The 121,896-nt window shown below is 41.8% G+C and overlaps 1 protein-coding gene and 1 pseudogene across 1 annotated transcript; one reads left to right on the forward strand and one right to left on the reverse strand.

The window, feature by feature from the left end:
• Nucleotides 1-2,369: 2,369 nt before the first annotated feature.
• pax10 (paired box 10) lies at nt 2,370-105,417 on the reverse strand. Its single transcript, XM_066708787.1, has 8 exons — nt 105,280-105,417; nt 50,681-50,880; nt 50,165-50,311; nt 48,713-48,795; nt 34,674-34,821; nt 33,900-33,997; nt 25,147-25,276; nt 2,370-6,127 (listed from the first exon to the last, which is right to left on the reverse strand). The coding sequence occupies exons 2-8, from the start codon at nt 50,799-50,801 to the stop codon at nt 6,042-6,044; spliced, it is 813 nt and encodes a 270-aa protein (XP_066564884.1). The 5' UTR covers nt 50,802-50,880; nt 105,280-105,417; the 3' UTR covers nt 2,370-6,041.
• Nucleotides 73,477-75,972, forward strand: LOC136753841 (uncharacterized; annotated as a pseudogene).
• Nucleotides 105,418-121,896: the final 16,479 nt, after the last annotated feature.

Raw genomic sequence — 121,896 nt, forward strand, 5'->3', positions numbered from 1 at the left:
ATAATATTGTAAACTAAAATGCTATTGAAATTGCATTTGCATTGTTCTGTGTTAAACATTTGTTTTTATATGATTACTTAACATTAATTTGAAGTACATGGGAACATAAACAGTTAATGGAATACTCATTTTGATTCATTTTTGTATTTCATTCATCATATATTTACATTTGAAAGCAATGTCAGGTATTGAAACATTATTATCATTATTTTCAAACTGGTTTTAATTTTTTAATCTTTATTTGAAGAGGTTTAAGGAAAGGACAAAGTTCAGAACAAAGCAGTATAAATACACAGAGTTGAGCAGTAGAAGGCTGTGCATGTATGGTAAATAGTGCAAGGGATAGGAAATTATCATTCAATAATCAGGTCCTAAGACAGAAAAAAGGTGAATGTTGGAACAAGGGTGACATCTAGCGGACATTAGAGGAACTTCATTTTGTAGATGTTACAATAAAAGATACATTTTGAATGATTTTTAATTAGAATTCAGCGGTGAAGGGCAAAGATATTTAGACATTTCTTTAGTAAAAAATGAATGCTCTTTATGAATCTGAAGTTAGATTTGATCTATGTGACATGGAAATAGGATTGGAATTGAGCTTGACCTTGATGGAGAGGTCAAAGGTCACAATGAAGGACATTTTTAGATGGTGCATATATGACTTCCTATATGTGCTCTATATTGACCAAATGATCTCCTCTCTGTTAGGTGTTATAGATCAAAAACCGCTCAAAATGAGAATTTGACCTGAAAAGAGAGGTCGAAGGTCAAAAACAAGGACAGTTTTAGACAACCCACTTAGGGCTTCCTATACGTGTTCTATAGTGAAATTGACCCTATCTACACTGTATTAGGCGTTCTAGAGCAAAAATCAGTCAAAATGAGAATTTGACCTCCACCTAAAGGTCAAAGGTCAAAATGAAGGACATTTTCAGACAGCCCACTTATGGCTTCCTATACATGTCCAATAGTAAATGTGACTGTATCTGTACCCTGAACCCTCAATTAAAGTTCAAAGTTCAAACTTTTTTATTTCAAAAGAACACATTTGGCCTGTTTTATATGTGGCATGGTGCCCATTATGGCTTTTGCATTGTTTTCACACTACAATCCTACAATTTCATGTTTGACCTTGAAAGAGAGGTCGTAGGTCAAGTTCAAGGACATCCATGGATAGAGGCTATATGGTTTCCTATACGTGTTCTATAGACACCATCTTCGTATCTGGCACACAAAAGCAGTTATGAGCCGTCAAAACTGTAGGAGGAGATGCGTTGACATTTTGGTGCGCAAACGAGAATAATAATAATAATAATAATAATAATAATAATAAAGAAACCGAGAGATAACAATGTCTGCATTTTACAACGCAGAGAATGATGATGATGATGATAATAATAATACTACTACTAATAATAATACTACATAATAATAATAATAATAATAATAATAATAATAATAATAATAATAATAAGCAGAAAAATAATAAAGAAACCGAGTAATAACAAGATCTGCGTTTCACAATGCAGATAATAATAAGCAGAAAAATAATAAAGAAACCGAGTAATAACAAGATCTGCGTTTTTCAATGCAGATAATAAAGAAACCAAGAGATAACAATGTCTGAGTTTTACAACGCAGACAATAAAAAAACTGAGTTATAACAAGATCTGCGTTTTACAACACAGACTATAATAAAGAATAAATAAAGAAACCGAGAGATAACAATGACTGCGTTTTACAACGTAGATATTATTATTATTATTATTATTATTATTATTATTATTATTATTAATAATAATAATAATAATAATAATAATAATAAGCTGAAGAATAATAAAGAAACCGAGTAATAACAAGATCTGCGTTTATAATAATAAAAGAAACCGAGACATAACAATGTCTGCGTTTTACAACACAGACAATCATAATAAAGAAACCGAGTAACAACAAGATCTATGTTTTTCAACGCAGATAATAATAATAATAATAATAATAATAATAGGAAAAATAATAAACCAACAAGATCTGTATTTTACAACTCAGATAATAATAAGCAGAAAATAATAAGGAAACCTAGTAATAACAAGATCTGTGATTTACAACGCAAACAATACTAACAATTAATAATAATAATAATAATATTATTATTATTATAATAGCAGAAAAATAATAAAGAAACAGAGATAGCAATGTCTGTTTTACAACCGAGACAGTAAAGAAACTGAAAAAGAACAAGATCTGTGTTTAACAACGTAGAAAATAATAATAATAAGAAATGGGCAGAAAAATAATAAGGAAACCGAAAAAGAATAAGATTTGCGTTTTACAATGCAGACAATAATAGATGACACAGACAGGCTGTGGATTTTCAGTACTCACAGTTTTAATGCCAGTTGGTCACAGGTCAGTCACAAGGTCACAAGTCACTAAAGCACTACTCTAATCTACAGTACACCCTAACAACACACACTGCATCTTATATGCAGCACTGCAGAGGGAGGGGTGGAGGGCAAAAGAGAGAAAATTAAGGAAATAAACTGGAAGGGATACAACCCCCGGAAAATCAACAACACTCCGCTAAACACTCTGCCAATGCATACTAGGACATTTGCACATTAAAATGGACAGTAACTGAATTAGCTACAGCCAAGACAGGATGGGCTATTAACACCACTTCATTTGCAAATTTCTGATGAATGACTGATTTGTCAGAATGTATTATTATTTTTTTATTTCCGTGCACAGTTCTGTCATCACTCAATGTTGTGGGCAGAGAAGGGCAATGGCTATTTATTTCATTTTGGATTGTGACAATATTCTAACAATATATGTTCCTGTAGCCTCAGTCTTGCACAATGTATTGAATGACCAGTTTAAACTCCAGTCAGTAAGTGTACTCCACTAGCAAAGGTTTTAACTAGGCCTAGTGGGCCTATATAAAATTATTCGAAAACAAATTAAAATGTATTTCATATTGGCTATTGAAAAACCACAAACAACCGTCTTAACCAAACACAGTCTTTGAGTTGTTTGTTCACTAACATACTGTGATATGTTCGATCAATTGCAAATGATCATGTATTAGAGGCAGGTGTTTTCTTCTCAACTGTGTCATTTTGTTCATAACCCTGCTTGAAGTTTCCACAGTCAGTATAACATCCCCTATTGATGTTTATCTTACCGCATTTTAACATATACTAAATATAGCTAATTACAAACACCTTTTGAAATGGAAACAGGAAAAAGGTAAAAAAATCTGGAAAAAAAGGTCCTGGTTTGGTTTGATTGCATGGATGTTGCTGTCTTTCTTTAACACAAGTATTTTATTTATTCATGTACAGTGCTTCTGCAGCTATGCGCTGATATGCCAGTTATGACAAAGTCTAAACCAATATATACATTAATTAATATTTACATTATTAAATACAAATAAATAAATAAATAAATAAATACATACATCAAATTATTTTGCTAAAATACTTTTACAATATGCCCCCATGGAAGAGAGGGGAGGAGAGAAAACAACATTATGGAAAATCCATGAATCATTAATAATTAAAGATGATAATAGAAAAAGGAAAACCTAGAACAGAAGGAAAGAAAAGAGAAAAAGAGAACAGGAAAAAGCAGAACAGAAACAATGAAGAGAATAAAATAAACTGCTTGTCCTTGGTCGAGAGGTGCTCCCCTATTTGGCTTGTTGCCTCTGACCCAGCCTTCACAGCTTATTGACTGGTCTGGGGTGCCTTGATTTGTCTTTCGCTGAAACTCCATGACAATAGAGTATGATTGGTTTTGTATCTAGACATAGATGCAGTAGTTGCTCATCCAATCAGAGTTCCTGGTAACATGTAAGTAGTGCAAATTAAGGTATGTAATTAAACTTCTAGGACAAATAGGATCACATAGGGAGTTTAAATACATCAGAAAGGAGCCTAACATAAGCAAGCATTTCAAATATGATCTTATTAGATGGGGATTACTGCCTGAAGCAGATTTCAAATACATCCCATACACTGGAAATCAACACTCATTCTGGCATATGTGAAAATAGAAAGAGCACATAATGCTCCACTATATACAACATCTATGTAGGGTGCTGGGGTTTACACAGTCTTAATCTAAATCTAAGGTATTTTGCTTAAGTCCTCTCCTATCAGTGCACACTGTGGCGGGCTCTCTGCATTCCTGCCTTGTTTGATCTCATATGTACTGGGAGTTAAGCGTACTGTATTCTGCACCTCTGCATCCTGTTTTTCTTTTGTTTGTTTGTGTGTCACTATAATGGGCATTTACAGAGAATACATTAATTTAGTTTTGTTATTTTTAAGACATTTAAAAAATTGTAACTGTAATTTTGTAACTGTAACCCCCCCTGGATAAGAGGGTGAAATAATAATAATAATACAAATAGCATAACAACAACAACAACAACAACAAGATGCCTGCGACACTGAGCAAAACAAAGGGACCAGCCGGGGGTCCATAGCATTGTGGGTAAATTGGGCAGATTGCCAAGTTCAAGTTGATTCACAGTTCACAAGGATCTGTGTTTGAGTGGACCTGTATTGGATCTTGATTGTCAAAGGAAAGATAAATGATTTATGTCTATTTCAAAAATATGAGATGTATTTGACATATATTTTAGTGTGTCATGCATATATTTATTGTAGAAGCTGCACATACAGTGGCTCTCAAAACTAGTCACCCCCTTGGACTTTTCCACATTTCATTGTGTTACCATTTAATCAGGAGTTTTTGGCACTGATCAACACAGGTTCATTCCTCCACTATATTTCTAAATGAGAAAATAAATATGTGGATTACAGCCTGAAATAGATATCAACACATCCCATATATCTGAAATCAGTCATTTAGTGTATCAGTCAGTCAGTCAGTCATTCAGTCAGTTTGTCAAGCTGATACACTGACTGACTGACTAATATACTGTCTGGCCAGTTCAGTACTCTAACTGCTGTGTTACTGTGTATATCCTGACTGTACAGAGAGTCTCCCCTTTAACTTGAAAAGCATTATTAATGAACCCAGAATTCCTCATCAGACCTCAGGGGGTATAATAGGAAACAGAAAATTATTAATGCTAATGAGGCTAGTTACAGCTCTGAGGATGAGCCAAAAGCCCAAAACCACCAAAGCCTTTTTCTTAGCAGTTCAGTTCAGATCTCAAGACTTTGGCTCATCGGCCCTTGAACAAAGAGGCTCACCGCAGTTTGCCAGACTATGAAGGCTTTGAGATTCTCATTGGCTATTCTTGCTGGGTCTTCATCTTCATTGACTGAAGGAGGCAACCTCCTATGTCATCATTGGCTTTGCATCTCTGGCAGGGTCAGCAAGGCCCTTTCTTCCTGATTGGCTGATTGTCACTCGCTTTGGGGGGGGGAGAGACCTTCTTGTTGGCTGCACAAAGAAAGACATTTTGATTGTCATTGGTGGACATGGGGCATGGGCAGTTCCCAGTTTTCTTATTGGCTGGTAGAGAAGACATGCTTAATTGAGTGGAGACAGAGAGTAGAGGGAGGGAGGTGGATGGGTAGAGAGGAGAGAGAGGGGAGAGGGAGGAAGGTGTGGGAAGGTGGGAGAGAGGAGAGGGAAAGCATAGTTGAGAGAGAGGTAAAGGATAGAGGTGGGAGAGAAAGCGATAAGGAAGAAATGAGGGAGAGGTGGGGAGAATAGGAGAGGGAGAGAAAGGGAGGACACTGGACACTGAAGCCCCCTGATAAATAACACAACTGCCTTCAGGAAGACCCTAACACCATTGTGTTGAGTCTTGTACACAAGATTGGCAATTTCAGAACGATGAGTTGGGCTCTGTTGAATTGGATTGAATTTTGATATTGTAGAGTCTAGTTGTGTTGAAATGCATTGGTCTGGCTGAGGTTCAGACTGTGATGTATTTTTTCTTTTTGGGGGTGGGGTGAAGGGGACCAGAAGTACAGTTGTAGGGGCACAGTTGGTTGGCTTCCAGTTGGCACCATGTCAGTGCAGTGTTGAATAGTGACACTCTTTTGTCTCTTTCACTGTAGCCTGGGCCAGTACTGACCCAGGTCCTGTTCTGAGCCCGGTACCTGGACTGGCACTGAGACACCGGGAGAGATGAGACCTGCGGGGGGGTGGAGAGAGGGAGGGTTAATGCACTCACAGATTGTCATTCCTGTTATTTGTATTATTATTGTTACTCCTGGGCCCCGGTCCTCATAGCTGATTTAAATAATTCAGGCTAATCAGATGTTAGCTGACATTTAAGTCAGGCTATCTATGTTCCTCAATGCCAAATAGAGGCTAAAATTGTCTCGTTAACTCAATTCTTACTTAAGAAATCCGGATAATTGTGGAGCACGGAAACAGTGATATTCAAGAAAATGACGTTAAAACAGAGCAACTTTTGTCAGCCTGACTGAGCAAGACCTTCTCATGGAATGTTTTGAGGAATATAAAAATGTTTTCAGAGATAAATGCAACACTACAGAGATGAAGCATGGCAAAAAAATTGCTTCATTTTAAATATATATATTTCATTACACAGGCTATGTATTTACCCCAATATCATAATTTTACACATGTCTAATTTAAATCTGCATGCTTGTAGTAATGGAATGTAACATGGACTGAGAGTTTGCTGCATGAGAATGATTATCTTTCTATTGTTTTGTCATATTCTGCCTTATATATATAATACTGTAGTATTATGTTGTACTAATTAATCTGTGTGATATAAATTAGTTATTTGCCTTTGTAGCAGGAAATGATCCCATCATAATGACCTATGAGATGAACACTGTTAGATAACTTCATAAAAGAAATATTTAAGATTTCTGACAAATAAGATTATTTCCTATACCTTCCTTGAATCTCTGACACAATGTATGCTTTCTGAATATTCTTGAGTCGTGGACAGATCCTGGCCACTTGGCTTCACTATTTGAAATGAGACAGATCGTGTGGTAATAAATGAGGTCAAGTCATGCATGATGTACACTATTACCCAATGTCTGATACTGTCCAGCTCTAGTTTTGTATAATTGTCATTAAAATGTTGGAGTATTTGCATCATTTGCTGAATTGTAGCTCATTTTTAATTTCATGAAAGTGATAATGTCATAAGCACCTCTACATTAATGGTGTGAAATTATTTCCTGCTCCCAAAATCTGCATAATTTGGTTCTGAGGGTGCCTTGATCTGACTGAAGGCCATAGCACAAATGATGTTGGGGATCTCTGCATAATAATGTAGTCTAGTTAATAAAAACGATAACGATAGAATGACCTATTCATTAAATTGCATATAACCTCGTGGCAGCATCTTTGCCAATATTGCCAATATCAGTATAGGAATGCGCAACTAGTAAAAAAGTGCAGCCCTATGCATATAGGGCCCGATATTCAAAAGATTTGCGCTTCGCAAATGTATATCACACACACATTCCTAAAAGTCTTTATTGACTGAATGGCAATCAATCAATCAGTCAGTCAGTGCATACTGACGGTGGTTTGTTTCAAGCTACTTTTCTTTTATTTTACGGCAGTAAGTAATATCAAACTTACTAGACTGTGTGAATGCAGGGATTGGTGAGTGTGTGTGGTGGGGCGTGACTGACCAGGAACTGAGAGGAAGGGATTGTGACTGAGGAGTGAGTTGGCGGGGAGCAGTGAAAGTGAGCGGATGCTGTGTGCGAGTGATAGTGTTAGAGAACAACTAGAGAGGGTCATTCATTTTGGCATGGGTCCCAGCCAATAGGGATCCCTAGTTCTGTGTTTAAAAGTTGTAAACAAGACAACTTATTTTTTATTATGCAGCTCTCTATGCTGCCTGTCTTACTACAGCCTGTCGGGCTCTCTCACTGTCTACAGTGCTGCTCCATGTTCACCCCCACAGGAAACGGAAGAATGAGCCTATGAGTTTCACCCATATTGCTACAGGCCTAACGTGAAAACAAACCCTAGATTGATGTATCATTTGCATTTCCCTCCTGACTAACTGTTGTTGGTAATGAGTACAAACCGAAACGGTGCCCTGCTTACAACCAATAGCCCAGTAAACACAATGGAACCAATGACATAGGAAAAGGTAGGACAGAGGTTCTGCAAGACAAATTTAAAGAGTTAGGAACAAAACTAAAGAGCAGAACCTCCAATTCCAATTCCGGTACCACGTGCATGGCCAGGGAGACAGGCAGAGATGAAAAAGTTTAACACGTGGTTGAAAGCTTGGTGTAGGGAAGAGGGGTTTAGGTTTATGGAGCATTGGTATTTCTTCTGGGATAGATGGGACCTGTACAAACCGGACGGTCTACAGCTTAACAGAAGGGGGGCTAATGCATTGGGAGACCGTATGTGCAGAGAAATTGAGAATCATTTAAACTAGGGACCAGGGGGGCAGGGAGCTCTGACAATGGGAGATGTTCCTCTAAGGAAAGAAAACCAAGGGAAACTGCTAGTAGGAAAGTCCTGAAATGTTTGTACCTCAATGCCAGGAGTATAAGGAACAAGATGTTAGACCTAGAAGCCACAGTGCTGGCGTGTGACTATGATGTTGTAGGAGTGACGGAAACATGGCTTACAGAAAATGATGGGGATGAATACAAGTTGGAAGGATACACACAGTTTAAGAGAGACAGGCAAAATTGAAAAGGGGGTGGGGTAGCATTATATGTGAAAAATGACATTGAGGCAGAAGAACTCAAATTAGAGAATCTTTGTGGGTGAAACTTTTGAATGAGATCTGGAGGATTAGTGGTAGGAGTGTGTTACAGGCCACCCAACTCCGATATTCAGAAAGATGTTGCATTGTACAGTGTAATCAGGACTGCATGTAGCAAGGATGTGGCTGTTATAATGGGGATTTAAATTTCCCAAACTTAGACTGGGAAAGCCCGGTTGGGACTACAGAAGCAGAAATAGAAATGGTTGAGATGGTAAATGATAGCTTTCTAACTCAATTTGTCAGGGAACCAACCAGGGAGAGTGCATGCATTGACTTGATCTTTTCAAATGAGCAAGACAGAGTCAGAAGGACACTTGTTAGAGAACCAATGGCAAATTGTGATCACAATATGGTTAGCTTTCATACATTCTTTAAAAAAACAAGGTCCAAGTCTAAAACAATGGTGTACAATTTTAGAAAAGCAAACCTTGAATGTATGAGGCGGCACTTAGAAGAGGTAGACTGGAGCACACTGGATACAGATTCAGTTTAAAATGGATGGGTATATTTTAAGAATATACTACTTGAGGCTCAGGAGCAATTTGTACCAAAACGTAGCAAACTGAGGACCAAAAAACATTGTCCAAAATGGTTTAATAGAAGTATGCAAAAAAATGTCAACAGAAAGAAAATGTGGTATAGCGCATACAAAAGGGATTGAGACAAAACTAAATACATAGAATATGTTGAGGTGCAAAGAGATCTTAAGAAAGGGATCAGGAAAGCAAAGAGGGAAATAAAAAGAAACATAGCTCTTGGAGCTAAAACTAATGCAAAGAGCTTTTTTCAATATTACAACAGCAAGAGGTCAATAAAGGAGGAAGTGAAACAGCTAAAGGGCAAAAATTGAAGTATCTTGGCAAATGTTCTAAATTACTATTTCACAGAGGTTTCCACAAAATAAAAAACTGATAACATGCCACAGGTTAACAATCAGTCCAGTCAAATCCTAAGAGAGATCAGGATAAATGAGGAGGAGGTACTAAAGGGGACTAGCAGAATTAAAAACAAACAAATCACCTGGGCCAGATGGGATAATTCCAATAGTACTTAAAGAAATGAGAGAAATTATGTATTGGCCGCTAACTCAAATATTACAAATGACACTACAGGGGATGTGCCAACTGAGTGGAAGACAGCAAATGTTATACCAATCCACAAGAAAGGGGACAAAACTGAGCCAGGAAATTACAGACCAATCTGTCTCACCTGCATCACTTGTAAACTGTTGGAAAAAAGGATTAGACAGAAAATAGAGGAGCATCTTAATGAAAACCATATTCTTGGAGATAGTCAACATGGGTTTAGACGAGGCAGATCATGTATAATTTATTAGAATTTTCTGAACATGCAACTGCAGCTGTAGATCAGGTGAAAACATATAATATGATATACTTAGATTTCCAAAAAGCTTTTGATAAGGTTCCACACCAAAAACTGATCCTCAAATTGGAAGCTTTAGGCATTCGGGGTAATGTAAGTAGATGGGTTATGAACTGGTTGATGTATAGGAAACAGAGGGTGTCGATTAGAGGAGTTGCTTCTAACTGGAGTGAGGTTGTTAGTGGAGTTCCACAATGATCAGTAGTAGGGCCTTTGCTTTTTCTAATCTATATTAATGATCTGGACTCTGGGATAGTTAGCAAACTTGTCAAATTTGCAGATGATACTAAAATAGGTGGATCAGCAGATACCATCTTGGCAGCACAGGCTATACAATGGGACTTAGATAATATTCACATGGCAGATGAAATTCAATGTGGACAAGTGGAAGGTAATATATGCAAGTAACAAAAATGTCCACTATAATTACACTATAGGAGGTACAGATCTAGATGAAGTAACACATGAGAAAGTCCTAGGAGTCTATGTGGACTCCTCACTTTCTCCATCCAAACAATGTGGGAAAGCAATAAAAAAGGCAAACAGAATGCTAGGGTATATTGTCAAAAGTGTAGAATTTAAAACAAGGGAAGTAATGTTAAGACTGTACAATGGACTAGTTAGACCTCATCTGGAATACTGTGTGCAGTTCTGGGCACCACACTTCAAGAAGGATATCACTGCTCTAGAGGCAGTTCAAAGGAGAGCAACCAGACTTATTCCAGGTCTGAAGGAAATGTCCTACTCTGAGAGACTGAGGAAACTGAACATTTTCACCCTGGAACAGAGGAAACTATGTGGGGACTTGATCCAAGTCTTCAAAATCGTGAAAGGCATCGACCACATCAAACCAGAGGAGCTTTTCCAGATCAGCAGGGACACACTCACCCGGGGACACAAATGGAAATTGGGCTTCAAGGCATTCAAAACAGAAACCAGGAGACACTTCTTTACACAGAGAGTAGTCACAATCTGGAACAAACTCTCCAGCGATGTGGTAGAAGCTGAAAATTTGGGAACATTTAAAAATAGACTGGATAGGATCCTTGGATCACTTAGATATTAATGGACACCAAACGAGCACGATGGGTCGAATGGCCTCCTCTCGTTTGTAAACTTTCTTATGTTCTTATGTTCTTAAGAAAAAGGCAGAGCAGGGCGAGTGGCGTGGCGTGGCGTGGTGTGGCATTTAAGTATTGCTAAAACTGCCCTCGATATGGATTGCATAGAAATGAGAGTCTAGCTTTGTCACAAGTAGGACAATATCTCCTTCTGGTTTTCACCTCGACTATCCCCCTTCGTCGAAGGCATGTTTAGCTGCTTCATTGTATTTAACCAATTCAAGCTCTAAGAAGTTAGTTATTGTGTGGTTTGGTAAATTCTTGAACTGATTATATATTTAGTATTTAATAACTTATTGAGTGGTTTGGTGAACTCTTAATAATACATTTGTATTATTGGTGTGATTTATTTATCTGTGTATAGTCACGTGGGTAGTTCCTTACTGTGTGTTCGTTTGAAGCCCCTATGCTTGAGTGGATACTATAAAAGTGGACACCTGCTGTTCTGAAAATAATAGCGCACTAATCACTGTTTTTGGGTGTGTGGTTTTTATTCTTGTTTTAAATTATTGTAAATAAAATACTTGACTGAATCTTTTTTTTGTGGTGGAGTACTTGCCTCTGAGTATAATATATCCAGACTGCATTTGGGAGATTAAAGGTGGTGGCAGTGACATGCTACTCAACCTAAATAACCCCAACTGTAGTCCGAAGAGGACACTATATAGGTATATAAATATATACAGGCTACACATATTGTCCTTGTTTTCGAAAGAAAAGCACATTTGTTGTCCGTTAAAATAACATCACATTGATCATTGTAGACATTGTTAATGTTGTAAATGACTATTGTAGCTGGAAACAGCTGATTTGTAATGGAATATCTACATAGGTGTACAGAGGCCCATTATCAGCAACCATCAGTCCTGTGTTCCAATTGCACATTGTGTTTGCTAATCCAAGTTTATCATTTTAAAAGGCTAATTGATCATTAGAAAACCCTGTTGCAATTATGTTAGCACAGCTGAAAACTGTTGTGCTGATTAAAGAAGCAATAAAACTGGCCTTCTTTTGACTAGTTGAGTATCTCGAGCATCGGCAATTGTGGGATCGATTAGAGGCTCAAAATGGCCAGAAATAAAGAACATTCTTCTGAAACTCATCAGTCTATTCTTGTTCTGAGAAATGAAGGCTATTCCAATGCGAAAAATTGCCAAGAAACTGAAGATCTCATACAATGCTGTGTACTACTCCCTTCACAGAACAGTGCAAACTGGCTCTAACCAGAATAGAAAGAGGAGTGGGAGGCCCAGGTGCACAACTGAGCACGAGGACAAATACATTAGAGTGTCTAGTTTGAGAAACAGACACCTCACAGGTCCTCAACTGGCAGCTTCATTAAATAGTACCCGCAAAACACCAGTCTCAACGTCAACAGTGAAGAGGCGACTGGAATGCTGGCCTTCTAGGCAGAGTTTCAAATTAAAAGACATATCTCAAACTGGCCAATAAAAATAAAATATTAAGATGGGCAAAAGAACACAGACACTGGACAGAGGAAGATTGGAAAAAAGTGTTATGACAGACAAATCTAACTTGGAAGTGTTCGGATTACAAAGAAGAACATTTGGAGACACAGACCAAATTAAAAGATGCTGGAGTAGTGCTTGATGCCATCTCTCATGCATGGTGGAGGCAATGTGATGGTCTGGGGGTGCTTTGGTGGTGGTAAAGTGGGAGATTTGTACAGGGTAAAAGGGATCTTGAAGAAGGAAGGCTATGACTCCATTTTGCAATGTGGACAGAGCTTGATTGGAGCTAATTTCCCCCTACAACAGGAGAATGACCCAAAGCACAGCTCCAAACTATGCAAAAACTATTTAGGTGAGAAGCAGTCAGCTGGTATTCTGTCTATAATGGAGTGGCCAGCACAGTCACCAGATCTCAACCCTATTGAGCTGTTGTGGGAGCAGCTTGACCATATGGTCTTTAAGAAGTACCCATTAAGCCAATCCAACTTGTGGGAGGTGCTTTAGGAAGCATGGGGTGAAATCTCTTCTGATTATCTCAACAAATTGACAACTAGAATGCCAAAGGTCTGCAAGGCTGTAATTGCTGCAAATGGAGGATGCTTTGACAAAATATATCTATATATAGATATAGATATACACTCACCTAAAGGATTATTAGGAACACCTGTTCAATTTCTCATTAATGCAATTATCTAACCAACCAATCACATGGCAGTTGCTTCAATGCATTTAGGGGTGTGGTCCTGGTCAAGACAATCTCCTGAACTCCAAACTGAATGTCTGAATGGGAAAGAAAGGTGATTTAAGCAATTTTGAGCGTGGCATGGTTGTTGGTGCCAGACGGGCCGGTCTGAGTATTTCACAATCTGCTCAGTTACTGGGATTTTCACGCACAACCATTTCTAGGGTTTACAAAGAATGGTGTGAAAAGGGAAAAACATCCAGTATGCGGCAGTCCTGTGGGCGAAAATGCCTTGTTGATGCTAGAGGTCAGAGGAGAATGGGCCGACTGATTCAAGCTGATAGAAGAGCAACTTTGACTGAAATAACCACTCGTTACAACCGAGGTATGCAGCAAAGCATTTGTGAAGCCACAACACGTACAACCTTGAGGCGGATGGGCTACAACAGCAGAAGACCCCACCGGGTACCACTCATCTCCACTACAAATAGGAAAAAGAGGCTACAATTTGCACAAGCTCACCAAAATTGGACAGTTGAAGACTGGAAAAATGTTGCCTGGTCTGATGAGTCTCGATTTCTGTTGAGACATTCAGATGGTAGAGTCAGAATTTGGCGTAAACAGAATGAGAACATGGACCCATCATGCCTGGTTACCACTGTGCAGGCTGGTGGTGGTGGTGTAATGGTGTGGGGGATGTTTTCTTGGCACACTTTAGGCCCCTTAGTGCCAATTGGGCATCGTTTAAATGCCACGGCCTACCTGAGCATTGTTTCTGACCATGTCCATCCCTTTATGACCACCATGTACCCATCCTCTGATGGCTACTTCCAGCAGGATAATGCACCATGTCACAAAGGTCGAATCATTTCAAATTGGTTTCTTGAACATGACAATGAGTTCACTGTACTAAACTGGCCCCCACAGTCACCAGATCTCAACCCAATAGAGCATCTTTGGGATGTGGTGGAACGGGAGCTTCGTGCCCTGGATGTGCATCCCACAAATCTCCATTAACTGCAAGATGCTATCCTATCAATATGGGCCAACATTTCTAAAGAATGCTTTCAGCACCTTGTTGAATCAATGCCACGTAGAATTAAGGCAGTTCTGAAGGCGAAAGGGGGTCAAACACAGTATTAGTATGGTGTTCCTAATAATCCTTTAGGTGAGTGTAGATTAGATATATATAGATATATATATATATATATAGATAGAAATATATAGAGATATATATAGATATATATAGATATATAGATAGTAAATCAATACAAAATAAATAATCCATTAGCTTTGTCAGAAGGACTGCAAACACTGTATTTTCAAAAGATAAAAATAAACTCACTTTCTGAGTGAGGAGCTAATGAACAGTTACATAAATTACCAGGGACATAGTGAATATCAAATACAAATACACACGACTGCAGTATGTGCTAGCCCAGAGTGGCACGCAGAGCCATATACAGTGCATTCGGAAAGTATTCACAGCGCTTCACTTTTTCCACATTTTGTTATGTTACAGCCTTATTCCAAAATGGATTAAATTAAAAAAAATTCTCAAAATTCTACAAACAATACCCCATAATGACAACGTGAAAGAAGTTTGTTTGAAATCTTTGCAAATGTATTAAAAATAAAAAACAAAAAAAGCACATCAACATAAGTATTCACAGCCTTTGCCATGACACTCAAAATTGAGCTCAAGTGCATCCTGTTTCCACTGATCATCCTTGAGATGTTTCTACAACTTGATTGGAGTCCACCTGTGGTAAATTCAGTTGATTGGACATGATTTGGAAAGGCACACACCTGTCTATATAAGGTCCCACATTTAACAGTGCATGTTAGAGCACAAGCCAAGCCATGAAGTCTAAGGAATTGTCTGTAGACCTCCGAGACAGGATTGTATTGAGGCACAAATCTGAGGAAGGGTACGGAAAAAATTCTGCAGCATTGAAGGTCCCAATGAGCACAGTGGCCTCCATCATCCATAAATGGAAGAAGTTTGGAACCACCAGGACTCTTCCTAGAGCTGGCCGCCCGGCCAAACTGAGTGATCGGTGGAGAAGGGCCTTAGTCAGGAAGGTGACCAAGAACCCGATGGTCACTCTGACGGAGCTCTAGCATGTCTCTGTGGAGAGAGGAGAACCTTCCAGAAGAACAACCATCTCTGCAGCACTCCACCAATCAGGCCTGTATGGTAGAGTGGCCAGACGGAAGCCACTCCTCAGTAAAAGACACATGACAGCCTGCCTGGAGTTTGCCAAAAGGCACCTGAAGGACTCTCAGACCATGAGAAACAAAAGATTGAACTATTTGGCCTGAATGGCAAGCGTAATGTCTGGAGGAAACCAGGCACCGCTTATCACCTGGCCAATACCATCCTTACAGTGAAGCATGGTGGTGGCAGCATCATGCTGTGGGGATGTCTTTCAGCAGCAGGAACTGGGAGAATAGTCAAGATCGAGGGAAAGATGAATGCAGCAATGTACAGAGACATGCTTGATGAAAACCTGCTCCAGAGCGCTCTGGACCTCAGACTGGGGCTAAGGTTCATCTTCCAACAGGACAACGACCCTAAACACACAGCCAAGATAACAAAGGAGTGGCTACAGGACAACTCTGTGAATGTCCTTGAGTGGCCCAGCCAGATCCCAGACTTGAACCCAATTGAACATCTTTGGAGAGATCTGAAAATGGCTGTGCACCGATGCTCCCCATCCAACCTAATGGAGCTTGAGAGGTCCTGCAAAGAAGAATGGGAGAAACTGCCCAAAAATAGGTGTGCCAAGCTTGTAGCATCATACTCAAAAATACTTGAGGCTGTAATTGGTGCCAAAGGTGTTTCAACAAAGTATTGAGCAAAGGCTGTGAATACTTATGTACATGTGTTTTTTAAATTTTTAAATTTTTAATTTGCAAAGATTTCAAACAAACTTCTTTCACGTTGTCATTATGGGGTATTGTTTGTAGAATTTTGAGGAAAATAATGAATTAATCCATTTTGGAATAAGGCTGTAACATAACAAAATGTGGGAAAAGTGAAGCGCTGTGAACACTTTCCAGATGCACTGTAGATGTGCACGCAAAGCGAGCGACTGTGTGTTTTTTAGTTTTTTTTTTGTTTTTTGTTTTTCGCCAGCCCGCCCCTCAATTGTCTAAACTGATTGGCACTTTAAACAACCAGTCAGTATATTTGGCAGTGACAGCACCACCCCCAAGTCATTGAAAAGCACTCACGTTTTTTTCTGAATATTCATGTTTTAGGTCAGCTTCCTGTGCGCAGCTTTCTCTGCAATCCATTTGGTGGATATCCATGCAGAACTGCGAAAACCTGCACTTCACGAACGAGATGTTGTTGTTGTTGTTGTTGTTATTATTATTATTATTATTATTATTATTTGTATTTCTTGGCAGACGCCCTTATCCAGGCCGATTACAACATAAGTGCAATACAAAGTGCAAGAATACAGTTAATGTTAGTGTTATAATGACTATGCTGCGCTGCGACACTGTGGGACCGGGAGGTCTGTAAGTCTGTCCTGTTGTGATTAATTGTGGTCAGCAATGGACGTGTTTGTTGAGCACGCGGGCGGAAATCATTTTATTTACGGTTATCTCCTGTATCAAATGGCCACAACCATTAATATTTAACACTTCGACAATTTAAAAACTTCATAAAGTTGGAAAAAGAAAGCTGTAAATTCTCAAAAATAAATCAATTATGGCTTTGTATTGTAGAGTACATTTGTGCAGGCTCATTTGTGGTAGATTGATACCACTACCTTATTTTATTCTTAAAACATACAGTGAGGGAAGAAAGTATTTGATCCCCTGCTGATTTTGTACGTTTGCCCACTGACAGAAATAATCAGTCAGTTATAAAGTTATAAATTGATTTGCATGTTAATGAGGGAAATAAGTATTTGAGTACTCTTTAAGAGAGTGCTCCTAATCTCAGCTCGTTACCTGTATAAAAGACACATGGGAGCCAGAAATCTTGTTGATTGATAGGGGATCAAATACTTATTTCCCTCATTAACATGCAAATCAATGTATAACTTTTTTGAAATGCGTTTTTCTGGATTTTTTGTTGTTATTCTGTCTCTTACTGTTAAAATACACCTACCATTAAAATTATAGACTGATCATTTCTTTGTCAGTGGGCAAACGTACAAAATCAGCAGGGGATCAAATACTTTTTTCCCCTCACTGTAAGTGCCACACAGAGTATATTAATCTATTAGTATTTTAGTTGTTTTACAAAATGTAAAAGCAGTAAATATTAAGTAAATATATGTTGAAAAAAACGAATGTGCATTGGTAATGATTGAGTGCAAGTGCAAACAAAACACAAAACAATAGGGAAGGGTTACTAATGGAGCCAAATTAACACATTTATACTTGTATGTAATGGCAGGGGAATGGGAGAATCTGTGTGGCTTTGTTTTGGGGGTAGATTGTGATTTTAATGGGGTTTTTAAATGTATTTTAGCATTATAATCCTCAAACTTAATGCGTGATGAAATGTGATTCATGCATTCTACTGCAATGTATTAATACTTCAACATTTAAATTATGTATTCATTGTACTTATTCTTTATTCTTTAATGTTGTGACATGCTTTGGCATGGTGTTCCACTATGTACAATTAAGATTGATTTAATCTGAATGAGGATTAAAGATTCTCATTGTGCAAAATAAAAAGGGACACATTCCAAAAATGATTGAGCTAGTTGAAGTGCTATTAGTATTGCTTTTTATATTTGTAAATTTACAATAATCTGTGAAATGAATGAAACCTGCATATTTATAATCTTTTTTGGGAAGAATATGTGCCTCGCTTCATTCAGCTTCATATTCTGCAGCAGAAGTCCCATTAGCAGACTGGAGCTGCACTTGCTCTCCAGACTACTGAGGGATAAGGGGGTGGGTTCAAGGTGGGGGGAGGTTGGCATTGGATGCAGGTGGCGGGTGGGTGGGATTGTCTTCTCTGTCCATAATTTTTTTTATTTTTCTGTATTGCAGTTTGTTTTGTTAGCATGTTTGCTTAATAACCTCATTACTACAAAAAATAAATATACATATTGGAAAAAAAATGCCGTTTAGCCCCTGTATAAACTTTTAAATGCCTAATTTATTATTGACACCCTTTGGCTCTTGGCAAAGTATACAAACCAGACTTTGGGCATTCCAGCCAAAAAAGGTTCGCCATCCCTGTGCTAGACCATGGGTCGGCAACCCCCGGCACGCATACCATAGTGTGGCATGCCAAGACATTTTGCTTGGCACACAATGCACTTTTCAGAATGTTGTAGTAGGACCTTTGTTTCTATTATTTTTTTTGTGTGGCGGGGGGGATGTATAGAGTCACACTGTGCTTTTTTATATATATATATATATATATATATATATATATTTCACAAAGATGATTAAGAAATAATAATCTTGCTCAGGAAAAAAAAAATCTAAAACTAAAACAAAACTCATAATTCGAATCCTCTCGTAATGTCAGGAAATGTTAAAACATTTAATGATAGTTAAAGCTGTTCAGCAATTTGTATGTTTTTTATGTATTTATTATTTTTTACAATAATTAATTTTATTATTAAAAAATAATAATCCCAAAACAACTTGTGATGCATCTCATTAATGTGCGTCTCACCTACCCCAATTTGGAGACCTGCCCATGGTCATGGGTATAATACACACACAAAAAAAAAAGATTGTACAGAAGCTGACTGAACGGAAGAGATATGACACAAAACACCATTGATCATAAACTAACAGTAAAGTGTGGTGTTATGAGGCCCAGCTATGGAAAGTAAAAACATTAAATTAGACATTCACAAATTTCAGCCGGCATGGAGAGATGAGTATGGATTTATACAGAAAGGGGATCATGTTGTTTGTAGTCTGTGCAGTGAAAGTGTGGCATCTCATACTTCAAGCGTCCAGTGGCATTTCACAACCAAGCATGAAGCAAAATTTTTGATGAAGCAGACAAAACGTGAGTCAATTAGAAAAGCTGTTGATTCTTTTGAAAAACAGACAAACAGCTTTTCTACGTTTGTGACGAAAAAGGCTTTAAACTTTACCTACACGGGCAAGCTACGTTGTAGCACTAGCTATAGCGCGGAAAGGCAAGTGTTTCACGGATGGAAAGTACATAAAGGAGGCATTCGTAAACTCTGCTGAGGAATTATTTCACAACTTTGTGAACAAGAAGGACATCATTGCTTGTATTGAAGAAATGCCATTGTCAGCCAGGACAGTTCAAAGACGAATAGATGACATGTCAACTGATGTTAGGAAACAAATGACTGAAGACCTACATCAACGTTTGACGTGATGAGCCTTGCGCTGGATGAAAGCACAGACATAAATTATGTCCCCCATCTGGCTATAATTGCTCATTACTGTAGCAATGGGACAGTTAAGCAAGAACTGCTTTCTTTTAATGCTCTGCATGGCACTACAAAAGCTACGGACATACTTAATGCAGTCAAAGACCTTTTCACACAACAGCAAATCAATCTGCATAAAGTGCTTTCTGTTACCACTGACGGAGCACCGTCATGAACCCATCAAGCGCTTCCTTGAAGAAAGTAATCAACAATATGCAGACCTTACAGATGACAAATGGCTGACAAAACTGATATTTCTGACAGACATCACATCACACTTAAATGACCTGAATAAGCTACAAGGGACAGAGAAAACCGTTCTTCAACTGTACGAAGACTAGAAAGCTTTCTCTGCTAAGTTATCGGTTTTCAGGCGAGATATCGAAACATCTGCATTTTGTTACTTCCCCACTCTGAAAACCCATTCCGAGCAGCATTGAGTGATCACTGAAGACATATGCAAATACATGGTACAGCTTGAAGATGAGTTCACCCGATGATTCCAAGACTTTCAAGACAAAGGACCCATGTTTTCATTTCTTGTGAACCCTGACAATACAAAGAATAGCGACATACAACTTTTGTATTTTGATGGGATGGACATCGATGGATTTGATTTGGAACTTATTGATTTCCAACGCTCATGTATCTGGGTATCAAAATTAAAATCTCTGTGAGGTGAACTTGAAAATGAAACTGGCTAGCAAACCAAGATCATGGAATGTTGGTCTTCCTTTCCTTCGAAGTACACCAGCATGAAAAAGTTAGCTTTTGCCTTATTGTTGGCATTTGGGTGTACTTACCGCTGTGAACAGATGTTTTCACAAATGAAAACAATACTAAGTCCAGTTAGAAGCTGTCTGACCACTGACCATTCTGATGCATGTTTGCGTTTAATGACAACAAACTACCAGCCTAACATATTCAACCTTAGCAGTCAGAAGCAGGGCCAAGGAAGCTACTAAAAAGGACACAGTTTAGGATGAGAGCCAATTTTTTTTTTTTTTTATACACGTGTTTAGGTGCAAAAATTAAATGATAATTTTATTATTCAATGTAATTTATTTTAACAGTCTGTATACATTTAACTTTGTTTTAAATTTACTTTTATTTCATTGAATACAGGGCATCACTGAGCATTTACATTAGTCACTGTATGTATGCATTTATCTTTGTATGACTTATTACTTTGTAGTATTGTTATCGGTAGTTTGTTTTGGCATTGTTTTAATGTGTTATTTACTGTAAATGTAATACATACACCGATCAGCCATAACATTATGACCACTGACAGGTGAATAACACTGATAATGTCGTTATCATGGCACCTGTCAGTGGGTGGGATATATTAGGCAGCAAGTGAACATTTTGTCCTCAAAGTTGATGTGTTAGAAGCAGGAAAAATGGGCAAGCGTAAGGATCTGAGCGACTTTGACAAGGGCCAAATTGTGATAGGTCATGGACGGCCAAGGCTCATTGATGCACGTGGGGAGTGAAGGCTGGCCCGTGTGGTCCGATCCAACAGACGAGCTACTGTAGCTCAAATTGCTGAAAAAGTTCATGCTGGTTCTGATAGAAAGGTGTCAGAACACACAGTGCATCACAGTTTGTTGCGTATGGGGCTGCGTAGCCCCAGACCAGTCAGGGTGCCCATGCTGACCCCTGTCCACTGCCGAAAGCGCCTACAATGGGTACATGTGCATCAGAACTGGACCACGGAGCAATGGAAGAAGGTGGCCTGGTCTGATGAATCACGAGTTCAAGGTGTTGACTTGGCCTCCAAAGTCCCCAGATCTCAACCCAATCGAGCATCTGTGGGATGTGCTGGCGGCAAAAGGGGGACCTACACAATATTAGGCAGGTGGTCATAATGTTATGGCTGATCGGTGTATATAGACAGGTAACGTATAGATGGGAACCATAATAATCCCCCCCCCGGCACGCCAAGTACTCTGGCACTCTGCCCAAAAACTTTGCCGATCCCTGTGCTAGACATGTTGAACACACATTAATTCTGATTGAGTCTGCATATGCATATTACCCTGCATTAAATACAGACAATTATGGTATTGTATCCCTGTCCAGGATATCGCAGTATGTATATAACACCCTGTAAGCTCTATGATTTTAGGGAAGTAAGGACAGAGACCTGCGTGTCTGTGTGTATTACTTTTCTCCAACAGCTTGAATAAAGACTCTGTTTGATTCAATCTACCCTACAGTCTGATTTCTGTAAGCAATTAAAAAGGGGATTCTTCAGAGCCTTGTTGTATGCAGTAGACACTGGTCTGGGTACCATGTCATAAGCTATGGTCTGGCCTGATGCCAGATGTACGCATCGTGAGCACCCCCAATATACACTCATATAAAGGATTATTAGGAACACCTGTTCAATTTCTCATTAATGCAATTATCTAACCAACCAATCACATGGCAGTTGCTTCAATGCATTTAGGGGTGTGGTCCTGGTCAAGACAATCTCCTGAACTCCAAACTGAATGTCTGAATGGGAAAGAAAGACTTAAGCAATTTTGAGCGCGGCATGGTTGTTGGTGCCAGACGGGCCAGTCTGAGTATTTCACAATCTGCTCAGTTACTGGGATTTTCACACACAACCATTTCTAGGGTTTACAAAGAATGGTGTGAAAAGGGAAAAACATCCAGTATGCGGCAGTCCTGTGGGCGAAAATGCCTTGTTGATGCTAGAGGTCAGAGGAGAATGGGCCGACTGATTCAAGCTGATAGAAGAGCAACTTTGACTGAAATAACCACTCGTTACAACCGAGGTATGCAGCAAAGCATTGTGAAGCCACAACACGTACAACCTTGAGGCGGATGGGCTACAACAGCAGAAGACCCCACCGGGTACCACTCATCTCCACTACAAATAGGAAAAAGAGGCTACAATTTGCACAAGCTCACCAAAATTGGACAGTTGAAGACTGGAAAAATGTTGCCTGGTCTGATGAGTCTCGATTTCTGTTGAGACATTCAGATGGTAGAGTCAGAATTTGGCGTAAACAGAATGAGAACATGGATCCATCATGCCTTGTTACCACTGTTCAGGCTGGTGGTGGTAGTGTAATGGTGTGGGGGATGTTTTCTTGGCACACTTTAGGCCCCTTAGTGCCAATTGGGCATCGTTTAAATGCCACGGCCTACCTGAGCATTGTTTCTGACCATGTCCATCCCTTTATGACCACCATGTACCCATCCTCTGATGGCTACTTCCAGCAGGATAATGCACCATGTCACAAAGGTCGAATCATTTCAAATTGGTTTCTTGAACATGACAATGAGTTCACTGTACTAAACTGGCCCCCACAGTCACCAGATCTCAACCCAATAGAGCATCTTTGGGATGTGGTGGAACGGGAGCTTCGTGCCCTGGATGTGCATCCCACAAATCTCCATCAACTGCAAGATGCTATCCTATCAATATGGGCCAACATTTCTAAAGAATGCTTTCAGCACCTTGTTGAATCAATGCCACGTAGAATTAAGACAGTTCTGAAGGCGAAAGGGGGTCAAACACAGTATTAGTATGGTGTTCCTAATAATCCTTTAGGTGAGTGTATGTGCTGGGAAGTACACATGTAATTACTAATGCTGTTCTCTCACACACACATATATATTACATATACATATACACACAGTGGTTCTCAAAAATATTCACCCCCCTTGTGTTCCAACATGAAATCAGAATGGATTTATTGCAACTAATCAACACAGAAAATGTCCGTAATGTCAAAGTGAAAAATATAATCTGCAAAATGTTCTAAATTAATTACAAATACAAAATAGAAAATAATTGAATACATAAGTAATCACCCCTTTGCTATGACACACCTGATTGAGCTGTGGTGAAACCAATTGTCTTTAGAAGTCACGTAATTAGTTGAATAGAGTCCACCTCTGTGCAATTAAAGTGTGTTACATGATTTCAGGTTAAATACATCTGTCTCTGGGAGACAGTCCGTTAGTACAATTCCTAACAAAACTACATCATGAAGTGGCCTTTATGGGAGAGTGGCAAAACAAGCAATAGAGCTTGCCAGAAGGCATGTGGGAGACTCTGAGACCAAGTGGAGAAAGATCCTATGGTCTATGAGAACAAAATTCAGCTTTCAGCCTCAACGCTAAGTGCTGTTTTACGCAATTTGAGAATATGTGGGAAGAGTTGAAATTGCTGTTTAACAAAGGTCCCCATCCAACTTGATGGAGCTTGAGCAATTTTGAAAAGAAGAATGTCCAGTTGCAAAGCTGGACGAGACTTATCCGGAACAGAAAAAGCCAGACCTCTGTCAAGTTATCTTGAAAAGTATCTGGCTATCTCAGTTATCCAGCTACGAGGAATGGGGCAGCATTGTTTTTATTATTATTATTCCTGTTATTGTTATAATTGTAATTCCTACTACCATTATTTTACTTTGATTTATATTATAATCTATTTAGAACTGTAAATGCCATATGTACGTATATACAAACGGGTGACACATTAAAGGACAAACCTGAATAAATGAGTGGAGGAACATAACGAATGCAGATGCCTCCAAACAGGTTTACTGCATGATACAATGAAGCAATTAACATCCTATCATGCTCTGTGGCATGCATACAAATGTTGAGCAGGCCCAGTTGAGTAGTGCAAAAACCATAGGCACTGGTCTACAGATGAGTCATCCTTCACCATATTCTTGGCGTGTGGCGTACACCAAAAGAACGGTACAGGCCTGACTGCTTGACCCCTACAGTGAGGGGGTCCAGAGGCTCTGTTATGCTGTGGGGGGCATTTTCCTGGCATAGTTTTGATCCACTTGTCCCCTTAGAGGGAAGGGTCACTGTAAATCATTACAAGTTATTCTGAGTGATCTACTTATATCCAATGGTGAAATATTTCTATCCAAAGGGCATGAGGGTCACTGAATGGTTTGATGAGTATGAAAATTATGTGAATCATATGCTATGGTCTTCGCAGTCACCAGATCTCAACCCAATTGAACACCTATGGGAGAGTTTGGACTGACGTGTTAGACAGCGCTCTCCACTACCATCAAGAAAACACCAAATGAGGAAATATATTTTGAAAGAATGGTGTTCCATCCCTCCAGAAGAGTTCCAGAGACTTGTAGAAAGGCGCATTGAAGCAGTTCTGGTGGCTTGTGGTGGCCCAACACCTTACTGAGACACTTTATGTTGTTTTTTTCCTTTGTCACCTGTATGTATGTATGTATTTAATTTAATTTTGAATCTGATTGCTTTTGAGTGGACAGTGTAAAAAAACTGCTCATAGTGATTCATATAAATAAAACTTTGAAGATTTGAATCTGAAATTGGACTCTTTGAGACTTACCTGTGGAGGTGCTGGCTGTAGTTTGGCCAACGTGAGGGCTACTGTAGGAAGTGTCATAGCTGCGGGAGGATACGGACTGCCTCGGAGGGATCATACAGGAATAGGAGGAGGAAGACTGGGTGGGGACGGGCTGGGGGGGGGGGGGTTGAGAGAGTGGTGAAGGGTGGGTGAATGGGAGGAGGGAGAGTGGGTGGGAAGATAGGAGTGGAGGTTAGAGGAGGGGAAAGGGGAGAGGGTGGGGGATATAGAGAGAGAGTGAGGTATAGAGAATGGTTGAGATGTGGGAGAGGAGAGAGAGTGTAGGGAGAAGAGGTGGTGTAATAAAAAGGAGGAGAGAGTGGGGGAAGAGGGAGAGGGGGGACAGAGGGGAATAGGTGGGGTAGAGAGAGGGGGGGAGATGGCGAGAGGAGAAAGAGAGGGGAGCAAAAGAGAGAGAGAAAAAAATAACATTACAGCAATTCATATATAGAGCAATTCATAATTGTCCAGCCATTAATTAAACCTGAAATAATATTTAGTAAATTATAAAATAATGCTGACCAGATACAGCATTTCCACATAATATGCTTAATACAAATCATCTGTATAAGACACATCTGATCTGTAACCAGGTAAATAGGTAAATACGCAATACATGTATGTAATAAATAATCATCATCATCTTCTTCATCATCCTTTGTTCACATTGTGTACAATGATGTACATGACTTCTGTGGGGCATGAACATGTCTGAAGGGGTTAAGATGCAGAAGATTATTGTTGTTGTAGCTGTAGCACCATTGTCACACAACCCTGCTCCTTGCTCACTCACTCAACACAGCCCTGTCTGCATAACACGTAACAATACTGACATCTAGTTGTCAGTGCATGTCTTCCAGTCCTCTTCTATCCTCTCCCATTCTGACTCCCGCCAAGATCCCACGTGTCAAATCAGCAAGCAAGTGAAAAAAATGATTACTTCCATGTGAGCCTGTGATTCTGGTAATGATCATGTGTTGAATTACAGGGAGTTGGCAATCCTGATACAACCCTTTAAGAAAATAATAATAATAATAATAATAATAATAATAATAATAATAATAATAATAAAAATAAAAATAATGTCACAGAAATTACTTTGTCTAAGCTGTGTTTTGTTTACTTTTGTCTCTTAAATTCACATTAGTTTCTGTTATGCTTGTATTATTACAAATCACTTTTTCTTCTATATTTAATATTCACAAACTGATTGCATTTTGCTTTTTTCCTTCACAATCTTTTTACATTTAATATTCATGAGCTGTTTGAATTGTTTTATTCCTTACATTTTTTTGTCTTTCTTGATCACAGTTTGATTGAAAGAACACACCTGTTGCAGGGGCGGATCGTATACTAGGGGCGCTGGGGTGCCACCCCACCATAGCAGTGAGAAACAAATAAAAGGCATAACAACGTCTGTGAACATTTAAGTGCTTAATTCTGACAAGTATTCACATTCTTAGTTGTTATTATCCACATCAAATGCGCATTTTATGGAAGAAAACAAGTATTTATGTATTACATTCCTTTAAAACCTGGAATAAGTCTGGTTGCTTGCCTCTGAACTGCGTCTAGAGCAACGATTTCTTTCTTGAAGTGTCGTGCCCATAACTTTACACAGTATTCCAGATGAGGTATAATTATTGCATTGTGCAGTCTTAACATTACTTCCCTTGTTTTATATTCTATACTTTTGACAATATACCTAAAAATTTTGTTTGCCTTTTTATTGCTTCCCGTATTGTTTGTATGGGGAAAGTGATGAGTCCACATCAACTCCTAGGTCTCTCTCATATGTTACTTCTTCCAGTTCTGTTCCTCCCATAGTGCAATTATAATGAACATTTTTGTTACCTGCATGTAGTACCTTGCACTTTGACTTTCATCTGCCAGGTGTCAGCCCACAACTGAATATTATCCAAGACCCTTTGAATAAACCGTGCTGCCAAGATTGTATCTGCTGAGCCACCTATTTTAGTATAATTTACAAAAATGGACAAGTTTGCTAACTATCCCAGAGACCAGGGACTGGTTGCAGTAAAAAGGTCTTACCTTAAGTCTTAGCCTTAGTCTAAGTCCTATGAAATTGGACTTATGTAAGACCTTGTGATAAGACTGCAGGTCCTAAGTTAGCCCTTGCTTACATGTTGTTGCTAAGCAACAAAGTCTGGTCTTATACTTTTTGTGAAGAATGTTAAAAAAACTAATTTGACCGAAGATGAAAAACTTATAATTAGTCCCTCAACTATCATAAGAGTAGTATTTTTTAATTTAATTTTTTCTTAACATCATGGGGTGCATTCTTTATTTCTGTAAGAAAGTATAAGTATACTATAAGGTTTTTGTTTGACCTTGGAGAGTTATCTAACTAACAAAGACAGCCATGCTCATTTAAATCAGTATGGTTTAGTTTAATTTACTTACTGTTAGAGGGGAAAATGATTAAAATTGTGTTTTCATTCTTTATGTCTGTAAGAATGTTACTAGTTAATTGCACTGAAGGCTGTTCAAACGTCTTACTGTCAATACAACCAAGGCCATTAAGGTCTTCAGACTGCACCCCCAAGCTATTCTAATTTGTAAATTATATAAATATACATACACACATAGGTTATCTTTTAAGTCGGAAGCACTGCCCAAGGGGGAGGGGGTTTCTGTGCACTGCCGTAGGAACCTGATTGAAACATCACTCTATCAAAGCTGCCATTGGCCCCTGCGCTTGTCACTCAGAACAGGTCCCTTCCCACATCCTGTTCCATAAAACGTGATGTTAGCATAGGTTCGTCCTCTTTTGCTGCTTTGCCTGGACACGAGAATGTGAGCTCTCTGTGTCTTGTCCGTGCATTAGACCCTTATTGATGTTTAACAATGATTATTATTTGGTTGGTTGGCTTCACGGCTGTGCTGATATTATTTAGTTATTATCGATAGCTAATCCGTCCACGATCCGGGGCTCTGGTGCACTTCGGTTTCAGTTTCAGATACAAATAGTACACTTTAAGAATAATAGTCATGTTTATGTAGTGCCTTATATGTTCCGACTGCTTGCTGTGTTGTTGTTTTTTGCCTACAGGGCTTTCTCCTCCACAGAAGGAGCGCTAGCAGCGGCAGTAAAATCCGAGGCCTGGCTGCCTGGCCTGAGCCTCGGTGTGTCATAAGAGATCTCGCCCACGTGAGGTGCTCCTCCGCCGGCTTGCGTCCACTCTACAGCCCACAGCTGTGGCTGTAGGAGATCTCGCTCCCTCAGTTCACTGAGAACGAGCTCTGCTAGCCCTCCCCGTCCGTGCGTGTAGGCCTCGGTTTTAGATCCCGTTACGGCTGTTGGTCTACTACCCTCGGCCACCTCGGACCCCGGACTCCGCGTCACCCAGTGTTCCCGGAAACCCCAGCACACACGGTGTGGTTAAGCCTATGGGGCTACATGGCGCTTGTATCCGGCACCTGGTGCTTGGTATACACAGTGTTCATTCCGGCAACAGCAAGGTTGCGTGTGGTTGGTGTTGCAGTGCCCCCATGTACATAAACGTTGCCAGGTGGAGACACACTTACAGCGGCAGGCCCGCTAGGCGCTCCACTTGTTGCAGAAGCGTTTCAGGTGTTGTGTGCCCCTGGTCCTGCTCCCACGGGACAGGCCAGAGAGTTCTGGGCAGTCATCCAGAGGGCTGTGGAGTCTCTCCAGCTCCCCTGGCCCTCTGAACCTACCCCACCACGCTCCAGATTCAAGAGGGGTCAGCATACACAATGGCCCACATGGGCCCTCCCGCTGCTGCCTGACCTCCTCGAGGAACTGAGGGCCACCTGGGACCATCCGGCAACAGCCCCCGCCCTAGCCAGGAGAAGTACGCCCTAGCCAGGGTGTGGCAGAAGTGGGTTGGTGGAATTTCCCCACGTGAATGCCACCAAACCCACGCTTGTCTCCCTACCTCCGCTGTCTGTGGATCTATGCGACCTGGCCTGCCTCAACAGGCAGTGTTGCGTCACGGAGAAGCTGCTCTGGAGGGCTTATGAGGCTGGAGCCCAAGTGGCTCGCCTCAGGAAAACTGAGAGCCTGCTGGCCCTGTACTTGGCCCAGTTAGCTGAGCCCTCAGAGCAACATGGCGCATCACCAACCATGTCCCCTATCTCTGAGATAGCAGCGGCGGCGGACCAACTCGTCACGGTGATGCGCCAGGGGGCAAGGGCGACTAGGTGATCCCATGGCAGCCATTGTGGTGGCGCTACCAGCTTTGGCTGTCCCAGGCACGGTGGGTCCCTGAGGCAGACAGGACTTGCCTCATGGACGCCCGCTTCACTTTTGGCCCCTGTGGAGGCGATGCTGACACGCACCCTCTAGGAGAGGGAGCAGTCCCTGCAGCTGGCCCGGGTGTACCCTGTTGCACCTCAGGCCCAGCAGTGCAGGCTGTCTGCGGCAGCTTTCCAGCGGGGAGGCCCCCCGACCGCGGCTCCCAGGCCACATCCCAGGTCACAGCCCAGGTCACAGCCCCGCCCCCAGGTTCGCCGCCCTGGCCCCCGGCAGCCCACAGCAGCTCATGGTAGGAAGGGACCCGGCCCAACCCCACCCCCTCCACCACCCGAGCCCTGTCCCTGAGGCGTTCCAGCAGCCTCTGGCCCACCCTTACACCCCCCAGCAACTCTCGAATTGGCAACTCCGCACCCAGGACTCTTGGGTGCTCCAAATTATATCAGTTGGCTACTCCCTACAATTTCAGACATGTCCGCCCCCCTTCCAGGGCTTGGTGTGGATGCGAGTGAGAGACCCGTTGCAGTGTGCAGCGCTGCAATGGGCCCCACCGGGGCAGCACGAGGGATTCTATTCCCCATACTTCCGGGTTCAAATCCCGGGTGGGGCAGTGCTGTTGTACCCTTGAGCAAGGTACTTCACTTAGTAAAAATACCCAGCTGTGTAAATGGGTACAAATGTAAGTCGCCCTGGATAAGAGCGTCAGCTAAATGACAAAAATAATAATAATAATAATAATAATAATCTTGGATCTGAACCGCCATCTCAAGGTGTTGCTCTTCAAGATGCTCAACCTCTCCCAGGCCATCAAACCCTGCGACTGGTTCACCATGGAAGTTTCTCCGCTTCGCCCTCTAGGGCTGAGCGTTTGAGTTTGCTGTTCTCCCCTTCGGCCTGTCGCTAGCCCCACGCACTTTTTCCAAGTGCATGGATGTCTAGATATCTAGATGACTGGCTGATTTGTTCTCATTCGAGGGAGCAGGTTCAGAAACACACAAACCTGATTTTAGGCCGCCTCTTCGAATTGGCCCTTTGGGTCAATCGAGAGAAGAGCCGCCTGATGCCAACTCAGCAGGCACAGTTCCTCAGACTGCGCCTCGATTCCATTGCCATGCTCGCTATGCTGGCGCCAGAGAGAATTGCCTCCATATGCACGTGTCTCTCCCTCTTCCGACTGAGAGCTAGTATCAGGGTGTCCCTTTGCCAGAGGCTGCTGGGCCTCCTACCGGCTGCATCACAGACCCTCCCCCTCGGCCTCCTCCAATTGAGGCCGCTGCAGTGGTGGTTCAGGTCTCTCAGGATACATCCTTGCCGCGATCGAGCACGCCGAGTCACAGTTACTCCGGCGTGTTGGAAGGTGCTCCATTGGTGGCGGAGCAGTTATGATGACAGATGCCTCCAAGCAAGGTTGGGGAGCAGTCTGGGATGGACATGGAGTCCGAGACAGGTGGAAGGAGGCAGCATGGGCCCTCCATATCAATGTCCTGGAGTTACAAGCAGTTCTCCTTGGACTGTCTCATTTCTTGCCAGTCCTGCGGGACAGACATGTGCTGGTTCTGATGGATAACACAACGGTGGTTGCCTATATCAACAGGCAAGGAGGTCTCCGGTTGCACAGACTGTACTGTCTAGCACGCCGTCTGCTTCTGTGGTAGGCCCCCTGGCCTCGGAATGGCGTCTCCACCCGTTTGTGATACAGCAACTATGGAGATGGTTCAGCAGGGTGGACGTGGACCTCTTTGCCTCGGCAGAGTCCACTCACTGCCCACTATGGTTCTCCATCCAAGACCGCTCAGGAATCCTAGGGATCGACGTGCTAGCCCACACATGGCCATGCTGTCTCCTTTACGCGTTCCCACCATTCCCCCTTCTCCCGGTGGTCCTGGAGAAGGTCAGGAGAGAACGAGCAACAGTTCTGCTGATAGCCCCTTGGTGGCCTCGCAGATTCTGGTTCGCAGACCTGATCGCCCTCCTCCACGGAGAGCCTTGGCAGCTCCCAGTGAGAGCAGACTTGTTGTCACAGGTGCAGGGCACGCTTTGGCACCCCAATCCGGGGAGAGATTGATTGCCTGGGGTCTGTAAGACGTGGTAGTAGCCACTATTCAGTCGGCAAGAGCTCCCTCTACGAGGCCGCAGTATTCCTACTGCTGGCAGACGTTTAGCACCTGGTGCCAAGACAGCGGTCAAAACCCAAATCATTGCCCCATCAGGGTCATATTGAAATTTCTACAGGAGCTGTTGGACCAGGGCAAGTCCCCATCCACGCTCAAAGTGTATCTGGCGGCTATCTCCGCATGTCATGTCCAGATTGATGGCGAGCCTCGTGGGTCTCATTTTCTGGCTGTGCAGTTTCTAAAGGGAGCTCGACAGCTACAGCCTCCTCAAACCCTTTTACTGCCCGCATGGCGCCTTGATGTAGTGCTGGACACACTTTCCCAAGCCCCATTTAACCCACTGAACTCAGCTGAGCTGAAGCTGGTGTCACTGACTGCGTTTTTGCTGGCAATCACCTCTGCAAACCGCGTGAGCGAGTTACACCCATTGTGTCCGTTTCGTGGGAGATGGCTCCAGGGTCACGCTACGGCCTAACCGTTCCTCCCAAAAGTGCTGTCTCCATTTCATGTCAACAGGCCTACTGAGTTGATGGCTTTTCATCCTCCTCCCTTCGCTTCAGAGCAAGAGAGTCGGTTTGACCTGCTCTGCCCTGTGCGGGTCCTCAGGTGCTATTTGGAATGCACTAAGGACATTCGGCGCTCAGACCAACTGTTTGTGTCTTATGGAGCGCGGACACAGGGCCAGGCGCTTTCAAAGCAGCGCCTCTCGCATTGGATTGTGGACACCATTACCATGGCCTACGAGTCTACCGGGACCCTGGTGCCTGATCACCTGGTGGCCCACTCGACTCGAGGCGTTGCCACATCGTGGGCCCTTTAGCAGACATTTGTGCGGCTGCAGCTTGGGCCTCACCGCTTACATTTGCCCGGTTCTACAGGTTGGATGTGACGGGACCGGTCCCTTCAATTGGGAACCCGGTGTTGGCTGCAGTCGAGCCCCAGTAGCCTACGGGCTCTGGCTCCTGCCTTTTCCTCTCCCAGTCTGCCCCTGTTAAGTGCATTCTGAGGGAGCTAGTGAACCGTGTCTTCCCTTCCACCAGACTATGCCTTCCAGTCGAGCACCCACGCGAGCTGCTCCTGGATTTACTGACAGCCTGTCGATGTTTTCCCAGGGTCTGTCATGCAGCCTACAGGCATGTTGCCTTACGAGGCCACCCTGTATATAGCTCGTTCATTATGCATTATGTTGTGGTGGTGCATGCGTCTGGCCTGTACCCCGCTCTGTATATATACACCGATCAGCCATAATATTATGACCACTGACAGGTGAAGTGAATAACACTGATAATCTTGTTATCATGGTTCCTGTCAGTGGGTGGGATATATTAGGCAACAAGTGAACATTTTGTCCTCAAAGTTGATGTGTTAGAAGCTGGAAAAATGGGCAAGCGTAAGGATCTGAGTGACTTTGACAAGGGCCAAATTGTGATGGCTAGACGACTGGGTCAGAGCATCTCCAAAACTGCAGCTCTTGTGGGGTGTTCCTGGTCTGCAGTGGTCAGTACCTATCAAAAGTGGTCCAAGGAAGGAAAAGCGGTGAACCAGCGACAGGGTCATGGGCAGCCAAGGCTCATTGATGCACGTGGGGAGCGAAGGCTGGCTCGTGTGGTCCGATCCAACAGACGAGCTACTGTAGTTCAAATTGCTGAAAAAGTGAATGCTGGTTCTGATAGAAAGGTGTCAGAACACACAGTGCATCGCTTCCATTTTTATCTTTTAGCTGTTTCACTTCCTCCTTTATTAACATCTTGCTGTTATAGTATTGATTGAGAAAAGCTCTTTGTATTAGTTTTAGCTCCAAGAGCTGTTTATTTCTATTTCCCTCTTTGCTTTCCTAATCCCTCTCTTAACATCTCTTTGCAGTTCTATATATTCTTTGTATTTTGGTTCATCTCTATCTCTTTCATATGTGCTACACACCACTTTCTCTCTTTATATTTTTTTGCATATTTCTATTAAACCATTTTGTCAATTGCCATTTTCATCCTCAATTGTCTACGTTTTTGTACAAATTTCTCCTGAGCCTCTAGCAGAATATTTTTTAAATATGACTATTCATTTCCGACTGAATCTGTATCCAGTGTGCCCCAGTCTAACTCTTCTAAGTGCTGCCACATACCTTCAAGGTTTGCTTTTCTAAAATTGTAGACCATTGTTTTAGACTTGGTCCTTGTTTTTGAAAGTAACTGTGATCACAGTTCACTATTGGTTCTCTAACTAGTGTCCCTTTGACTGTATCTTGGTCATTTGAAAATATCAAATCAATGCATGCTCTCTCTCAGGCACCCCTACCAAAGGCGGAATACAATTGTCTAAAGAAACACTGAAAAACATTACATCAATTGTTTTGTCTTTGTGTCAAGGGTGTAATGGGGCTTTACCTGAACTGGCAGGGAATTGGCTATGCTGAAGACAGGCATTGTGGGTAAGGTGTTGTAGCTGTTGGAGAGAGAGGCTTCATTTCGACTGAGCATGGAGCCTGAGAGAGAGATATGCAAATACATGTTAAAGTTGAAATTGTATGCTTGCTGTATATCTTGTTCCCATTGTCATGATCTTGAGCATTGGATAATTATATCAGTGCTTCGGCAACAGTGATGTAACTAAGGCATGTCAATGTATATTTTTTTAATTGAATTGAGAGAGGAGAGTGATAAGCTGACTGGCTGGCTGAAACACTGACATACTGACTGAATAACACTGATTGTCTGATAGGAGAGAGTAGGAGAGGGGGGGGAGAGGGAGAAAAAGACTGGGGAGAGAGAGAGGGGAGAGGGAGAGCCAGCAAGACGAGGAGACAGAGAGGGGTTCATTGACAGTAAATTAACACAGAGAAAGAAAGAGAAAAATTGGGTTAATAGGGAGGGAGGGACAGGTTCATACAGACACACTGACTGATTGGAGACTGTAGTATATTAACTGTATAGAGCTTGACAGAGAGAGAAATACAATATCATATGGAAAGTATGGCTGACTGAATGGACAATAAAATACAGTCAGTGTTAATGAGCTGTAGTGTCCAGTCAGTCAATCGGTGTAATTGTAGTGTCCAGTCAGTCAGTGTTAATGTTCTGTAGTGTCCAGTCAGTGTTCATATTTGTAGTGTCTAGTAACTCAGTGTTAATGTCTCTCTCAGTGCAGTCGCTAGGACCTACTGGAGCTGTTCCCGTGGTGATGGTAGACACTGGAGTTAAATGAGGTGCTCAGGGGGGCGTGTCCAGTAGACGTCCCACCCACTGCTCTTCTCTGGTTGCGCAGCTTCTCCTCCCGCCTCCACTTGGCCCTGCGATTGGAGAACCACACCTATCAATCACAGGCAGAGATAGAGAGAAAGATGGGGGGAGGGGTTAGTGTAAATCAAAGTTGATGAGGATGTCTCAATTACTTTCATGTTCAGAGTTCAGTCCTGTATTGTATGTTGTGCCCTGTTTCCACTGGCCATATTTAGGTGCACAACAGTGTGGTCATTCCAGTCCAGGGCATTTCCACTGTGGCTCAGGTGCACCTCCGCCTCTGCCCAAACTAGTTTCAGTAGGCACTGTTTCGTACATCATACCGGCTGAGCCCCAAACTGGTCTGGGGCTCATACTGTTACGTCCCCTTACGTAGCCAGACACAATTCCAGTGCATTTTGAAATTGCAACTATAATAATGGCGGCTGCTACTGATGTGAGAGATGTGTGTTTACCTTGGGGAAGACAATTAAATGTGAGCAATTATTAATGTATGGTTATAACATACCACACAGGATCAATTTCTTGGAGCAGTAACACATTTAAAAGTGTTTGAAAAGATGCTTGAGAAAGCACTGCATCAAACCACAATAGTGTGCCGTTACAAAATACGTATTTTGTTTAATTTTGGTATAAATACATGCAAACATAAAAGACTAGGGTGAACATGCATCCTAGATTTAAATTAAATGTCCCAACAATTCTCTCAATCGTTTAAATGTCACGGTTTTTAGTTTTCCATTGTTTAGACTAACTTAAAACTCTTAAAACTTTAGGCGTTGTACAACGTCGTAGCAACGTAAATTACATTAGGATCACGAAGAAATTAAAGTTTTATTAGCAGCATGTAGTGAAGTCCACATACAGAAATAATTACTGCTTACACTTAATACAGATTTTGTTAACGTGTGCCCATTTAGAAGTTAATTGAATTAATAAATACATGCAGCAGATCTGTGTTTCCCTCTAAAACATTAAGGACTAAGATTAATAAATTCATTATTTGTTCAACTGAAAGTCCATTAATTCCATGACAAACATGCACACTTTAGTTAAATTATAACCTGCTATATCGTAGCTGCTGTTACTGTATGATTAATCATGAAACGTGTATTTTGTTTCAATTATAACTTGCCCTAGTTAAGGGCATCTGCTAAGTAAATTAAAAATAATACGGCAAAAAGTGTCATCTGCAATTACAAATCTGTAGTAAAAGTAGTACATTAAGGGAGTCAAGTAAAGGCATGTCTCCTGGCACATATTTTGATGATGATTACAATAATAATAATATTATTATTATTATTATTAATATTAATAATAATAATAATAATAGCAAATATGTATTGTTATTGTTGCACATGGAAAATTATTCTTACAGTAACATAATGCTTGTCTGAATAAAATGTTGTCTATAGGCTACACGTTTAGCTCTTCCTAATATTTCTGAACAGAAACGTGTATTTATTACGCTTTCACCAATGTAAAGCAGAAAGAACAACCACGTCATGCTCTATACTGTTGTTTTACATCTTTGTTTTTAAAATGAAACACAACACTGTACCACAATTGCTCTGGCTCCTCCCACAACAGGGGATGGACTTCCTACAATGGCCAGGTTTTACAAAAAGCTCTGGAACTCTGGAACTCCGGCCCAGTATGGATGCTTAAGCCAGAGGCATAAGAGTCCTTCACTCTTAAAAAGTTAGAAAGCTTTAGAAATAATACAACTATATTCTATAGAATGTCAGGTTATTTACATTTTACACATCATTTACATGGTTAACGTGGCCTCTCTGCTGCGATCACAGTGCAGTGTCTGTGCTCTCCGAGCACCATCCTGCTGGTGAATCTGGGAAAGAAGGTGTCTCTGACTTGTGTGTATTTAGCGCAGGCCAGAGCAAAGTACATCTCTGCCTCTACCTCCCCAGACATACAAAGTCTGCCCAGGCATCTGTCTATCGGGGTCCAGGTCTGCCTGTGGCATCCAGTTTCCACCTTCAGGCTCTGATTGCTGAGTCTGTACCTGGTCAGAGTCTGTCTTTGCTTGGCCAGTGTCAGGTAGTCTGCTGGGGTGTATTTTCTGCCCAGGGCCCAGTAGCACTCCAGCTTGTGTTATTTAATTTGTTCAGCCCAGTGATTTGAGCTGGGAGGGCTGTCTCTGCGCTATCGGTTTGGCTTTGGGTGCAGAGCCTCGGGGCCAACTGGCCGAGGGCGTCTATGTGGGGGGGGTGTTCTTGCTGCCTCAGGGCGCTGTGTTGGAGGGACTCTGGGCTGCTGTGTTTCAGGTGCAGCCAGTATTTCAGGTCTCTCTTCTGCACTGCACAGCCGAGAGGCAGGAGCCCCAGCTTGTCTCAGCAGCTATTGTTGGGGGTGCTCCTGTGGAGGTTCAGCACTCGGCATGCAGGGCTTCTGTTGGGCTACTCTCCCAATTGACAAACTCGGTACTGATAGCCAGGCCCCAGACCTCACTGCTGTACAGCAGAATGGGCAGGATCACAATGTTACAGAGTTTCATTCACATTGGCACCAAGGGGTAGCTGATTCTCTTCCTGATGGCATAGTATGCCCTGTGTGCTTTGTCAGCGAGGGTGAAATTACCTGAGGAGTTTATTAGCAGGCCCAGGTAGGTGTAGCTGGCTGTGTGCTATAGTGTGGTGCTGTTTAGAGTGAACTTGTATTTTCTGTTTTGGATTCTGTCTTTTTTCTGAAAGATCATGATTTTGGTTCTGTCCATGTTGACCTCCAGGGCCCAGGCTCTGCAGTTTTGCTGCAGTGTGTCCAGCTGCTGCTGGAGCCCTTGCTCTGTGGACGACAGGAGCACCAAGTCATCAGCATACAGGAGGCACTTGATCTGGGTATCATCCAGTGTCAGTCCATGGCTGGGGCCTTGCTGTACCTCTGTAGCCAGCTGGTTGATGTATATATTTAACAGGGTGGGGCTCTGGGGGAAGGTTTCAGTCCTCTTGGTGTCTATGTTCATGCTGATCTTGCTGCCTGTGTACATGTATTTAATCACATCATACATCCTCCCCCCAATGCTGCTCTGTAGGAGCCAGGCCAGGGTGCCAGATTTAGTCAAATGCCTTTTTGAAGTCAACAAAGCAGGCAAATATTTTCCCTTTCTGTGTGTGGTGGCTGTGTTGGCTGATCAGGGAGTGCAGGGTGTGGTTGGCAGTGCGGTGGTTGAGTAGGAAGCCGATCTGTATGTGCTCCTATATGAAGGCCAGGAAGCGACTGTTGAGGATATTATAGAACAGCTGCCCCAGGCTTCTGCTCAGGCAGATCCCTCTGTAGTTGTTTCAGTTCAGTCTGTCTCCCTGCTTATATATTGGGGTTATGAGATCCGTGTTCCATGTGTCAGGGAAGCAGCCCAAGTTCAGTATTAGATTGGAGAGTATTTCAGCAGTTTTTTTAGGATGCTGTCCTGACCACAGGCTTTCCTGGGCTTGAGGCCCTGGAGTTTGTCTCTGACTCCCTGTAGTCTGATGTCTGATTCCAGGGACCTGGGATTGGTTGGTATGGTGATTCAAAGTAGTTTTTCCAGATGTTTCAATTTTAGTTACCAAGCGGTTTGTCATGTTTGTTGGGGATTCCTCAATTTGAGCAAGTTTGTTTTTCTCATATTTTAGTTTTATTCTGGTGCAGTGCTGTGTTGTCAGGGTTGTGATGCTTTTGGATTGAAAGTACTTCATGTTTCTCAGCAAATCTCTCTCTCTCTCTCTCAGTTATAGTCACTAGCTCGTGCTCATTTGGTGTCCATTAATAACTAAGTGATCCAATGATCATATCCAGTCTATTTTTGACTGTTCACAAATTGTCAGCTTCAACCACATTATCTCTGTCTCCCTCCCTCTGTTGCAGTCATACTCTCTCTCTCTCTCTCTCTCTCTCTCTCTCTCTCTCTCTCATACACTGTTAGGCCCTTTCTAATGATGAATCACGATACACTTCCAGCCAGTCACAGCAGCAATCAGCATGGTCACCATGCACCAATCAGCTTTCAGCCTGAGGCCAAGGGGTTGTGTGATTGACAGGTGAGATCGTTGGGCTCCACAGGGAGAAGGAGATGTGGGTCGGGGGGGAGAGAGAGAGAGAGAGAGAGAGAGAGAGAGAGAGAGAGAGATTGGGGTGGAGAGAGAGAAAGGGGGAGTGGACAGGGAGAGAGAGATTGGGGTGGAGAGAGGGGGGTGGAGAGAGGGAGAGATGAAATGGAGAGAAGGAAAAAGAGAGATACAGGGAGAGAAAGGGGGAGGGAGGGAAGGAGAATGAGGGGAGAAGAGAGGAAGAAAAAGAGAAGGAGAGAGAGAGAGAGAAATGGAAAGTGGAAGAGAGGTACAAGGAGAGGGAAAGTAACAACAGCAACAAACAAGAATAAGGACATTTGAGAAAAGCCCATCGTGAGACCCATCATGCTCATTTGTTTTCCATTAATAACTAAGTGATCCAAGGATCCTATCCAGTCTGATTTTAAATGTTCCCAAATTGTCGCTTCAACCACATCGGTGGGGAGTTTGTTCCAGATTGTGACACCTCTCTGTGTGAAGAAGTGTCTCCTGTTTTCCGTCTTGAATGCCTTTAAGACCATATTCCATATAATATTACCCAAAATAAAATAAAAGCTTTCATTTATATAATCTGATCCGGGTATTATTAGGCTGTTGTTCATGTGGATTTTATGAGAATATAACAGCCAGCTTACCTATCATCGAATTTCAAATGCCCCATATCTCACACAGCGAATGTCATCAAAACTGTTCAAATCGGAAATTAACAAGTTTCTTGTGAGGAATTTCAGAACTAAGCTTTGAAAAACAAATGCCAAATGCCAAGTACATCAAGTACAGTGAAACTCTGATACAACGTTGCACCTTGAGACCATAAAATGTGTGTTATGTGCAATAACCAGGTATTGTACTGTAGCTGCACAACATCCACAAATTTAAAAAGTACAGTACTGTAAAAACTAATACATACAATGTATGTAAAGTAGTTTAAATGTTTATTGCATTAGAAACAATGACTTCATGTTATAGTGCTACACAAAACTGTATTTTGTATGTACAGTATTAAATATGGTTTGTTAAATAAATAAAACGTAATGTTCAGTACTGTGAATGAAAATGTAATGCACCTGTACTGAATAGTACGTAACCTATATTGTTAATTTACACATCACAGTATATTTGCATAAAACTACAGCAGTTTTACTGGATGTTTTGTAAGTTCATTTTCAAAACTTACTGCACCACACACACGTTTGCAAATCTGACAAACTTCAGCAAAACAGTTGCAAGCAAGCACTAAGCAACACAATGCACTGCACACATACTGCAAAATAATCATTAAAAATCTGCATTGTAATTAATGAATTGCCATACAGAAACAACAAAACCCCAAAACAGTAATATATTTAATACATGTACACAGCAATAAACTCCATACAGTACACTTTACCATGCAAACTGCATTTTCTACGTTACTTGTTTAGGACATCTTTTTAAACTTTAGCTCTTAGTGTTCGCCATGTTAATACAGTACTGCAAATAAAAACAACAAGTTCCACTGTAGTTGGCTGATTTACTTCAAAATTGATTAAATAAATGTGACAAAGCATAGATTGAAATGAATAACCTGAGAGCAGTTTTTAAACACGTATCTTTGAAAGCAACGTGTGTGCAATTAATCTTAAAGAGGGTGTGTGTGTGTGGGGGGGGAGGGGGTTATTGATAATCATACTTTTATACTGATGATCCAATATTGTATTATTATATTCTAATACTTAGTCATATTTATTTGGCAGTGAAAAGCAGATATTATACTCAGTAGTTCACACTGGATGGAGACCAGTACAATCCCTTGAGAGAGACAGAAAGAGAGAGACAGAGAGAGAGAGACTGCTGTTCCCGTGGAGTGCCGGTCTCACACGCCGGACTTTCGCTTGCCACTCAAAATGATAGTTGAGATTCTAAAAAGACATTTATAAAAAAAACAGGCATGTCTCCTTCTTTTTGCTCATAACTTAAAAAGCCTGATGAGTTTAAAATGTAAATGTAATGTAGACAGATACAGATACAGGTACCACTCGTATCAGCAGCGCAGTGGAGCTTTTTGGTTTAGGTTATCTGCACTTTCGCTAATGTAAACAAACACTTTTTTTTTAAACTCCTGACGTCAGATGCAAGAGCTCCAGCAACCTCAGCTACCTGAGGCTGTAACCTATCAGATCCCCCCTTCACTGTAGGTCAGGGGTGAACGCCCGACCAGGCTGGGGCCCTATTATGAAGGGAGGAGCCACAAATTACGGTGCCGCCCTCTTGCTATGTGGAGGCGCTGCTGCAGGGATGAAAACTGAGAAGGAACGTTCGACCACTCTAACAATTGTATTCATTGTCAAGCAAGCAAATGTTAGCAAAGCTGTTTTTATGGGTGCTGATGCTGCAGAAGTCCCACCCAGCATTTGCTTCAAGGTTTTCTGTAGCCTGTCTTAACGCTGGAGAGGTCACATTATGGTTATTGATTAACAGTTGTTAAAGATGACCATATGACAGGACCTCTCCCAGTATATCAAAGGAAGCCATCTGGCTTCCGCATCCCACACCTTCCCCCAGGAAGACAACTACGAATATTACAAGGGCCAGAAACCTAGCCACGAGGCAACACTTCTTGGAAACATGTGACTGACCCTGCCCACAGAACCACGTCAAGCATTTTATAAAAGCTGTAAATATCTTGCTGTTCAGAGAGACTCCATTCAGGTGGAGAGCTCCCATGTCAGGGCCTTCCAGGCTGGGCATGTTAAATAAATAAATTATCCTCTGTGCTTGAAGACTTCAATTCTTTGCCTGGGTTCAACACACAGTATTCCAGGTGAGGTCTAACTAGTGCATTGTACAGTCTTAACATTACTTCCCTTGTTTTAAATTCTACACTTTTGACAATATACCCTAACATCCTGTTTGCCTTTTTTTTATTGCTTCCCCACATTGTTTGGATGGAGAAAGTGAGGAGTCCACATAGACTCCTAGGTCTTTCTCATGCGTTACTTCAGCTAGTTCTATTCCTCCCATAGTGTAATTATAGTGAACATTTTTGTTACCTGCATGTATTACCTTCCACTTGTCCACATTGAATTTCATCTGCCAGGTGTCAGCCCACAACTGAATATTATCTAAGTCCCTTTGAATAGCCTGTGCTGCCACGATTGTATCTGCTGAGCCACCTATTTTAGTATCATCGGCAAATTTGACAAGTTTGCTAACTATCCCAGAGTCCATATCATTCATATACAGTGAGGGAAAAAAGTATTTGATCCCCTGCTGATTTTGTATGTTTGCCCACTGACAAAGAAATGATCAGTCTATAATTTTAATGGTAGGTATATTTTAACAGTGAGAGACAGAATAACAACAACAAAATCCAGAAAAAAACGCATTTCAAAAAAGTTATAAATTGATTTGCATGTTAATGAGGGAAGTAAGTATTTGATCCCCTATCAATCAGCAAGATTTCTGGCTCCCAGGTGTCTTTTATATAGGTAATGAGCTGAGATTAGGAGCACTCTCTTAAAGGGAGTGCTCCTAATCTCAGCTTGTTACCTGTATAAAAGACACCTGTCCACAGAAGCAATCAATCAATCAGATTCCAAACTCTCCACCATGGCCAAGACCAAAGAGCTGTCCAAGGATGTCAGGGACAAGATTGTAGACCTACACAAGGCTGGAATGTGCTACAAGACCATTGCCAAGCAGCTTGGTGAGAAGGTGACAACACTACGCCGTGAAGGACTGAAATCCTGCAGCGCCCGCAAGGTCCCCCTGCTCAAGAAAGGACATATACAGGCCCGTCTGGAGTTTGCCAATGAACATCTGAATGATTCAGAGGAGAACTGGGTGAAAGTGTTGTGGTCAGATGAGACCAAAATCGAGCTCTTTGGCATCAACTCGCCGTGTTTGGAGGAGGAGGAATGACCCCAAGAACACCATCCCCACCGTCAAACATGGAGGTGGAAACATTATGCTTTGGGGGTGTTTTTCTGCTAAGGGGACAGGACAACTGCACCGCATCAAAGGGACGATGGACGGGGCCATGTACAGTCAAATCTTGGGTGAGAACCTCCTTCCCTCAGCCAGGGCATTGAAAATGGGTCGTGGATGGCTAATCCAGCATGACAATGACCCAAAACACACAGCCAAGGCAACAAAGGAGTGGCTCAAGAAGAAGCACATTAAGATCCTGGAGTGGCCTAGCCAGTCTCCAGACCTTAATCCCATAGAAAATCTGTGGAGGGAGCTGAAGGTTCGAGTTGCCAAACGTTAGCCTCGAAACCTTAATGACTTGGAGAGGATCTGCAAAGAGGAGTGGGACAAAATCCCTCCTGAGATGTGTGCAAACCTGGTGGCCAACTACAAGAAACGTCTGACCTCTGTGATTGGCAACAAGGGTTTTGCCACCAAGTACTAAGTCTAAGGGGTCAAATACTTATTTCCCTCATTAACATGCATATCAATTTATAACTTTTTTGAAATGCGTTTTTCTGGATTTTGTTGTTGTTATTCTGTCTCTCACTGTTAAAATACACCTACCATTAAAATTATAGACTGATCATTTCTTTGTCACTGGGCAAAAGTACAAAATCAGCAGGGGATCAAATACTTTTTTCACTCACTGTAGATTAGAAAAAGCACAGGCCCTAATACTGATCCCTGTAGAACTCCACTAACAACCTCACTCCAGTTAGAAGCAAACTCCTCTAATCAACACCCTCTGTTTCCTATATATCAACCAGTTCAGTATCCATCTACTTATATTACCCTGAATGCCAACATCTTCCAATTTGAGGATCAGTCTTTGGTGTGGAACCTTATCAAAAGCTTTTTGAAAATCTAAGTATATCATTTCATATGCTTTCACGTGAACTACAGCTGCAGTTGCATGTTCAAAAACTTCTAATAAATTAGTAAGACATGATCTGCCTCGTCTAAACCCATGTTGACTATCTCCAAGAATATGGTTTTCATTAAGATGCTCCTCTATTTTCTGTCTAATCATTTTTTCCAACATTTTACAGGTGATGCAGGTGAGACTGATTGGTCTGTAATTTCCTGGATCAGTTTTGTCCCCTTTCTTGGTATTGGTATGACATTTGCCATCTTCCAGTCAGCTGGCACATCCCCTGTTCTAAGTGTCATTTGGAATATTTGAGTTAGCGGCCTATAAATAATTTCCCTAATTTCTTTAAGTACTGTTGGAAATATACCATCTGGCCCAGGTGATTTGTTTGTTTTTAATTCTGCTAGTCCCTTTAGTACCTCCTCCTCATTTATCCTGATCTCCCTTAGGATTTGACTGGACTGACTGTTAACCTGTGGCATGTTATCTGTCTTTTCTTTTGTAAAAACCTCTGTGAAATACTCATTTAGAACATTTGCTACATCTTTTTCGTTTTCCAAGATACTTCCATTTTTGCCCTTTATCTGTTTCACTTCCTCCCTTATTGTCCTCTTGCTGTTGTAATATTGAAAAAAGCTTTTTGCATTAGTTTTAGCTCCAAGAGCTTTGTTTCTTTTTATTTCCCTCTTTGCTTTTGTAACCCACCACTGCTTTAAGGCTGCAAGGTGAGGTACTCGTCTAGGTCTGGGTCCGAAGGAGACTGGTAGGCTCGATCAACAGAGATAAACTACATCCACCCCAAGACTAATACAATATATTTTTGCAGGTTGCTTTATGTAAAGAGATAATTTAATCAAATCAATAAATTCTCATTTCATTAGATCATTTAATCAATAAATACATTCTCATTTCATTAGATCAGTTCATCAAATAAATAAATTCTCATTTCTTTACTTCCTTTTCCTGTTTCTAAAACTCACATTTCACAAAAGGTTCATCACATTTCATTGCTAACACATATATACAGATAAACATACTGGCAAGTATGTAAAATAATAATAAAAACAACAATAATATTAAACGATAATAATGAGATCTCATTTAAAAAGTAAATAAAGTAGAAACAAAAATCTATTTGAATTGTCCCTATAAAATGTACCACACATTAGCGGTGATGGTCAACCATGCATTCGTCCATCCAGCGCTGAGAGAATGACTGTAGGTGGTCAGCACGTAGTGGACAACACGACTAGAGGCATCGCTGTATAGTTCCAGTAGGAAGGGGTACACAAAAAACCAATCTGCACAAAATGTACAGCACAAGTAATTTCACAGCTTTTCTTTTGTTAACTACTTACACTAAATCAGTCACACTAAACAAATAAATATGTAAACAAACACGGTTATTTCTCTCTATATAAATATATATGGCTTTACCTGCTCTGTGTGTTATATATATATACCACATTCAAATATCAGTATCCACCTTAATGAATTAATAACACCAAACTTATAACTTAATGCAAAGCGCTAGATCGGCTTTTAAACAAGACGCCATTTTACTGTATATGCACAGCTACTTAGATCAGCTAGTAAAGCGCCGTTTGTTTCTTACTTCACTCTCAATTCAATAAAAAACACTACAACTCAAGTTTCATAAGGTATATAAAAACATCTCGACTAGTTTTAACATATGAATTAACTCACTATACATCAAATAGTCTACATTGAACAATAACCAGATAATAGTGGAAAGCAAAACTTACCGAGATTCTTAAGTGTATAACTTATTATTGGTAGAAAACAAAGGATAAAAATATATATTTCTAGCGAAAATAAAATACCACTTCTACACAGATAATTAACAGTGGAAGCTTTAGTAGCTAGTTACAATAAATCTATTAATAATGATAATTTATTTTCAGTCAATCAGCGAGTCATGTATTCACCACTCATGTTAAGTAGAGAAAAAAACTAAACTGGCTGATAAAAAAACCCGATGCTGCTTGCTCAAGGGGTCACTAATAAATTCTAACTCCCATCGAAAAGTGTTAAGGGATTCTTAATAAGGGACTAGCTACAAAGTGTAAAAATAACCTGGGTTACACTTTCCTGACCCCTTTCTTAAGATCTCTTTGCAGCTCAACATATTCTATGTATTTTGTTTCGTCTCCGTCCCTTTTGTATGAGCTATACAACATTTTCTTCCTCTTGATATTTTTTTGCATACCTCTATTAAACCACCTTGCTACATGCAGTCCTGATTACATTGTACAATGCAACATCTTTGTGACTATCTGAATTGGGTGGTCTTTAACACACTACTACCACTAATCCTCCGGATCTCTTGTTCAAAAGTTTAACCCACAAAAATTCTGTTTCGTTACTGGGATCTAATTTGAGTTCTTCTGCCTCAATGTCATTTTTCACATATAATGCTACCCCACCACCTCTTCGATTTTGCCTGTCCCTCCTAACTGTGTGTATCCTTTCAAATTGTATTCATCCCCATCATTATCGGTAAGCCATGTTTCTGTCACTCCTACAACATCATAGTCACATGCCAGCACTGTGGCTTCTAGGTCTAACATCTTGTTCCTTATACTCCTGGCATTGAGGTACAAACATTTCAGGACTTTCCTACTAGCAGTTTCCCTTGGTTTTCTTTCCTTAGTGGAACATCTCCCATTGTCAGAGCTCCCTGCCCCCCTGGTCCCTAGTTTAAAAGATTCTCAATTACTCTGCACAGACACTCTCCTAATGCATTAGCCCCCCTTCTGTTGAGATGTAGACCGTCCGGTTTGTACAGGTCCCATCTATCCCAGAAGAAAGACCAATGCTCCATAAACCTAAAACCCTCTTCCCTACACCAATCTTTCAACCAAATGTAAAAATTTCTAATCTCTGTCTCCCTGGCCATGCACGTGGTACTGGAAGTACTACTGTAGCATTAAGGGGGGGAGGGGGGGGGGGGATTTTGATAGAGCATTCTAGCTCTGAGTTGAAGCTCTGATCTAAAGAAGATTTCTTCCCCAAAGTTACCAGAATTCCTGAGCTCATCGGCCCATGAACTGTTCTACATCAAAGTGGCAGTCTTGGGAGGATGGCACCGAGAATGGGCCAAATGGCTTGGAATCCCTGCTGTGAAATGTCTGTGGAATAGGGCCTGGAGGTAATAAAAACCCTTTGAAGTGGGTGAGAGCCAAAATCCCGAAACAGAGCTACAAACCCAGGCCAACCGGCATTTCCAAAAGATGGCATGGATTGACATCAATCATAAATCAAGACTCCTCCAATAGGACACTGGGGGCTGAAACTGAAATCCAATCTCTCAAACTCAAGAACCTATTGTCTATGATCTGACAGGCGTATAAAAGCTAGCGCATGGCATCTTTTGCTCTCTCTCTCACCCGAACCAGTAACCCGCTGCCACAGCTCAACTTGTAGCTCTGTTGCCAGAACCGAAACCGGAAACCAACTAAATCTTTGCCAGCAACAGAAGAGTTAAACTGGGAGAAGGAGATTGAGCCGTATGAAAAATTATTTTAAAGAACTTTAGAAACTGTGCATGCCCTCCTGTACCCATCTGATCAGTGGAGTTTTACAACTGGACAATTGACTAAGTCGACTGCAATACGAAAGTGTTCAGTCATTTAAATAGCTATTGAGTCTTAAGAAACTTGACCCTTGGAAATGAACAGGGCCCTGCTTTCCTCAAAGACTTTGTCTTCAAGTAACTATGGTGGAAAACCCTGCTTGCAAAGAAGCACACCCTTGGAGCCTTCAAACCAGTGGAAAATCTGTTTGGAAAAGACTCTACTTTCGCGAAACCCCAACTTCCAGGTGAATCGACTGAAGTGAAAGTTATTGGACAAAGCCGAACTGGACTGCCTTTGTTCCAAACCACACGGACCTCGTGCCGTGTGTTTTCATTTGAGCCCGAAGACAGAGAGGCCTCTCTGCGATGAAGTTCAGATAAGTTTAACAGTTGGAGTTTATTATTCATGACATTTGAGAAATCAATTAGAAATGTTATTCTGTGAGTCATAAACTTTAGAATGTGTAATATAATTTAGTATTTTCTTAAATATAAATGAGTGCTGGATTAAACTGTTTTGTTTGACAATTTTAGAAATAAAACCTGTCAACGCCGAGAAATATCTTCTCATTCCTCATTGAATCATTGAACAGTAATCAATTAGGGAGAATTGTTGTAACAAGAAATGATAGAATCTTTCTCGGCACCCAAACGTAAATGAGACTGATACATATATAACGAGAAGTTATTTGACTTAAATACTAACCTGCATTAGTTATTTAATGTCCGACTAACAATACTAATGAGAGACTCACCTTCGTCTTACTAACCGGTATTGTAGTCAATGTGTTTGTAATTTTGTGTGTTATCATATGCGATTCCATGGTCTTTGATTTGGTCACGGAAGTGATTTGTCTTTGATTTGTTGATCTTGAGTGAATTTGAATTAGTTTTTCCCTTTTTGTATAACTAGTGTGGTGCTACATTTTATCTTTGTTTTTAATACATTTGAGAATTTATATCTTTGGAATAGAAATTGAGTTCTACAAGATTCTAGGATTCTTGATAAGGTGATACTTAAATTCACTTATTTAACTGAAATGTATAAGTGTACCTTACGCTACACTACCATGGAGGTTCTGCTCTTTAGATTTGTTCCTAACTCTTTAAATGTATCTTGCAGAACCTCTAAGTTCCAATGTGGACCATAACCAGTGGATTTCCCCTGGCTTTGGCCAGTAGCCCATCTACTAGTTTAGGGAGATCTGCAACCTGAGCATCAGGCAGGCAAGATACCATGCGGGTCTCCTTATCATTGGAACACACTGTGTGATCTACACCTCTAAGAATAGAGTCTCCTTCTATAACTACCTTTTCTGCGGTTACGACCTACTGTAACCCAGCAGTTCTCTACGCTGTCCTGCTCTAAGGTCTCAACTGTCCTAGGTTTTGGCAAGCAAAAATGCACAAGAACAACTACAACAACAGCAACCAGAACTCCTGTGCTCCTGCTCCCCTGCCCTCTCCCTCTCACCTGAATTCGAGCCTCAGGCAGGTCAATCTTGGCTGCCAGTCTTTCTCTTGCAAATACATCTGGGTAGTGGGTCCTCTCGAACTCTGAGAGAGAGACAGAGGTTAACACCAATACTGGAATCCACACTGTACTGATAGAGGAAGATAGACAGATAGACAGAGAAAGAGAGAGGGGGGGATTAACACTAACAGTGACTGACTGGACTGATTACTACACTGGATATCCGTACAGCACAGAGAGACGAGGAGAAGGAGAGGGGGAGGCAGAGGTTAACACAAACTGACTGGACTGGAAAATCCACAGAGAAATTGAGAGGAAGAGAGAGGGGGAAATATAGGGAGAGACAAATGCAGGGAGGGACATCTGTCAATCACAGAAGAGGAGAAAAGATTGTCAGCCAACCAGGGAAAGAGTGTATGGAGGGGAGAGAATAGACATAGAACATAAGAACATAGGAAAGTTTACAAACGAGAGGAGGCCATTCGACCCATCGTGCTCATTTGGTGTCCATTAATAACTGAGTGATCCAAGGATTCTATCCAGTCTGATTTTAAATGTTCCCAAATTTTCAGCTTCTACCACATCGCTGGGGAGTTTGTTCCAGATTGTCACAATTCTCTGTGTGAAGAAGTGTCTCCTGTTTTCTCCTGTGTGTCCCTGCTGATCTGGAAAAGCTCCTCTGGTTTAATGTAGTCGATGCCTGTCATGATTTTGAAGACTTGAATCAAGTCCCCACGTAGTCTCCTCTGTTCCAGGGTGAAAAGGTTCAGTTCCCTCAGTCTCTCCAAGTAGGACATTCCCTTCAGACCTGGAATAAGTCTGGTTGCTCTCCTCTGAACTGCCTCTAGAGCAGCGATATCTTTCTTGAAGTGTGGTGCCCAGAACTGTACACAGTATTCCAGATGAGGTCTAACTAGTGCATTGTACAGTCGTACTTCCCTTGTTTTAAATTCTAAACTTTTCACAATATACCCTAACATTCTGTTTCCCTATTTTATTGCTTCCCCACATTGTTTGGATGGAGAAAGTGAGGAGTCCACATAGACTCCTAGATCTTTCTCATGCGTTACTTCATTTAGTTTTATTCCTCCCATAGTGTAATTAGAGACCAGAGAGGGAGAGGGGTAGGAAGAGGAAATGGAGACAGAGATAGGAATTGAGAGAAATAATGCAACCATGACTGTGAGAGAGAGAAGATAAAGGGTCAATGCTTTGGAAATACTGATATAACTTAGTCTTGCCAATAAAGCTTTAATTACATTGAATGTAATTGAAAGAGAGATAAAGAAGCCGACTGAAAATTAGAGGAAAAGGTTATTACCTAGAAAAAGATGAACAGTAATAATAACAATAACAAGAATTAAACACACTCACTCTCCCACTCTTACACTTACTGTTACACACACACTCACACCTGCATACACACAAACACACACACTGATGGCTCCCTACCCTTCTCCAGTGCTTCTATCTGCTCCTGTGTGAAGCTCGTTCTGTTCCTCTGAAGTTTGCGCTTCAGCTGCAGACGGAGCTGGGACTCCTCAGAATCCTCAGCCCCAGGTCCTCCCCCCAGCCCTTCTCCCTCCAGCTGGCAGCCATCTGCCAATCATAGAAGAGGAGGGAGAAGTTGTCAGTCAGTCAAGATAGGTGGTGGGAGGATCAGCAGCCAATCAGGGGAAGAGGAGGGAGGAATGTCAGCCAATCAGGGATAGAGGGAACCATGAGCCAATAATTTCCAAGGTAGGAGCATCAGCCAATTGGGAAAAGTACACAGAACCATCCAAGACTTGGCACTTTCACATGATGAAAACATTCCTGAAAATGAAATTCAGCAGTTGTGAGAAGGAGAAACACCATTTAGCAATTTCTTATTATGTTATAATTATCATTATTAAATATATTAATGTATTAAAGGGTACTTATGTATGGTTCAGTATGGTACCTAATGACATCACAGGAGATACATACCATTGGGGTGTTGCGTTGGCACAGTGTTGTCCTGATGGTACCAGTTGGGTGGACCAGTCCAGTTGGCCCCATTCTGAAGGTTGATCATCGTCAGTTTCTCATACATGCCTTCTACACCCATCGACCTTTGACCCGTCAGCTCTCACCTCCCTGATGCCTGACTCCCTGACCTTCCCCAGTTGGTCTAATCCACTTGGAAGCTGCCACATGAACAGAGGTAGAAGGGAGGGAGAGAGAATATTGGGGGGGGCAAGAAAAAGACTGTTGGTTCAGTGGCAAAAGTGTGACCTTATTTTTAAGAGGGAGCGGAGACAGAGTAAGATAAATTGCAATACAAATAATACCATCAGTCACAGTGCCAGTCTCTGTGCCTGATCTTTTACCAGGAAGGATATAGAGGTACATAGATGAGCTTTACACCATGAGCAATAGATAGACACATATGCCTCGTTTCCACTGGCGGACGCCCCCGGATGCTTAAACGGGTGTTTCCACTGGGTAAGTGTGTTTTGTGGACGGTTAACTATCTGGTGCTAGATGTGTCCGTAAGCATCCGTCACGCCCACTAAGGAAATATCTCTGCTCCTGAAAGCGAAGATGTGAGCTTGACTGTAGACAGACAGGGAAGAGATCAGCTACATTAATTATGTCGGAAGATATAATCTCAAGTGCCGAATGTGATCACAAAGAAATTACAGTTTTATTAGCAGCATGGAGTGAAATCCACATACAGAAACAATGACTGCTTACAGTCAATATCCGAGTGTATTAAAAACTTGGATTTCACAGGACCCCGATGCAGTGCCCTTACTAGTTAAATATAAACTGAAGGATAATAATCGGAGCGGTAGCAGCCGATGATATTAATATTTTATGAACAGCTGGACGGTGTTTAAGGCTGCCATTTTGTGAATGGTGTGCAGGGACAATCCACAGAGACAATCAGTATGAAGCCAAACACGATTCAGTTAACATGTGTTCATTTACAAGTTAAATTAATGAATAAATAAATACAGCAGATCTGGGTTTCCCTCTAAAACATTAAGGACTGGTTTAATAAATGTGTCCATAAATGCCATGACTGAGACGTGCACACTTTAGTTAAATTATAACCTGCTATATTGTAGATGGATGAATAATCGTGAAACGTGTGTATTTTGTTTCAACTGGAACTTGCCCTGGTTAAGGACGTCTGCTAAGTAAATTATAAATAATACGGCAAAAAGTATTGTTTGCAGTTACAAATCTGTAGTAAGAGTAATAAATTAAGGGAGTCACGCTGTGCTGTTTAAAATACATATATACTAGCACAAATGATGACAATAATAATAACAATACATATTTGTTATTTAGTATTATTGTTGCACATGGAAACATGCTTGTCTGAATATAATGTTGTCTATACACGTTTAGCTCTTCCTAATATCTCTGAACAGAAATGTGTATTTATTACGCTGTTTACAATCATGTAAAGCACAAAGAATAAAATAGACACACAAGTCCTTTCCACGTCAGGCTGTATTGCTCGTAGTGTTGTTCTCTGTCTCTGTTTTTAACACAAACACAACTCAAACCCATAGTCGCTACTCCTCCCATAAGAGGGACGGACTTCACAGCGGCCTGGTTTTACAAAAAAAGCTCTGCTTTGTTTAATTAGGTTCTTTTGAGCATGTATAAGACGTCACCTTTTTAAATAACTGAGTGTATTGGATAATACTAAGTTTAAAAATACTCTCTCAAGCTTCCCGCATTCATACCTCACCAAGGAGAGAGAAAACGAAGCATTGAAAAAGTGTGACTGTAATTCTGCTATTCTACAATTTATTTCTACAAGATCAAGAACGGGCTCTGAAAACTCTGAGGGTTACAGGAGGAGGACCAGTGAAGGATACTTTTGGGGAATTAACATATGCAAGTCAAAACACGGATGGACCGACGTCGGGCTCTCGTCATTTTGAACATCGGGCCAATGTGGGTATGATGACAGCGGTAGCCAACGTCGGTCCAACCATTTGTGATCAGTCAGGCTGACGTTCGCCCAATGCTGCTGTGCTGTCTGGGGTGATACTGGTCTTAGTTAAGAAAGTGATTACATCGTTGCTTGGTAAATGCTACTTTGACAGCGCACTTATTTGTGTTTATTGGTGCTTGATAACTGGGTAAAGTATTTCTTGATCAGATTGCTTGTGCTGCAATTGATGGTTGAACTGAAACTGAAGACTAAATTAACGCTGCTAAACACATGGGCCCCTCTTAATATGAATGAGGAATTGGATCTGATTCCTTTTTTAATATAGTATAGAATGTATTCCTAAGTACACTTTATTACATAAATGTAATTATGGGTAACCAACTGATTTGTATTTTATTTGTAATATCACTTTCCATGATTTGTCGTAAATTATATTTATCCAGTGTTTTTTATACAATTGAATAACAATTTAGTGTATAATTATTGAGACTAGAGTGAATTGAAATATTCTTGAAATTATGTATTTATAACAAGGGACTGATATTTTCTGGATAATTTGTGTTTCTTTCAAATGCTCTGAAATGTTATGATTCAATTTGTTTAATTGTATAGTTGATCATTAAGATAGCCGATCACCTTAATTGGTTGTTGGCTACATAAATTGAGCACAGTTGGCCATGAAGTGTGAGAAAGGGAAGAATTTGTAAGAAAAATAAAAAACTGAAATATGTTGGGAGCTTTCCACAGATGCTTTTATACACTGCTGTGCAAAAGTTTGAGATACATTTAGGAGTTACAATATATGGATTGTATGAGCATTATCCAGTTTGCTCAAATGTTACTCCACTTGTGGTGTCTACTACCATGACAACTCACGTTGTTATTAAAAAGTAAGAAACTTGGAGCGAAACAAAATTATTGAACTAGCAGGAGGCTCTGGTTTCATTTGCCCTTCATCCAAAGTACATAGGTTATTGGGACTGAACTGAAGAGAGTTTGGGAGATTGACAACTGCAACTTATAAAGAGCAGAACTGGGAGCCAACAGTTAAGCATGGTGGAGGCGTAATTCAAGTCTGAAGGTGCAGATCCTCCAGTGGTGTTTGAAAAGTGCTGAACATGGATGGCATAGTGACTGCAGCAAGGTACACACATATTTGAATCCATGGTGCTTAAGGGTTAATATGGATTATGTTTGATGCCTACTGTGTTCTATTTGTGTATGTATCTGTGGAAACATACTATGTTTTTTAAATGTATCCTTCTACACAAACGCACAACCTTTATACATGTTTATCATGCTGCATGAACTTGCCACCGCAAAGCTAACCAGGCCTTTCCAAAAAGAGGAACAAGCCTTAGAAGACAGGTCCTAGGCAGATTTTATTTTTCAGTTAAAAAAGAAATAAAGACCAGTGGAAATAACCCTGCTGGACATTTCCCAATAAAATTGCGTAACTTTATGATTGGCCACTGTCTGCTTCTATATTACAGCTTACTCCAATAGAAAGGAGAAGACTGTCTGTGTGGCACCCCTTTGGACAGGTGATGAAACTGCTTGTAATGAAAGGTTGAGAATGCAACCCCAGTTATCTGAAAAAGAGAACACTGCCCAAAGGGGAAGGGGTTAAGCCAGTTTCCATGGATCCTCATATGAAACATATTTCTAAGGGGGCTTCAATTTTAACCAGAACCCAGATAGAAAGCCATGGTGGGCCCCTTGGGCCCCTTGGACAACAGTCACAGTCCACTGGGATACAATATAATAAATATAATTATAATAATCATAATAATCATATTAATAATAATAATGGGGGCAGAACACAGCTCCTGCGCACTACAGTCCAACACTACCAGAAGAAGGTAGGAGAATATAACACAACAGCCAGATGGTGGGCATCAAGCACCGAGGCAACATCCATTTAAGCCTGCTCCACTGACTGTCCAGCAGGAGCGGCACACCATGTATTCCACTGGGTCTTGGCCAGGAGCAACATTACAAGCTTGACTGTACTGGCCTGAACATTACAGTAACTGAGAGCAGCAACAACATGTGCCCATCCAGTAACACTGCAGTAGCGAGACAAAGTCCACTCTACTGAATCTGAAAATGAACTATAAACCACAATACAGAGAGGGTAGGACCAGCAGCACCAACACCATCACGATTTGATACCTAGGTATGACCAGAAGTGGCACTGAAAGCTCTACTGAGTCACAAATTAACTATATATAACGTGGTACCACGTGGCCATGGCACCTGGGCACAACTGCCTGACAACAGGAGCAGATATCAACCTGCTACTAGTCTCCAGGACCAGGAGTGGCAGCTAGCGTGGTCTACTGCGTCCAATACACATTAGTTCAAACGAACTATACACAAAGTGGGGCAACGGCTCATCCGCTTAACACAGGAGCAGACACCACCTGCTCCACTAGCACAGCAAATCGACAGTGTGCTCTACTGTGTTCCCAATTAGAAGTGCAAATTAACTATATACAGCTCTGGGAAAAAATTAGGAGACCTGTGATCTGTGCCGTGCCATGCCATGCCATGTCGTGCTGGATGCATCCCAGAGCTTTTTTTGTAAAACCAGGCTGCTGTGAAGTCTATCCCCTCTAATGGGAGGAGCAGAGCGATTGTGGGTTTGGTTTAGTGTTTCGTTTTAAAAACAAAGACAGAGAACAACACTACGAGCGATACAGTCTGACGTGGAAAGGGCTTTTCTATTTTATTCTTTCTGCTCTACATGATTGTAAACAGCATAATAAATATACATTTCTGTTAAGAGATATTAGGAAAAGCTAAACGTGTATAGACAACATTTATTCAGACAAGCACATTCCCATAAGAATACGTTCACATGTGCAACAATAACTACTTATTTGCTATTTAGTATTATTATTATCATCATTTGTGCTAGTATATATGTATTTCAAATGGCACAATGTGTCTCCCTTAACTTATTACTCTTTCTGCAGATTTGTAACTGCAAACAATACTTTTTGCCATATTATTTATAATTTACTTAGCAGACGTCCTTAACCAGGATAAGTTACAGTTGAAACAAAATACACACGTTTCACGATTGATTATCCAGCTACAATATAGCAGGTTATAATTTAACTAAAGTGTACACGTCTCAGTCATGGCGTTTATGGACTTGTGGACACATTTATTAAACCAGTTTTGTTTTAGAGGGAAACCCAGACCTGCTGTATTTATTTATTCATTAATTTAACTTGTAAATGGGCACACGTTAACTAAATCGTGTTCGCCTTCATACTGATTATCTCTGTGGATTGTCCCTGCACACCATTCACAAAACGACAGCGTGAAACACCGTCCAGTTGTTCATAAAATATTAATAAAATCTGCTGCTATGATCAGATTATTATCCTTCAGTTTATTTTTAACTAGTCACGGCACTGCACCGGGGTCCTGTGAAATCCAAGTTTTTAATACACTCGGATATTAACTGTAAGCAGTAATTGTTTCTGTACGTGGATTTCACATGCTGCTAATAAAACTAATTTCTTTGTGATCCCACACGGCACTTGAGATTATTTCTTCCGATATAATGTAGCTGATCTCTTCCCTGTCTGTCAAGCACACATCTCCGTTGCTGAAAGCAAAGTATTTCCTTGGTGGACGTGACAGACGCTTACGGCCACGTCTGGCACCAGATAGTTAACCGTCCACAAAACACGGATGTGTCCAGATGCGTCCAGACGCTTAAGCCAGTGGAAACAGGGCATTATTTTGTTACAGAGTTGTATATATATATATATATACACTCACCTAAAGGATTATTAGGAACACCTGTTCAATTTCTCATTAATGCAATTGTCTAACCAACCAATCACATGGCAGTTGCTTCAATGCATTTAGGGGTGTGGTCCTGGTCAAGACAATCTCCTGAACTCCAAACTGAATGTCTGAATGGGAAAGAAAGGTGATTTAAGCAATTTTGAGCGTGGCATGGTTGTTGGTGCCAGACGGGCCGGTCTGAGTATTTCACAATCTGCTCAGTTACTGGGATTTTCACGCACAACCATTTCTAGGGTTTACAAAGAATGGTGTGAAAAGGGAAAAACATCCAGTATGCGGCAGTCCTGTGGGCGGAAATGCCTTGTTGATGCTAGAGGTCAGAGGAGAATGGGCCAACTGATTCAAGCTGATAGAAGAGCAACTTTGACTGAAATAACCACTCGCAGCAAAGCATTTGTGAAGCCACAACACGTACAACCTTGAGGCGGATGGGCTACAACAGCAGAAGACCCCACCGGGTACCACTCATCTCCACTACAAATAGGAAAAAGAGGCTACAATTTGCACAAGCTCACCAAAATTGGACAGTTGAAGACTGGAAAAATGTTGCCTGGTCTGATGAGTCTCGATTTCTGTTGAGACATTCAGATGGTAGAGTCAGAATTTGGCGTAAACAGAATGAGACCATGGATCCATCATGCCTTGTTACCACTGTGCAGGGTGGTGGTGGTGGTGTAATGGTGTGGGGGATGTTTTCTTGGCACACTTTAGGCCCCTTAGTGCCAATTGGGCATCGTTTAAATGCCACGGCCTACCTGAGCATTGTTTCTGACCATGTCCATCCCTTTATGACCTACATGTACCCATCCTCTGATGGCTACTTCCAGCAGGATAATGCACCATGTCACAAAGGTCGAATCATTTCAAATTGGTTTCTTGAACATGACAATGAGTTCACTGTACTAAACTGGCCCCCACAGTCACCAGATCTCAACCCAGTAGAGCATCTTTGGGATGTGGTGGAACGGGAGCTTCGTGCCCTGGATGTGCATCCCACAAATCTCCATCAACTGCAAGATGCTATCCTATCAATATGGGCCAACATTTCTAAAGAATGCTTTCAGCACCTTGTTGAATCAATGCCACGTAGAATTAAGGCAGTTCTGAAGGCGAAAGGGGGTCAAACACAGTATTAGTATGGTGTTCCTAATAATCCTTTAGGTGAGTGTATATATACACACCGATCAGCCATAACATTATGACCACCTGCCTAATATTGCGTAGGTCCCCCTTATGGCGCCAGAAAAGCCCTGACCCATCGAGGCATGGACTCCACTAGACCTCTGAACGTGTGCTGTGGTATCTGGCACCAAGACATTAGCAGCAGATCCTTTAAGTCCTGTAAGTTGTGAGGTGGGGCCTCCATGGATCGGACTTGTTTGTCCAGCACATCCCACAGATGCTCGATTGGATTTAGATCTGGGGAATTTGGAGGCCAACATATGAATCCAAATTAACATCTTTTGTAGTCATGTTTGTATTACTTTCGTATAAATACATGTTAATTTGGATACATATGATGTTGTTTTTTAACTTTATGTGAACAAAAAGACACAAATTCGCCTGTCCTGGTCCAAAATCATTGTCCTGGTCACATAAGCAAAGTCTGTGGGGAATAATAGCCATTTTCTATACTTTTGAGGCATAAGCAATTAGGAAATAACACTTATGACCCAGTAACAAAAATTGTGTTACATAGTGTAATCGCATCTGAGGGAGAGAAGCGCTACTGGAAAAGTTTATAGTGAGCTTAGTGTTTTTTGTTACTTATTTTTGTTTCCATATTGCTTATTTTTCCTATTTATACGCTTATGAAATCATTTGTCATCAAGCCCGGGTTCCCCGAGGACCCCGGGTATATATTTTAGCCCTCTGACGCCCCCCATTTTCGCATGATTTTACTGTTGTCATAGGTTTACTTATAACTCTGTAACTACAAGGGCTAGAGGCAAGTGTCTTATATGGAAACACTGAGCACAAACTGGAGATTCAGAAAATAACAAATAATTGTGTTTGCCCCACCAGAGGTACTAAAGAAATCAAACAAATTAAGAAAAACAAAAGCAATTATAAGAAAAAAAGTGAATTTATGGTCAATATAACACTTTTTTAGTGCTCCAGGGAGCTTCAAACTTCAAAGTATTATGAACTTGTGTAAAAAAGATCTGACCTCCAGAACAGAAATTACAGCCATTTATATTACCGACTACCAACAGCCGGAATAACTGTATACAAATAAAAAAGAATACTAAACAGGGAAACAGAATTCCTGGCTTTTGAATATTGTCACTTTAGGCATTACATGGACAAATGCTATTCTTTACTGTTGTTGCCATGGCGTTTTATTATTTTACAGAATACACTGTCAGTGGCTATCACAGTGCTGTAAACAGAATCAGCATCTGTAATTTGTTTTCGAAGGGTAAGTTTTTTTTATTTTTTGGGTCCGATTCCATTTTTCTACTTTGTATTTGGTTTTCTTGCTGTATCGCGTCTTTCTGCTCTGAGAATCGCGTCTATTCTCTATGTGCCCTGCTTCCCCATATGTGAGGTCTGTGAGCTCTCACACAAACACACAGCTCAGCGTAGACTGGCCTGCTCGGATATGCTCGTGTTTGGTATAATTGGAAAACTACAGCCCTGCCCTGTAAAAAAATAACAGGATTCGCGTAACAGGGCATGGAATGCGCCACCCTTCTCTCCTCTGGGCCGTCACCAAAAAAAACATACACGTTTCTTAAAGGGGAGGTAGCTCAGCACTGCTTATACGGAAATGGCCGTAACTAGGCTCATTCGAAAGCTAGAGACCTGCGGTTTTCGGGAGTGGCAGCCTTGAGCACCTATGGGTGACAAGATTAGAGTAATATGACGTAGAATGCTCGGCCCACCCCCGGGACGATTTGCAAAGGGCAAATCCAAAATAGATTTAAACTCCAAAAACCCGGGCATGGAATTTTCTGCCCTCCTTGTCCCTGTCCACAACGGGTATAAGACAAAGAACTAGAGCTGTGTCCGAAACCGCCCCATATCCACTACATAGTGCACTATTTCGGGTGTCGGCCATTTTGTAGTGGTGTCCGAATTCATTCCCTACATCTTGTTCCCTACATTTGTTCACTCATTCTTAACCACAATGCAATCTGATTTCGATGGTACATACGATGTACACTCTCCGACCCCTATGTCCCAGAATCCAACGCGGAGATGGCGGCAGACTGCAAAAATAAATTGCAAATGGCAGATGGTGTGAAGTATAGAGTGAATGGCAGAAAAATAACCAAGGAAAACTGCCAAAGAGATACAAACTGAACTGAAGGTGAAGCTACGTCAGTTTCTGATCGCACCACCCATCACATTTGGGAAAGTGGCCTCCATGGAAGAAGACCCAGGAGGACTCCACTTTTGAAAGAAAAACATAAAAAAGCAAGACTGGAATTTGCTAAAATGCAGATTGACAACCAACAATCCTTCTGGGAGAATGTCCTTTGGACAGATGAGTCAAAACTGGAGCTTTTTGGCAAGTCACATCAGCTCTATGTTCGCAGACGAAAAAATTAAGCTTTCAAAGAAAAGAACACCATACCTACAGTGAAACATGGAGGAGGCTTGGTTATGTTTTGGGGCTGCTTTGCTGCGCCTGGCACAGGGTGCCTTGAATCTGTGCAGGGCACAATGAAGGCACTCTGGAGCGAAACGTACTGCCCAGTGTCAGAAATCTCAGTCACAGGTCATGGGTCCTCCAACAGGATAATGACCCAACACACACAGTTAAAGCATCCAAGAATGGATAAGAACAAAACATTGGACTGTTCTGAAGTTGCCTTCTATGAGTCCTGATCTGAATCCTATCAAACATCTATGGAAAGGGCTGAAACTTGCAGTCTAGAGAAGGTACACATCAAACCTGAGACAGCTGGAACAGTTTGCTCAGGAAGAGTTGGTCAAACTACCTGTTAACAGGTGCAGAAGTCTCATTGAGAGCTACAGAAAACATTTGATTGCAGTAATTGCCTCTAAAGGTTGTGCAACAAAATATTAGGTTGAGGGTGCCATCATTTTTGTCCATGCCATTTTCATTTGTTTTAATATTTACAATATTATGTTGAAAAACAAAATCAAAAGCAAAGTCTGATTTCTATTAAATATGGCATAAACAATTGGTGGATGCCAATTACTTTTGTCAGTTTCAAGTTATTTCAGAGGAAATTGTGCATTCTTCGTTTTTTGTGGAGGGGTACCAACAAATTTGAGCATGCCTTTATGTATGGTTTTCCTAGCCTGAGCTGCAACAACAAATCCCAACCCAGGATTCGATAGGTTCTGAAGGTGTGAACCCAACACTCTCTGGATACCCACATTTCTCTAGCCACAATCAAAAGAAGCGATCACATCTTATTTAACACTTAAAGGAATAGATTTCCTGTCTTTTGAATCACTGTTAACATGTTTGTAGTCATGATACCTATATTTCACTTTATGATTAAGGCAATACAAATAGATTATAATATATCCCAGAGATGCTTCTGGGAATTATAATTTGGCAATGGCCATAACGAACTGAAAGAAGTTTGCAGTCTTGGAGCATGCATTGCTTCATGCTCCTGAATGTATTGCTTCACACTGCTGGGAGTTGTGTACATATGTTGGTGCACGTTATTGGAATAATAGTATAAGATAGTAAAATATAAATGGTGTTAAATACATTGATAGTATAGAAATGGAGCATGATGCAAAAAAATATGTTAAAAAAATGGAAGATGTGAAAGGCAAGGCAATACGTCTTATTTGCTAAGAATCTATTGTGGTAATGAATTAGTATAATGTAAATGTGCAACTACACCTAGTAAGGGATTAATAGGGGAAAGGTGGTGTGGTGGGGAGGAACACATAGAGGAGATAAAAGGTAGGAGGAGGCAAAAGGACAGTGTTTTCAGTCTCAATTCTCTGTGTATATCGCTGTTTGAGCAATTAATAAAAACTGTTCTACAATGAGTTGGTCCTATTCCTTGGAAAACCTGACAAATGTTACACTGGTATCAGGGGCGTGGGATGCCAGGATCCTCCTTCCACATCCTGATGAGCTCCAAGAAGTGAAAGGTGGACCGGGAATCCAGACCACAATGCCAGAGCACAAAGGAGTAAAAAGCACAGCGGCACCATGTTGATAGACCCCGCTGAGACAGAAACCTTCCACTAACGATGGACTAATCTAGTTGGGAGTTTTACATCACTCAATTCGAGATTGCCAGTAAACTCAACAGTTGGATTGTGGAAGATAAAGGGTCACATTTAGCACTGAGTCTTAGAGGGGAGGCAAAGAAGATCCGAGCCATGAGGACCGCAGAAAGCCACTGTGACTTTAAAGAGCTCTGCCAGGCTGTCTCACTGAGATATTAGCCATTGCTGAAGTGCAGTTCAGAGGGAAGAGGCTCTCATGCCTTTTAACAGTTACAAAAACAGATGGTGACGGAGTAGTTTATTGATGGACTAGAAAACACAAAGTTGTTTGTGAAAACAAATGTTGTGTCTGCCGTTTGTGAACGCTGCCACTCACACGGAAAGTGAAGCAACCACTAACGTACTGAGGAGTGACACGGTGAACAGGAAATGTGTCAATGAGGTCAATGCTTTCCCTATGAGAACAAGATAATGTGAATCAGACTGCATTATTCCCCATGTAGAGACATTTATGTAATAATGTGAGAGATGTGAGTTTCTGCAACACAATGTTGGTCATGGGGGAGCAGCCATAAGAAGAGTGGACAGGCTGAACTACAGAAGAAAGACAAAGACATTGCACCTCTTTTAAGTTGGAAGAAAGAGGCCAAAGGCCTAGATGGGAAGAAGTCTCACAATACAAAGCCCTAGTAAAGGCATGGTAGACACCAGTGGGAGCTCACACTATTTGGCAGGCAGTACCACCCACTGCTATTCAGCCCTCCATTTTAAGAGTTGCACACAACCTACATAGAGCAGGGCACAAAATCCATCAGTTTGCATGCCAACACACGCAGTCAAACCGTCAGAAACCCCAGAATGATGTGCATACCAGGGAAACTCACATTGAGCCAGGTGGGTCTTCCTGCCATCCAAGAGCCTCACCAGTTCTTGTACTGTGTTTGAAAGGATCTCTGATGTAGTGTATGGGTACAGCTGACAAGAAGGTGGTGGCGGATCATACTGCTTCAGGATTGGCTGGCACCATACCACCTGAAGGAGGTGGTGGAGAACGACACCCAAGGGCCCCTGTCCACCATTTTTCAGGGGCTGGATATCTCTGTTTCCCCAGGAGCTGCCACAACAAATAATTTCTCACAAATAATTTCTGGATTCAAAATCTGGAGATGTGAAACATCATTAAGAATTTAATTTAATCTTAAACAACTATTTGACCTTCATGTGAAAATAACAGATTTCCTAGCAGACTTATTCAAAATAAAAAAAGGCTGTCTGACATTGTGTTCCTTGTAAACATTGCCATCAATCTTTGAAACCACTTTTCCTGGTGAGGGTTGTGGGGGAGCTGATCCCAGCACACAAGGCAGGAATATACCCAGGACAGGACACCAGTCCATCACTGGGCAACACACACAGACAATTTAGAGAGACCAATCAACCTAACCTGCATATCTAAGGACAGGGGGAGGAAACCAGAGTGCCTGAAGAAAACCCACATGGAAAACATGCAAGCTCCATGCATACAGGCCCCCCTCAAAGTGGGACTTGAACCCAGGACCTCAGAGATGTGTTGCTGTGCTGCTGTGTTGCTGTGCTGCTGTGTTGCTGTGCTGCTGTGTTGCTGTGCTGCTGTGTTGCTGTGCTGCTGTGTTGCTGTGCTGCTGTGTTGCTGTGCTGCTGTGTTGCTGTGCTGCTGTGTTGCTGTGCTGCTGTGTTGCTGTGCTGCTGTGTTGCTGTGCTGCTGTGTTGCTGTGCTGCTGTGTTGCTGTGCTGCTGTGTTGCTGTGCTGCTGTGTTGCTGTGCTGCTGTGCTGCTGTGTTGCTGTGCTGCTGTTGCTGTGCTGCTGTGTTGCTGTGCTGCTGTGTTGCTGTGCTGCTGTGTTGCTGTGCTGCTGTGTTGCTGTGCTGCTGTGCTGCTGTGCTGCTGTGTTGCTGTGTTGCTATGCTGCTGTGTTGCTGTGCTGCTGTGTTGCTGTGCCACTGTAAACAATACCATTCTGCTTAAATAGCAGAATCTGCAATTGCAAGGAAGAGGGAAACTCATCTACCAAATATTAGATAGCATTAAAGCTTTTCAATTGACACTTTAGATATGAAAATACTGCCCAGCACCTGGCACCGTTTTCTACTTCCCAAGCCTAAAAGAAGTAAACTACACAGAGTGTGCTTGCATTCATTACAGGTCTATTGTCCTTTTTAAAGATATTTGGGCTAGGGGAATACAACTATTTTCATATCCATTTTCTTATATATATATATATATATATATATATATATATATATATATATATATATACACTCACCTAAAGGATTATTAGGAACACCTGTTCAATTTCTCATTAATGCAATTATCTAACCAACCAATCACATGGCAGTTGCTTCAATGCATTTAGGGGTGTGGTCCTGGTCAAGACAATCTCCTGAACTCCAAACTGAATGTCTGAATGGGAAAGAAAGGTGATTTAAGCAATTTTGAGCGCGGCATGGTTGTTGGTGCCAGACGGGCCGGTCTGAGTATTTCACAATCTGCTCAGTTACTGGGATTTTCACGCACAACCATTTCTAGGGTTTACAAAGAATGGTGTGAAAAGGGAAAAACATCCAGTATGCGGCAGTCCTGTGGGCGGAAATGCCTTGTTGATGCTAGAGGTCAGAGGAGAATGGGCCGACTGATTCAAGCTGATAGAAGAGCAACTTTGACTGAAATAACCACTCGTTACAACCGAGGTATGCAGCAAAGCATTTGTGAAGCCACAACACGTACAACCTTGAGGCGGATGGGCTACAACAGCAGAAGACCCCACCGGGTACCACTCATCTCCACTACAAATAGGAAAAAGAGGCTACAATTTGCACAAGCTCACCAAAATTGGACAGTTGAAGACTGGAAAAATGTTGCCTGGTCTGATGAGTCTCGATTTCTGTTGAGACATTCAGATGGTAGAGTCAGAATTTGGCGTAAACAGAATGAGAACATGGATCCATCATGCCTTGTTACCACTGTGCAGGCTGCTGGTGGTGGTGTAATGGTGTGGGGGATGTTTTCTTGGCACACTTTAGGCCCCTTAGTGCCAATTGGGCATCGTTTAAATGCCACGGCCTACCTGAGCATTGTTTCTGACCATGTCCATCCCTTTATGACCACCATGTACCCATCCTCTGATGGCTACTTCCAGCAGGATAATGCACCATGTCACAAAGGTCGAATCATTTCAAATTGGTTTCTTGAACATGACAATGAGTTCACTGTACTAAACTGGCCCCCACAGTAACCAGATCTCAACCCAATAAAGCATCTTTGGGATGTGGTGGAACGGGAGCTTCGTGCCCTGGATGTGCATCCCACAAATCTCCATCAACTGCAAGATGCTATCCTATCAATATGGGCCAACATTTCTAAAGAATGCTTTCAGCACCTTGTTGAATCAATGCCACGTAGAATTAAGGCAGTTCTGAAGGTGAAAGGGGGTCAAACACAGTATTAGTATGGTGTTCCTAATAATCCTTTAGGTGAGTGTATAGTAAATGCATGCATTTTAGGCGTATATATATATGTTACCTATATACCGCACATATCCATATACTTAATTAAATATTCCTAGTGTGCTAAAAACATATTGTGGAACATATTTTTATACTTACTTATATGATAGAGACCCCCTGCTCCAGTTCCAGGCCGGCTCCAGCAGCCCCAGCTTCAGCTCCGGAGCAGCTCTGGTTCAGCTCCACACTGCTGCTCCAGCTCTGGCTGCTTTTAACCAGCTCCAGCTATTATTTATAATGTTTCCTTTTTACGTCTTTTATGTACAGTTGAACAAAACCAAAATATTAATGACAAACATCTGTTTAGCCATTCAAACATGAAAAAGTAGAACATTGTAATGTCTGTGGCAATTAGGGTTGCAAGCCGACCAGTATTTTTCTGGCCTGTCCGGTATTTTTATACTACAAAGCCAACAATATGTGGACACCCCTTCTAATTAGTGGATTTGGCTATTTCAGCCACACCCATTGCTGACAGTTGTATACAGTGTCTTTCAAAAGTATTCACCCCCCTTGGACTTTTCCACATTTCATTGCGTTACAACATGAAATCAGAATGGATTTAATCAGGAGTTTTTGCCACTGATCAACACCGAAAATTTGTCAAAGTGAAAAATACGATCTGCATTTTTTTCTAAATTAATTACAAATACAGAAGAGAAAATAATTGAATGAATAAGTAATCACCCCTTCAGTCAATATTTGGTAGAGGCACATTTGGCAGCAATTACAGCCATGAGTCTATGTGTATAAGTCTCTACCAGCTTTGCACATCTGGACACAGCAATGTTTGCCAATTAATCTTTGCAAAATTCCTCAAGCTCCATCAAGTTGGTGAACAGCAATGTTCAACTCTTTCCACATATTCTCAACTGGATTGAGGTCTAGGCTTTGACTGGGCCACTCCAGGACACTGACCTTTTCACTTTTAACCCACTCCAGTGTGGCTTTGGCTGTGTTTGGGGTTATTGCCCTGCTGGAAGATTAATCTTCTCCCAAGTCCCAGGTCTCTTGCAGACTTCAGCAGGTTTTTTTACTGGATTTCTCTGTACTTTGCTGCATCCATTTTGCGTAATGCTGCCACCAGCATGCTTCACGGTAGGGATGGTGTTCTCAGGATGATGTGTGGTGTTAGGCTTGCACCAAATGTCGTGCTTAGCGTTGAGGCCAAAAAGCTCTATTTTGGTCTCATCAGACCATGGAATTTTCCTCTACTTGGTCTCAGAGTTTCCCACATGCCATATACACTAATTAGAAGGGGTGTCCACATACTGTTGGCCATGTAGTGTACAAATACCGTACAGTCCACTAAACTACTGGCTGGCTGGGAACCCTAATATGCCACAGACATCTTTACAATCTTCTATTTTTTCATGTTTGAATGGTTAAACATATGTTTGTTATTAATATTTTGTTTTTGTTAAACAGTTATTTACATAAAAGAAGTAAAAAATGAAATGTTATAAATAGTGATTGCATCATAGTTTGCATTGTTTTTTGTGGCTCCGGAGCTGGTTAAAAGCAGCTGATGCAGCAGTGTTGAGCTGCACCGGAGCTGGAGCTGAATCTCTAGAGCCAGCAAACCCGGAGCACTGCCAACCCTAACCTGAGTGCCCCCCCTAGATTTTGTTTATCTAAATAAATACTTAAATGAATGCTAAATCTTTATTTTTGAAAAATAAATATTTATTGTTTGATTAAATATTTAACTAAATCCTGTTCACATAAGAAATATATAGTTTTTAAATATATATTTAAATTTAGACTAAATATTTATGTTAAATATAAATGTTAAATATAAATGTTAAATGTGGAGTTTGCAAAATAAATATATAGCTAACATGCAAATTAAGCCCCGCCCCTCTTGTCAGTCAGCCTCTCACAGCAGTGGGGGTGTGGCGTGATCCCTTAAATGGTGGTAGTGTACTGCAGTGATAGCGAGTGCGATGTATAATTTGTTCTGTTATTAAGAAAAGAGATCCTGTCCGCACACAGCACTGAAAGGAAACAAAGTCAGACATTTATTTCTTTGTAGAATCAGGTCTTAAAGGCGCAAGAGAAAAAGCAGGAAATGTTTCAGCTTCATCAGTGCTTAGCTAGCGCAGCTCACAAAGCCCAGTTTTTCTGTTATGAAATGAACTTTGGGGAAATTAAAAACATGTTGAAACTTCATAAATGCATATCTTATGATGCATTCTAAATTAAACTTGTCTGAATCTCATGATCTTTCATACAATAAGTGTTTTATACATAAGTATCCCACAATACATCTGGCTCCACTGACCACATCACGGAAACACAATCAGACAATTTGATGTCCCGTCGATGCACTGAAACAGCTCCCATTACATGGGTTACTGAAGCCCCGCCCACTGCTGTGAGAGGCTGACCGGCACCAGAGGGGTGGGACTGTATTTGCATGTTAGCTATATATTTATTTTGCAAACTCCACATTTAACATTTATATTTATATTTAACATTTATATTTATATTTATATTTATATTTAACATTTAGATTTAACTTTTACATTTAACATTTATATTTATATTTTACATTTACATTTAACATTTATATTTAGACTAAATATTTATTTAAAAACTATATATTTATTTTGTCAGAGATTTAGGATTTAGTTAAATATATAATCAAATGAGATTTAGCATTTAAGTATTTATTTAAATAAACAAAATATTTATAAATGTGGGAAAAACAGCTTAAGTATTTACTAAATGTGGGAAAGTTAAATGTGTAAAAAAAGACACTTGAAAAAAAGTGTGCACTATTTTACATTTAGTGACCCATAAACTACACTAGCTTAGGTTTAACATGCATCCAGTTTTTACAAGACAATTCGGTCTCTCTTTCGATCCCTCTTTTTCGGCCCTTTAATCTCCATCTGGACGGATTTTTAAAATATCTAACTATGTCCGGGACTTGCCTTGCTCTTCCTTTTTCTAACACTGAACTACAGTTCCCGACGTGCGTGTTTAAGCCTTCTGCTCCGGCAGCAATACAATGAATAAATGAATTATGTGTAAGGTGATAGTGTTTGCTTATGTCAAGCTTTTTTGAACAACTATTGGTTGTTAATAAATTACTGACATCTGTAAAGACTTCAACAACCAATCAGGAAGGTTTTATTCTTTGGGGGGCGTTATCAATTTACAAAAGGAAAAGTTAGGTTGAGATGTGAAGGGAGAATGTGAGTTAAAGGGAAGAATTGACATGGCAGCGAAAAGTCATGATTGTTCAGACATTAATGCATTGCATTGTTTGCATTTAAATATTTTGTTGAGGTCATAATGCTGTTAATATTATTATTATTATTATTATTTTTATTTCTTGGCAGATGCCCTTATCCAGGGTTATATACACCTCCAGCCCCCCACTGCCACCCCCACCTTTTAGAGTGTCCTCTTTATTGAAAGTTCAGATGAGATAACAATTATTACCATAACTCCGGTTCCCTGAAAATGAAAGACAGCCATTACCGAATGGGAAGAGCCTTCTGACCGCCAATCAGTGAAGCTTGTACCAAAGCCACCCAATAGAGGCCCTGCTGACAGGAAGGAAGACCCACCCATGGCATCTTTGAAAAGTCCATTCCTGCTAGTTGCAGCCTGCCATTTCTTCATCATAAGGATCGTCTTGCCGAGTGACCCCTGGTAATGGCTGTCTTTCTTTTTCAGGGAGCCAGGGTTATGGTAATAACATATCATTCCCTTTCAAATCGAAAGACAGCCATTACCGAATGGGAAGGCTATACCAGAGCTGTCATGAGTCCCGACACCAGAATTCAGCCCCAATTCCATTATAGCAAGCACAACAACGCCTCATGGCACCTGAGGGCAAGCCGCTTGTAGTATCTGAGTGCCAAGTGTAGGGCGCAGCCGATCCACTACATTGATGTGGTAGAATCTTGTGAATGTCTGATGACTAGACCAGGCTGCAGCATTACACAAGTCTTCAAGTGAGGCACCATGAAAGAGCCCATGTCATGGCCTGTCCCCTTGTAGAGTGCACTGAGATGTGATCAGGCATGGGAACATTAGCAGTATCATAGGTGAGACGGATGGTGTCCACCATCCAGTGTGCCAGTCATTGTTTAGAAACAGCCCGCCCTCTGGTGGTAGAACCGTAGCAGACAAACAGCTGGTCAGATCTGCGATACTGTGAAGTTCTTTCTATGTAGCACTTCAGGGCTCTGACAGGACAGAATGTGCCTCCTTGAGCGAGAGCAATGGAGCTCTGCTGAGTCCTTATAGAAGTCCCAGGCTGGAATTGTCTTTTACTTGTGGTCTCAATCATCTTGTATCCTTCAGGAATTGGTTCACCAGGAAGTGGGCTCCTGGGCAGACATTGTCAATCTTATCATGGCAATCTTATCGTGGATGCAGACTTCCTTCCATCAAGCAGCTGCTGTAGGAAGCACAAAATTGCTGACATGGGGCACAACACCAGATCCACATGTCTGGCTAGGCAACAGTTTTGGAAGGCAGACCACTTATAAGTATATTGAGCCCTGGTAGAGGGGGCTCTGGACGATTGTAGCATCTCCACGAAGTTGCTTGGCAGTCCCATTGACATTTACCTGCACCTTTCAGGGGCCAAACCCACAGCTGCATCTGCGCTGGGTTGGAGTGCCACAGAAGTCCGTCCACTTGACTAAGTCCTTGTGTAGCTGAAGCTGCCAGGGTTCTGCAGTGAGCATCTGCATCAGGGTTGCGAACCATAATTGTCTCTGCCACTGGGGGGCGATCAGGAGTACATGAGCTCCTTCCTGGCGAATCCTCTCCAGTGTCAGTGGAAGAAGCAGTAGTGGGGGGAAGGTGTACAGCAGTTCCTAGTGCCAAGGGTGAGTGAAGATGTCCACCCCCAGGGGACCCCCTTCTGCTTCCAGGGAATACCACAGTGGGCACTGAGTCATTTGCTGAGTAGCAAAGAGGTCGACTCCAGCTCATCCCTGCTTCTCCCAGATGTGCTCCACAGCTTGAGGTTTCAGCCTCCACTATGAGCTATTTGTCCCTCCCCGAGAAAGGTGTGCCGAATACAGCAGCGGACACCCTGTCAGGTGTATTGCCTTTATTGAGTGGCGATGCTCTTGGGCCCACAAGAGAAGATTGCATGCTGCACAATGCAGTCTGGGTGAGCGTGGGCCCCCCTGGTGGTTGATGTAGGCTACCACTATCATGTTGTCTGTTCAAACAAAACATGGTAGTATGACGGGATGTGCTGAAAGTGGTGCAGTGCCAGTGACACTGCTTGTAGCTCCTGTGCATTGATGTGAGCGGCTGGCCAGAGGAGGCTCCACATCCCTTGCACTCCAGACAGTTCCCCAACCGGCTCTGGAGGTGTCTGTGGTGATGACTTTCCTTCTGTGGCTGCGGCCGAGGGGGGATCCGAGGTGTAAATTGCTATAGTCCTGCCACCAGGCCAGTGCCCTCTAGCATGCTGTTGGCAGTGTCTGTGTCTTGCTGGGTGCAGCTTGTAGGCATTTACCCAGCTTTGTAGGGGACGCATTGTCATGAGTCTGAGAATGGGTCTGAAGCCTCCATCCTTCTTTGGCATTAGGACATATCCCGAGTAGCCTCCTCTCTGTCCACTAGTCATATCTCTCCTTTCTCCCTCATTGCTGCAATTTCCATTGACAGGTCTTTTGCCCTTTCCAGGCATCCGACAGTAGTGGTCAGCACTCCCCTGAAGGGGGGAGGGCCAGAGTGGAATTGGAGGGTGTATCCTTGAGTCATCGTCATTCACACCCAGGAGTCCTGGGTGCAGGCTTGCCATTGGTCGAGTCCCGTGTGTCTGTTCGTTGTGGTTGGGTTTGGGGATGGCGACCATGCTCCTTCAGGGATGATACCCCTGTGACTTGGCAGGTGGAGGTGCATGTTTCACCTCTCCCCTTGGGCCTCCAGCCAGAGAGTTTGTTGCAGTTGCCCCCTGTGGGGCGCTGCCAGCCTGTGGTTATAGGGGTTTTCTGACCTCTCTGGTCCACTGCTTGCACTAGGTGTGCTGAGGGTAAGGCCAGTGGCGTGGGCTGTCTCCTGGACTGCTAGAAGTCCGCATATTTTTAGTTCGTCTACTTGGCCTTGGCTGACCTCTGAATTTTCGCCTGATTTTACTGTTGTCATATTTTTACTTCTAACTCTGTAACTACAAGGACTAAAGGCAAGTAACTTATATGGAAACAATCAGCACAAACTGTAGATTCAGAAAATAACAAATAATTGTGTTTGCCCCACCAAAGTACAGAAATCAAGAAAGTGAAGAAAAACAAAAACGCTTATAAGAAAAAAAATGAATTTATTGTCAATATAACACTTTTTTTTGTGTTCTCCAGGCAGACTTTTGAAACTGAACAGTGAAACTTCAAAGTCTTATGAACTTCTGTAAAAAATAAAACTTAAATCTGACCTCCAGAACAGAATTCACAGCCTTTTTTTAGACTACCAACAACCGGAATAACTATATACAAGTAAAAAAGAATACTAAACAGGGAAACAGAATTCCAAACATCTGGCTTTTGAATATTGTCACTTTAGGCATTACATAGACACATGCTATTCTTTAAAACAGCTCCTGTCTATGTTAATGCAGTAACTCATCCCAGCCAGCACACTGCCGTGGTGTTTTATTCTTGCACAGAGGACACTGTCAGTGGCTATCATAGTACTGTAAACAGACTCAGCATCTATGATTTGTTTTTGACAGGTAAGGTGTTTTATTTTTTGTGTCAGATTCCATTTTTCTACTTTGTATTTGATTATCTTTCAAGTTGGAAGCACTGCCCAAGGGGGAGGGGTTTGTGCGCACTTCCGCGGGAACCCGATCGAAACATCACTCTATCAAAGCTGCCATTGGCCCCTGCGCTCGTCATTCAGAACAGGTCCCTTCCCACTTCCTGTTCTATAAAACGTGATGTCAGCGCAGGTTCGTCTCTCTTTTGCCTCTTCGCTTGACTCAGGAACGTAAGCTCTCTGTGTCTCTGTTTGTAATAAACATTCAAACTGCGTATTTCGGCTGGCTGGCTCACTTCAGTGTTGTTCACCACCGTTTTCGCTACACATCGTCTCTGTCTTGTGTGTGTTTAGTTATTATTGATAGCTAATCCCGATTCTGTCCCGTCCGCGCACCGGAGGTCCGGCTGCGCTTTCGGTTTCAGTTTCGTTCACAAGAAGAGCCTTTTAAAAATAATAGTCGTGGTTATATAGTGCTATATATATTCCGACTGCTTGCAGTGTTGGTTTTTTGTCCACAGGGCTTTTTCCTCCACAGCAGGAGCGCTAGCAGCGGCAGTAAAATCCGTGGCCCGGCTGCCCGGCCGGAGCCGCGGTGTGTCGTAAGAGATCTCGCCCGCGTGAGGTGCACCTCCGACGGCTTGCGCCCGCACTACAGCCCGCAGTTCGCCGAGAACGAGCACTGCTAGCCCTCCCGGTGTGTGCGTGCGTGCCTCGGTTTTAGATCCCGCTACGGCTGGTGGTCTACTACCCTCGGCCCCGCCGACCCCGGACTGTGCGTCACCTGGTGTCCCCGAAAACCCCGGCACACACGGTGTGGTTAAGCCTATGGGCCTACGCGGTGCTTGTATTCCAGCACCTGGTGTTGGCTATACACAGTGTTCAGTCCGGCAACAGCAAGGTTGCGTGTTGTTGGTGTCGCAGCTCCCCCGTGTATATAAACGTTGCCGGGTGGAGATGCACTTACAGCGGCGGGCCCGCTAGGCGCTCCACTTGTTGCAGAGGCGTTCCAGTTGTTGTGTGCAAACACTGATCGGTGCCTCTGCTGCACGTTTCCCTGTGCACGCGCGTGTGCGCACAGCGCTCGGTGATGAGCTCCTCTTGCCCCCGCCCAGCCACGCGCGCCCCCCACGCGTGTGCACGTGAATGACAAGGAAGAGAGCGGTGGAGCGACGCCCTCGGGCTCCCTCCCCCTCTTCCGAGTCTTCACTGGCTTCCTCTCCACCACGTCATCGGCGAAGGAGGTCAGGCTCAGAACTTGAGGCGGAGCTCATGGAGGAGGAGCTGGTCGCTTCCACCCCTCCTCCTCCGTTGAGCGTGGACACCCCTCCTGCTCCCACGGGACAGGACAGGGAGTTCTGGGCAGTTATTCAGAGGGCTGTGGAGTCTCTTCAGCTCCCCTGGCCCTCTGAACCTGCCCCGCCGTCAGCGGCCCACACGAGCCCTCCCGCTGCTGCCTGACCTCCTTGATGAGCTGAGGGCCACCTGGGATCATCCGGCAACAGCCCCTGCCCTAGCCAGGAGAGGGGAGGCTTATGCCAGGACCCAGGGTGCGGCAGAAGCGGGCTTGGTGGATTTTCCCCGGGTTAATTATCTCGGAGATAGCGGCGGCGGCGAATCAGCTGGTCACAGTGATGCGCCAGGGGGCAAGGGCGACAGGGCGATCCTTGGCAGCCATTGTGGTGGTGCGCCGCCAGCTTTGGCTGTCTCAGGCACGGCGGGTCCCTGAGGCAGACAGGACTCGCCTCATGGACGCCCCTATTTCGCCGGGCTTTACTTTTGGCCCCTCTGTGGAGGAGATGCTCTCGCGCACCCTCCAGGAGAGGGAGCATTCCCTGCAGCTGGCCCGAGTGTACCCGGTGGCACCTCAGGCTCAGCAATGCAGGCCGTCTGCGGCAGCTCGCCGGCGGGGAGGCCCCCCGACCGCAGCTCCCAGGCCACAGCCCAGGCCACAGGCCGGATCACAACCTAGGTCACAGCCCCGCCCACATGCCGATCTCCGCCAGCGTCTCACTGGCAGGCAGGCGCCCCCCCAGGCTCGTCGCCCTGGCCCCCGGCAGCCCAGGGCAGCTTGTGGTAGGAGGGGACCCGGTCCAACCCCGCCTCCTCCACCACCCGAGCCCTGTCCCTGAGGCGTTCCAGCAGCCTCTGGCCCACCTTTACACCCCCCAGCAACTCTCCAATTGGCAACACTGCAACCAAGACTCTTGGGTGCTCCAAATTATATCAGTTGGCTACTCCCTGCAATTTCAAACACGTCCACCCCCCTTCCAGGGCGTGGTGTGGATGCGAGCGAGGGACCCGTTGCAGTGTGCGGCACTTCACGTCGAAATCGCCGCTCTCCTAGAGAAGCGAGCAATCCGCGAAGTACCCCCACCTGGGCAGCACGAGGGATTTTATTCCCCATACTTCCTTGTGCCCAAGAAAGATGGCGGTTTCCGCCCCATCTTGGATCTGAGGCGCCTGAACCGCCACCTCAAGGTGCTGCACTTCAAGATGCTCAACCTGCGCACCATGTCCCAGGCCATCAAGCCCGGCGACTGGTTCACCACGGTGGATCTGAAAGATGCTTACTTTCACATCCCCATTGCGCAGGCGCACAGGAAGTTTCTCCGCTTCGCCTTCGAGGGCCGAGCGTTCGAGTATGCTGTTCTCCCCTTCGGCCTGTCGCTAGCGCCACGCACTTTTTCCAAGTGCATGGACGTCATGCTATCCCCCTTGTGTTGGCAGGGGGTCCGCGTCCTCAATTATCTAGACGACTGACTGGTTTGTTCTCACTCGAGGGAGCAGGTTCGGATTCACACGGACCTGATTTTAGGCCGCCTCTCCGAATTGGGCCTTCGGGTCAATCGAGAGAAGAGCCGCCTGACGCCAACTCAGCAGGCACAGTTCCTCGGACTGCACCTCGATTCCGTTGCCATGCTCGCCACGCTGGCGCCAGAGAGAGTTGCCTCAATACACACGTGTCTCTCCCTCTTCCGACTGAGAGCTCGTGTCAGGGTGTCCCTTTGCCAGAGGCTGCTGGGCCTCCTAGCGGCTGCATCACAGACCCTCCCCCTCGGCCTCCTCCAGTTGAGGCCGTTGCAGTGGTGGATCAGGTCTCTCAGGATGCACCCTCGCCGCGATCGAGCATGCCGAGTCACAGTCACTCCGGCGTGCTGGAAGGCGCTCCGTTGGTGGTGGAGCCCTCACAATTTGACCCTCGGTGTGCCCCTGGTCCCAGTTTACCACCGAGCAGTCATGACAACAGACGCCTCCAAGCAGGGTTGGGGAGCAGTCTGCGACGGATGTGGAGTCCGAGGCAGGTGGACGGAGCCAGCACGGGCCCTCCATATCAACATCCTGGAGTTACAAGCAGTACTCCTTGGACTGTCTCATTTCCTGCCAGTCCTGCGGGACAGACACGTGCTGGTCCGGACAGACAACACAGCGGTGGTTGCCTATATCAACAGGCAAGGAGGTCTCCGGTCGCGCAGACTGTACTGTCTAGCACGCTGTCTGCTTCTGTGGGCGCAACCACGGTTCCGCTCCATCAGAGCAGTTCACCTCCCAGGCCCGTCCAACGCGGCGGCGGACCTCCTCTCTCGGGGAGGCCCCCCGGTCTCGGAATGGCGCCTCCACCCGCTTGTTGTACAACAACTGTGGAGCCGGTTCAGCAGGGCGGACGTGGATCTCTTTGCCTCGGCAGAGTCCACACACTGCCCACTATGGTTCTCTGTCCAAGACCGCTCAGGAACCCTAGGGATCGACATGCTAGCTCACAAGTGGCCGCGCTGTCTCCTTTACGCGTTCCCACCGTTCCCCCTTCTCCCGGTGGTCCTGGAGAAGGTCAGGAGAGAAAGAGCGACAGTTCTGCTGATAGCCCCGCGGTGACCAGATTCTGGTTCGCGGACCTGATCGCCCTCCTCCACGGAGAGCCTTGGCAGCTCCCAGTTAGAGCAGACTTGTTGTCCCAGGTGCAGGGCACGCTTTGGCACCCCAATCCGGGCCTCCTCCAGCTCTGGCCCTGGCTCCTGAGTGGGAGCGATTGATTGCCTGGGGTCTGTCAGATGTGGTAGTAGCCCTTATTCAGTCGGCGAGAGCTCCCTCTACGAGGTCGCAGTATTCCTACCGCTGGCGGAAGTTTAGCACCTGGTGCCAAGACGGTGGTCAAGACCCAATTAATTGCCCCACCGGGGTCATATTGCAATTTCTACAAGAGCTGTTGGACCAGGGCAAGTCCCCGTCCACGCTCAAAGTGTATCTGCCGGCCATCTCGACATGTCATGTTCGGATTGATGGCGAACCTCCTGGGTCTCATTTTCTGGCTGTGCAGTTTCTGAAGGGAGCTCGATGGTTACGGCCTCCTCGAACCCTTTCACTGCCCGCATGGCGCCTTGATGTAGTGCTGGACGCACTTTCCCAAGCCCCATTTGAGCGTGTCCGTTTTGCGGGAGATGGATCCAGGGACATGCTACGGCCTAACCCTCCTCCTGTGCTAGCAGTGGTGGGGGAGGTGGTGATAGTGGGTCATCTCTCTGGCCTTGGGCAAGCTGTCTCTGCCTGGTCCATGTGCTGTGGCTTCCTCTGCTGCTTGCAGACTCCCTGGAGGAGGCTGGGGAGGTGTTCCCTGCCCTACTGTGCCTAGTGGCTGAGGTAAAAGCAACACAAAACTTGCAGCCCCTGTGGGAGGGAGGGGGTTAATTTCCTGTCCCTGCCTGCTCATGGACTGTAGGTGGTTGGGGTGATTGACCTTAATTAATCAATCAACCCCAGCCACCTGCTTTATAAGGAGGCCTCAGCCTCTCATTAGGGGCTGAGAGTGTGGTATGGGAGCAAGCAAGTGGGTTTTTTGTGTACTTTTTGTTTTGTTGGATGTTTTGTTTTACTACAATTAATCTTTTGACCATCCTGTGTCTTTTGTTTGTTTTGTTTTGTCTGGTTGGCCTTCGTGCCCGTTTACTTGGTGTTTATTTAATAAAAGTCTTGTTTTTGTTACCTGCGGTCTGTCTCTGAGCCTTCATTCCCGGCTGCCCCACCACAGTCCCCTTCACCCCGAAGAGCCGGCTGTGCATGGTCAGTGCCCAGGCATCTGACGCACTGATCATGCCTGTCATCAGATGGCAGTTTTGCCCGACACCATCTGTATTGGTGAAATGCCCCTTTTGGATTCATTGCCAAGCTTTGCAGGAGTGCTTCCCTGTGCTCCTCGCTCCTCTCAGGTGATCCCATGGGCATTTTGACGGCGTCGGGGGCATGGTCAATTTCGGGCATGTCAACGTCAAATATTCGGTCAATGTTGAGCATTGAAAGGCTCTGTCAAGCTTCAAGAAGTTGTCGAAGTCCAGGTGGTCGACATTGAGGTGGTCAATGTTGAGAGGTTTTCTGGAATCACCCACGGTTCTCCTATGGAAGCCTCAGGAACTTTCGGTCACATGCCCTAAAATGGTGATACAGAAAAGGTGATTACAATATAGTAGATCTCGGAGAGGGGCAGCTGCCAGCTCTACACACAAGACTCCCTACTGTATTACTCACCTCAACTCCGAGGAGACAGGGAGCACACTTCTCCTGCTTAGTAAATGCGGAAGTGCAGTTCTCTAAGCAGCTCTCACCATGGCAGTGAAGAAGAAATGGCAGGCTGCAGCTGGCAGGAAGAGGCTTTTCACAGACGATGGGGTGGGTCTTCCTTTCTGCCAGCAGGGCCATTAGGTGGCTTTGGTACAAGCTTCATTGATTAGCGGTCAGAAGGCTCTTCCCATTCAGTAATGGCTGTCTTTCAATTTGAAAGGGAACCAGATCTAGCTAGGGTTACCATAACTAATAATCAGTGGAGCAGTAATCTAATGGGTTAAAAGGGGCTTCTTAAAAGCAATTTTAAAGAACAAATCTACCTGGGGGAGCTTGCTCCTGGACCCCCATAGCAGATGTTGGCCCCTCTGTAATAATCATAAGAACATAAGTTTACAAATGTGAGGAGGCCATTTGACCCATCATGCTCGTTTGGTGTCCATTAATAACTGAGTAATCCAAGGATACTATCCAGTCTATTTTTAAATGTTCCCAAATTTTCAGCTTCTACCACATTGCTGTGGAGTTTGTTCCAGATTGTGACTACTCTCTGTGTAAAGAAGTGTCTCCTGTTTTCGGTTTTGAATGCCTTGAAGCCCAATTTCCATTTGTATCCCTGGGTGCGTGTGTCCCTGCTGATCTGGAAAAGCTCCTCTGGTTTGATGTGGTCTATGCCTTTCATGATTTTGAAGACTTGGATCAAGTCCCCACGTAGTCTCCTGTTCTAGGGTGAAAAGGTTCAGTTCCCTCAGTCTCTCCAAGTAGGACATTCCCTTCAGACCTGGAATAAGTCTGGTTGCTCTCCTCGGAACTGCCTCTAGAGCAGCGATATCTTTCTTGAAGTGTGGTGCCCAGAACTGTACACAGTATTCCAGATGAGAACTAACTAGAGGTCTAACTTGTTTTAAATTCTGTTTTAAACATTCTGTTTGTCATTTTCATTGCTTCCCCACATTGTTTGGATGGAGAAAGTGAAGAGTCCACATAGACTCCTAGGTCTTTCTCATGCATTACTTCATCTAGTTCTATTCCTCCCATAGTGTAATTATAGTGGACATTTTTGTTACCTGCATGTATTGCCTTGCACTTGTCCACATTGAATTTTATCTGCCAGGTGTCGGCCCACAACTGAATATTATCTAAGTCCTTTTAAATAACCTGTGCTGCCGAGATTGTATCTGATGAGCCACCTATTTTAGTATAATCTTCAAATTTGTCAAATTTGCTAACTATCCCAGAGTCCAGATCATTAATATAGATTAGAAAAAGCAAAGGCCCTAGTACTGATCCCTGTGGAACTCCACTAACAACCTCACTCCACTTAGAAGCAAGTCCTCTTATCGAAACCCTCTGTTTCCTATACATCGACCAGTTCATATCCATCTACTTACATTACCCTGAATGCCTACAGCTTCCAATTTGAGGATCAGTTGTTAGTGTGGAAACTTATAATAAGCTTTTTGAAAATCTAAGTATAATCATATCATATGCTTTCACGTGATCTACAGCTCTAAGAATCTCTAAGAATAAGGTTTTCATTAAGATGCTCTATTTTTTGTCTAATAATTTTTTCCAACATTTTACAAGTGATGCAGGTGAGAAGTTATTTTAAAGAACGTTTGAGAAATCAATGAGAAATGTTATTCTGTGAGTCATAAACTTTAGAATGTGTAATATCATTTAGTATTTTCTTAAATATAAATGAGTGCTGCATTAAACTGTTTTGTTTGACAATTTTAGAAATACAATCTGTCAATGCCTAGAAATATCTTCTCATTCCGGTTTAGTCTGAAATTGACACACGTTAATAGACACTAGATTATAGGTGGCCCTGCCTATCCTTAATCATTGAACAGTAATCAATTAGGGAGAATTGTGGTAACAAGAAATTATAGAATCTTTCTCGGCACTCATACGTAAATGAGACTGATATGAGAAGTTATTTGACATAAAAACTAACCTGCATAGTTTATTTGATGTCTGACTAATAATACTAATGAGACTCACCTTCGTCTTACTAACCGGTATTGTAGTCAATGTGTTTGTAATTTTGTTTAACGATTTGTGTGTTATCATGTGTGATTCCATGTTCTTTGATTTGGTCATGGAAGTGGTTTGTCATTGATTTGTTGATCTTGAGTGAATTTTAATTAGTGTTTGCCTTTTTGAATAACTATTGTAGGGCTTCATTTTATCTTTGTTTTTAATACATTTGAGAATTTATATCTTTGGAATTGGTGTCTGCGTCCAATTATTGCAGAAATTGAGTTCTACGAGATTCTAGGATTCTTGATAAGGTGATACTTAAATTCACTTATTTAACTGAAATTTATAAGTGTACCTTACGCTACAAGTGTCATTTGGAATATTTGTGTTAGCAGCCTATAAGTAATTTCCATAATTTCTTTAAGTACAGTTGGAAATCTCTCTTAGGGTTTGACTGGACTGATGGCATGTTATGTTTTTTCTTTTGTAAAAACCTCTGTGAAATACTCATTTAGAACATTTGCCACATCTTGTTCATTTTCCAAGATTTTTGCCCTTTATCTGTTTCACTTCCTCCTTTATTGACCTCTTGCTGTTGTAGTATTGAAAAAAGCTCTCTGTATTAGCTTTAGCTCCATAAGCTATGTTTCTTTTGATATCCCTCTTTGCTTTTCTGATCCCTTAAGATTTTTTTGCATACTTCTATTAAGCCATTTTGGCCAATGTTTTTTGGTCCTCAATTTGCTAAGTTTTGGTACAAATTTCTCCTGAGCCTCAAGTGGTATATTCTTAAATTATAACCATCCATTTTCAACTGAATCTGCATCCAGTGTGCTCCAGTCTACGTCTTATAAGTGCTGCCTCACACCTTCAAGATTAGCTTTTCTAAAATTGTAGACCATTGTTTTAGACTTGTTCCTTGTTTTTTTAAAGAATTCCTCAAATCTAACCATATTGTGATCACAGTTTGCCATTGGTTGTCTAACTAGTGTCCCTCTGACTCTATCTTGGTCATTTGAAAATATCAAGTCAATGCATGAATTCTCCCTGGTTGGTTCCCTGACAAATTGAGTTAGAAAGCAATGATTTACCATGTCAACCATTTCAATTTCTGCTTCTGTAGTCCCAACTGGGCTTTCCCAGTCTATGTTTGGGAAATTGAAGTCCCCCATTATAACAGCCACATCCTTGCTACATGCAGTCCTGATTACATTGTACAATGCAACATCTTGCTGAATATCTGAGTTGGGTGGCCTGTAACACACTCCTACCACTAATCCTCCAGATCTCTTGTTCAAAAGTTTCACCCACAAAGATTCTCTAATTTGAGTTCTTCTGCCTCAATGTCATTTTTCACATATAATGCTACCCCACCCCCTCTTCAATTTTGCCTGTCTCTCTTAAACTGTGTGTATCCTTCCAACTTGTATTCATCCCCATCATTTTCTGTAAGCCATGTTTCCGTCACTCCTACAACATCATAGTCACATGCCAGCACTGTGGCTTCTAGGTCTAACATCTTGTTCCTTATACTCCTGGCATTGAGGTGCAAACATTTCAGGACTTCCCTACTAGCAGTTTCCCTTGGTTTTCTTTCCTTAGTGGAACATGTCCCATTGTCAGAGCTCCCTGCCCCCCTGGTCCCTAGTTTAATAGATTCTCAATTCCTCTGCACATACCCTCTCCCAAATGCATTAGCCCCCTTCTGTTTAGATGTAGACTGTCCGGTTTGTATAGGTCCCAACTATCCCAGAAGAAAGACCAATGCTCCATAAACCTAAAACCCTTTTCCCTACACCAAGATTTCAACCACGTGTTAAAAGCTCTAATCTCAGCATGTCTCGCTGGCCTGGCACGTGGTACCAGAAGTATTTCAGAGAAAACTACCGTGGAGGTTCTGCTCTTTAGTTTTGTTCCTAACTCTTTACATTTTTCTTGCACAACCTCTGCCCTACATTTTCCTATGTCATTGGTTCGAATGTGGACCATGACCAGTGGATTCCCCCAGCATGGCTTATGGCCCTTGTGGCCCCCTACATTTCCAAAATCCTAGAATCGACCCTGGTGCAGACTTTCCTCATTCTGAACAGAATATGACATTGACTACACAGAGAGCCAGTGACGTATAGAACTCAGGTGCAGGAAGAGACTTGGTTGGAACAGGCTTGGTTTAGGAATGGGCAAACGGTTCAATAAAGGCAAGGCAAGAGACCTGGCTGGGGTCACAAAGCAGAAGGTCAGTCGACTGAGTATACAAGACCGTAAAGGGAAATCCAGGAAGCACAACACGGGAAGGCAAGCGAGGGTCAATAAACAGGATATCAAGAACCAGGAATAAAGCTTAGAGATGCAGTGCAGAAACTAACAAGCTAGTCTTGTTAGTTTCTTGCTGATGGGGAATGTGGGAGACAGGGTTAGTATTCTGGAGATGATGACCACTGGGGAAGTGTGAAGGAAAACTGTTTACATTATCTAAAACTCCAGTAATACATATTGGGATGAATATTTACATATGAACCAGCATGTAAATGCAATGTGCAGTACACCAGGTGAATATTTGTTGAGGGCAGTAACTCAATGCAAGTTTTATAGTTGTACTTGATGCATTTATTGTAACTAGTTGCCTTCTGGTATATTAACATTTAACAAAGGAATTACATATTGCACAATTGTGTAACCTTGGGTATTGCCTGATGAGTGAGAGTGTTTGAGAGAGAAGATACTCTAGAGGAATTATCCCTCGATTCTGATGGTGTTAACTGATTACATAGATGACTAATCAGTGTGACTTTCACCTGTGTCTGACTGACAATGATTGTGTGTTCATTCTAATGATCATTGGCTCAACCAATATTGGTGGAACAGAACCATATTTCTGGCCACATTCTGAATTAGTTTATGGTCTAAATTCCTGGCAGCTTTTCACAACTGTCACACACACAGGTGAAGCAGTAAAATCAACTTAGGACTTTAAAGCAGATTATAAATGGTCAACTAGTTTCTATCTGAATGCATACACAACCACTTTTATGACTCTAGTACGGTGGCTCTGACTTTACAATTAAAACAAAACACCATCAAACTTAAAAAAGTCTCTGCAACATAAAAAAAGTTGCTGCAAACTAACAAAAAGGGTCTGCAAACTTAAAGTTGCTGCAAACTAAATCAAATTCTATACCGAAAATGATCTATTAGTAGGTGGGCTTTGACAGTAAGGAGAAGAAAATGATTGGATCTCTGAGGAACCAGTATTCAATTCTGCAGACTAGGAAACATCCTTCAGCAGCTCAAGTTACTATCATTCTGTTGTCTTTGTTGTTTTCGTAGGTATTAAAAATACTTCTAAAGACAAGACAGCCTGGAGTATGTTATATGTGGTTTTCCTTACAACATAAGGTGGGAAATATGAATTATAACAAACAACATGTTTTGAATGGTAACATGCCTACACATATCGATTGTAGTCTAGTAATAATAGGCCTAATAATAATAATAATAATAATAATAATAATAATAATAATAATAATAATAATATATAGCTGCAAGTAGCAATGCAGGGGGCCAAGTACACATCTACACAGTACCACTCATTCTATGACACTATAATGTACTTCAAAACTGCTTTTTATGACACCTTATGCAATGTAAACATTGCTGAAATTTGATTAGCTCATGGCAAACATCTCGTTTCACCAATCATATTGCCTTTAACAAATCTGATGGAGGATCTAGCCAATGGCATGTGTACAAAATTCCACATCATTTTACCTGCAGTTTCAGAGAAGAAGACGTTTGAAAATTGTCCAAAATGTGTCTCTTAAACCAATCTGGCCACCAGCCCATGTGACATATGGCTTCCATATTACATATGGCATTGCTCTACACAGCTGTGTATCACTGTATAATATGTATTGTTTGTATAAATAAGGGAAGAAAAATTATAATACTAATAATAATAAAATCTATTCCTTGCAGGCAACTATTGAGGCTTCCAGGTGATTCCACTCAAGAAATGTATGGTTTCAGAACCTAATAATATAAATCAGATGAAGGCAAATTTGGACAAAATCGGCAGAGTTTTCTTGATTAAGTTCCCCCTCTTGTGTCAAATATGTTAATGTACAAGCCAGTATTAATCTCAAAAAGTCAACTACCCTGATTTGATTTAAATATATAATTTTTAATTAAATTTGTAATAATATAAATAGCTCTGGTATCATAATAAATGAGTAAACACTTTATTCTACAAGTCTCGTTTGTGTACATCAATCTAAAAACTTGTGTAGCTTAGAACTGCTGCAGCTTTTCAATTCGCAGTTGTCACATTGATTATATATAATTACGGCTTGTAAATTCAAGGTTTCTCATCAAGGGGCAAATATCTCCAATTATTAATATTAAGCGTAGAACACAGTCCAAAGATACTGTATACCAAAGCACACATCAGCCAGTTTAAGGGTTTATGAGAAATCGGGGGTGAAGTGTTTTCAGCATAATCCAAGATGGTTGCCAAACCATATGACATTTTTGGAAATAGAAAAATCAAGTACTAACATAAGCGCACTATGTACCGTAAGTCTCATAGCTCAACTCTTTACCGTTCCTGATAAAACAATGTTTGAGAACTGTAATTTTTTGTTTGGACTACAAAACAAGATGGCTACCAAACCATGTGACATTATGCCGCCATTTTGCAATTGAGGGACCATACCGTAGGCCCCTACATCCATGCCAAGTTTGGTGACTTTTTAGACATCGGTTCAAAAGTTATAAACATTTGAACATATTCTGGTGGAAGAGAAGAAAAAATCAGTATAATAATAATAATATTATTATTATTATTAATAATAATAATAATAATAATAATAATAATGACCTGTGACCACTATATTGCTTATAGGATCAATCCTGTCAAGTATTAAACAGTCCAATATGTTCTAACATAGTTCCATACTGCACCATATGCATTTCTTTCGAACTTGACTATATCTGAAATTTGATTGGCTCATGGCAGCCATCCTGTTTTTTCAATCAACTTGCCTTGAACAAATCTGATAGAGGAGCTATCCAAGATCATGTGTACAAGATTTCATATCAATCGGACCAACCGTTTAGGAGAAGGAGATCTTTGAAGATTCTTGGCCAATCCAATATGGCTGCCAAACCATGTGACTTATCGACTTGTCTTGAACAAATCTGAATATAGGCGATAACATAACTTCACACACCAAGTTTCACATCTGTCCCTTTGCGGTTTTGGAGAAGAAGATTTTTGTAGTTTGTCCGAAATTTGTCACTTAAGCCACTATGGCCACCAGACCATGTGACATATGGCCTCTATATTGCATATGGCAAAGCACTACATAGCCATCTAACACTGTATGAAGTTTCAGGACTTTTTGTCAAGCGGTTTAGTTTTCATAGGCTTTTCAAAAAAACGATGGAAAAATAATAAAAATAACTAGTTATTTGAATTTTGCTTATACGTTTTTCTGGGGTTAAAGTTCATGCATTTATCAATACGCGCATTTTGCATACATGCACAGTCATTTGCTTGTGGCTGCCATGTTTTTGCATGCAGTCACATGCCTCTTGCACATTTGATAGATAGCATTATCTATGTAACACATGCGAAGTTTCAGGGCACTGGGCTTTAGAGTTCCGGAGTAGTAGCCGTTTTCATATTCCCACGCGGATTCATGTTACATCCAACATTACGGCTTAACTGTGTACCCCTCAAACTTCATTTTCTAGTTGTATGTTCAAGGTATAAACTTAAACATATGTGCAGAGTTTCATGTGCGTATTGCATTCCAGTGTAGAGGTAATGTGATACTTGTCTGAAGTGGCACACACGTTTTTTTCATTGTCCACAGTACCCATGTTTTTCACTGGGGCAACTCACCTTTAACAACCTTGGTAGTTCTCTGTACTAGTCATGCATGCCAATTTGTGTCACAGTTGGAATAAGTGGCATGGATACGAAGGCACCAAAGCTTCAATCAGAGAATGCTACATGGTGGACAAAACATGCGCCCGAGCAACTTCTGATGAACAAGCATAATAGTTCGGCATAAGGTATGCATGTGTGTGAAGTGCTATATGCATGTGCCATTTGGTCTTGGAGAAGAAGATTTCTGTAGCATTTCACAATTCATTGTGGCGTAACCGTGTACCTCACAAACTTAATGTTTCAGGTTTTATGTTCAATGCACAGATACAGAGAGATGCACAGATACAGACATAGGTGCTGAGTTTCATGTGCGAACTGCATTCCAGTTATACTTGTCTGAAGCGACGCATACGTTTTTTTTCATTGGCCCACAGCACCCATGTTTTTCACTGGGGCAACTCGCCTTTAACAACCAGAATTATTAGGCTATAGTTCTGAAGATATTTGCTGTCATAAGTGACATATTTTAACACAATTTGGTGAGTTTTTGAATTTTGCTTATAAGTTTTTCTGGGGTCAATTTCATGCTTTAATAAAATACACGTATACATAAGTTGACATATAACGTTATTTCTGTTAAATGAGCAATTCCTATTTGTCTTTACAGGATAGTCTTGGATTTCCATCCCATATTCTTAAAAATATTTAAATGCATGATCAATACAGTAATTTAAACGGATCACAAGGTTGTTACATAAACACAGCACATTTAATTGCGTAAAGATGAGTTTGTATTAATTAAGAAAGGTAAAAACCAAAATATTGTATCAATGATTCCCAGTGACCCAACTGCACGTCTAAGACCCGCATCTTATGTAAATGAAGATTGACTGGATCAGCTGGGAGCTGGGATTTTGTAACATTACAAAAAAAAAAAAAAAACAGCAGTGAGGCATGAGGAGCAGACCTGACACCTGACGCCCGATACCCGACACCTGATGCCTGACGCCTGATACCTGAGCAGGAGACTTGACGTCGGAGCACTGAGGCGTGAGGAGGAGCAGTGACTATTGACTGAGGGAGGGGTGAGTAACGATCCTGTTGCATGGTTAACATTATATAAACAGGAAGTCATGCACTCGTTGTGATCTCAGTTTGAAATTACTTTAATTTGAAAGCAATAAACCACCGCTACAGGCCTGCAATGCTATTGCTCTTGTACCACTGTCCATTTTCATGTATTTCTTTTATAAAACGTGTATTCATGTTTCTTATGAATCACATTTAATCCTATGTCTTAGTTTCACTTTCGTTTTCTCTTGCTTTTCTTCACGGTTTCTCTACAGCTGAAATAATCCCTCACTAGTTTGTGTACTTGTTATAAAAAACAATCAAACGAACAAGGAAACAAAAACAAGCTTTATGCAGCTTAAAACTGCTGCAGCTTTTAAAATCATAGTTACCTTCTAAACCTTATTTAGTTGCTTACTTGATGTTTAATTTGGTTGTCACATTAATTACCGGTGTATGTTATTTATAATTCCAGCTTGTTAAAGCTATGTTTTTCATTAAGGGGGAAAAAGCTCCAATTATTAATATTAAGCCCCTGACCGAGTATGTCCGTATTTTCATCTGTAGCTCACACAGTACATGTCTTATGTTCATCCTTTCAACTCTACTTTATAGAGCCAGCAATTAAATTATCCATTACACAAATTATCCATTAGAACAAGACACATCAGGAGGTCTTCCTCCTGACCAAAAAAAACAGAACCGCAGCAGGGTAGGTGCAATAGGAACAGTCTGGGCACCATTTTAAGTTCCAAACGGAGCAGCAAAAATAACAGTCCAGGACAAAACATGTCCAAGTCTCATTATAAAACAGCCAAAGAAATAAGCAACAACAACTCATAACATCACATTTTCAGGCACGAGAAAACATCCTTGCTGATGCCCTATCATGCCCTTTAATGTGCCACACAACCAGAGGAAATTTTTGTAAGAGACTCCACCGCAGCAGTCTTTGGTTGGTATGGCCAAGTCTTTGCAAAAAAATTAAAGGATTATGATCAGTATAAATCAAGATAGAACTACACCCACTCAAATAGATTTCAAAATGCTTAATAGCAAAAAACAGAGTGAGAGCTTCTTTTTCTATAACCTAGTAATTTATCTGATGCTTATAAAACTTATTAGAAAAGAAGCAGACAGGATGCTTAACCCCACATGGGTCATCTTGAAGCAAAACAGTTCCAGCACCAGCATCACTGTCAGTTTAAAAGGCTTGGAAAAATCTGGCACAGCCAGAACTGATGCATTTATTAAAAGAGCCTTAGCCCCCTCAAAAGCCTGCTAACACCTCTGGGTCCAAACAAAATGTACCTTAGCATTTAAAAGATCAGCAACGTCAGAGAAATTGTTACAAAAGGCCCTATTATAGTACCCTACCATCCCTAAAAACCTCCTTAAATCTTTACGACTGGTAGGGATGGGAAAATTGTCAATAAACAACAAAAATAAAACGCTAATAATACAGCACAAAACTACAATAAGCGACTCTTAACTCTAATCCGAAATAGCAGCTAATATATATATATATATATATATATATATATAATAATAATTATTATTATTATTATTAATAATAATAATAAAAAGGAAAAAGAAGCGTGCAAGACACAAAGTAGCAACACCACTCCCACCAATCAATCGGAGCAAAAAGCTCCCGGACGAGCCCCCATTTTATGTTACCACCACAAAAGCGCTCACCAGAAAGAACGCAGAGCCGCACGCTTCGTAAACATAAACAAAACCACAAAACAGATGAAAGCAGAGTCGCCTCTAACAATCAAAAAGGGTAGATCACTACACATTTTATTACACAACATACATCAGGATAACAAAATATAAAGGCATTCCCTCTAACTAACAAGATGACCTAAGCTATGGCAGGGCGGAAAAAGAAACACATAAATAACATAAAGGGTTACATTACTCACCGACCTGCCAGGGAAGCCGAAAAAACAAAAACAAACAAACAAAGCGTTTTAGAGGGAGCTTCTCTTGAAACTTCCATTGGAGGCTTTATAGGTCCGGTGACATCTCTTCCATCAAACGTAGTGCACCAGACACTTCCCCCACACCAATCATCTTAAAGCAATAATGAGCGGGGCATAACATATGTTACTGTAAATTACAATTTCACTGAGAGAGAGCAGAGCTCAAAGTCGTGCCCCCCGTGTTGCATTGTTAACATGATATAAACAGGAAGTCATGCACTCGTTGTGATCTCCGTTTGAAATTACTTTCAAATTAAAGCAATAACCCACCACTTCAGATTAAGCAACGTCATTGCTGTTCTACCAGTATTCATATTCATATATTTATTTTAATAACTTGTATTTTCGTGTTCTGTGAATTACTTTTAATTCTATGTTTTAGTTTCACTTTCGGTTTGTCTCGCTTCTCTCCACAGCTTCTCTATTGCTGAAACGATCCCTCACTATAACAAATCTCAGTTTACACTATTTGTATTTGCTTGCAGAAGTGTCTGTGTTTTTAAACAGATACTTTCCATTGTAGTACTGTTGCAAGTGACTGATCGTTCTTAGTTTTTACGATGTACATGCCAAAGATGGCGCCTGAATCTTGTTTTCTCAGTGAAAAATATGATATACAGTGAGGGAAAAAAGTATTTGATCCCCTGCTGATTATGTACATTTGCCCACTGACAAAGAAATGATCAGTCTATAATTTTAATGGTAGGTGTATTTTAACAGTGAGAGACAGAATAACAACAACAAAAATCCAGAAAAACACATTTCAAAAAAGTTATAAATTGATTTGCATGTTAATGAGTGAAATAAGTATTTGACCCCTTCGACTTAGTACTTGGTGGCAAAACCCTCGTTGACAATCACAGAGGTCAGACATTTCTTGTAGTTGGCCACCAGGTTTGCACACATCTCAGGAGGGATTTTGTCCCACTCCTCTTTGCAGATCCTCTCCAAGTCATTAAGGTTTCGAGGCTGACGTTTGGCAACTCGAACCTTCAGCTCCCTCCACCGATTTTCTATGGGAATAAGGTCTGGAGACTGGCTAGGCCACTCCAGGACCTTAATGTGCTTCCGCCTGAGCCACTCCTTTGTTGCCTTGGCTGTGTGTTTTGGGTCATTGTCATGCTGAAATACCCATCCACGACCCATTTTCAATGCCCTGGCTGAGGGAAGGAGGTTCTCACCCAAGATTTGACGGTACATGGCCCCGTCCATCGTTCCTTTGATGCGGTGCAGTTGTCCTGTCCCCTTAGCAGAAAAACACCCCCAAAGCATAATGTTTCCACCTCCATGTTTGACGGTAGGGATGGTGTTCTTGGGGTCATTCCTCCTCCTCCAAACACGGCGAGTTGAGTTGACTCAATTCTTAGAGGTGTAGATCACACAGTGTGTTCTAGTGACAAGGAGACCCGCATGGTATCTTGCCTGCCTGGTGCTCAGGTTGCAGATCTCCCTAAACTAGTAGACGGGCTACTGGCCAAAGCCGGGGGGGAATTCACTGGTCATGGTCCACATTGGAACCAATGACATAGGAAAAGGTAGGACAGAGGTTCTGCAAGACAAATTTAAAGAGTTAGGAACAAAACTAAAGAGCAGAACCTCCACGGTAGTTTTCTCTGAAATATGTCCGGTACCACGTGCTAGGCCAGGGAGACAGGCAGATATTAGAAAGTTTAACATGTGGTTGAAAGCTTGGTGTAGGGAAGAGGGGTTTAGGTTTATGGAGCATTGGTCTTTCTTCTGGGATAGATGGGACCTGTACAAACCGGACGGTCTACATCTAAACAGAAGGGGGGCTAATGCATTGGGAGAGCATATGTGCAGTGAAATTTAAACTAGGGACCAGGGGGGCAGGGAGTTCTGACAATGGGAGATGTTCCACTAAGGAAAGAAAACCAAGGGAAACTGCTAGTAGGAAAGTCCTGAAATGTTTGTACCTCAATGCCAGGAGTATAAGGAACAAGATGTTAGACTTGGAAGCCACAGTGCTGTCGTGTGACTATGATGTTGTAGGAGTGACAGAAACATGGCTTACAGAAAATGATGGGGATGAATACATGTTGGAAGGATACACACTATTTAGGAGAGACAGGCAAAATCGAAGAGGGGGTGGGGTAGCATTAAATGTGAAAAATGACATTGAGGCAGAAGAACTTGTATTAGATCCCAGTAACGGAACAGAATCTTTGTGGGTGAAACTTTTGAACAAGAGATCTGGAGGATTAGCGGTAGGAGTGTGTTACAGGCCACCAAACTCAGATATTCAGAAAGATGCTGCATTGTACAGTGTAATCAGGACTGCATGTAGCAAGGATGTGGCTGTTATAATGGGGGATTTCAATTTCCCAAACATAGACTAGGAAAGCCCAGTGGGGACTACAGAAGCAGAAATAGAAATGGTTGAGATGGTAAATGACTGATTTCTAACTCAATTTGTCAGGGTACCAACCAGAGAGAGTGCATGTATTGACTTGATCTTTTCAAATGACCAAGATAGAGTCAGGGGGACAGTAGTTAGAGAACCAAGGGCAAATTGTGATCACAATATGGTTAGCTTTGAGGCATTCTTTCAAAAAACAAGGTCCAAGTCTAAAACAATGGTCTACAATTTTAGAAAGTATGAGACGCCACTTAGAAGAGGTAGACTGGAGCACACTGGATACAGAGTTAGTTGAAAATGGATGGGTATATTTTAAGAATATACTACTTGAGGCTCAGGAGCAATTTGTACCAAAACTTAGCAAATTGAGGAACAAAAAACACTGGCCAAAATGGTTTAATAGAGGTATGCAAAAAATATAAAGAGGAAGAAAATGTTGTATAGTGCATACAAAAGGGATGGTGATGAAACAAAATACATAGAATATGTTGAGCTGCAAAGAGATCTTAAGAAAGGGATCAGGAAAGCAAAGAGGGAAATAGAAAGAAACATATCTCTTGGAGCTAAAACCAATGCAAAGAGCTTTTCTCAATATTACAACAGCAAGCGGTCAATAAAGGAGGAGGTGAAACAGATAAAGGGCAAAAATTGAGGTATCTTGGAAAACGAACAAGATGTGGCAAATATTCTAAATGAGTATTTCACAGAGGTTTTTACAAAAGAAAAAACAGATGACATGCCACAGGTTAACAATCAGTCCAGTCAAATCCTAAGGGAGATCAGGATAAATGAGGAGGAGGTACTAAAGGGACTAGCAGAATTAAAAACAAACAAATCACCTGTGCCAGATGGGATATTTCCAACAGTACTTAAAGAAATGAGGGAAATTATTTATAGGCCGCTAACTCGATTATTCCAAATGACACTTAGAATAGGGGATGTGCCAACTGACTGGAAGACAGTAAATGTCATATCAATCCACAAGAAAGGGGACAAAACTGAGCCAGGAAATTACAGACCAATCAGTCTCACCTGCATCACCTGTAAAATGTTGGAAAAAATTATTAGACAGAAAATAGAGGAGCATCTCAATGAAAACCATATTCTTGGAGATAGTCAACATGGGTTTAGACGAGGCAGATCATGTCTTACTAATTTATTAGAATTTTTTGAACATGCAACTGCAGCTGTAGATCACGTGAAAGCATATGATATGATATACTTAGATTTCCAAAAAGCTTTTGATAAGGTTCCACACCAAAGACTGATCCTCAAATTGGAAGCTGTAGGCATTCAGGGTAATGTAAGTAGATGGATTATGAACTGGTTGATGTATAGGAAACAGAGGGTGTCGATTAGAGGAGTCACTTCTAACTGGAGTGAGGTTGTTAGTGGAGTTCCACATGGATCAGTACTAGGGACTTTGCTTTTTCTAATCTATATTAATGATCTGGACTCTGGGATAGTTAGCAAACTTGTCAAATTTGCAGATGATACTAAAATAGGTGGCTCAGCAGATACAATCTTGGCTTAGATAATATTCACCTAGCAGATGAAATTCAATGTGGACAAGTGCAAGGTAATACATGCAGGTAACGGTAATACATGCAGGTAACAAAAATGTCCACTATAATTACACTATGGGAGGTACAGATCTAGATGAAGTAACGCATGAGAAAGACCTAGGAGTCTATGTGGACTCCTCACTTTCTCCATGTGGGGAAGCAATAAAAAAGGCAAACAGAATGCTAGGGTATATTGTCAAAAGTGTAGAATTTAAGACAAGGGAAGTAATGTTAAGACTGTACAATGCGCTAGTTAGACCTCATCTGGAATACTGTGTACAGTTCTGGGCACCACACTTCAAGAAGGATATTGCTGCTTTAGAGGCAGTTCAGAGGAGAGCAAGGGAAAGTCCTACTCGGAGAGACTGAGGGAACTGAACCTTTTCACCCTGGAACAGAGGAGACTACGTGGGGACTTGATCCAAGTCTTCAAAATCATGAAAGGCATCGACCACATCAAACCAGAGGAGCTTTTCCAGATCAGCAGGGACACACGCACCCGGGGACACAAATGAAAATTGGGCTTCAATGCATTCAAAACGGAAAACAGGAGACACTTCTTTACACAGAGAGTAGTCACAATCTGGAATAAACTACCCAGCTATGTGGTAGAAGCTGAAAGTTTGGGAACATTTAAAAATAGATCCTTGGATCACTTGGATATTAATGGACACCAAATGAGCACGATGGGTCGAATGGCCTCCTCTCGTTTGTAAACTTTCTTATGTTGTTATGTTCTAACACTGGTGCGAACAGAGGCTACTATAGAGGCAGGAGTTGTAGAGGGAGAGGCTCTGGGCCTACCATGACAGATCACTTGACCTACACCTGCTACAACTGCGGCATGAAGGGACATATTGCCCGCAATTGTCCAGGAGGTCAGAGCCAGGACAGAAAGGATTCCCATTCCTGTCACGGACCCCCTGCCCATGTGTCCCTCAGTAACCCACAGGGACACCCCTACTGACACCACGCGCAGTCAGCTGAGTGGGCCTGCCCAAGCCCATGTCCGGATATGACATCTTGTAAGTGGTGTTCGCTGTTTGGCAGAAGGGACCTAAACCATTTTCATCATGCTGACCCCTTGGCCTGCACTGGTTGTGCTCGTGCTGACTGTCCAACATGTTGTTCTTTTCCTTGTGAACTCATTTACACTGACTATGCAGACCCTGATTGCGCTACGTGCCTCCATGACATTATGCTCCAGGTTTCTGACATCCCCCATATCAACCTCTCAATCAACAAAAAGACTCTTCCTTTTTTATTGGATACTGGTGCCTCCCTCTCTGTCCTGCATCACTCTGATTTAGCCCTCACACCTTCCACAGACACCATCCGCACTGTGGGTGCATCAGGCATTCCCATGTTTGAAAAACTCACAGAGCTCCTTCTAGTTCTATGGAACACTTTCCAGACCACACATGGTTTCATTTATTCCTCTTCCTGCCCCGTAAACATTATGGGACAGGATTTTTCTGTCAAAAACTAATTCTGAAGTTGCATCGTTTCAATACACTCTCCTCTTATGTGGTGTTTTTCCCCAGCTTCCTACTGTCCCGGACCCTGACTAGCTCTCTCAAGTTCCCTCCTCTTTGTGGGCCCAAAGTAAGACCGACATAGGCCGTTTACATGGTGCTGCCCCTGTTGTCATACACCCTAAATCCACTCACAGGCCTTATAAGGCCCAATACCCCCTCAGTAAGGCCGCCGAGGATGGTATCACTACTGTTTTTCAAGCTCTTGTATCTCAAGGTGCCATCATCTCTTGCTCTGACTCCCCTTGTAACACCCCTATTTTGTCTGTCAGAAAACCCAGTGGTGAGTATCGATTTGTACAAGATCTTAGGTTAGTCAATTCTGCAGTTTATGCCAGGGCCCCTGTTGTGCCCAGTGTTGTGACCATCCTTTCTCAGGTTCCACCAAATTGCATGTGTTTCAGTTTAATTGATTTGGCCAACTCGTTTTTCAGTATCCCTGTGCACCCTGATTCTCAGTTTTGGTTTGCTTTCACTTTTTGTGGTAAACGATGGACTTGGACTGTGTTGCCACAGGGGTATACTGTGGCCCCTGCCATCTTTTCCCATGAAATGTCTTGCAACCTGGAGGCCTTTGTTCCTCCGCAGGGCAGCACTTTGGTTCAATATGTCGATGACCTTTTGTTGTGTTCTCCCTCTAAACCTGCCTGTGAGACTGATACACTCAGCCTCCTCCTTTTCTTGGCTGAGAATGGCCACAAGGTCTCTCGAACTAAGGCCCAACTCTGTCAATCTTCTGTTCGGTACCTTGGTCATGACCTTGGCCTAGGCCTACCCGACCACAGACCTTTTTGAGTCCCATGGGTTCATGTCTGCTGTTCTTACCCAACATCATGGTGACACGTACCGTGCTGTTGGGTATTACTCTAAATGCTTGGATGCTGTCGCTCGTGATCTTGTTTCCTGCCTTCGAACTGTCGCTGCAACTGCTGAGGCTGTTCTTTCCTGCTCTGATGTTGTTGCTATGACTGAGTTACATGTACATGTTCCGCACGCTGTACACTCTATTATAAATCAAGCAAAAACACAACATCTTACACCTGCTAGACTCTTGCAATATCAGAATGTTTTGCTCACCATGTCCCGTGTTTCTCTTTACAGCTGTAATGTTCCTAACCCTGCTACTCTTTTACCCACAGCTGATGCCGGTGAAGCTCATGATTGCTCCAGCGTCATTGACGAAACTTCCTCTCCTCATATTGATTTATCGGAAGAACCCCTGACTAACCCTGATTTTGAATTTTTCGTTGATGGCTCTGCTCCTGTACCAACGCAGGCCCCAGTGTTGCATATGCTGTTGTTACCTCAAATTCTCTGGTCGAAAGCGCGCGTTTGCCCTCTCACTTGTCGGCACAGGCCACTGAACTTTTTGCTCTTGCCTGTATTTTGGCCTCTGGCTACTCTGCCAATATTTATACTGACTCTCGATATGCTTTCGGCGTTGTTCACGATTTTGGTGCTCTCTGGAAGCAACGTGGCTTCCTCACATCTTCTGGGAAGACTGTTCAGCACTCCTCCCTTGTTTCCTTCCTTTTGGAAGCTATTCTTTTGCCCTCTGGTATTTCGGTAATAAAATGTCAAGCTCACACTTCTTCTTCTGACCCTATTTCCTTAGGTAATACTCGTGCTGACGAAGCTGCCAAGGCAGCGGCTAACTCTTCTGTCTCACCCCTCTTGTAGATGCCAGTCCTGTCATCGCCGACACCTGATTTTTTCTCCCTTAATGATGTTGTTCGCTTACAGGCCACGGCGGACTCGAAAGAACTGCGAGATTGGCGCTTACACTGCAACCTCACAGATTCTGGGGTGTGGCTGGCAGAGGGCTCTCGGCCGGCACTTCCCAGGTCTTGTTTTCCTGTCCTTGCTAAATTGACTCATGGTCAGGACCATGTGTCAAAAGGAGGGATGATTGAGTTAGTAAACAAATACTGGTATACAAAAGGGTTTACCAGTTTTGCTGAGATGTTTTGTAAACAGTGTTTGATTTGTGCTGCTTATAACATTGGAAAGGGAGTGTCTGTGGCTGCGGGCTCGCAGCCAAACCCAGAATCTCCTTTTGAGTATTTGATGATGGATTTCATTGAACTAACACCCTTTGAAAGGAAGAAATACTGCTTAGTAATTATTGACATGTTCTCCAAATGGATTGAAGCTTTCCCATGCAGTCGCAGCACCACGGACGCGGTGGAAAAAGCATTGATACGAGAAATAATTCCCAGATGGGGAATTCCCACACGTCTGTCTTCAGACAATGGCACACATTTTGTTAACCAGGTTATCTCCTCTCTGTCCACTGCCCTGCAGATTGATCTCAGAAACCACTGCAGTTACCATCCTCAGTCAGGAGGGGCTGTAGAACAAGCGAATGGAACTCTGAAATTAAAATTGGCAAAATTGCAGGCAGAAACAGGACTAAGTTGCATTGCCTTAGGCTCTGATGTACATGCGAGGAAGGACACACACAGCCACAGGGCTGTCCCCTCATGAAGTGGTCACAGGAAGACCAATGAGAATGCAAACAACTCAACCACTGTTCCACGGCGGGACACCAATAACAGCCACTCCACCTCCCTGGAGCGGGATCGAAGAGAGGTCTCCCAGATTCACAAAGACTTTCACCCTGATGACCGTTTGTTGCATTTAAGAAATGCATGGTGGACAATATGTAACTTCACTGCTAGACACTATACTAATGAATCATGTTATGTATGTGCTGCTGTTCCCCATTCTGCAGACTCCCCATGGCACTTAATTCCTAAGCCAGTGCAGGGGACCTCGCTTATATGTGCCTTGCTAGTGCTCCAGCAGCAACCTGGGGTCTTGAAATCCAGCCTGGCCAGTCAATGTTCAACAGTTCTCGCCATAACAGCAGCAGCTCTTAACGAGAGCAGCAAGGTTCGGGAACAGGCCCGAAATCGGTTTCCTGATTTATTGTCTTCTGGAGCATTTAGTATTCACAACCATGCTAAGGAGTGTGGTCCCTGGTGTCATTGCATATTTTCAGCTCCCTCTAGGCAACGTCCTGCCACTATGGCTGTGGCATTACTCGCAGACACACCAAATGATTGTTTCTGTTCCAACTCTACTGGTCCATATTTAGGATTTACTCGCTGCCTATTGAATCACCACTATGATATCCGTGTTATCACAAATTATACTATTATTGTTGGAAATTGTAGAATAACCTCTGAACCGACTACACTGGCCCCAGGCCCCCTTGGCGCTCCAACTCCTTATGACCATTACTGGTTGTGCGGAGACCATGCTTATACTTACTTGCCCCAGAACTGGAATGGTTGTTGTGTTCTGGTGACTTTAAATGTATCCATGACCATTATAACCCAGTCTCCTCACTCCCCTCCTCCTAGACCAAACCCATTCTGTCCATAGGACAAAAAGGGAGCAGAAATCCCAAGAGGTTCCTATTGAATTTCATCGATTTAAGGTAGGTATGAAATTTGGAGCAGGCATTCTCCCCTGGTACGGTGCAGTTAAGGCCTTGCACCTAATTGATTAAGTTGCTTTTGAATTAGAAACATTGATAAATACAACTATCAAAGGTTTTGAAGCTCTTGGACCCACAAGTAAGGCAAATAGGTTAGTCACCCTCCAGAACCGAGCAGCTTTAGATTATCTATTAGCTAAAGAGGGTGGTGTTTGCACCCTTATTGGTGAACATTGTTGTACTTTTATACCAGACACAGACTCCAATGTAACTAGTGTCATTAGCCACCTACAAACTAGAATAAATAAACAACATGTATCTGATGACTGGACTGGATGGGACCCGTTCGAATGGCTAAAATCTCTCTTTGGTGCACAAGGTGCTTGGATTGTGCATTTTCTTTTTTATGGTTTAGTTATTATTTGTGTTAATATACTCTCTGTGCATTATTTAAAGTGCTTATGTACTACAGCAACTGCTGCCATTTTTATGCATTCTCCCATTAACCCTATTGAAGATGTGTTTTTAAAGGAACTTTTATCTGCTGCTGATAGTGCTAATCTGTAACTGATTTTTCCTCCCAACCTATTTCCCATGTTGATGGTTGCAGGGATCCAGGGCTCAACAGTAACCGTGTACATACTTGGTGAAATGGGAAATAGGGAATAGTTGTCACGTTGTGACAAAAGGAGGGAATGTGGGGGGAAAATATAGAAATCATATTCTGCCTTTGTCCTTGGTGTGATGTTACTCCTCAATTGGTTATCAGCAGTTCACATTCCTTTCTTGCAACGTATTAACTGCAGATTACCTTATAATGTAATTGGCAATGTAGAGGTTAATGATTATTATTCATGATTATTGATTATAATATTGATAAGATGGGAAGGCTTAGTTTAGGATGCCAATTAAATCACTGCTAGTTATTAGAAATGACCATTCAGACAATGTTAGTAAAATGTTAAGGCCCCTTGGGTGTATATCCCATAGGGGGTATACAAGCTTTGTTCTGTCTTTAACTTTTGAAGAACAGTGTTATGCTAGCCTTAAATCTTTTGAGTTGTGTGTGACTGCTGTTCTTCCCATGCATGTAATAAATTCTGATTAGAATTCCCGACTCCAAAACTTGCTTCTACCACAATCATTTTATTAAATTTCACATAAAAGCTGACACAGATACATTTAATAAGGTTATTTAATGCATTAATGCACTTAAAGCAACTTTAATAAAACTGCCAAAATCAGCACGACACCTTATTGTCTTTATAGAGTAGAACACCAAAAAATAATAGAACTCTCTGTTATCAACATCCATCATCAGTAGATGTTAACCTGTCCACTGGTGTGTTGTTACATTGCGTGTTTACATATACTGAAAAAAAACACTAGAAAAACCTTTACATCAGAAACATTGGCAATGTTATTACAAATACTCAAACACCTTACAATGGCCTCTTTCTGGATTTTGACCATGCAAACTCGCATATGATGTCTTCAAAATCTAAGCCCCTAACCAGCTCAGATTCAATGGCAAGCAGGGAAAGTGCAGAAAGCTGATTCTGTGTCATTGTTGTCCTAAATTAATTTTTCACTCGTTTCAGAGTAGAAAAAGACCTCTCTCCTTTACAGTCAGTGATTGGCAAGGTTATAAATAGTTTCAGTGCAACATAAACATTAGGAAATGTTTGCAGCAGCTCTGCGGGTGAGGTCTTATCTTTGCTAAAATGTCTGAACTGAATGAGTTCATCAGCCAAGGCATTGTCCAGGTCTTCTGGATATGTGGAGGAGAGTTTATCAGCTCTTGTGCACAAATCACTTTCTGTACAATCGTTGCAGAACAGAACACAAAAAAGATCATAGACCTCGCTATATGCATCAATCCATTTGGATAGGCAGGATCTGAACCTGTCCATGATGACATAATATGCCTCGACCTTAAATCTCTCACTCCCATCAGTAAATGTAACTTCATTGTCATCAGAGGACTCATCCGCAAATCGTTTTCTCTTTCTTAAGCGCCGAACGTCATACTGATAAGACTGTGTAACACTGATAGCGTGAGCAGATTCTTCTACCTCAGCAAACTGCTCTCGAAGTGTGCCAACATAAGAATTTAATGACCGCAAAAGGCCAACAGCAGTTGCTAAGTCCATGTCGCTTTTTTGCAGGTGAACACTTATTGCCTTAAATCTGCTTAGCACCCTGTTCCACAATATAGTCATCAGCACTGTTTCCAGCTTATTCAGTTTACCAACAAGTGCAGCAGCTTCACGTCTTGTGTCTGCCTTCTCATCACAATCTTTGGCAATTTTTTCAAGTGCATCTCTAATTGCATTGTAGTTGTCATGGAGAGCCTTGGTGGAGTCAGCCCTACAGCTCCATCTTGTGCCACACAAAGATTTGAGGGTCAAACTAATGTGAGTGCGACTGTCATGAAATATCTTATTCCAGCATTGAGTGGATGCTCTGCAGAAGGTATAAAGTGATTGTAATAGATTAAAAAAGGACGTGACCTCCTCACAGCTGTCATCTATGCTGTTGATATCAACAAGATTCAAAGAATGACCGGCACAGGGCATGTAGTGAATTAAGTGAAGTGCGCTTGAAGTCCGTTATATTTACCAGACATATTGCTCGCATTAACATAGCTTTGCCCACAGAGACGGACGAGCCGGTTTACGTCAATAGGAAACTGCTGAGTCACCGCCCGCGCTACTCAATAATAGGATCAACGGATCCTGATCTTGATCTGCTTCGTACAATGCCAGTGAGCCCGGATCCGATCCTGTTTTCTGATCCTGTTAGTACAACTGGCCCCTGGTGTTGCATTGTGGAAGTGCAAGGTGACAACATCACAATTTTAATATAGTTAACAGTGCCAGATTGAAATATTCATTTGGATAAGTGCTTCAGAAGAATACAGTCAGAGACATGAACCAAATAAGCGAGAGTGTAAGATAATCTCTTAAAACAAAACAAAAAAAAACAGCTTTGAATGCTCAAAAACAGCCTTTGTTGACAAATACATTTTATTATCAGAATGATCAATACTTCACTCTTCTGGGTTCATGTCCATCTTTGAACAAGATAATGAAAGAGTGAAAAAAGCACATAATGGACAAGAGTGGATTTGTGCAGCATATAACTGTTTGGCTCACTACAATGCTGGTGATTATGCTACAGCAAAATTATATCTAGATAACCTGAAATATGTTAATTCCATATAGGTCTATGTAATATCTCACTCCAATTATAATGACAGTAATGGGGTTCTGTGTGGTTTTAGTTCTGCATGTGTGATATATATATATATATATATATATATATATATATATATATATATATATATATATATATATATATATATATATATATGTATATATATACACTCACCTAAAGGATTATTAGGAACACCATACTAATACTGTGTTTGACCCCCTTTCGCCTTCAGAACTGCCTTAATTCTACGTGGCATTGATTCAACAAGGTGCTGAAAGCATTCTTTAGAAATGTTGGCCCATATTGATAGGATAGCATCTTGCAGTTGATGGAGATTTGTGGGATGCGCATCCAGGGCACGAAGCTCCCGTTCCACCACATCCCAAAGATGCTCTATTGGGTTGAGATCTGGTGACTGTGGGGGCCAGTTTAGTACAGTGAACTCATTGTCATGTTCAAGAAACCAATTTTAAATGATTCGACCTTTGTGACATGGTGCATTATCCTGCTGGAAGTAGCCATCAGAGGATGGGTACATGGTGGTCATAAAGGGATGGACATGGTCAGAAACAATGCTCAGGTAGGCCGTGGCATTTAAACGATGCCCAATTGGCACTAAGGGGCCTAAAGTGTGCCAAGAAAACATCCCCCACACCATTACACCACCACCACCAGCCTGCACACTGGTAACAAGGCATGATGGATCCATGTTCTCATTCTGTTTACGCCAAATTCTGACTCAACCATCTGAATGTCTCAACAGAAATCGAGACTCATCAGACCAGGCAACATTTTTCCAGTCTTCAACTGTCCAATTTTGGTGAGCTTGTGCAAATTGTAGCCTCTTTTTCCTATTTGTAGTGGAGATGAGTGGTACCCGGTGGGGTCTTCTGCTGTTGTAGCCCATCCGCCTCAAGGTTGTACGTGTTGTGGCTTCACAAATGCTTTGCTGCATACCTCGGTTGTAACGAGTGGTTATTTCAGTCAAAGTTGCTCTTCTATCAGCTTGAATCAGTCGGCCCATTCTCCTCTGACCTCTAGCATCAACAAGGCATTTTCGCCCACAGGACTGCCGCATACTGGATGTTTTTCCCTTTTCACACCATTCTTTGTAAACCCTAGAAATGTTTGTGCGTGAAAATCCCAGTAACTGAGCAGATTGTGAAATACTCAGACCGGCCCGTCTGGCACCAACAACCATGCCACGCTCAAAATTGCTTAAGTCTTTCTTTCCCATTCAGACATTCAGTTTGGAGTTCAGGAGATTGTCTTGACCAGGACCACACCCCTAAATGCATTGAAGCAACTGCCATGTGATTGGTTGGTTAGATAATTGCATTAATGAGAAATTGAACAGGTGTTCCTAATAATCCTTTAGGTGAGTGTATATATATATATATATATATATATATACACCGATCAGCCATAACATTATGACCACCTACCTAATATTGTGTAGGTCCCTCTTTTGCCACCAAAACAGCCCTGACCCATCGAGGCATGGACTGTGGTATCTGGCACCAAGACATTGGTAGCAGATCCTTTAAGTCCTGTAAGTTGCGAGGTGGGGCCTCCATGGATCGGACTTGTTTGTCCAGCACATCCCACAGATGCTCGATTGGATTGAGATCTGGGGAATTTGGAGGCCAAGTCAACACCCTAAACTCGTGATTCATCAGACCAGGCCACCGTCTTCCATTGCTCCGTGGTCCAGTTCTGATACTCATGTGCCCATTGTAGGTGCTTTCGGCAGTGGACAGGGGTCAGCATGGGCACCCTGACTGGTCTACAGTTACGCAGCCCCATATGCAACAAACTGTGATGCACTGTGTGTCCTGACACCTTTCTATCAGAACCAGCATTAACTTTTTCAGCAATTTGAGCTACAGTAGCTCATCTGTTGGATCGGACCACACGGGCCAGCCTTTGCTCCCCACGTGCATCAATGAGCCTTGGCCGCCCATGACCCTGTCGTCGGTTCACCGCTTTTCCTTCCTTGGACCACTTTTGATAGGTACTGACCACTGCAGACCGGGAATACCCCACAAGAGGTGCAGTTTTGGAGATGCTCTGACCCAGTCGTCTAACCATCACAATTTGGTCCTTGTCAAAGTCACTCAGATCCTTGCGCTTGCCCATTTTTCCTGCTTCTAACACATCAACTTTGAGGACAAAATGTTCACTTGCTGCCTAATATATCCCACCCACTGACAGGTGCCATGATAACGAGATTATCAGTGTTATTCACTTCACCTGTCAGTGGTCATAATGTTATGGCTGATCGGTGTATATATATATATATATATATATATATATATAACGTTCCATATGGACTCCCTCACTTCCTATTATATAAATTAGTGTTCTCCCTAGCATGCCAAAGTATTCAACCAATACATTCCCCTTTAGAGTTAACTACCTCTGCCCCCTCTCTCTCACAAAATCAAAATCAAATTCAAAACAAACTTTATTGGCATTACAAGTTACCAAAGCATTGACACATACAGCAGAAATAAATACAACCAAATATCAAAGTATTAAAGTGAAGTCTCCCTCTCTCTCTCTATCAGACCAGAACTTCCCATACACAACAAATATATATATTTAATTATATGGTAGAGATATGCAATTATATTTTTGGCTGTATTACATATATTTATTTTATAGATTGACAATGTATTGTAGCAATTAAACTCACCGTATATTATGCTTGCAACCTATAAAATAAGTACATTGATAAGAAACTAAAATCTATTTCAAATACATCCCATAATCTTTATAAATTACAAAAAGGTGGCAAAGAAGAAAGATCACACGTTTCTAACAGATATTACAAATAATAATACCTCCAGTACTCCCTTGACAGTTTCGATCACTGCGTTTACAGGGGTCCCTACTATTCCACTAATATTTGGAAATACATAATATTCCCTAATATATATTCCACCACATAAACAGCATATCCAGAATAAGAATATTCAGGACATTCTTATTCTAAATATTCAGTATGTTTGAGGTTGGGGTTTTCCTCCCGTGTTTAGGATGCTGCAGGAATTCTGACCCATGAAAACAGCAGGTTCCAGAAACTGTGCCTGGACACGCCAGACAAAATGGAAGGAGCTGCAGTGCTGTTAAAACAGATCTGTGCAATCCACGGTTTGCTAGCAATACTGACTTCAATGCTGATCTGCCTGAATTGACGCATGTCACTGAAAGAAGACCCACATGCCCTGACACAATCTCAAAATATGAAATCCTATATCTGCCAAATAAACTAAACAAACAAACACAAACATATATCTTATTTAAAAAAAGTTGTAATTAAATCTGAGGCCACTAGACCAGCAGCTCTTCACAAAATTACAGATTAACTTAAAACACAATCTCACTGCTGTCAGGTTTGCAGTAGGAAATTATCTAATCTTTTTGCGCATAGCAAACAGGATTTTAACAAATATGGACGATCAAGAATTCTGAGGCAATTAAACAGGAACAATACCAGATACCATATGGAGATACCATACATATTCCAACATCTTGTATTCCCATTCTGAATGCTTGTATCATGGAAACAAACTCAGCGAGAATCTCCAGGAAATAAGATCTTCTCCCATTGGCAGGGAATTTGGACTTCAATACACCTGACTAACTTTATGTAATTGTTGTCTTGTTTTAAGGCAATGAAAGCATACGGGGTATGGACTGGAAGCGTTGAACTTAAACTGAACATAAAGAATAAAATGTCTTCGTAAGACTGAAAAGTGTGATTCCGATAGACAGCTGTGATTAACATGTATGGGAGGGCACACACACACACACACTCACACACACACACAAATTAATATACAATGATTTCACTCCCTCAAAAAGTTTATTTGGACAAAATAGTGAATAAGAACAATAATTAATCAATAAATAAACATAAGTAAAAACACACGTACAAAACACAAGAATAAATAAATAATAACTATATAAATAAACACACAGCAATAAAACATGTAAAGAAACAAACACATAAATACAAAAATGGTAAATAGATAAATAAGATTACATTGATTAGGTATATGTCCTGAATCAGAAAGACTTGGTGAGGCAAAACATTTTACTCTGTCTTTCTCTCTATCTCCTTCTCTCTACTTCTCTATGAACAGTACTTAGCACAAATACAACAAAAATAACAGTAACTCAGTCAACAGTATACCTCAAAAGCAAGAAGAATAAAAAACTAACAAAATAAATAAATAAATAAATAAATAAATAAATAAATATTAAAATCCAGGAATGAATCTCTCTTTCAATGGGAATCTGCATTGAGAGGCACTTCAATTTTTCAATAATGTCTTGCACTTCAAGTTTTTTACACTCCATAACGTCTTGCTCTTTTCTGTACCCCAACACAAGACCATACAATAGACCTATAGACCTAAGTAACACATATAGTGATGGGAGAGCTGCAGTATATTAGACTCATCATTGTTTAGGATGATTGAGAGACTTTATCTGGTTCTAGTGTCCCCCAACCCCATCCAATTGAAGTTTTAGTTAGGATTGAGGTATTTTTTTTAGTATCAAGAAGTGTGCCTCTGCCTTGGTCTCTGAGAGTATCTGAATGAGCTCTTAACTGTTGAGCAGGGACGTCATTGTTAACTCATGTGGGGTATGTTGAATATAACCCAAAATCCTAAAGTATTTCAAAAAACAGCACTTACCTTCTTACCTTCTGCAAGACAAGTTCTGGGTGACAACTGTCCTGTTTTTTTCTCTTTCTCTTTTTGTTTATTTTTCTCTTTTTCTTTCTTCTTTCCGTTTGGTTGACTAGCTGAGAATGAGCCAGTGATAGAAGCAGATAGTAGAGAAAGAGAGAGTGAGAGGGAGGAAGGGAGGGAGAGACACGTCTGCAGGCCCTCGTCCCTTTGAGCAATGGAAAAAGACAGGGAGGGAGAGGGAGAGGACGAGAAGGAGGGAGGGAGGGAGTTGATGACACATACACTCAGTGTTACTGTCATTTTTTAACTTAATGCTCGCGAATGGAGAGATGAACAGAGAGAGAGAGAGAGAGAGCAATTGGGAGACTTGAAATTATTTATGAAAGGAATAAGAGGATGTTCTAACATAGGCAAACATGACTGGAACACCATGTATAACTTTATATGTCTCTGATCACAGTAAATACAGATCCCAGGTTAAGTTTTGCATTACCGAGCTATGAGACCTAAAATACCCATGTGGAACAACATAGTAGAAATGTGATGTCCTTCTATTTTTTAAATGTTATAATTTGCTCCTTATTTATGTATTTAAAATACATGGCATGTATTTGAAATCAATTGTCATCCTTAATGCATATATTGATTTCACAAGTTGAACATATATGGTGAGGTTCATTTCTACAATATATATTTCAGCGTATAAATTAAATATATCAATTTCAGACTGAAATATATTTAATCTATCCTGTGTGTTTGAAATAGACCATTATGTAAGTTTTGGCATATGACATATATAAGAGTCACATATCTCTACCATATGATTATTTAAATATAGCTTCCATATGGGAAGTTCATTAACTGCACTACTATATACATATTTAATTATTTATTTTACTGTTTGCACAATTACTTCTATCAAGCATAAATGCTAACAATGTTTATGTAGGGGCTGCATATTATAGGTTGAAAATATAAGGTGGTGTTAATTTCTGCAATATCTATAGTCACCTATACAGCAAAAAAGGCTGTATAAAATAAATGACACAGGTAATGAGTTATTTTGTAATTTTCCAACAAGCAGAATATATTGTACTTTATTGATTCAATAAAGTACACATTTCTCAAGATATACATTAATATCCCCCCCCAACAAAATGTGTCGCAACTATTGGTACCCTAATTTTCAGTACTTGGTGCACCCTACCCTTGCAAGGAACATGGCACTGAGCAATTAAAACAAATATACACTCACCTAAAGGATTATTAGGAACACCTGTTCAATTTCTCATTAATGCAAATATCTAACCAACCAATCACATGGCAGTTGCTTCAATGCATTTAGGGGTGTGGTCCTGGTCAAGACAATCTCCTGAACTCCAAACTGAATGTCTGAATGGGAAAGAAAGGTGATTTAAGCAATTTTGAGCATGGCATGGTTGTTGGTGCCAGACAGGCCGGTCTGAGTATTTCACAATCTGCTCAGTTACTGGGATTTTCACGCACAACCATTTCTAGGGTTTACAAAGAATGGTGTGAAAAGGGAAAAACATCCAGTATGCGGCAGTCCTGTGGGCGAAAATGCCTTGTTGATGCTAGAGGTCAGAGGAGAATGGGCCGACTGATTCAAGCTGATAGAAGAGCAACTTTGACTGAAATAACCACTCGTTACAACCGAGGTATGCAGCAAAGCATTTGTGAAGCCACAACACGTACAACCTTGAGGCGGATGGGCTACAACAGCAGAAGACCCCACCGGGTACCACTCATCTCCACTACAAATAGGAAAAAGAGGCTACAATTTGCACAAGCTCAACAAAATTGGACAGTTGAAGACTGGAAAAATGTTGCCTGGTCTGATGATCTCGATTTCTGTTGAGACATTCAGATGGTAGAGTCAGAATTTGGCATAAACAGAATGAGAACATGGATCCATCATGCCTTGTTACCACTGTGCAGGCTGCTGGTGGTGGTGTAATGGTGTGGGGGATGTTTTCTTGGCACACTTTAGGCCCCTTACTGCCAATTGGGCATCGTTTAAATGCCACGGCCTACCTGAGCATTGTTTCTGACCATGTCCATCCCTTTATGACCACCATGTACCCATCCTCTGATGGCTACTTCCAGCAGGATAATGCACCATGTCACAAAGGTCGAATCATTTCAAATTGGTTTCTTGAACATGACAATGAGTTCACTGTACTTAACTGGCCCCCACAGTCACCAGATCTCAACCCAATAGAGCATCTTTGGGATGTGGTGGAACAGGAGCTTCGGGCCCTGGATGTGCATCCCACAAATCTCCATCAACTGCAAGATGCTATCCTATCAATATGGGCCAACATTTCTAAAGAATGCTTTCAGCACCTTGTTGAATCAATGCCACGTAGAATTAAGGCAGTTCTGAAGGCGAAAGGGGGTTAAACACAGTATTAGTATGGTGTTCCTAATAATCCTTTAGATGAGTGTACAGTACTGTGCAAAGGTTTCAGGCAGGTGTGAAAAAATGCTGTAAAGTAAGAATGCTTTCAAAAATAGACATGTTAATAGACATTTCTATCAATTAACTAAATGCAAAGTGAGTGAACAGAAGACAAATCTACATCAAATCCCTATTTGGTGTGACCACCCTTTGCCTTCAAAACAGCATCAGTTCTTCTAGGTACACTTGCAAAATGTCAGGGATTTTGTAGGCATATAGTCAGGTGTATGATTAAACAATTATACCAAACAGGTGCTAATGATCATCAATTCAATATGTAGGTTGAAACACAATCATTAACTGAAACAAAAACAGCTGTGTAGGAGGAATAAAACTGGGTGAGGAACAGCGAAACTCAGATAACAATGTGAGGTTGTTGAAGACAGTTTACTGTCAAAAGTCATACACCATGGCAAGACTGAGCACAGCAACAAGACACAAGGTAGTTATACTGCATCAGCAAGGTCTCTCCCAGGCAGAAAGTTCAAGACAGACAGGGGTTTACAGATGTCCTGTCAAAGATTTTTTGAAGAAGCACAAAGAAACGGGCAATGTTGAGGACCGTAGACACAGTGGTTGGCCAAGGAAACTTACTGCAGCAGATGGAATACACATCATGCTTACTTCCCTTTACAACTGGAAGATGTCCAGCAGTGCCATCAGCTCAGAATTGGCAGAAAACAGTGGGACCCTGGTACACCCATCTACTGTCCGGTGAAGTCTGATCAGAAGTGGCCTTCATGGAAGACTTGCAGCCAAAAAGCCATACCTCTGACGTGGCAACAAGGCCAAGCGACTCAACTATGCATAAAAACACAGGAACTGGGGTGCAGAAGGCAGTTTGTTCGCTGACGGGCTGGAGAGCAGTACACGAATCAGTGTCTTCAGGCAACAGTGAAGCATGGTGTAGGTTCCTTGCATGTTTGGGGCTGCATTTCTGCAAATGGAGTTGGGGATTTGGTCAGAATTAATGGTCTCCTCAATGCTGAGAAGTACAGGCAGATACTTATCCATCATGCAATACCATCAGAGAGGCATCTGATTGGCCCCAAATGTATTCTACAGCATGACAATGACCCCAAACATACAGTGAAAGTCATGAAGAACTATCTTAAGCATAAAGAAGAACAAGGAGTCCTGGAAGTGATGGTATGGCCCCCACAAAGCCCTGATCTCAACATCATCGAGTCTGTCTGGGATTACATGAAGAGAGAGAAGTAACTGAGGCTGCCTAAATCCACAGAAGAACTGTGGTTAGTTCTCCAAGATGTTTGGTCCAACCTACCTGCCGAGTTCCTTCAAAACTGTGCAAGTGTACCTAGAAGAACTGATGCTGTTTTGAAGGCAAAGGGTGGTCACAGGAAATATTGATTTGATGTAGATTTTTCTTCTGTTCACTCACTTTGCATTTAGTTAATTGATAATTATAATCTATTAATATGTCTATTTTTGAAAGCATTCTTACTTTATGGCATTTTTTTAACACCTGCCTAAAACTTCTTCACAGTACTGTATGTATATGAGATTGGAGAACACATTGGAGAGGATCTCAGACCATTCTTTCATACAGAATCTTTCCAGAACCTTGATATCCTTCAGTCTGTGCTTATGGACTGCACTCTTCAATTCAAACAACAGGTTTTCAATGGGATTTAAATCCAGAGACTGAGATGTTCATTGCAAAATTTAGATTTTCTTTGTGGATTGTAGACACATTTTGGCTGATGTTATTTAAAATGTACTCTTTGGGGGTGTCAATACTTGTAACAAAAAATGTTTTCTCCAAGCAATTTTATTAATATAAAATAATATAGTTTTCCCATATTTTGTAGCATAAAATATAGCTCATTGCCTGTGTTGTTTGTTTGCTGTTGATGTTAATGTTTATCAAGGGTGCCAATCACTGCATATAAACATAAGGATTGACGAAAATTTATACTTACCATACATCCTGTGTATATTTTTTCTTTGTCCATATTCTTCTCCATTTTTGTAAAGTTGTCAGCTAAACAGTACTACACTAACCACACCACAGAGATCAGTTCAGGACTAAACATCACATTATTATTATTATTATTATTATTATTATTATTATTATTATTATTATTATTATTATTATTATTATTATGCCATAACATCCCTTTTCCCCTTCTAAAAATCATAGTTAAGATTCTGCAGTGGTTTAAACTTGGGCTTATTGAACCATTGGGTGTATATGAGGAAATGCTTTCTCTTTGGCAACAATTGGTACCAATTCCTAAGACTCAGGTGAACTCAGCTCATTAGGCACAGTAATTAAGTGATCTTTTGGAAGGGCAGAGTGGGGGGTCGGACCTGGGCAGTTCATTTAATTATGGGGACAATGGTGAGCAGTTCTCATGCGACTGTTATGAAGGGTCACAAGGATGTTGTGTTCAGTGACAGTGACCACGATGGATGTTCCAAGCACACAGGTAGGTGTGCTGTATACTGTAATGAGCAGTATTAGTAAATAATAATAGTAACAACAACAATCACAACAACAATAATAATCATACACAATTGTTTTCAGATTACTTTTCATCCTCAGTGCAGCTGAAAACGAATAATTTTATTTTTAACTAATACAAATACAACAATAATTATAATTATAATATTAACTGAAGAATGGAACAAAATATAATGGTAAGAGGTAAGCAAATACAATCAAATACAGGATTTTAAAAGCATTATTAATAATAATAAAAAAAAGTCTGATTTGTAAAATCATTGAACAGAAGAATCAAGGCCAAAAAGACAAAACAAAAAACATGTCTTGAATTGGAATCTGGATTTAAAACTTTTCATGAAAGCAAAGCTCTGATTTAGATTGAATGGGGTGTTTAGTAGCCTGGATGCTTAATTTTGGGCATCTGTGGTGGTACAATGGAGTGATAGGAGTAGCAGATTTAGGAATGTACTAATTGCCCCATTATAATTGAGCCCAGGTCTGCAGGGGGTAAGTCTGAGAAACCCACTGAGTTCACAGGGAGTTCACAGGCAGAGTAAAAAATTAAAAAAGTTTATCTTACTCAAATTCCTTAATGCAATGCCATACAATATAATGTGCTATGATACAATACAGTACAGTATAATACAATACAAGAAATTACAATAGTTATCAGATTTGTACACATTATGATTGTGGGGAACTCAGTTTTGGTATGTGTCCTAGAAGTAGCATTGTGCAATTACCAAAACAATTATAATACATCGCTTTACATATTTATTCTACACAAATAAGTATTATCTTTTTGCAAAATGAACACAATTATCACAATTACCAATTCTTTGAATATGTTTTAACCAAGCTACTATACATGAAACCCCATAAAACAACTTTCACTGTTATTGTGCCTCAGGCCTTCCACCCCTGACTCACATGACTCACATCAAAAACAAAGTCTTTGCCATTGGTTTATTAGACTGTCACAATTGAGAGGAGGCCCATTTGACCCATCACGCTCATTTGGAGTCCATTAATAACTTAGTGATCCAAGGTTCACATCCAGTCTATTTTTGAATGTTCCCAAATTGTCGGCTTCAACCACATCACTGGGTAGTTTGCTCCAGATTGTGATTGTAACATCTCTCCTGTTTTCTGTAATGAATGCTTAATTTCCATTTATGTCCGCGCGTCTGTGTGTCCCTGCAGATCTGGAAAAGCTCCTATGGTTTGATGTGGTCAATGCCTTTGATGATTTTGAAGACTTTAATCAAGTCCCCATGTAGCCTTCTCTGTTCCAGGGTGAAAAGGCTCAGTTCCCTCAGTCTCTCAGAGTATGACATTCACTTCAAACCTGGAATAAGTCTGTTTGCTTGCCTCTGACCTGACTCTAGAGCAGCAATTTATTTCTTTAAGTTTGGTGCCCAGAACTGTACACAGTATTCCAGACAAGGTCTAACTAGTTCATTATACGGTTTTAACATTACTTCCCTTGTTTTAAATTCTACACGTTTGACAATATAGCCTAGCATTTTGTCCACATGAACTCTCTAATGCGTTACTTCTTCCAGTTCTGTTCCTCCCATAGTGTAATTATAGTGGGCAATTTTGTTACCTGCATGTAATACCTTACACTTGTCCACATTGAATTTCATCTGTCAGGTGTCAGCCCACGACTGAATATTATCCAAGTCCCTTTGAATAACCTGTGCTGTCGAGATTGTATCTGCTGAGCCACCTATTTTAGTATCATTTACATATTTGACAAGTTTGCTAACTATCCCAGAGTCCAGATCATTAATATAGATTAGAAAAAGCAAAGGCCCTAGTACTGATCCCTGTGGAACTCCACTAACAACCTCACTCCAGTTAGAAGCAACTCCTCTAATCGACACCCTCTGTTTCCTATACATCAACCAGTTCATAATCCATCTACTTACGTTACCCTGAATGCCTACAGCTTCCAATTTGAGGATCAGTCGTTGGTGTGGAACCTTATAATATGCTTCATCTAGATCTGTACCTCCTATAGTGTAATTATAGTGGAAATTTTTGTTACTTGCATATATTACCTTCCACTTGTCCACACTGAATTTCATCTGCCAGGTGAATATTATCTAAGTCCCTTTGAATAGCCTGTGCTGCCAAGATGGTATCTGCTGAGCCACCTATTTTAGTATCATCTGCAAATTTGACAAGTTTGCTAACTATCCCAGAGTCCAGATCATTAATATAGATTAGAAAAAGCACAGGCGCTAATACTGATCCCTGTGGAACTCCACTAACAACCTCACTCCAGTTAGAAGCAACTCCTCCTATTGACACCATCTGTTTCCTATACATCAACCAGTTAATAATCCATCTACTTACATTACCCTGAATGCCTACAGCTTCCAATTTTAGTATCAGTCTTTGGTGTGGAACCTTGCCAAAAATCTAAGTATATCAAATTATTTGCTTTCATGTGATCTACCGCTGCAGTTGCAGGTTCAAAACAAACAAACAAAAAATAGTAAGATATGATCTGCCCCATCTGAACCCATGTTGACTATCACCAAGAATATGGTTATCATTAAGATGCTCCTCTATTTTATACAGGTGAGATTGATTGGTCTATAATTCCCTGGCTTAGTTTTGTCTCCTTTCTTGTGGATAGATATGACATTTGCAGTTTTCCAATCAGCTGGCACATCCCCTATTCTAAGTGTCAATTGGAATATTTTAGTTAGCGGCCTATAAATAATTTCCCTAATTTCTTTACGTACTGTTGGAAATATACCATGTAGCCAGGTGATATTTTCATTTTTAAGACTGCTAGTTCCTTTAGTACCTCCTTCTCATGTTTCCTGATCTTTCTTACAGTTTGACTGGACTGATTGTTAACTTGTGGCATGTTATCCATTTTTTCTTTGGTAAGAAACCTCTATAACCTACTAATTTACAACATGTGCCACATCTTGTTAATTTTCTAAGATACTTCCATGTTTAGCTTTTAGCTGTTTCACTTCCTCCTTTATTGACCTCTTGCTGTTATAGTATTGAAAAAACCCCTCTTTGCATTAGTTTTAGCTCCAAGAGCTAAGAATCTTTCCATTTCCATTTTGCTTTCCTGATCCCTCTCTTAACATCTATTTACAGATATATATAATATTTGTATTATGTTTAGTCTCTATTTCTAATGTAAAAAAACAAGAGAAGAGAAGCAATGGAAGATAACAAAAGCAATGACAATATCAGTCACTATCAAAACCACAGCATTACAGCCAGTCCAAAGTGAATTCCCCTAGTCATTTACCAGTTTGAAACCAAAGGAGATGCAGAGGTGGAATCATGGAAGAGATAACTAAAGTATGACCATCAGAGCCAGAACTTGTGAAGTGGATGAAAGATTTAAACAGCAGTATTATGTGCATCCATCACTGTAGTTGAAATGTTCAACCACTGCCGTCTTTTCCTGTCTTACTTTATCCCTTCCCTTTCTCTTTAAATATCCACTCCTTATGCGAGGTCATCTGTAAAAAAAGAGTCCACCACATTCCCACCTGGCAGCATTTATGCACCACAGCACCACTGGGGGTTAGTGGTTGCTGCAACACACACCCGTAACACCTCCCCACGTTGAAAAAGATTGGAGGTTTTTACAAACAGCCTTTTTATGTACTGTAAATTAAATTTACATTACAACATGGGAATCATTAAAATACAACACACACTTATTAACAAGGAGCAACACATATCATATTCTTGAAAAAGCATCAGAAACAACACTCCCTTGATATGCTTAACGATTAAATTATACTCCTGTAAAATTAAACTCCACCTTAACAACCTTTGATTTCTACCCTTCATTCTATGAAAGAAGATTAATGGGTTATGATCAGTATAAACAGTGAAAGGAGTGAATTGAGGAGCAACATATACTTCAAAATGCTGAATGGCTAACAATAATGCTATAGTCTCTTTTTCTATTGTTGAGTAATTACACTGATGTCTGTTTTTAATTTTTTTTAATAATAACAGACCGGATGTTCATTTCCACTTGTATCTTCTTGTAGCAATATCACTCCAGCACCTACATTACTGGCATCAACAGCTATTTTAAATGGCTTACTGAAGTCAGGTACAGCAAGCACTGGCTGAGTAGATCTTTGACACTCACTGGTCCATACAAAATTCACTTTCTTTGAGGTCAAGTCAGTCAATGGCAACACTACATCAGAGAATTTTTAACAAAATTACTTGTAAAAACCTGCCATACTAGAAACCGAGACAGAGACTTCTTATCTGTGGGCACAGGAAAATTCAATATGGCCTCCACTTTAGCATTTCTAGGCCTGACCTGACCCTGACCTACTACTGCCTTGTTTCCACTGGCTTAAGCGTCCGTGCCGTGCCATTCTGTAAAGGGGTCGAATATTAGGGATTATACGGGTTTGGTTAATTGGATAATAAGCAACAAATGACAATGCTTGAAGTGATTGCTGCACCTGTATAAAAGCAGGGAGGAATGTTTCGGAAGGGTGAGAGCGTCAGGGAAAGCGCAGACAGGCAGGGTGCGGGAAGCCCAGAGACACATGCTAGGACGCGGTGACTGAGAGGTGTATGCAGCATAGCTAACTGCCTTGTGTGGCTTGGTGAGTTGTAGAGTGACTACATCGCTGCATTATTGCGGGAGTTTGGTGGAAAACTATTGATAGCCTTGAGGAGACAACTGGGGTGAGAATAATCTGATCCGGGAGTTTGACTGGCGGTGTAGTGTATGCGCTACCGCTGATATGAATTTGTAGTCCTGTAAGCAGTGGAAGTGTGTGTCTGGGTTCTTGCAAATCCCGTTGTGGGCTGGGTTTCTGACTGTAAATTTATATTGTATTGATGGGGATATGTGGATGGGTTTTTATTAAGCAGATAACTATTTAACTGGAATTAGGTAAGCGTTCAAACTGCAGTCTCTTCAGAGTTTGTATTGGGAAAATGTTTATAACGGTGGGATTAATTTATTGTGACTGATTTATTGGTGTGATTTATGTATTGTGAGGTGAAATGATTGTTCTCTTAACTATATGAATTAGTTCGGGTTATGTGCAATATTCCAGTGCATGTATAGTATGGGTGGTTTAAGGACTCTTTGAATGAAGTGTACGTTGTGTGGTATCCCAAGTGTGTGATAGTGATTTTATTGCTAATTATACCTTTTTGTAACATAAAATGCTTTAACTTTATGCTGGTTGCTGGTGTCCCTGGTCTATATCCCAGTTATAGTTAAGCCCTATAGAAAATGGATCTGTGGCCTAGCCTAATAGGAACTGATTGAATATCTCAAGTGTTAATTGTCAGCATAGCCTGACTGGCATAGTCGGAAGGAGGTGTAGATTAATTGATCACAGCCGGTTAGTGTGTCTGTTCGGCAGCAGTTCTACAATGCCATGTCCCGCCGGACGCGTCCCAGAGCTTTTTTTTGTAAAACCAGGCCGTTGTGAAGCCCATCCCCTCTTGGGAGGAGCAGAGCGACTGTGGGTTGTTGTTTTTTTTTTTCTTGCCCTGGGCTGTTTACTGCCTGTTTTATTGTATTGTTTATAAATAAAAGCTTTGTTATGCCTTACCTTCTGTCTATGTGTTGGTGTGCCAAGATCAAAGGATTCTGTGTGGGGAAGATATTGGGGAGTCCCCCAGATCATTAACTTGGAGTGACATAGTCATGAGTTGTCGACCCCTAGTGGTTGACATATACAATGCTCAATGTGAGAAGCCAACAGCAGAGGGAAAAGATTATAACTGTGGAGGTTATTTTAAATGACCAAGAAATCACTATGGAGATCGATACAGGTGCTTCAGTATCAATAAACAGTGAAGCTACCTACAGCAGAAATTGGCCCTTGGATAACACCTCTGCGCTTAACACATCGGCCGTGGTTCTGTGCACTTATACAGGAGATCAAGTTCCAATACTGGGGTCCAGTAATGTTTTGGTTAAATACCAAGGACAAGATACATTCCCCACTCACTGTAGTAAAGGGGGAAGGCCTGGTTAAAGCAGTTGAACTAAACTGGGCAGAGTTATTCTGAACATAAGGTACAGGATACCAAAGGCTGCTAGCAAAGCATAAATAACTAGAGCATACACATTTCTAGAGTGGTTTAGGCACATAGGGAACATACAGGTGGATCCAGATACATTTTTTTTTTTTTTTAAAGCGAAGACCATTCCCATACACCATGCAAGACAAAATGGATCAAGAACTGGACCAATTGATCACAGAAGGGGTGATTGAACCAGTACAGTTTTCTGATTGTGCCACCCCAATAGTACCAATTATAAAGCCAGTCGGCAAGGTACATATATGTGGAGACTACAAAGTCACAGTTAACCAGGTGGCAAAGATGAATACATACCCCATTGCCAGGATTGAAAACCTCTATGCTACACTGTCAGGAGGCCAGAAATTTACAAAAATGTATTTGAGCAATGTTTACGTTTAGATCCTACTGGACAAAACCTTCAAACCATATGTGACTATTAATCAGGGACTATTTTGGTATAACAGTTTGCCATTTGGAGTGTCGATAGCACCTGGCATTTTTCAAAGAATAATGGAATTGTTATTATAGGGCATACAGGGTGTCTGCGTGGACCTAGATGACATTCTTAGTACAGGCTGAACCGAACAGGAACATCTTGAGAATTTAGATGAAGTTTTACACAGACTCTCCAAATCAGGAATGTATCTAAAACAGTACAAATGCATTTCTCAGGCTCCGGAAGTTACCTATTTAGGACATGAATGCACCTGGCCTACACCCTGTGGGACAGAAGGTGAAAGCCATAGCAGAAGCCCCTGCTCCAAAATTTGTTACCGAGTTAACATTTTCTCGGACTCCTGTACTATTATGAACAGTTCTTGCCAAATTTGTCTACAGTTTTGGCACCATTGCATAAACTGTTGCAGAAACAGGTCAGATGGCAGTGGGGTTGGGAACAGACAATGGCCTTTATGCAGACATACTGGTGCATTATGATTGAAAAAAGCCCTAGTGTTATCCTGTGATGCTTCTGCGTATGGATTGGGAGCGGTGTTAGCACACAGGATGTCGGATGGTTCAGAGTCACCTATCAGCTATGCATTGTGCTCCTTGGCACCAGCAGAGAAAAAGTATTCCCAACTGGAGAAGGAAGGGCTTTCTGTGATTTTTGGTGTAAAGCGGTTCCATTGCTATCTACTGGGAATACATTTTACAATAAATTCAGATCCCACACCCCTCCAAAGCTTGTTTAATGAAAATAAACCAGTACCCCCAATGGCCTTGGACAGAATTCAGCACTGGGCCCTAACGTTGGCTGCATACACCTACAGTTTACATATATGCTGGGGGGACTCCTTACCTTACCTACCCTTACCAAAAAGCCGATTAAAAGTGCCCATGTCAGCTGAAACAGTAATTTTAATGGAATGGCTATGAATGTTCCCATTAGATGCAACACAAGTCAGCCTGGCTACTGAAAGAGACCCCGTGTAATCAATACTTGGGCTGGTTACAAATGGTTGGGCGGGGTTGCCAAATAAACATACCAGGCCGTATGATTGCAGGAAAGAAGAAATAATGGAGGGATGTCTAAAGTGTGGAGCACATGTCATTAGTCCACCTACAATGAAACCACAAGTTTTAAAATTGCACATCCAGGTTTAATGCATTTGAAGTGTTTGGCATGGAGCTATGTGTGGTGGCCTAAAATGGATCAGGTGTTAGAAAAGACTGTCCAGGAATGAACCAGAAGCCAAGCACATTGGCACGCTACCCCAGAAGCACTACCAAACCCCTGGATATGGCCACAAACACCATGGGAAAGACTTCACTGGCCCACTTAATGGAAAAAATGCTCCTGGTTATAGTGGATGTGCATTCCAAGTGGATTGAGGCCCACCTGATGATATCATCCACAGCAGAGGCTACTACTGACAGACTCAGAGTTACTTTTGCAACATTCGGATTACCAGAATTCATTGTTTCTGACAATGGACCACAGTTTACTGGAGAAGTACTCAGACAGTTTATGAAACAAAATGGTATTAAGCACATTAAAACATCCCCTTACCACCCCTCTTCGAAAGGTTTGGCAGAGAGGGCTGTTCAAACAATCAAATAAGGCTTAAAGAAAATGGATAAGGGGACTATGAAGTCAAAACTGATCAGATTTATTTTCAAGTACACCAGATAAATCACCAGCTGAGCTCCTAATAGGAAGAAAACTCACTTACCCAGGGTTGAACAGAAACAAGAGCAACAAAAGGAAAATCATGACAGACATGCCAGACAACGGCCCTTTACAATGGGGGACAGAGTGTTTACTCACAAATTTGGCACAGGACTGTGAATAATCCCTCATAATTGCCTGAAGGTACAGGATAGACCACCCCTGTCCTCAGAGTAAGAGAGTGAGTTGTTTGTGTTTTTGTTCTACATGTTGTTGGAAAAAAATAAAAGAGAGATAATGGGGGTTTACTTAAAGGGGGAGGAATGTGGAGAATTGGGGTTTTACCACTTTAACACAGTTCTAAGGAGAAGGTGAAAAGACAAAAGGCTGAACTGGAGAGAGTTCAAGATGGCAGTTGTACTACAGCAGAGGTGCCCAAACTTTTTTTATCATGAGAGATACTTTTTTAATGATCTCGGCACGGAGGAGGTGGTGGTGATGACGGGCCTCGGTCCCGTGGGTGGTGACGGTAATTTGGCTTCGGTGGTAGGTGGGGGGGGGGAGCTGACGGTAATTTAACCTTAGTCCAGGGGGGCAGTAGCGGGGGTTGTTGACGGTAGTTTAACCTCGGTCCAGGGGCCGGGGGGGGGGGGGGGGTTCTGACGGAACATTATTCTATTTCCAAAAATCTTCTTGTGATCTACTGGTCAATGTTGTCGACGTGTTGGGTACCCCTGTACTACAGCATGTTCCAACAGCAAATTTTATAAAAGACAGTTTGCAGTAACTAAATACAATGGTTGTAAGTACCATCCTTTACAACATGCTTGCTAGCTACATGCAGTCCTGATTACGTTGTATAATGCAACATCTTTCTGAAAATCTGAATTGGGTGGTCTGTAACACACTCCTACCACTAATCCTCCAGATGTTTTATTCAAAGGTTTAACCCAAACAAATTCAGTTTCGTTAGCAGGAACTAATTTGAATCCTTCTGCCTCAGTGCCATTTCTGATATATAATGCTACCCCACCACTCTTCTAAACTGTGTGTATCCTTTCAGTGTGTATTCATCCCCATCATTTTTGGTAAGCCTTGTTTCTGTAACTCCTACAACATCATAGTCACACACCAGCACAGTGGCTTCTAGATCTAACATATTTTTCCTCATACTCCTGCCATTGAGGTACAAACATTTCAGGACTTTCCTACTATCAGTTGCATTTGTTTTCTTTTGTTAATAGAACACATCCCATTGTCAGAGCTCCCTGCCCCCCTGGTCCCTAGTTTAAAAAATACTTAGTTACATATGCTTTCCCTTGCAGGTTGTTACCTTGGAGTAACACCCTGCAACTACAGAGCTGGAGCCTTTATATGTGTATTTTGCTGTAAAAACTGTATTTTCCCCCCCAACATGTTACAATATACAAGACTGTGACATTTGTTTTAAAAACCAATGTTGTTTTGTTTGACTGAACTCCAATGTATTTCTGAATTTCCTGTAGCTGTGACTTGAACACTTCAGTCAATGTTCCTGATTCCTTTCAGTTTAATTGATTTGAGTGAACTTTCCATAGTGTTTGAGCTCATTATAGTGATGCAAGTGGAGGAGTGTCTAAATTTCCTGCATCTGGTTTAGCGGTCTTTTGGCGTAGTGAGTTTGTCGCTCTGCTGGGACAGTGAGTGGGGGGGCTGCTTGGGGTTGAGCCTGAGTCCAAGCAGGGACCTTTACGGTATCAAGATGAGTGTTAGTGAAACAACTTATCCGGATGGGGATCGTGGTCAGGGACGACTGTCTGTCTGGTGGGGGGGAGTGTCACAGAGGGTGCCAAGGTACCGTGTGATTCCTTATTTTCTTTATTGCACTTATATTATTATGTATTGTTTGTTGATTTAATTCTTATTATTCACTGATTGATTTATTTTTCACTAATTGTTGGATTATTATTAGTTTGCTTTTCACTTATTGATTGTTTGTTCTCACCTGTTTTCACTTATGTATGAGCACGCCCCACCCTGTTTCACTGAACAACGCCCCACTCTTCACTCACAGCCACTACACCTGTTGACACTCAGTGTTAGATAAAAGCTGCCCTGACCAGAACAAAGAGAGGAACGGAAGAGTGGCGAGGCAGAACACAAAGGCAGCTTTGAATGCCAGCAGGAACCAGTGACCGCAGGGTGGTAGTGAGACAGCAGGACGAGCTGTGGAGGATCGTATACCGGCTGTGAGGGTGCCAGCCGGTGAGAATCGAGTCTCCATGATTCGGAATGGGTCCTTGCGGACAGGAGACTGTTTTGAGAAACATTAGCTGCTGAACGTTGGGTCTCTAGAGCAACAAAAGAATACAAGGGATTATAATTGGTGAAAGACATTTTAAATCAATGGTATATGTTGGTTGCATGTACTATCAGACTTACCTTGCAGGCTCGGTGGCTTCCAGTTCCACGACGGCTTCCAGTTCCACGGCAGACGGCAGGCGGCTCTGGACCAAGCAGCATAGAGGGAGAAGTGTACAGTAAAAGGGTGAGAAAGGGACGTGCTTAATACCATCCATGAGTGTGTGTGATTGTAGCACTTACCATTGAGCGAGCGTGTCCTCTTTCTGAGCCTGTTCCTTTCTTTCTCTCTCCCTCTTTTTCTGGATCGGCGCTGGTTGTGTGGACGAGTGTGCTGCTTGGAGGAGAGTGTTGTTGCGAGGATCTTCATTTCCAGCCTGGGACGGGAGCCAGGTGCTGATCCGGGTTGTGACTGGTGGAAATCGCCATACAGTATATAGGACAGTGTATTGGGGCTATTAATTCTCTTTCTTTCCTTCTCCGTTTTTGATGTTGTTAGTGAACTCAGGGGTATCGTTTGGGCGATTTTAGTATAGCTTATTTTTCTATTTTTAGCTTTTTTTAATAGTTTTTAGTATTTTTATTGCCCAGGCATATTAAAGGCAATTTTAACTGTGGGGAAATGTACTGAGGGGACTGACAGACTTTATGCCCTGCTAGTTGCCCCTGTTGTGATTGTGTTGTGTATATTTACCAATTAATTAGAATAAAACATTATTTTATTGACTGCTTGTGTCCGTGGTGTATGTTCTGAGATTTTGCCGAACCTGCACGGGGGGACTACTTGAGTGGTAGCGAGTCCCCATCTCGTATAATTAAACTGGGGTGGCGTAGCGGACTACATTGGGACCCAGTTGTCACTGCCTCTCGTAACATTGACCACATACGTAACAGTGGAATCCGGATCAATGGAATTGATACTGTTCAGTCACTGAGGATGCTGTAGATGAGGAATTCAGAGGGGGAGAGTGTAACTGGGCTCATCATTAAGCTGTAGAGTGTACAGAGCACTGGTATTTTGTCCCTCGCTAAGGAGGCTGTGTGGAGAGATTTGCCTGAGATGGTGGTTTGAAGTGAGGGCCCTAACCACACGATACCGCAACATCAAACAACAACAAAAAAAGTATGCATGATGTATTAATGTCA

The sequence above is a fragment of the Amia ocellicauda genome, chromosome 7 (assembly GCF_036373705.1).
Source record: "Amia ocellicauda isolate fAmiCal2 chromosome 7, fAmiCal2.hap1, whole genome shotgun sequence".
Lineage (NCBI taxonomy): Eukaryota > Metazoa > Chordata > Actinopteri > Amiiformes > Amiidae > Amia > Amia ocellicauda.

Bases quoted from the DNA above. Each gene is read 5' to 3' on its own strand.
- pax10 (XM_066708787.1), bottom strand. From the start codon at position 50,801: ATGGGTGTAGAAGGCATGTATGAGAAACTGACGATGATCAACCTTCAG. The intron at 48,796-50,164 runs GTAGGGAGCCAT...TCTCTCTCTCAG, and splicing joins GATAGAAGCACTGGAGAAGG to AGTTCGAGAGGACCCACTAC. The intron at 6,128-25,146 runs GTAAGTCTCAAA...ACCCCCCCGCAG, and splicing joins TACAGCCAGCACCTCCACAG to GTCTCATCTCTCCCGGTGTC.